Genomic DNA, 137,321 nt, shown 5'->3' with positions numbered 1-137,321 from the left:
GAGATTCATAAAGTGGAATGGAAATGAGATGGAGGAAACTGATTCATTATGGCGACCCTTGAAGGAAAAAGCCGAAGGGAAAAGAAGAAGAAACGAACAGGAAATATATTTGTATGGAGTTTTGAACGAGGAGATTCATAAAGGGTCAAACTCTGTTAGATTCTTGCATTGTGGGTCAAATCTACTGGTGAAAAGCGAAAAAAAGGTTCAAACATTGCATTTTTATTTAGTTTTTTAGATTTTTCTGTCTTTGTCTTTGTGTTCTTTTTGGTTTGTGACTTCACCTCAGGTGCCATATTCTTTAACTGTTGATTTAACTTATCCAACAATAATGTTGCACGTTGAAACGATAATTCTCCATTTGCAACGAACCAAAAGCGTCCTATATACTCAACTTGAAGAAAATACTGAAATCGTTTTGTTCATCGAAACCAAAAGTTACCTTTAATCAAGTCAAAGAAATACATAGTGACATTTGAGTTGTTAGGATATGTAAATTAACTTTAAAATGATTTTTCCGAAGTTTTATTTCATCCGGACGCATTGGCATCGTGTTACATCTGCGATAAAATAAAAATGAAGCATTTGTAGTTCCTCACGTTAGCCACAAGAGGGATAAAACGTGCCAACAATCAAGAGTCATCTGAATATTTGATCAGGTTTTTAATTAAACAATTCTTATCTTAAAATGGGTTCACACGTAAAACTGCTTCAAACGCTAACTACCATTAGCTCCCGTTTGCATTGTTGTAAAAGTTTAGACGTTTGCATTGTTTGCATTGCACAAAATTTTAGTGGCTTTTAGGAGGGACGAACACGTATTTGTTCCGTCGATCAAAATATTTTGAAAATCACAACCGGAAGTTAGTGATAATCTAACAGCGTCTAACGTTATGTGATGTTTTTGTAGTAAAGCGTTATGTCCACAAGAGGGCGATTCGTTTATAGATCGTAAACTGCAGTGACGTCACTTCGCGTGCGCCACTAGTCAGAAGCAGAGTGACGACAACAGAGATGGACGCGACACAGGAGAGCGAGGGAAGACCACTGGACATTTGGGAGGAAAGTTTATTTCTACAAAGAACAAAGACGGACTATCAACAAAAACGCAGTGATTCTGCCCCGTAGACCCTCCGTCAGTCTGCCCCAGGGCAGCTGTGGCTACCCCGACCAGGTATGAAGGAGGAGTGGAGGAATAATGGATCCGATAGAAAGAGTCTGAGTGTCCAGAAAAGCGTTATAGAAATCTAATCCATTGTTGTTGTTGTTGTTATTATTTGTACCTTTTATAAAGGAGAATCTTCACATCACTGAAGCAGCTCCAGACCAACGTATCATTTAAATGTAAAACATGTGAAGGACAGAGAGTTGAACGTTATCTTAGCCTTTAGAGGAAAAGCCTGTTAGCATCTCACTATTTAGTTTCCTTATTCAGAGACATGTTCTACTATTCATTGTGAATTGTTGTATTGAGTCAGCTTTATATTCATTCTGATTGAGAGTCTGCTTTGATACTCAGCCTTATTTTATTTCTGAATGTATTTTATTTAACTTTATTCGTATTACGTTTTTGAGAAATGCACCTGGCCTAGTGGGTTTGCTGATGTGCTTGACCTTTATTCTTTTGAATTTCATTTATAAAGCACATTTAACCGATAGAAATGTGGATTTCAAATCTTCTCTTCTTGGTGTATTCTATTGATTAGTCATGTACTACAATTTTGTAATGTCCTAGAATGCAAAGTATTTATTTGTTTCCTCAATATTTTCACCTGAAAGGACATATTGTCAGAACAAACAGCTGAGAAGTTATGATGCAAACTTCAAGGTGATGGTGATAAATGAGGCAGAGTCTTCAAACAATTGCAAAGCGGCTGTAAAGGTAAAGTGTTATCTCTTTTATGGAATCAATTTGAATAGAACTTCTTTTCATGTCATATTTTCCTATTTTAAATCGTTCCATCAATTCCCCTAACTTAATTTTGGTAAAAAGAAAGGGCCTGTTTCACAATGAATCTCTCTAACCCTAACCTGAACAAACCCAGCTGCTTAATAAATGGAAGTCAAGCTTGTGTCCTGTTTTTTCATTTAGTTTACTAGTATCATGTAAATAAAGTAATTTAGTTTAACATTATCCCGTACAACAAATATGACCATCAATCAGTGAATCAATCAATGAATCGATCAGTGAATCCACAGACACTTGTTTTCAGGAAGTTGTGGGCCGACTCTCTGGCTCCTCCCACTTACCCATCTCTGATTGGAGGTTTCTCGGTCAGGTGGGGACTCATCCAGGTGCAGCTAATGGTTTCACCTAACATTAGCTTCTAATTGGCTGACTCAGCGTCCCGCACCAGGAAGTAAAGTCAGACGTCATCATGACGACACCAACACCCCACCAGCAGCTGCAGGACAGAGGAAGGACCAGAAAGGGGGGGCTGGGTTCCATTACTGATGACAAGCTAATCAATAGATGATTGATTTCGTATCAGTACACCTGTTGTGCTATTGGCCGGATCTCATTCAGAGTCTCAGGTGTGTTTCCTCATTAACACTCAGTCTGTTCATTCTTCTTCATGTTAATAGTCAAGAATGTTTAAAATTGAAATGATAATTTTCCATTCACAACGAACCAAAAGCGTCCTATTTACTCAACTTTGAAGAAAATACTGAAATCGTTTTGTTCATCGAAACCAAAAGTTACCTTTAATCAAGTCAAAGAAATACATAGTGACATTTGAGTTGTTAGGATATGTAAATTAACTTTAAAATGATTTTTCCGAAGTTTTATTTCATCCGGACGCATTGGCATCGTGTTACATCTGCGATAAAATAAAAATGAAGCATTTGTAGTTCCTCACGTTAGCCACAAGAGTCATCTGAATATTTGATCAGGTTTTTAATTAAACAATTCTTATCTTAAAATGGGTTCAGACGTAAAACTGCTTCAAACAATGAACTACCATTAGCTCCCGTTTGCATTGTTGTAAAAGTTTAGACGTTTGCATTGTTTGCATTGCACAAAATTTTAGTGGCTTTTAGGAGGGACGAACACGTATTTGTTCCGTCGATCAAAGTATTTTGAAAATCCCAACCGGAAGTTAGTGATAATCTAACAGCGTCTAACTTTATGTGATGTTTTTGTAGTAAAGCCTTATGTCCACCAGTGGGCGTTTCATTTATAGATCGTAGGCTGCAGTGACGTCACTTCGCGTGCGCCACTAGTCAGAAGCAGAGTGACGACAACAGAGATGGACGCGACACAGGAGAGCGAGGGAAGACCACTGGACCTTTGGGAGGAAAGTTTATTTCTACAAAGAACAAAGACGGACTATCAACAAAAACGCAGTGATTCTGCCCCGTAGACCCTCCGTCAGTCTGCCCCAGGGCAGCTGTGGCTACCCCCACCAGGTATGAAGGAGGAGTGGATGAATAATGGATCCGATGGAAAGAGTCTGAGTGTCCAGAAAAGCGTTATAGAAATCTAATCCATTGTTGTTATTTTATTATTTGTACCTTTTATAAAGGAGAATCTTCACATCACTGAAGCAGCTCCAAACTAACGTATCATTTAAATGTAAAACATGTGAAGGACACAGAGTTGAACGTTATCTTAGCCTTTAGAGGAAAAGCCTGTTAGCATCTCACTATTTAGTTTCCTTATTCAGAGACATGTTCTACTATTCATGGTGAATTGTTGTATTGAGTCAGCTTTATATTCATTCTGATTTAGTCTGTTTATGTGCCTGTTTGAGACTCAGCCTTATTTTATTTCTGAATGTATTTATTTAACTGTATTTGTATTACATTTTTGAGAAATGCACCTGGCCTAGTGGGTTTGCTGATGTGCTTGACCTTTATTCTTTTGAATTTCATTTATAAAGCACATTTAACCAATAAAAATGTGGATTTCAAATCTTCTCTTCTTGGTGTAGTCTATTGATTAGTCATGTACTACAATTTTGTGATGTCCTAGAATTCAAAGTATTTATTTGTTTCCTCAATATTTTCACCTGAAAGGACATATTGTCAGAACAAACAGCTGAGAAGTTATGATGCAAACTTCAAGGTGATGGTGATAAATGAGGCAGAGTCTTCAAACAATTGCAAAGCGGCTGTAAAAGTAAAGTGTTATCTCTTTTATGGAATCAATTTGAATAAAACTTCTTCTCATGTCATATTTTCCTATTTTAAATCGTTCCATCAATTCCCCTAACTTAATTTTGGTAAAAAGAAAGGGCCTGTTTCACAAGGAAGCTCTCTAACCCTAACCTGAACAAACCCAGCTGCTTAATAAATGGAAGTCAAGCTTGTGTCCTGATTTTTCATTTAGTTTATTAGTATCATGTAAATAAAGTAATTTAGTTTAACATTATCCCGAGCAACAAATATGACCATCAATCAGTGAATCAATCAAGGAATCGATCAGTGAATCCACAGACACTTGTTTTCAGGAAGTTGTGGGCCGACTCTCTGGCTCCTCCCACTGACCCATCTCTGATTGGAGGTTTCTCGGTCAGGTGGGGACTCATCCAGGTGCAGCTAATGGTTTCACCTAACATTAGCTTCTAATTGGCTGACTCAGCGTCCCGCAGACGTCATCATGACGACACCAACACCCCACCAGCAGCTGCAGGGACAGAGGAAGGACCAGAAAGGGGGGGCTGGGTTCCATTACTGATGACAAGCTAATCAATAGATGATTGATTTCGTATCAGTACACCTGTTGTGCTATTGGCCGGATCTCATTCAGAGTCTCAGGTGTGTTTCCTCATTAACACTCAGTCTGTTCATTCTTCTTCACTCTACTAATCAAGAATGTTTAATATTGAAATGATAATTTTCCATTTACATCGAATCAAAAGCGTCCCATGCACTCCAGGTTTGAAGGAAATACTCTAGTTCGTTTTGTTCATCTTAACAAAGGTTTGCCTTCTATCAAGTAAAAAACAATTCACTGTGATATTTTAGTTGTTTGGATATGTAAAGTAACATTAAAATGATTTTCTGAAGTTTTATTTAGAATATATCATCCAGACGCATTGTCATCGTGTTGCATCTGAAACAAATGAAAAATGAAGCAGTTGTAGTTCTTCACTTTGACCACAAGAGGGTATCAAACGCATTACCATCAAGAGCCCTCTGAATATTTGATCAGCAATGGAGTTTAACATGTGTTACTGTTTGGAATGTATACAATCGTAAAAGTCCTTGAAATGCTAGCTGGCATTAGCCCTCCCCTCCTTTCTCGTTAGAGTTTCCTAAAGGTAAAGTAGATGATTGTTCGTGTGGGACACGGAGACTGAGTAAAACTAAGATGTGTAATACCGTCATTGACCACAGGAGGGCAGCGTCACTGATATGTGTTCATGTCCGGTGGTCTCTCAAAATAAAAGCATCAAACAAACACGAACTATATTTGAGAAATGTACGACCAAAAACAAGGGCAGAGTTCTTAATGTTTTACATCATTTTTAAACGATTGTTACCGTCCAAATAAAGACGCGTAGGGAGTTTTAAGTGAGGAGATTCATAAAGTGGAATGGAAATGAGATGGAGGAAACTGATTCGTTATGGCGACCCTTGAAGGAAAAAGCCGAAGGGAAAAGAAGAAACGCACAGGAAATATATTTGTATGGAGTTTTGAACGAGGAGATTCATAAAGGGTCAAACTCTGTTAGATTCTTGCATTGTGGGTCAAATCTACTGGTGAAAAGCGAAAAAAAGGTTCAAACATTGCATTTTTATTTAGTTTTTTAGATTTTTGTGTCTTTGTGTTCTTTTTGGTTTGTGACTTCACCTCAGGTGCCATATTCTTTAACTGTTGATTTAACTTATCCAACAATAATGTTGCACGTTGAAACGATAATTCTCCATTTACAACGAACCAAAAGCGTCCTATTTACTCAACTTGAAGAAAATACTGAAATCGTTTTGTTCATCGAAACCAAAAGTTACCTTTAATCAAGTCAAAGAAATACATAGTGACATTTGAGTTGTTAGGATATGTAAATTAACTTTAAAATGATTTTTCCGAAGTTTTATTTCATCCGGACGCATTGGCATCGTGTTACATCTGCGATAAAATAAAAATGAAGCATTTGTAGTTCCTCACGTTAGCCACAAGAGGGATAAAACGTGCCAACAATCAAGAGTCATCTGAATATTTGATCAGGTTTTTAATTAAACAATTCTTATCTTAAAATGGGTTCAGACGTAAAACTGCTTCAAACAATGAACTACCATTAGCTCCCGTTTGCATTGTTGTAAAAGTTTAGACGTTTGCATTGTTTGCATTGCACAAAATTTTAGTGGCTTTTAGGAGGGACGAACACGTATTTGTTCCGTCGATCAAAGTATTTTGAAAATCCCAACCGGAAGTTAGTGATAATCTAACAGCGTCTAACTTTATGTGATGTTTTTGTAGTAAAGCCTTATGTCCACCAGAGGGCGTTTCATTTATTGATCGTAGGCTGCAGTGACGTCACTTCGCGTGCGCCACTAGTCAGAAGCAGAGTGACGACAACAGAGATGGACGCGACACAGGAGAGCGAGGGAAGACCACTGGACCTTTGGGAGGAAAGTTTATTTCTACAAAGAACAAAGACGGACTATCAACAAAAACGCAGTGATTCTGCCCCGTAGACCCCCCGTCAGTCTGCCCCAGGGCAGCTGTGGCTACCCCCACCAGGTATGAAGGAGGAATGGAGGAATAATGGATCCGATGGAAAGAGTCTGAGTGTCCAGAAAAGCGTTATAGAAATCTAATCCATTGTTGTTGTTGTTATTATTATTTGTACCTTTTATAAAGGAGAATCTTCACATCACTGAAGCAGCTCCAGACTAACGTATCATTTAAATGTAAAACATGTGAAGGACACAGAGTTGAACGTTATCTTAGCCTTTAGAGGAAAAGCCTGTTAGCATCTCACTATTTAGTTTCCTTATTCAGAGACATGTTCTACTATTCATGGTGAATTGTTGTATTGAGTCAGCTTTATATTCATTCTGATTTAGTCTGTTTATGTGCCTGTTTGAGACTCAGCCTTATTTTATTTCTGAATGTATTTATTTAACTGTATTTGTATTACATTTTTGAGAAATGCACCTGGCCTAGTGGGTTTGCTGATGTGCTTGACCTTTATTCTTTTGAATTTCATTTATAAAGCACATTTAACCAATAAAAATGTGGATTTAAAATCTTCTCTTCTTGGTGTATTCTATTGATTAGTCATGTACTACAATTTTGTGATGTCCTAGAATTCAAAGTATTTATTTGTTTCCTCAAAATTTTCACCTGAAAGGACATATTGTCAGAACAAACAGCTGAGAAGTTATGATGCAAACTTCAAGGTGATGGTGATAAATGAGGCAGAGTCTTCAAACAATTGCAAAGCGGCTGTAAAAGTAAAGTATTATCTGTTTTATGGAATCAATTTGAATAAAACTTCTTCTCATGTCATATTTTCCTATTTTAAATCGTTCCATCAATTCCCCTAACTTAATTTTGGTAAAAAGAAAGGGCCTGTTTCACAATGAAGCTCTCTAACCCTAACCTGAACAAACCCAGCTGCTTAATAAATGGAAGTCAAGCTTGTGTCCTGTTTTTTCATTTAGTTTACTAGTATCATGTAAATAAAGTAATTTAGTTTAACATTATCCCGAGCAACAAATATGACCATCAATCAGTGAATCAATCAATGAATCGATCAGTGAATCCACAGACACTTGTTTTCAGGAAGTTGTGGGCCGACTCTCTGGCTCCTCCCACTGACCCATCTCTGATTGGAGGTTTCTCGGTCAGGTGGGGACTCATCCAGGTGCAGCTAATGGTTTCACCTAACATTAGCTTCTAATTGGCTGACTCAGCGTCCCGCAGACGTCATCATGACGACACCAACACCCCACCAGCAGCTGCAGGGACAGAGGAAGGACCAGAAAGGGGGGGCTGGGTTCCATTACTGATGACAAGCTAATCAATAGATGATTGATTTCGTATCAGTACACCTGTTGTGCTATTGGCCGGATCTCATTCAGAGTCTCAGGTGTGTTTCCTCATTAACACTCAGTCTGTTCATTCTTCTTCACTCTACTAATCAAGAATGTTTAATATTGAAATGATAATTTTCCATTTACATCGAATCAAAAGCGTCCCATGCACTCCAACTTTGAAGGAAATACTCTAGTTCGTTTTGTTCATCTTAACAAAGGTTTGCCTTCTATCAAGTAAAAAACAATTCACTGTGATATTTTAGTTGTTTGGATATGTAAAGTAACATTAAAATGATTTTCTGAAGTTTTATTTAGAATATATCATCCAGACGCATTGTCATCGTGTTGCATCTGAAACAAATGAAAAATGAAGCAGTTGTAGTTCTTCACTTTGACCACAAGAGGGTATCAAACACATTACCATCAAGAGCCCTCTGAATATTTGATCAGCAATGGAGTTTAACATGTGTTACTATTTGGAATGTATACAATCGTAAAAGTCCTTGAAATGCTAGCTAGCATTAGCCCCCCTCTCCCGTCTCGTTAGAGTTCCCTAAAGGTAAAGTAGATGATTGTTCGTGTGGGACACGGAGACCGAGTAAAACTAAGATGTGTAATACAGCCATTGACCACAAGAGGGCAGCGTCACTGATATGTGTTCATGTCCGGTGGTCTCTCAAAATAAAAGCATCAAACAAACACGAACTATATTTGAGAAAAGTACGACCAAAACCTAGGGAAGAGTTCTTAATGTTTTACATCGTTTTTAAACGATTGTTACCGTCCAAATAAAGACGCGTAGGGAGTTTTAAGTGAGGAGATTCATAAAGTGGAATGGAAATGAGATGGAGGAAACTGATTCATTATGGCGACCATTGAAGGAAAAAGCCGAAGGGAAAAGAAGAAGAAACGAACAGGAAATGTATTTGTATGGAGTTTTGAACGAGGAGATTCAAAAGGGTCAAACTCTGTTAGATTCTTGCATTGTGGGTCAAATCTACTGGTGAAAAGCGAAAAAAAGGTTCAAACATTGCATTTTTATTTAGTTTTTTAGATTTTTGTGTCTTTGTCTTTGTGTTCTTTTTGGTTTGTGACTTCACCTCAGGTGCCATATTCTTTAACTGTTGATTTAACTTATCTAACAATAATGTTGCACGTTGAAACGATAATTCTCCATTTACAACGAACCAAAAGCGTCCTATTTGCTCAACTTGAAGAAAATACTGAAATCGTTTTGTTCATCGAAACCAAAAGTTACCTTTAATCAAGTCAAAGAAATACATAGTGACATTTGAGTTGTTAGGATATGTAAATTAACTTTAAAATGATTTTTCCGAAGTTTTATTTCATCCGGACACATTGGCATCGTGTTACATCTGCGATAAAATAAAAATGAAGCATTTGTAGTTCCTCAAGTTAGCCACAAGAGGGATAAAACGTGCCAACAATCAAGAGTCATCTGAATATTTGATCAGGTTTTTAATTAAACAATTCTTATCTTAAAATGGGTTCAGACGTAAAACTGCTTCAAACAATGAACTACCATTAGCTCCCGTTTGCATTGTTGTAAAAGTTTAGACGTTTGCATTGTTTGCATTGCACAAAATTTTAGTGGCTTTTAGGAGGGACGAACACGTATTTGTTCCGTCGATCAAAGTATTTTGAAAATCCCAACCGGAAGTTAGTGATAATCTAACAGCGTCTAACTTTATGTGATGTTTTTGTAGTAAAGCCTTATGTCCACCAGAGGGCGTTTCATTTATAGATCGTAGGCTGCAGTGACGTCACTTCGCGTGCGCCACTAGTCAGAAGCAGAGTGACGACAACAGAGATGGACGCGACACAGGAGAGCGAGGGAAGACCACTGGACCTTTGGGAGGAAAGTTTATTTCTACAAAGAACAAAGACGGACTATCAACAAAAACGCAGTGATTCTGCCCCGTAGACCCTCCGTCAGTCTGCCCCAGGGCAGCTGTGGCTACCCCCACCAGGTATGAAGGAGGAATGGAGGAATAATGGATCCGATGGAAAGAGTCTGAGTGTCCAGAAAAGCGTTATAGAAATCTAATCCATTGTTGTTGTTGTTATTATTATTTGTACCTTTTATAAAGGAGAATCTTCACATCACTGAAGCAGCTCCAGACTAACGTATCATTTAAATGTAAAACATTGAAGGACACAGAGTTGAACGTTATCTTAGCCTTTAGAGGAAAAGCCTGTTAGCATCTTACTATTTAGTTTCCTTATTTAGAGACATGTTCTACTATTCATTGTGAATTGTTGTATTGAGTCAGCTTTATATTCATTCTGATTGAGAGTCTGTTTATGTGCCTGTTTGAGACTCAGCCTTATTTTATTTCTGAATGTATTTTATTTAACTTTATTCGTATTACGTTTTTGAGAAATGCACCTGGCCTAGTTGGTTTGCTGATGTGCTTGACCTTTATTCTTTTGAATTTCATTTATAAAGCACATTTAACCAATAAAAATGTGGATTTCAAATCTTCTCTTCTTGGTGTATTCTACTGATTAGTCATGTACTACAATTTTGTAATGTCCTAGAATTCAAAGTATTTATTTGTTTCCTCAATATTTTCACCTGAAAGGACATATTGTCAGAACAAACAGCTGAGAAGTTATGATGCAAACTTCAAGGTGATGGTGATAAATGAGGCAGAGTCTTCAAACAATTGCAAAGCGGCTGTAAAAGTAAAGTGTTATCTCTTTTATGGAATCAATTTGAATAAAACTTCTTCTCATGTCATATTTTCCTATTTTAAATCGTTCCATCAATTCCCCTAACTTAATTTTGGTAAAAAGAAAGGGCCTGTTTCACAATGAAGCTCTCTAACCCTAACCTGAACAAACCCAGCTGCTTAATAAATGGAAGTCAAGCATGTGTCCTGTTTTTTCATTTAGTTTACTAGTATCATGTAAATAAAGTAATTTAGTTTAACATTATCCCGAGCAACAAATATGACCATCAATCAGTGAATCAATCAATGAATCGATCAGTGAATCCACAGACACTTGTTTTCAGGAGGTTTTGGGCCGACTCTCTGGCTCCTCCCACTGACCCATCTCTGATTGGAGGTTTCTCGGTCAGGTGGTGACTCATCCAGGTGCATGACGACACCAACACCCCACCAGCAGCTGCAGGGACAGAGGAAGGACCAGAAAGGGGGGGCTGGGTTCCATTACTGATGACAAGCTAATCAATAGATGATTGATTTCGTATCAGTACACCTGTTGTTTTATTGGCCGGATCTCATTCAGCGTCTCAGGTGTGTTTCCTCATTAACACTCAGTCTGTTCATTCTTCTTCATGTTAATAGTCAAGAATGTTTAACATTGAAATGATAATTTTCCATTTACATCGAATCAAAAGCGTCCCATGCACTCCAACTTTGAAGGAAATATTCTAATTCGTTACGTTCATCTTAACAAAGGTTTGCCTTCTATCAAGTAAAAACAATTCACTGTGATATTTTAGTTGTTTGGATATGTAAAGTAATATTGAAATTATTTTCTGAAGTTTTATTTAGAATATATCATCCAGACGCATTGTCATCGTGTTGCATTTGAAACAAATGAAAAATGAAGCAGTTGTAGTTCTTCACTTTCACCACAAGAGGGTATCAAACGCATTACCATCAAGAGCCCTCTGAATATTTGATCAGCAATGGAGTTTAACATGTGTTACTATTTGGAATGTATACAATCGTAAAAGTCCTTGAAATGCTAGCTGGCATTAGCCCTCCCCTCCTTTCTCGTTAGAGTTTCCTAAAGGTAAAGTAGATGATTGTTCGTGTGGGACACGGAGACTGAGTAAAACTAAGATGTGTAATACCGTCATTGACCACAGGAGGGCAGCGTCACTGATATGTGTTCATGTCCGGTGGTCTCTCAAAGTAAAAGCATCAAACAAACACGAACTATATTTGAGAAATGTACGACCAAAAACAAGGGCATAGTTCTTAATGTTTTACATCATTTTTAAACGATTGTTACCGTCCAAATAAAGACGCGTAGGGAGTTTTAAGTGAGGAGATTCATGAAGTGGAATGGAAATGAGATGGAGGAAACTGATTCGTTATGGCGACCCTTGAAGGAAAAAGCCGAAGGGAAAAGAAGAAACGAACAGGAAATATATTTGTATGGAGTTTTGAACGAGGAGATTCAAAAGGGTCAAACTCTGTTAGATTCTTGCATTGTGGGTCGAATCTACTGGTGAAAACCGAAAAAAAGGTTCAAACATTGCATTTTTATTTAGTTTTTTAGATTTTTGTGTCTTTGTCTTTGTGTTCTTTTTGGTTTGTGACTTCACCTCAGGTGCCATATTCTTTAACTGTTGATTTAACTTATCCAACAATAATGTTGCACGTTGAAACGATAATTCTCCATTTACAACGAACCAAAAGCGTCCCATGCACTCAACTTGAAGAAAATACTGAAATCGTTTTGTTCATCGAAACCAAAAGTTACCTTTAATCAAGTCAAAGAAATACATAGTGACATTTGAGTTGTTAGGATATGTAAATTAACTTTAAAATGATTTTTCCGAAGTTTTATTTCATCCGGACGCATTGGCATCGTGTTACATCTGCGATAAAATAAAAAAGAAGCATTTGTAGTTCCTCACGTTAGCCACAAGAGGGAATAAAACGTGCCAACAATCAAGAGTCATCTGAATATTTGATCAGGTTTTTAATTAAACAATTCTTATCTTAAAATGGATTCAGAAGTAAAACTGCTTCAAACAATGAACTACCATTAGCTCCCGTTTGCATTGTTGTAAAAGTTTAGACGTTTGCATTGTTTGCATTGCACAAAATTTTAGTGGCTTTTAGGAGGGACGAATACGTATTTGTTCCGTCGATCAAAGTATTTTGAAAATCCCAACCGGAAGTTAGTGATAATCTAACAGCGTCTAACTTTATGTGATGTTTTTGTAGTAAAGCCTTATGTCCACCAGAGGGCGATTCATTTATAGATCTTAGGCTGCAGTGACGTCACTTCGCGTGCGCCACTAGTCAGAAGCAGAGTGACGACAACAGAGATGGACGCGACACAGGAGAGCGAGGGAAGACCACTGGACCTTTGGGAGGAAAGTTTATTTCTACAAAGAACAAAGACGGACTATCAACAAAAACGCAGTGATTCTGCCCCGTAGACCCTCCGTCAGTCTGCCCCAGGGCAGCTGTGGCTACCCCCACCAGGTATGAAGGAGGAGTGGAGGAATAATGGATCCGATGGAAAGAGTCTGAGTGTCCAGAAAAGCGTTATAGAAATCTAATCCATTGTTGTTGTTGTTGTTATTATTATTTGTACCTTTTATAAAGGAGAATCTTCACATCACTGAAGCAGCTCCAGACTAACGTATCATTTAAATGTAAAACATTGAAGGACACCGAGTTGAACGTTATCTTAGCCTTTAGAGGAAAAGCCTGTTAGCATCTTACTATTTAGTTTCCTTATTCAGAGACATGTTCTACTATTCATTGTGAATTGTTGTATTGAGTCAGCTTTATATTCATTCTGATTTAGAGTCTGTTTATGTGCCTATTTGATACTCAGCCTTATTTTATTTCTGAATGTATTTTATTTAACTGTATTTGTATTACATTTTTGAGAAATGCACCTGGCCTAGTGGGTTTGCTGATGTGCTTGAACTTTTTTCTTTGGAATTTCATTTATAAAGCACATTTAACCAATAAAAATGTGGATTTCAAATCTTCTCTTCTTGGTGTATTCTATTGATTAGTCATGTGCTACAATTTTGTAATGTCCTAGAATTCAAAGTATTTATTTGTTTCCTCAATATTTTCAGCTGAAAGGACATATTGTCAGAACAAACAGCTGAGAAGTTATGATGCAAACTTCAAGGTGATGGTGATAAATGAGGCAGAGTCTTCAAACAATTGCAAAGCGGCTGTAAAAGTAAAGTGTTATCTCTTTTATGGAATCAATTTGAATAAAACTTCTTCTCATGTCATATTTTCCTATTTTAAATCGTTCCATCAATTCCCCTAACTTAATTTTGGTAAAAAGAAAGAGCCTGTTTCACAATGAAGCTCTCTAACCCTAACCTGAACAAACCCAGCTGCTTAATAAATGGAAGTCAAGCTTGTGTCCTGTTTTTCATTTAGTTTACTAGTATCATGTAAATAAAGTAATTTAGTTTAACATTATCCCGAGCAACAAATATGACCATCAATCAGTCAATCAATCAATGAATCGATCAGTGAATCCACAGACACTTGTTTTCAGGAAGTTGTGGGCCGACTCTCTGGCTCCTCCCACTTACCCATCTCTGATTGGAGGTTTCTCGGTCAGGTGGGGACTCACCCAGGTGCAGCTAATGGTTTCACCTAACATCAGCTTCTAATTGGCTGACTCAGCGTCCCGCACCAGGAAGTAAAGTCAGACGTCATCATGACGACACCAACACCCCACCAGCAGCTGCAGGGACAGAGGAAGGACCAGAAAGGGGGGGCTGGGTTCCATTACTGATGACAAGCTAATCAATAGATGATTGATTTCGTATCAGTACACCTGTTGTGCTATTGGCCGGATCTCATTCAGAGTCTCAGGTGTGTTTCCTCATTAACACTCAGTCTGTTCATTCTTCTTCACTCTACTAATCAAGAATGTTTAATATTGAAATGATAATTTTCCATTTACATCGAATCAAAAGCGTCCCATGCACTCCAGGTTTGAAGGAAATACTCTAGTTCGTTTTGTTCATCTTAACAAAGGTTTGCCTTCTATCAAGTAAAAAAAAATTCACTGTGATATTTTAGTTGTTTGGATATGTAAAGTAACATTAAAATGATTTTCTGAAGTTTTATTTAGAATATATCATCCAGACGCATTGTCATCGTGTTGCATCTGAAACAAATGAAAAATGAAGCAGTTGTAGTTCTTCACTTTGACCACAAGAGGGTATCAAACGCATTACCATCAAGAGCCCTCTGAATATTTGATCAGCAATGGAGTTTAACATGTGTTACTATTTGGAATGTATACAATCGTAAAAGTCCTTGAAATGCTAGCTAGCATTAGCCCCCCTCTCCTTTCTCGTTAGAGTTCCCTAAAGGTAAAGTAGATGATTGTTCGTGTGGGACACGGAGACCGAGTAAAACTAAGATGTGTAATACAGCCATTGACCACAAGAGGGCAGCGTCACTGATATGTGTTCATGTCCGGTGGTCTCTCAAAATAAAAGCATCAAACAAACACGAACTATATTTGAGAAAAGTACGACCAAAACCTAGGGAAGAGTTCTTAATGTTTTACATCGTTTTTAAACGATTGTTACCGTCCAAATAAAGACGCGTAGGGAGTTTTAAGTGAGGAGATTCATAAAGTGGAATGGAAATGAGATGGAGGAAACTGATTCATTATGGCGACCCTTGAAGGAAAAAGCCGAAGGGAAAAGAAGAAGAAACGAACAGGAAATGTATTTGTATGGAGTTTTGAACGAGGAGATTCAAAAGGGTCAAACTCTGTTAGATTCTTGCATTGTGGGTCAAATCTACTGGTGAAAAGCGAAAAAAAGGTTCAAACATTGCATTTTTATTTAGTTTTTTAGATTTTTGTGTCTTTGTCTTGGTGTTCTTTTTGGTTTGTGACTTCACCTCAGGTGCCATATTCTTTAACTGTTGATTTAACTTATCTAACAATAATGTTGCACGTTGAAACGATAATTCTCCATTTACAACGAACCAAAAGCGTCCTATTTGCTCAACTTGAAGAAAATACTGAAATCGTTTTGTTCATCGAAACCAAAAGTTACCTTTAATCAAGTCAAAGAAATACATAGTGACATTTGAGTTGTTAGGATATGCAAATTAACTTTAAAATGATTTTTCCGAAGTTTTATTTCATCCGGACACATTGGCATCGTGTTACATGTGCGATAAAATAAAAATGAAGCATTTGTAGTTCCTCACGTTAGCCACAAGAGGGATAAAACGTGCCAACAATCAAGAGTCATCTGAATATTTGATCAGGTTTTTAATTAAACAATTCTTATCTTAAAATGGGTTCAGACGTAAAACTGCTTCAAACAATGAACTACCATTAGCTCCCGTTTGCATTGTTGTAAAAGTTTAGACGTTTGCATTGTTTGCATTGCACAAAATTTTAGTGGCTTTTAGGAGGGACGAACACGTATTTGTTCCGTCGATCAAAGTATTTTGAAAATCCCAACCGGAAGTTAGTGATAATCTAACAGCGTCTAACTTTATGTGATGTTTTTGTAGTAAAGCCTTATGTCCACCAGAGGGCGTTTCATTTATAGATCGTAGGCTGCAGTGACGTCACTTCGCGTGCGCCACTAGTCAGAAGCAGAGTGACGACAACAGAGATGGACGCGACACAGGAGAGCGAGGGAAGACCACTGGACCTTTGGGAGGAAAGTTTATTTCTACAAAGAACAAAGACGGACTATCAACAAAAACGCAGTGATTCTGCCCCGTAGACCCTCCGTCAGTCTGCCCCAGGGCAGCTGTGGCTACCCCCACCAGGTATGAAGGAGGAGTGGATGAATAATGGATCCGATGGAAAGAGTCTGAGTGTCCAGAAAAGCGTTATAGAAATCTAATCCATTGTTGTTGTTGTTATTATTATTTGTACCTTTTATAAAGGAGAATCTTCACATCACTGAAGCAGCTCCAGACTAACGTATCATTTAAATGTAAAACATGTGAAGGACACAGAGTTGAACGTTATCTTAGCCTTTAGAGGAAAAGCCTGTTAGCATCTTACTATTTAGTTTCCTTATTTAGAGACATGTTCTACTATTCATTGTGAATTGTTGTATTGAGTCAGCTTTATATTCATTCTGATTTAGAGTCTGTTTATGTGCCTATTTGATACTCAGCCTTATTTTATTTCTGAATGTATTTTATTTAACTGTATTTGTATTACATTTTTGAGAAATGCACCTGGCCTAGTGGGTTTGCTGATGTGCTTGAACTTTTTTCTTTGGAATTTCATTTATAAAGCACATTTAACCAATAAAAATGTGGATTTCAAATCTTCTCTTCTTGGTGTATTCTATTGATTAGTCATGTGCTACAATTTTGTAATGTCCTAGAATTCAAAGTATTTATTTGTTTCCTCAATATTTTCAGCTGAAAGGACATATTGTCAGAACAAACAGCTGAGAAGTTATGATGCAAACTTCAAGGTGATGGTGATAAATGAGGCAGAGTCTTCAAACAATTGCAAAGCGGCTGTAAAAGTAAAGTGTTATCTCTTTTATGGAATCAATTTGAATAAAACTTCTTCTCATGTCATATTTTCCTATTTTAAATCGTTCCATCAATTCCCCTAACTTAATTTTGGTAAAAAGAAAGAGCCTGTTTCACAATGAAGCTCTCTAACCCTAACCTGAACAAACCCAGCTGCTTAATAAATGGAAGTCAAGCTTGTGTCCTGTTTTTCATTTAGTTTACTAGTATCATGTAAATAAAGTTATTTAGTTTAACATTATCCCGAGCAACAAATATGACCATCAATCAGTCAATCAATCAATGAATCGATCAGTGAATCCACAGACACTTGTTTTCAGGAAGTTGTGGCCCGACTCTCTGGCTCCTCCCACTTACCCATCTCTGATTGGAGGTTTCTCGGTCAGGTGGGGACTCACCCAGGTGCAGCTAATGGTTTCACCTAACATTAGCTTCTAATTGGCTGACTCAGCGTCCCGCACCAGGAAGTAAAGTCAGACGTCATCATGACGACACCAACACCCCACCAGCAGCTGCAAGGACAGAGGAAGGACCAGAAAGGGGGGGCTGGATTCCATTACTGATGACAAGCTAATCAATAGATGATTGATTTCGTATCAGTACACCTGTTGTGCTATTGGCCGGATCTCATTCAGCGTCTCAGGTGTGTTTCCTCATTAACACTCAGTCTGTTCATTCTTCTTCATGTTAATAGTCAAGAATGTTTAACATTGAAATGATAATTTTCCATTTACATCGAATCAAAAGCGTCCCATGCACTCCAACTTTGAAGGAAATATTCTAATTCGTTTCGTTCATCTTAACAAAGGTTTGCCTTCTATCAAGTAAAAACAATTCACTGTGATATTTTAGTTGTTTGGATATGTAAAGTAACATTAAAATGATTTTCTGAAGTTTTATTTAGAATATATCATCCAGACGCATTGTCATCGTGTTGCATTTGAAACAAATGAAAAATGAAGCAGTTGTAGTTCTTCACTTTGACCACAAGAGGGTATCAAACGCATTTACCATCAAGAGCCCTCTGAATATTTGATCAGCAATGGAGTTTAACATGTGTTACTATTTGGAATGTATACAATCGTAAAAGTCCTTGAAATGCTAGTTAGCATTAGCCCTCCCCTCCTTTCTCGTTAGAGTTTCCTAAAGGTAAAGTAGATGATTGTTCGTGTGGGACACGGAGACTGAGTAAAACTAAGATGTGTAATACCGTCATTGACCACAGGAGGGCAGCGTCACTGATATGTGTTCATGTCCGGTGGTCTCTCAAAATAAAAGCATCAAACAAACACGAACTATATTTGAGAAAAGTACGACCAAAACCTAGGGAAGAGTTCTTAATGTTTTACATCGTTTTAAAACGATTGTTACCGTCCAAATAAAGACGCGTAGGGAGTTTTAAGTGAGGAGATTCATAAAGTGTCAAAAACATGCATCATAGAGGAATTAGAGCTTCTAAATCCACCTTAGGTGTGACTAGAACTGCTGTTCATCATTATAAGATAGAATTGGTTCTCAATTCATTTACCTGGTTAAACATTTTGCTCATGATTTCAGCTTTATTGAATTGTTACCATCATCGACCTCTGATGTCTTATTTTGCTTGTATTTTCTTTATTTTAAAGTTTTTGTTTCTTTTCGTCTTTATGTGTGTTTTTGTGTTGTTTTTGGGTTTAGAGTTCACCCCATTAATCAAATCCTTTAAGTCTTGTCGCATTGGCGTGGCGTTAAATCTGCGATGAAATGAAAATGAAGCATTTGTAGTTTCTCACTTTAGCCAAGAGGGAATAAAACGTACAAACAATCAGTCATTTGGTCTTACATATTAAAATACATTTAAACGTAAAACTTCTCTAAATGCTTACTTTCCCGTCTCGTTAGTTTGCTAAAGGTAAAGTAGATGATTGTTAGTCTGGATTCGGAGACGAACTCCAATGTCACAGTAAGACTGAGAAAAACTAAAATGTGATTTACGGCTATTGAACACAGGAGGGCGCTGTAGGCACGACATAGATAAAGGTGGATGTAATCAAAGATATGCTGCATGTTGATTTTCGGTAGTCGTTCAAAATAAAAACATCAGACGAACAGGAAATGAGATGGAGGAAACGGATTCGTTATGGCGACCCCTGAAGGAAGAAGCCGAAGGGAAAAGAAGAAGAAACGATTAAGGGGCAACAAAGTTTGTGTCAGTGTTTGATGTCCCGGCCGGACCCAGGTGTCTGCAGGTGTCGGTGTTTTCTCTCATCTCGAAGGGGGGGAATGTCTCGTGACCCCCCCACGACCCCAAAGATCAGAACATTAGAACGATAGAGCTAATGTTAGCCACCCGAAGCTAGCTAGCTTTAGCGCCAGCTCTGACATCAGCTGGATATCCAGGTGTGTCCGTCCTGTGGAGCGCTGCTTCACTGGGTCCATCTGGTCGGAGCCCTTGTTGAAGTCAGTGAAGAGAAGCATCATCCAGAGTCACTACCTGTTGGTGTGTTGGTGTTGGGTCCATGTGGCAGTCTGACTAGAGCTAACCAGGTACCCAGAGATGTCCCTGTTCATTGATCTGTCACGTGGGTTGAAGGGGCCACAGTGTTGGTGTCAGTGTTTGATGTCCCGGCGGACCCAGGTGTCTGCTGGTGTTTTCTCTCATCTCAAAGGATGGGGATTCCGTGTGACCCCCCATGACCCGAAAGATCAGAGCTGGTGCTGTCAGGAGATTAAAAGAGTTCATCTAATTAATTACAGGATTTGTAATGAATTAATCTATTTGATCACATTTTAATCTCATACCTGCTAAGGGCCCCCAAATAAAGAATGTGAATTCTAAGACATTACAAAATTGTAGTGCATGACTAATCAATAGATAGATGGATGGATGGATTCTTTAATAATGTCATAATCCCAGTGATTGTAAACATTTCCTTTCAGGATAAATAGGTGTGTGTTCTTACGGGTTGAAGCGTTTATGGTTGTAGCTGAACCCCACCCTGGTCTTGCACCAGGAGCTGGTGTGACTAAGACACTTTGGCTCAGTGTAAAAGAATTGAGTAAAACACAAAAAAACACATTTTGCCCGTGAAATGTTTTAGAAAACGGGGTTGTTTTCCTGCATTCTGAGGGCAAAATCTTCTGTTCAGTTTAGCTACAAAAATACACTAAAGTCAACAGTTCCAGCTGAACTCTCTGTATGTCTGTCCTACTTTATGCAGGAATGAATGTGAGATTCAACCATTGAAAACTTCATTCACTTTGTGAAGATACAGTCATACAAGATATTACTGGATGTTTACTGTTAGTTTTATTTAGACTAGAAGACATTTGAACTTTGACTTCGACTCTGATTTCAGTTTCAGTTCAATCATCTCTGCAGACAGGAAGTAGATCTGTCTCATGAATCTCCGTCTTCCTGCAGACGAGCCGGCGGTGGAGGGTCTGGGCATGACGCCTCGCCTGCAGACGGGGGGGCTCGAGGACGAGGACTCCAACAACACCAAGGAGAAGGCCAAGGGGCCGCTGGCGCGAGCCCCTTCCTGCTACAACGCCTCCAAGATGGAATCGGTTCTTAGTTGGTGATGAGGTGATTTATTTTTACAGATGAGACGTATACCTTCCCTTTTGCATTGATTTTGCATGTCTAAATAATCTTGTCAAACATTTAATCATGCTTTACAGGTTTGTGGTTCTGCTCGTCCTAGCGTTGCTGTTTGACCCTAAATGCTAACTCTGAGTTTGAGTTCAAATCAAAAAGACCAGAAGAAGACACTGAAAGCAGAGATTTGATTCTAGACTATTTGTGATTTTGCAGTTTTATTTCTTGGAACAGTTTGGTGATAAACTAAAGGCGTCAGATTTTAAACATAATCAAACACTGATGTTAATTAAACGTTTCTGGCGTCACAAACTCCTTCTCTGAGCACAATTTGCCGACCCCCGGCACGCCACATGTGATTAACTTTATGTGTGGTCGCCTCGGCAACATGTTCCTCATCATCCTCCCTGCAGGAAGGATGGTTTGTGAACCCCGGATCTGTGAGCGGGGGTTCACAGGGACCGAGAGTTTCAGAGACACCCGGATGCTCCAACTCGCATGACCACAATCTGTCTGTAACTTGTAGGTTTACTCAAAAAGGTTACACATGTTACTAGTAGTAACCTACTAGTTACTAGTAGGTTTACTAGAAATTACTTTTTAAATGGTTCATGTTGGAAAAACTAATTTTGATAATAGTATAAATAAATGCTTTACTAACATTATTACATTTCTCCTGCAACATAGTTTGATAAGCTTAATTTACTTTTTAATTGCTTCACATTCATGACAGTAAAATTTCAGTTGTCTTTTGTGTTGGAGTCCAGAACCACCAGCTTTCAAATCCCCAGCTGTACAGATTGTGTTCTGAGCATGACACAGTGCTCATTGCTGCTAACTAACCCACCGCACCACCACTTCCTTCACACCCACACCTGTTCTCCGTGTGTATTTATCTTCATCATTCAGGAAACAGCCTGAAAAATGATGGAGGAGTGGGATTTGAACCTGTGATGTCTGTACACCTGCTGAGCACCTTAACAGGCTGAGCTAACAGACTCCACACACAGAACCTGGTTGGATGTTATATTTATTATTCACAACACTCTGGAGAAAATGTAAAGACAGTCTGTGGGATTTGAACCTGTGATGTCTGCACACCTGCTGAGCACGTTAACAGGCTAAGCTAACAGACTTCACAATTAGATCATGGTTGGATGTTATATTTATTAGTTACAACACTCTGGAAAAAATGTAAAGTCAGAGAGTGGGATTTGAACCCACTACCTCACATTGGAGTACCTCCTCTCATCCCACTGAGCTAAACCTTCAGCTGCTGTGCTTTAGTTTGGAACTTGTATTTATGGGGTTAACAGGTGGAAGAAACCCCACCAAAATGTCACTGTCACCAGGTTCAGAACCAATTCCCCACAATGACACCTGGGTGTGTCCTGTCCCCCTCCTTCACACCTATGATCAGTTTAACTCAGCTGTGTGCATGTTTTTACAGCCAACAGACACGTGGAGACCATGCAAAACTCCTCACAGAGAGGCCCTCAGCGGGATTTGAACCCCAGACCTCCTGCCTGTGAGGCGACAACGTTACCTCTGCACCACCTTGCTGCCCTGATGAGAGGACGAGGATCACTTCAAGAACAATTCACGCTTCCAACATCCTGTAAAACCCAAAAGCTTCTTTTTAAGACCTGCACCATCTGACTGAAATAACTGCTGCTTTGTCTGAAAATGTGTCGTTTTTGTTAAAATACAAGGTGCCATTTCCACTCTGCAGTTTTTTGGTACCATTCAGTCGACCATGCCAAATGTGGAGGCGGGCCGCATCCGGCCCGCGGGCCTTAGTTTGGGGACCACTCCTGTGAAGTATGAAGTGACTTGTCTAAACTAAAATAATAGGTGTATAATGTGTTCTTTAATTTATGATGTTGTCCTTGAGTTCTCTGATCCTTTTAGTGTGAGGAGACGGTGTTACCACCCTGCTGCTCAAGGATGAAGAAGACTTCTGATGAAGAGCGTCCCACTGCTGGAACGAATCATCCAACAGAACCCACTCATACAGTACATTTTAATCTGATTATAAATCTGCCACACTTCAGCTTCAACATGGATTGTGTGGGGTCTTCTTCCTGATAGGGAAGAACATGGACGTTGCCATGGTGATTCCAGATATAATTAAATCATCTCATCACCACATAAGAACCGATTCCATCTTGGAGGCGTTGTAGCAGGAGGGGGCTCGCGCCAGCGGCCCCTTGGCCTTCTCCTTGGTGTTGTTGGAGTCCTCGTCCTCGAGCCCCCCCGTCTGCAGGCGAGGCGTCATGCCCAGACCCTCCACCGCCGGCTCGTCTGCAGGAAGACGGAGATTCATGAGACAGATCTACTTCCTGTCTGCAGAGATGATTGAACTGAAACTGAAATCAAAGAGTCGAAGTCAAAGTTCAAATGTCTTCTAGTCTAAATAAAACTAACAGTAAACATCCAGTAATATCTTGTATGACTGTATCTTCACAAAGTGAATGCAAATTTTCAATAGTTGAATCTCACATTCATTCCTGCATAAAGTAGGACAGACATACAGAGAGTTCAGCTGGAACTGTTGACTTTAGTGTATTTTTGTAGCTAAACTGAACAGAAGATTTTGCCCTCAGAATGCAGGAAAACAACCCCATTTTCTAAAACATTTCACGGGCAAAATGTGTTTTTTTGTGTTTTACTCAATTCTTTTACACTGAGCCAAAGTGTCTTAGTCACACCAGCTCCTGGTGCAAGACCAGGGTGGGGTTCAGCTACAACCATAAACGCTTCAACCCGTAAGAACACACACCTATTTATCCTGAAAGGAAATGTTTACAATCATTGGGATTATGACATTATTAAAGAATCCATCCATCCATCTATCTATTGATTAGTCATGCACTACAATTTTGTAATGTCCTAGAATTCACATTCTTTATTTGGGGGCCCTCAGCAGGTATGAGATTAAAATGTGATCAAATAGATTAATTCATTACAAATCCTGTAATTAATTAGATGAACTCTTTTAATCTCCTGACAGCACCAGCTCTGATCTTTCGGGTCATGGGGGGTCACACGGAATCCCCATCCTTTGAGATGAGAGAAAACACCAGCAGACACCTGGGTCCGCCGGGACATCAAACACTGACACCAACACTGTGGCCCCTTCAACCCACGTGACAGATCAATGAACAGGGACATCTCTGGGTACCTGGTTAGCTCTAGTCAGACTGCCACATGGACCCAACACCAACCCATCAACAGGTAGTGACTCTGGATGATGCTTCTCTTCACTGACTTCAACAAGGGCTCCGACCAGATGGACCCAGTGAAGCAGCGCTCCACAGGACGGACACACCTGGATATCCAGCTGATGTCAGAGCTGGCGCTAAAGCTAGCTAGCTTCGGGTGGCTAACATTAGCTCTATCGTTCTAATGTTCTGATCTTTGGGGTCGTGGGGGGGTCACGAGACATTCCCCCCCTTTGAGATGAGAGAAAACACCGACACCTGCAGACACCTGGGTCCGGCCGGGACATCAAACACTGACACAAACTTTGTTGCCCCTTAATCCCCCCCACAGATCAATGACAGGGGCATCTATAAATATCCACCCCCCACACAAAACGTGCTCATTGCAAACATGACACCGACTAAAGCCTCGCTCGGAGCAGAGAGCTCCGTCGTTGCTGACAGAGACTCATTCGACATCTGGCGCGACTACATGAACCTTGGCAAGGTGGTGGAGAGGCTGTGGGACAGGTGTGATGGGGACCGGAGGGACACCGGGGGGTGTCGGAGAGCTACACCGGAGCCGAACAGGTGGTTGCCCCTCCAGAGCCCCCGTCGGGAGGACTGCATGATGTCCCGGGAGACCTCCCGCAGCAGCAGCAGCAGCGGGACGCCCTCCGGTTTCTGCCACTTCTGTAAGAAGAACGGGGAGTCACCCAGTGTGTACCGGTCCCACCGGCTCAAGGCGCTCGACGGCGCGGTCACCTGCCCCATCCTGTGGAGATACACCTGCCCCAAGTGCGCGGCCACCGGGGAGCGCGCTCACACCCGCCGGTACTGCCCGGTGCTGCAGCGGCAGGAGATGGAGAGGGACTTGGGGAGGGACTTGGGGAGGGACTTGGGGAGGGACTTGGGGAGGGACTTGGGGAGGGACTTGGGGAGGGACTTGGGGAGGGACTTGGGGAGGGACTTGGGGAGGGACTTGGGGAGGGACTTGGGGAGCGAGTTGGCCCGGTTCTGGTAGGCCAGCTGGAAAAAGACTCTGGAACGACTGGGGAGGGTCTCATGTGTTCATGTTTGGGGAGCTACAGTTCAAAAATTCAAGCTTTTGGGAGTTTTGTAAAGAAGAAAAAACGAATAAATCTGACAAATGTTCTGAGTGTTTCCTTGTTTTTCTTCTGACAACATGTCCTCTGAGGTGGAAACATGGAGGAAACTCTCAGTTAATTCACTTGAAATTTAAAAATCTCTTGACTGTTGGAACAGAATGACAGAAAAACTACCAGCAACAGAATTTTTTTTTCATGCTTAATGGTAGGACATAATCCTAATAATACTATTATAAATACTGACATTCATTTGATTGTTGAAACCATTTTTTTGCTGCTATCATTTCTTGTAAATTGTGCAGCATTTCTAAAATAATAATTAGTCTTAAATAAAATTGCATAATCCACAGTGAATAGTGATGCTTCATTGTGAAACAGGCCCTTTCTTTTTACCAGAATTAAGTTAGGGGAATTGATGGAACGATTTAAAACAGGAAAATATGACATGAGAGGAAGTTTTATTCAGATTGATTCCATAAAAGAGATAATACTTTACTTTTACAGCCACTTTGCAATTGTTTGAAGACTCTGCCTCATTTATCACCATCACCTTGAAGTTTGCATCATAACTTCTCAGCTGTTTGTTCTGACAATATGTCCTTTCAGGTGAAAATATTGAGGAAACAAATAAATAATTTTAATTCTAGGACATTACAAAATTGTAGTGCATGACTAATCAATAGAACGCACCGATAGATAGATAGATAGATAGATAGATAGATAGATAGATAGATAGATAGATAGATAGATAGATAGATAGATAGATAGATAGATAGATAGATAGATAGATAGATACATAGATAAATTAATAGATATATAGGTGGATAGTTAGAAAGATACCAAAATTCAGTTAGGGGAATTGATAGAAAGATTTAAAACAGGAAAATATGTCATGAGAGGAAGTTTTATTCAGATTGACTCCATAAAAGAGATAATACTTTACTTTTTCATACCAAGAGCCATTGTCAATAATAACAGACAGATTGTGGTCCTGCGAGTTGAGCCACAAACAGATATGCCTGATGATAAAGACCTGTTACTAAACATACCAGGGCACAGTCTGGACTTCAGAAATATTCATCGTTATTTTCCTGTAGAGACATGATTATTACTGAGGCTGAACATGTAAATGAAGCATAATGACAGCACGTGGTCTTACCTTTGACAAGAGTACAGGTAAATGTCAGGTTCGTGGTTGATCCAGCTAACGTCGTCCTCAAAAAGAAAATAATTACAGTACATCTGAAACAAATGATTATAACAATATATTCGGGAGAAAAAACATGTTATTTTGCCTCATTCAAATCATGCAAAAACTGTCAATCACTTCTTAATATCCGAACATTTAAACATGTAAACTAAAGTGAATCACCTTGGTAAATGGATGGTGAGCGGCACCAAGCTTGCTACCATCCGAGAACCGACCCGCTTCTCTCCAGATTGTCGCTACGTTTCTCCATTTTCTGTTATCTCTTCTCTTATTTTATTCTCTTTTCTTTATTACCGCTATATTTTTATTTTTCTTCTTCGTGCTTCCGCTATTTTTATTTTTCTTCTTCGTGACAGGAGTTCGCTTTGCCTGGGCATTTAAGTTCAGCATTCCCTTTAAAGATACATGGCGCCATCTAGCGTTGGGAATGGGTATGTCCAGACCCCGAATGTAAAAAGACCCCCATCGGAGGAGACTCCATTGAGACCGTACAGGTTTAAAAACCTGTCCCAGAGCTGTGAGAGGTGATCTTGGAACTTGGATCTTGGTTATTTAATCACGGTGTTCTTCAATGCTGAAATAGGGCTCACAGCCAACCACATGACAGAAGTGAACTAACAAAGGAATAGTCAGAAAAACAATGATGTATGTTTATATTAACCCCTTGTAAGGACAGTTCTCAAAATTTCACAGAATATCCATTTCAATGTATTTGCTGGACAGGATGCTGTCAAACTCAGTGCGAAAGTTTTGCAGGATCTTGCAAAGATGGAGCGTTTTTTTTAATTGTCTCTCCATGTCACCCTAGGGGCTCCGTAAAATTTGAGCCTCAACACCTGATGGCTGTTCCTGTGGGACAGAAGGTGAATTCAGACCTTGAAGCATGTTCATTAAAAAAATCAAACTCAGTTAATTATGTGCCAACAAACAACCGAATCTAATTGCATTAGTGGCACATTTTAATTCCAAGCATCGAGTTCATGGTCAAAAGGTTTGTTGAGGACTATTCCAGACTGAACTGGGTTAAAGAGGAGAATGCAAGTTGAAATGTTGCAGCGTTTTATAGGGAATTTCAATATGAAAGAAACTTCACTGGATAGCACAAAGATTTATCATTTATTTCTAATATTTTTTTTAATCTTTATCAAAGGTTGATGTCTGCTGCACCGGTCCTTGAATTGTGTGTTTCAACAAGACAATGACCCCAAACACACCATCAAGTGAGCAAAATCATGGATCCAGACAAGCAGCATCCAACTAATGGAGTGGCCAGCACAATCCCTGGACCTCAATCCCGGAGAAAACATGTGGGCTGACATAAAAATGCTGCTCATGATGCAAAACCAAGAAATGCAGAGGAATTGTGGAATGTCGTACAATTGTGGGCTGGAGTTCCTGTTAACTACAGATGTGAAGCAGTTGTCAGAAACTGTGGTTATAATATTAAATGTTTAGGATACTCAGCAAAGTTGATTTTTAAACATTTCTTAGTTTTATGCCGTACATTTTTGAGTTTTAAAGAAAGATGTCAACACTGCTATTTTTGAACGTTATGTTTGTTGACTTTCTGTAAAATATTATCATATACCATGACTTTTCCACTTGTTTTGCTTTGAAATAGAACGTGAAGTGTCCCCAATGCACCTGTGGGCATTAAAATAAAAGTTACAGTATTTTCCGCACTACAAGGCGCACCTTAAAGCCTTAAACTTTCTCAATTTCTTATAATCCAATGTGCCTTATATGTGGAAAAAAGTTGTAACATAGACCATTCATTGAAGATGAGTTCTCAGATGTGTTTTGTAATCCAGTGCGTTTTATAATCCAGTGCGTTTTATAATCCAGTGCACTTTATGTATTAAATTTCTAAAATAGGCCATTCATTGAAGGTGCGCCTTATAATCCAGTGTTTTATAGTGTGGAAAACACTATATCAGAGTGGAGACCTTTTGACAATTAGCTTTTGAAAGCTAGACTTTGTTTTTATTTGTGTTCAATACGTTTTGAAAATGCAAGAATTTTGTTGTGTCAATATTATAGTTACAAAGGCCAGCAGCACTTGGCCTTCTCCACCCCCGTCCTTACGAATGGTGCGTTCTGCGCCATTTCCCCCGAGTGGTACAGTCCGTTTGCCCACTGTAGCTCACCGAGACGGCCGGGGAGTCAGTGGACTTCAGTGGTGACCCCAATTAACCTTCAGACAGATGTAAAAGTTGTTGTTTTCGACTGTTGGGTTCGGGCATTGAAGGGTGAGTTCTGTGCATCCGCTACTGATATGTTTGGGATGTGTTCTTTATCTGTGGAGACCATTTGCTGCCCCCCCCCTCCCGCTGGTTATGATCCACCTTGGTAGAAGCCAATTAAGGGGCCGCGGTGTCTGTAGTGTGGTCTCATGGCGCCATCTTGTGGCAGTGTTGAGTAGCTAGCCCCCCCTTCGACATTCGGCCCGAATATAAGACGACCCCCTCTTTTTCAAGACTCAAGTTTGAGAAAAGACTTTTTGAACACCAAATTTAATTTTTATACAGAAAATAATTTCAGTACATCTGAAACAAACGATTATAACAATATGTTTGAGAGACAAAGCATGCTATTTTGCCTCATTCAAATCATGCAAAAACTGTCTATCACGTCTTAATATCTGAACATTTAAATATGTAAACTAAACTAAATGAATGGATTCTGGTTTTTGAAATGTAAATAAACCAATCTACTGTGATAAAACTACAAAATTGCAATATCTGCATTAACTATCACAGTGAAGTCTAACTGTCGTTAAGCGTTTCTCTGACTGAGCATGTTTTAGGCGATCTTTTTGAGCTCTCCATCTCCGTACATTACACTCTGTGACACCATATTTTAAAGCCGCTTTGCAATTGTTTGAAGACTCTGCCTCATTTATCACCATCATCTAGAAGTTTGCATCATAACTTCTCCTCAGCGGTTAACCTGGCCGATCTTCGACCCACTTCTCTCCAGATTGTCGCTACGTTTCTCCGTTTTCTGTTATCTCTTCTCTTGTTTTCTTCTCTTTTCTTTCTTACCGCTATTTTTATTTTTCTTCTTCCTGACAGGGGTTCGCTTTGGCCTGGGGAATGTAAGTTCAGCATTCACTTTAAATATATCTGATGCCATCTAGCGTTGTGAATGGGTATAATGTCTAGACCCTGAATGTAAGACGACCCCCACTTTTTCAGTCTTATTTCAATGCAAAAAACACCGTCTTTTATTTGGGCCAATGCGGTACTTATAAATAAAGTCCATGCACCGCTCCTTCTGAACAAAAGCAGCAAAAAAATATAAGTTGAGATAAGTAATCCCCCTTTTTTATAGTGAGGCAGGGCGAGCAGAAAACGAATGGCTGCACTTGACTGTATATTGTAGTTTGCTGTCACTTCTTCTACGGCCGTGGACATAAGGTCCACTGGATCAAGGACATAAGGTCCACTGGATCGAGGACATAAGGTCCACTGGATCGAGGACATAAGGTCCAGTTGATCGAGGACATAAGGTCCACTGGATCGAGGACATAAGGTCCAGTGGATCGAGGACATAAGGTCCAGTGGTGTGCTGTTCCTCCCTACTGTGAATTGGCCTGTTCTACTACTGTGTTCTATTACTGTGAATTGTCCTTTTTTTCAAAATAAATTTCCTCCCTATCCATCTTGCTCATGGGTTCTGGGTTCAGGAGGGCCCTTCCCTCGCCAGCCATGTTACCCCCAGGACACGGGGCTGTGGTTCGCTCTCTACTAAGCAGTCTCAAGGAAATAGTCTTTGACCACACCCCTTGTGAATTTCAAATCATCTTCTATTTTTTACAATTCCACTGTTTTCTCAAAAGCTGTTTTGAATGAATGAAGAATACTTTAATAATCCCACAGGGGAATTGTTTCCCTCTGCTCAGTACACGTACAGTCATACGTTACACAAGAATACTCAGGATTACAGCTATCACAACTACACCACAGCATTCAGACAACACAGCAGCCACACTGGGGCAGGCTTGTTCATTATAGTGTAACATGGTACCAGACACGTCTCTCTTATTTCACTCCTATTTCACTTTTATCTCTTTAGCACTTATTTCTCACTTCTCTTGATTCTGTTATCCAGGTCACGGTTATCCTAATCTGTTTGAATCAATCCACTGGACGTTAAGAAAGTTCTTGAAGACGTTTCGTCTTTCATCCAAGAGACGTCTTCAGTTCTTATAGTCCCCCCAGATCCTCCAGGAATAACATAATAAAACACAACTATATATATTTATGTTGAACTGGTGCGTATTTGTAATAACATTTTCTGATGTGATAAACCAGGCAGGATAACTGGCAGGATTTCAGAAAAGTTTTCCTCTTACCTTTTGTTTGTTTACCGCCTGCTTCCCACGGAGAACGCCACGTCTCTGGAGTCACAGGTCACGGCACCCGTTTGTTAGGGTTTAGCTCTGAACCAAACCCTCTTGGGTTCTTTAGCTCGGTTGAGAGGTGTATCTTCAATGATGAGACAAATTATATTATAAAAAGGGTTTCTGAAGAAGTTCAGAAGTTCAGAAGTTGGTGAGGATCCAGACGCAGAACAAACCTCTGCAGGAGAGCCCCGAATGTTGGTTTACTGTGAACTTTACAGTGTTTGGTTCGACTGTCCTTGAAGAATGAGCTCAGCAGCAGCCTGACAGCCTCACACGGATCAGTGATCCGTGTTTGTGTGTTCACTAAATTATGTGACAGACAAGAACCAAGTGTTGTGCTCTCTGTGTTTCTGTAAGCAGATGCGTTTCGTGGTGATTTCTATTGTTTAATGGAAATTCCCAACACATCTAATGTACGTCCAAATTTGGTCTGCAGAAGGTGTACTTTCTGACTTTGGCACTGTAATTAACTAAACAATATTATCACTATTAATGCATCAATATCACACTTATTAACGTATAGAAATTATTTAATGTGAACAGATTTAAAGTTCAACTTCTTTTGTCAACAGGAAGATGGAATTTTAGCAGCAGCATTAGCCACAGTACGAAGCACAAGGTAAGGTCAGGTAACAAGGTCTGTTTAATTCATTTTCTTGCACGAATTGTGTTAGCTATCATTTGCGTTTGGCTAATTTCACTGTGTTATCACAACGTCGTGCTTATTGGCACTTTCATCCACTTTAGAACTTAAAAAAACTTTTATTACTGCGAATCACATCCAGGGAAACATTGATCCATTTGGAGCTACAGTTCAGTTTGTGTCCCCCATCAGTGACTTGAAAACTGAAGACACAAACACCTTCCAGTGCCTCGTGAGAAAACATCCAGGAATCCAGAGCAGCATCATTCACCTGGAAGTACTGGAGATGTCAACTGCACCTGAGTGCTATATGGTTGGTGAGATGGAGTTGGATCAAAGCTTGGAGCTCAGGTGTGAGGACTCCCTGGTGCTTTCATCGCTCATGTCCTGCAAGGTAACCTGGTTTTGACAATCACCAAAGAAGTTGCCCCAGGGATGTTGGTCTGTACAGCTCAAAGCCTTGTGGGTAAGAAATTATCTCTGGTAACCCTGAGCTTGAAGACCTCAGGAAGTGTTGGAATTTCCTCAGCAGTCGGGGGGGTTCTCATCGTCATCACAGCCATCGTCGTTTTCTGCTAAAGAAAAAGGACAGTTGAGACTTTTGGAAATGAGGTTTTCATGAACAAACTGCCTCCCCACAGGTGCTTTCCGAAGAAGAATCACAAATATGTATCGTCAGCGAGACAAGTGAGTAATAGGAATGTCCAAGTCAATACAGACGCTCCTCTACTTACGTTCATTCGTTTTACGTTTTTTCGATTGTACGTTTGAACTGACTGTATAATCATTTTGGTTGCATACGCACCAAATATCAGCTCAGAGTATTCGGCCTTCGTGGGGTCCCTAAATGGGGTCCTTGATGGGATCCCTGTAGGGGACTCCGTTGTTCTCCTGGGGGACTTCAATGCACACGGCGGCAATGATGGAGGCAAAACAGAGGGTGTGGGAGGAGTTCGGAGAGGCCATGGAGAAGGACTATCGGACGGCACCAAAGTTGTTCTGGAGGACTGTCTTAGAACTTTGAAAAACTTATTTTATGTCTACTTTCTGAAAATGTACTGTTCATTCTATAGTGTAGAATTCTTCCCAATTTCCATCTAATGTACTTCTAAATTTGCAGAAAGTGTGCTCATAATTAACTATTATTGTAACTATTTATGCATCAATATCAGTTATTAACATAGAATTAATTTAACGTGAATAGATTAAAAGTTCAACCTCCGTTCTCAACAGGAAGAAGGGAGTTTTGCGAAGCACATGGTAAGAGCCCTGTTCAATGATTTTCTTCCATCAGTCGGTCCAGCTAGGTGGTGGAGGCTTGTCCCAGGGCAAGTGGGGTCCGGCACGGGGTGGCGTGTACCCCAGAACGCCTTCTCAAGGTACAAATCTCCCTCCTTGTCCTTCTCTCCCTCCTCTTCCCGTTCACCCCCCACGCCGGAGCTCACCAGCCCCCGATCAGGTGAGAGCAGCGACCTTCTTGTTCAGCAGGTTCTCCTGAGGTTCTCCAGCTCACCTCTCTACTTCCTGCCTAGTGCTGGGGAGGCCAGTCAGCGTGGAGGAGCTGCAGGCGCCAGGAGCCCCCTTCATCAAGAAGACCTTAACGGTGCGTAGAGGAGGAGGAGCCGGAGCCGCTCCTTCCGCCTCCTTCTGACTCCTCCTCTCGTTTCCAGGTTGTCGGTGATGAGTTGGGCTTGGGGTTCGTGGTGAGGGGGGCCGGGCCGTGTCACATCCAGGCGGTGGAGCCCGACGGACCGGCTGCTTTTGCTGGCATTAAGGTAGGCATCATGGGAAATGTTTGAAAGGGAAGGACGAGTCCTCTGACTCCTCCCCTTCTTCACTGCAGATCCGTCAGTGTTTGGTTTCCATAAATTGGGTCGATGTTCTTCACCTGGACTTCCAGACCATCAGACACATGCTCCTGACAGGACCCAGGACCGTGGTCCTGGAGGTGATGGAGGCGACCCCACCACCACTGACAATGTAATTTTTTAGACACTCTTATATCTCGTCCACTTGAAGGACACAATGCACCCTTTGGGACTTTTGTCTTTAAAACATTTTGGCTGCTGGGACGACCTTTTACTTTGTTTCCTGCACTGCATGGGTTATTTTTGTGGCTGAGAGGGGATCATTGAAGGCACTTTATTTTTTGTTTAATAAAAGTTCACTACGATTGCACTTTTTTTTAATGATAGAATCCCATCTATCAGGGGATGTCTTTATTTTCAAAATTAAAATATTTGTGTTTTTGGAACTGTGTTTTTGTCTTGAACAAACGTGATGACAGTTGTTTTCTTATTTGACTCATGGCTCATGATTATATATTTACTGTATGTAGGGAAAAAGAGATCGATTAAATGCGTGATCTATTTCAAACTTGATGAACCCACCCCCCAGGACGACGTCACGTCCGGCGCAGAAGACCAGTTTAGAGGAACGCAACTTTCCTAAATGCTCATATGAATTGTGATTTAACACACGCGCCTGCAGCTGATGGTTATGACGCCACCTGGTGGCCAAACTGTGACGTCAGCTTCAACCTGGAATCTTATTCTTTGTCTTTGCCTCCATTCTTGTGTAGTTTAATTGAAACACAGTGCTGTTTAATCCTGTACGATGTACAGTGAACGTGAAGACTGCGCCCCCCTCTGGCCAATAGCTGTAATTCCTCCATGTCTCATCAGTCACACATCTGTTGAAATCAGACAATCCTGCTTTCAGCTTTGTGAATATTTCCAGCCAATCCAAGATGGTTTTATTCACCTTATAGTAAAGTTTCATCAAGACACAAAGAAAGAAGTTTATCACAAACATTTCAGATCAACACATTCAAAGAAAATATGGTTTTCGTGGACAGGAAGAGTCCACGTAAGGTTTACTCTGAGAACCAGACGCTAACTAATGTATTGTAATGATTTTTTGAAGTATATTACTTCAGTAAATGTAGGTAGTTACATTCCAAATTAATGACATTCATTCAATTCATTCATGTCAGCAGAGTCAGCCCAGAAAGTGAACTCAGACGGCCGAAGAGCGTTAAGTTGAGCCGAAAGCTGTTTAGATAATGAGGCGAGTGTCATCATCGTTACACGTTTGGCATCCGCTGGGAGAGATGAGGCTGCAGCATCATCACCGTCATCATCACTCCAGCCCGAAACAAAGCTACGGCTAAATGCTAACATCAGCAATATCTCCATTAAGGATGCATCATCGATCACAACTTTATCAAACAAACCAGCCAGGCAAGTCAAGAGGAAGTGTTAGCACTGGTGCTATCGATGGTTAGCAAGTATGTATAGCTTAGCATTAGCTATCTATTGTTAGAAAGAGAGAAGACAATACCGCATAGACTTGTGACTAGGACTCGAGCATAGAGACTTGACCTGGACTCGTCCTCCAAAGGCTTGACTCTTGACCTGAACGTCTCTAGAAACTTGAGACCTGACTTGAACTTGTCCTGTAAAGTCTTGAGACTTGACTTGGACTTGTCTTCCAAAGACTTGGGATCTGACTCAGACTGAAACACTAACAACTTCTACTAGACTTGGACTAAAATGACTCGTGAGCATCTCCGGTCTACACACACACACACACACACACACCACATCATGTTTTGCTGTTAGTTCTCCACATCTAGTGACTGAGAATGAGACTAAAAATACAGATGAGGCGACATCGTCTGCATAAATCTCACATCTGGTAGATGTTGATGCACGGATGACGCGACACATTCTCGCATTCACAACATTAAAGATCATCGGGATTCGCCAACAAATCTCAGCCTTTTGGAAACGATACATTTGAGGCTAAAAAAACTTTGCATGCCGGAAAATACACAATTAATTTCTGACGTTTGAGAGGAGAAGACGACCCGAGGTGAAACATCTTTGTACAGCAGGAAACAGTTTGTGTTGAACTTCCTGTTCAGATCAGTCAGTGCGTTTTAATGCTGCAGCTGAGCCACCAGAGGGCAGCAGTCATCTGTTTCCTCTGGCTTCATCGGTATTTCATTGACATCTCACTCTCCCATATTTTACCATATATTAGACAATCAGTCGGGTCTATAAATTCTCCTCTTGTTGTGACAATCCTGCTGAACTTCCTCAGGCAAACGTCGCCTCTGTTTGCGCATCATCCCGACCGCCTGTCTCCAGTTTCCAAAGCCGACTTCCAGACTCAGACTCTGATGATGCTGATGGAGGAAGAGGCTCTGTGGAGCTAAGAGAGGGACAGGGAGGGAGTCAGAGACCTGCACTCCTAACCATGAGTCATTAACTGAGAGGGTAACATATAGAACTGTGACTCATCTTCAGGACGTGGGCGGATCGTTTCCACATCCACTCCACACGGATTTACGGCCGTCATGTGATGTATGAGAGATTTATGAACTAATCAATGATCCGTGCATGTGTGTGATTGCTTGACATTTAGCGCACACATCTAATGCACCCCCGCTCAGGCTCGGGAGAACTTACCACTTAATTGGATTTATTCCTTTTTTTGTTTTGTTTTGGCTCCTAAATATAAAGGCAGATGTTTGAAACCATCCTTCCTGCAGGGAGGATAATGAGGCACTTGTTGTTGCTGAGGCGACCAGACAAAGTTAATCATGGTTGGCGTCCCACGGGTCGGAAAACGAGAAGTTGGTGATGCCAGAAATGTTTTAATTAACATCAGTGTTTGATTGTTTAAAATCTGACGCCTTTAGTTTATCACCAAACTGTTCAAAGAAATAAAACTACAAAATCACAAATAGTCTAGAATCAAATCTTGGCTTTCTGCATCTTTTTTTGGTCTTTTTGATTTTAAAAGATGTTTTAAAAGATTATTTAGACATGCAAAACATGCTAAATGAATGCAAAGGGAAGATAGACGTCTCATCTGTAAACAGAAATCACCTCATCACCAGCTAAGAACCGATTCCAGCTTTAAACCAGCAGAACTCCGGCCTGACGTTCTGTGAGTCTAAACTCGGATCGGATCGCTTTGTGTTTGCTGCAGGAGATTCTTTACGTGCGTCTCGGTTAACGGTTTCAAACTGTTGCTGCTCAGACATACGTGCAGCAGCAGCATTGAGCTTCTGCAGCTTCTTCCATCCTGTCGGTTTTATATTTAGCCGTGACGGAAGCAGACTCCGGTTGCCAGGAGATCACTGGAACAGCCACAAAGGCTCTTCAGAGGAAATAAAAACACCCCTGTCGGCCCCAAAATGATGGCGCACACCACGCGAGCAGCACGGCGGAATGAAAGAGAGAGTTGGAAAGTGTGGAGGGAGAAAGTTTTCACCCTGCCGCTGCGTATGGCTCCGTTGTGGTAGACGGGGGAGCTGCCGGCGGAGGCGTTGTAGTAGGAGGGGGCTCGCGCCAGCGGCCGCTTGGCCTTCTCCTTGGTGTTGTTGGAGTCGTTGTCCTTGATGATGTCGTACTGTCGGCAGAAGAGGGCGATGACGGCTTGGAGAGGAGGGGGAAGAAAAGACAGCTTCAGTCACATGCAGGATGAGTAACCCCCCCTCAAAAAAACCCCTGATCAGGACTGACCGGCCCACAGCAGCAACACGGTGGTGATGATGAGCAGCTCCCCCGTCTGCAGGTGAGGCGTCATGCCCAGACCCTCCATCGCCGGCTCGTCTGCAGGAAGACGGACATTCATGAGACAGATCTACTTCCTGTCTGCACAGATGATGGCTCGTGATTGGGCGAAACATTCATTATTTGTGGGACACAGTGAAGGCGTGTTTACTGACGGTGGTCCAGGACCCCCGCTGGGTAATGGTCGGTCCTCTCCAGGGTCCTGAAGTGGACAGCTCGGCTGGGTTGGCTGTCCCCGTTCGGCCCGACGGACTGCACCTAAAGCAGGCGTTCAGAAATACAGAGAGTATGAAGGAGGAGGGTAACGGAGGTGGTGGGGGTGGGATGAAGACTCGTTTGGGACGGTTCCAGCGAGAACATTGCTAAAAAAATGATCTCGCTAGAAAGAAATGAAAGTTAGTCGATGTAGTGGGAAAAATGAGGCTGAGTTAAATGTAAGGTTTATCTTTAAGAAGAGTTTGAGGCTAAATGTCTTTGACTCAAAGCCTGACCCCCCACCCCCACCCCGCCCCCCCATCTCCTCCGACTCCAAAGGGAATCGTCCTTTTTCATCTTCCTCACCTCTGCAGGAAGGTCAGCGGTGGAAAGTGGACACATCACCCCCCCCCCCTCCATAACCCCCCCAGAAGACGTTTTCTCGCTGACAAGCACATTTAAAATCCTCCTACTGAAGGACAATCTGCCTCTGAACCCATGACAGGTGATGATGAGGGCGGGGTCACCGGCGTGGCGTCCCACCTGGACGCTGTAGTGTGTGTCCTCGTCCAGGTCCCACAGCACACACCAGCGGCTGGACGTGTTCACCTCCCGGATGGAGCGCTGCATCAGGCCGTCCTGCCTCTGGAGACACAGAGTCCATCGTTCAGAATGTGGTTGTTAGGTAAGGAACGGGGGGGGGGGTGTGGATAAAGAGGAGGATGGTGGGACATGGAAGCTGCTCCAGATGTCTGAATCACCGGAGACTCAAAGTCCTCCATCCTGTTGCCTAGCAGCCGCGATGCACCGACTTAGCCAGGAAGGTTTTATTGCGCTAAGACCATAATATACAACGTCTCCTCCGGGGTTAAAAGGCTTTCAAATCAATACTTGGCTGTGATGGGTTTTTTTTGCATGAGTCTCCGGATTTTTTTTTTGAGGCGCCGACTTCCAAAATCCACCCCAAAATGAAGTCATGCTGATGAAGCAGCAGGCGGCAAAAAAACGGCTCGCTCAAGCAAAAAAAAATAAAGCGTGCATTATTTAAATTTCCTTGTGTTTGTAATTTATGAAATTGTGTGTACTAAAAGTGCAATGATGTCATTTTTGTTCTGGTTTAATCCAGTTTGTGCTTCTTCTCTGCAGAAACCAGAAGCTTCTGAAGACTTATGAGGGTCAGTATTTCCTGAAAAGCAAAACTCGGGGCAAAAAAACCCCTTTTAGGTACATTTGGTGTCTTTTCTGTAAAAATGAGGTGAGCTGATGTGTCACAAAAGGTCGACGACCTCTGGAAACGCGTCTGAGTGTGGATGTGAACTGTGAGATCTGGGTGGGGGGGTATTTTTAGGACCATCAGCAGGTAAACAAACCTCTTGTCTGCTTTTTTAAAAATGTTTTCTGGAGCACCTCACAGCACGCCTGTGGTTTACAGCAGACACCGAGGTGGGGGGGGGGAGTGAGCATGGATTACTCCGGTCCGGGCCTCGGATGCACAATCATCATTAACCACAGTGTTTGTGACTCGCGGTTCGGAATCAAACAAAGGATTATTGGGGGCTCAGATTGTCCGTCTCTAATTGGGTTACTTCCTCTGAGCTCTGGGAGTCTAGAAGCTGCTTTCTGGAGGATGCACGGGAAATAATCTCCAAAAACCAACAGGGTTATTTTTTTCTTGCACGCTTCCTCCATAACAGCAGGTAGATTAAACCTCATCAGGCTATTCGCTGCCCCCCCCCCTCATTAATATTTCAACAAGGTTGATTTTGCATAAGTGTTTGTGAGGTTCTGGCAGGAGGTGTTTTACATCCACAGGATTCTGTTTCCTGAAAACGCACGGTGCTGATGGATTCTGGGAAAGACGTGAGGGGAATATTAAAAACGGGTTGTTTGGCTCCTTGTGGACGATCCTCCTGTAAGATGAGTCTCCAGCCAAAATCATTCCCACTAATGGAGACGACTCCCACTAATGTGGGGTTCTTCTGGTGCCAAACGGTGGGCGGTGGAACCCCATTAGACGGATCCTAGCTGAGTTAGCAGGCTGGGGGGGTGCGGGTGGAATGGAACGCGGCTTGTTACTCCCGACCAGGTGGGCTTTGAGGCTCACGGAGGACTGGTTGCTATGTGGTTGCTATGTGGTTGACGGGTTATCCATGTGTGTGTGTGTGAGATTGGTTGTTAAAATTTAATTTAATCTAATTTAAATTAAATTAAATTTTGAAAATTAATTTAGATGAAAATATCACAAATAAATTATTGAAATTTCTCTATTTGCATGAAATTTTAATTCTAACATTTTTAATCTTTTTTTTTTTTGCTGACTCGACAGTCTTTGAGGCTCCTTGTTTTCGGCTGGACTCCTGTGTCGTCAGTAGATTTGATTTTTTTTATTGTCTTCAGATTCGCTTTATAAGCGAATTCTTGCACTTATGAAGCCACGCCAGTCATGACTCAGGCGAAATGGCTAAAATAAATGAGTCAGCATTTCCCAAACCTCTGCGGACACAAAGAATCACTCATCAATAAGATAAAGAGCGTCACAGAAATTCATTATTCATGTTTTGGAAAAGCAGTTTTCTGGCCCTTTGTGGGGGTTCGATTCATAATTTATATCCTTTCAATTTGTAGCCCCGCTAAATTAATTGCCTTTCAACCAAATGAGGGCACCGAGGGAGGGGGGAGGGGGCTGGAGGAGTGAGAAGGGGGTAGATTTGACATCAGACAGATTGACTTTAATGAGGAGTCTGACAAGCTTTTGGAAAATTAAACCAGTGGAGAGAAATCAATTTTTAAGCTTAGTTTAAATGATCTCACACACACACACACACACACACACACACACACACACACACACACACACACACACACACACACACACACACACACACACACACACACACACACACACACCCTACCTGTTGGGAGATGGCGTATCCGATGACGGTGTCGCCCTGGGGGACGTTCCAGGTCACCATGGCGGAGTGGGCCCTCAGCTGGGTCACCGATATGTTCACCGGGGGGGCTGGCACAGCTGGGAAAACATGCACGCACACACACACACACACACACACACACACACACACACTTTAAAACGCCACACAATCACACGATCGGCCGACGTGATGCTGAATAATCTCCACCTCTTGTTTTTCCGTTCTGAGGACGGAGCAGGAAAAGGTCAGAACCTAAATGTCAGCAGGAATAACAATGAGAATGAAAAATACAGCCTGGAACGGTTGAATCAAATCAATCTGACTCTGATCTGAACATTAAAATGATTTAAAAACACTTCAAACTGCAAGCAGAGAAAAAAAAAAAAACCCTGAAGGCAAAACAGAGGAAAGTTTTTAAAGCGATCCGTCCTGAGGAAACCACCAGAACATGAATGATGCATCGGCCCCCCGGCTACTCCTAAAGACAGCTTTAATAAGTTAATCTGCCTCTTCATTGTTATTGTTGCATTTATTCAACTAAAGGATCTGAAATGTGCAAAATTTAAAAAGGAAATATCTTTGAGGAGCTGCAGAGGTGATTTTTCCCATCAGGCTGAGAGTCCTTGAACTCAACACGGGTGAGGATGAACCTGAGCTAATTGGCTAAGATGTGATGGGCGACCGACACAATGGAAGGTTCCCATTAAAGGGTCTCGGGGGGGGGGGGTAACATTAATGGAGGGTCTGAAAGGGGTCAGGAAGAGAGGATGACTTCCTTCAGGTCACAGCAGTGACCTCTGCTGGAGAGGAGGATCAGAGACGTGAAACTAAAGATAAAGTGATGCTGCTGGGGGGGCGGGCGGGGTGGAAAAAAAGAAAGATGAGTGGGCATCATGGTGGATGATGTCACATCTAATGGGACCAATAATCATCCTCGTTTATCAGTCAACTTTCTGGCAGCAGCAGAGAATTAATACTGGGTGTGTGTGTGTGTGTGTGTGTGTGTGTGTGTGTGTGTGTGTGTGTGTGTGTGTGTACGGCTAGAGAACAGGATAATAAAATGCTGAGCAGTTCATTCTTTTTCCGCGTCTCAATCATGATAATAATTCCGATCATGAGATTTTATTTCTGTACTTTGAACTAAATCTTTCATCTGTTAATCAGATTTCTTGATTTCTCCCAGAGGCTTCGGCTCCGACGTCCATTTGGCTGCAGCCTCCAGCCTCGGTGAAGCGTGACGGCCGACGCCAGGCTGGACCTGAGGCTAACGGGTGAGAGGGAACATCTCCCATAATCCCCTGTTTTTCCACCTGTAGCTCCCTGCATGTGTGGGCGGGACGAATGAAGGCACGGCAGGAGCGAGAAGGTGGGAGTTTGAGCATCTGTGGCTGCAAAGCATTCTGGGATCGTTTCATCTTCAGGTGTTTTAAATGATGAACAGATTTCAGAGGTAGAATCAGATTGACAAAGAATTAGAAAGGGGGGGGGGGTGTTCCTGAGAAGCCGACAGATGGGCGATCGGTAAATATCATGAAAAAAGAAGAGAAAGAAACAGATGAACTCTTGAGAAAAAGACAAAGGGACAGAGACAACGAGGCAGAGGAGAACGAGAGAAAGACGATGAAGACTTCATCCTGCAAAAATCAGATGGAGAGGAGACACCGGAGGGAGGGAGGGAGGGAGGGAGGGAGGGAGGGAGGGAGAATCTGGGAGCAGGAGGCAGACAAAGGATCGTTTTTTAAACATGAATGTTCCAGGACACATCCCAGCATGCAACAGGAGGTTGTCTGTTCTGAACCCTGAAGGATCAGATCTGAATCAAACTGGGAGGATTCCTGAGCAATGGGTTCCATCTGGACGCCAGTTATCAGCATCTCCATGTGACGCCGCCGCCGAGGCAGGAAAGAAAGACCGAGTGTGTAAATATGATAACGACATGCAGAACGATGGCACCTCCACCCACACACACTCTCTAGATACGCGCACACGCGCACACACACACACACACACACACACACACACACACACACACACACACACACACTCTCTCTCTCTCCTCCCCTCACATCCGACTGCTTTCATCTTCCAGTGCTGTGATGGAGTCACAGACTCCTACAATTACATTAAACTCACAAGAAGAGGAGACAGAGGGAAGGAGGAGAGAAGGAGAGAAGGAAAGGAGAGGAGGAGAGGAGAGGAGGAGAGGAGAGGAGAGGAGGAGAGGAGAGGAGGAGAGGAGGATGGAGTGAGGAGGACGACAGGAAGCTGTCAGAACGGAGGACGAGTGGAGGAAAGAGAAATGATCTCGGGTTGAACTCCAGAGATAAGGAGTGGGTTTTACAATGTTTTAAAAAATCTTTTTGGGTGGGGGGCAGAAGGAGGGTGGTGTGATGGGGGGAGTAAAGATCAATGTTGCAGGGGGGGTCACAGAGATGGATGGAGGGGGAGGGAGAACAAGGTGCAGAAGGAGGAGAGGACTGTGGGTATTGATTGAATGATGAAATATAGCAGTTCACATGGATGTTAGAGCGCACACACACACACACACACACACACACACACACACGTCCTTGCTTGTCCTTCATGCTTGCTTTAAATTATTTGTGTTGAATGTTTTCAGCGTTCCGGGTGCTGCCTGCACACCTACAGCTGTTTTAAATGGACTCATTCTTTATTTTAACTAAAAATCTTCATGGTAAAATAAAATTAAACAAAAAAGATCGAAAGCATCCAGAAACAAAGAAGTGGCGCAGTTCCACCTGAAGCCAGTGGGGGCAGTACAGCCTCGATTCAAGGAGGAGAAACGGCACTTTGCATTTGTCAGCGTATTTACTGACGTCTTAGACCGGTAACAAGTACATTCATCATACATATTAATTTTACCTAATATTATTTTTATTGTTTCAGTTGTTGAAACGTTCGACTCTTTACTGCCACCTTGTGGAAGTTTTGATGCTGCCCAGGTAAGACACCTGGGCTGGTGGATGTCTTTATCTACGTACACCTAGATTTTAAATCATTTTTTGTATGTACTATGTACATAATATAAGATAATCACGAATGATATAGTATTATGCTAATTAATTTTAATTTTTTATTTTCTCATGCAATGGGAAGCTCACGTTATACGTTCATTCAACATTTGGTGAAAATGGAGTAAAAGTCCAAAAATTGTATGAAATAACAGTTTTAGTACTATATGTTTATTTAAAAAATACTTCACTGCTTCTGTGGATCTCAGACTTAATTTCAAGCATCAAAACAAACAGCTGCAGCAGATATTTTTACACGCTGGGTACGATGTGAGCTTTTATTCTGAAAGGCATGAGGGTCAAAGGTTAAACCTGTGCATCTACAGCTGCACCTGCAGCACAAAGCCTGGTGACAGCCGCTGTTTACTGGCTGCTTGTTTACTGGCTGCTTGTAAATCACGGCCCGGTATCGGTGCTGATGGAGGGGGTCGACCCAATCTGGGTAATGGCTTCAGCCCGTGTGGAGTGTGTGTGTGCATGTGTGTGTGTGTGCATGTGTGTGTGTGTGCCGCAGATACACAACACGTGTGTCCTGAATGAGACACAGGAGAGCGGAGGATGGATGGTGACGTCTGGGAGAAGAGAAATGGATCCGAAATAGAAACACACTGGTGTGTGTGTGTGTGTGTGTGTGTGTGTGTGAGTGTGTGTCTGCAGTCATTCCTCATCCCTTTGTGATGCTTTGTTGTTCTTGGTGTTTCTTGTGTGTGTTTTTCCCTCTCGGTGTCGTTTTCCCATCTGTTTGTGACCCTTTTATCGCTCGTTGACTTTATTCTCTTTGTGTTTTTCTATTTTTGACACTTTAGTTTCTTTTTTCCCCTTCTTGTCTCTTTTTGTGGTTATTTTATCTATTCCTAACGGCATGAACGTGAAGCCATGGAGGTGACATGTGAACCCAGTCTTCGCTCCTCCCCATTGACGGTCACGTGGTTCGAACGGTTCGAACGCGTCAGTCGACATTTTAATCATCTTCCGTCAAAGTGAGGCTGGGAGCAGCGACGCGGCGGTAATGAGGCCGAACCGGAACGAGGTTTAAAACCACAAAAAAACCAGGAAGAGACAAATGATCCATCAGCTCTGGGGATGAAGAGAATCCGTAAAGACGGTCCTGATTCCTGGGGGGGGGGTTCCACTACATTCTTTTCTCTTCATCATCCTGGAATAAAAGGCTTTAGAAGCACAACCCAGTCCTGAGGGGACATCAGTCTGGTCAAGAGGGGGGAGGCTTTAGGTAAACCCGTCCTAAGATGGTTACCATGGTTTCCACGTGTGGCCAACTCCTTCTCTTGTCCAATTAAAAGTTTATCAGCTGGAAAAGTTGAACAAACCTTCTGCTTGGTGAGGCAAAGCCCAACAACTGTTGTTTCCAACTTGTTCAAGATGTAATTACTGCTGCGGGGGGGGGGGGTAACAAACACTGAGCTTTGGGTTGGGTTCTCTTTTGTTTTTCATTATATGGAACCCCCCGTGGAAACCTGAGGCGCGTTTTAATCAGATCCTGGACGGACGAAGTGTTTGCGCCACGGTGGTGGTGGGGGTGAGTGTGGGGGGGGGCAGAGGTGCGTTCGATACCCGCACCGCCTGTGCGCCTTGGAGGAACCCTCCTGTTTCAGCCAATCCACCAAACCGCAGACCGACAGGCTGTAATCAACAGCCTGTCACAACAACCGCTCAGGTGAAGCGACACCTGAACGCACCGCGCTGCGTTCACGAACTTCTGGACCCTCCATCTGCGGGTTCACGATCAGCGCAAAACGAGAGAAAACCCGCGGATAATGAGAGGCTTGCGCCCAGCGTGGAAAACAAGCGTCATCTTGTTTCTTGTTGCCCAACTGACAACATGATTGCCATCATTTTCCCGCGCCAGGAGGTCTATATTTAAAGATTTTTTTGTCATGATGAGCATCAAGAGAAAAGTGAGAAATAGAACAACACTTTTTTTTGGTTCAATAAGATCTTAGATACTCTAAAATTAAGAATAAACGCGACAGGAATGTTTCACGGCACCACCCGCCTCTCCCCCCACCGCTTTGTGCTTACATCTGCTAATGATGCGCAAGACTGAAGCATAAATCAGGTTATTTGTTCTTTCTGTGGAGAAGAACCAATAAGAGCAAAGATTATAGATGACTGTCAGATTATTGAATTTCAATGAACCACAGCATCATCTGTTCAATTCTACAAGATGAAAACTATTTCTGGACTGTAATTTGACTTAATAAAAGAAAAATGTGAGAGAGGGGGGGTAAGTTAAGAGAGACCCACTTGCTTCCACCATCGCGGGGGTTTGCCAGCAGGCCAGCAGCAGCAGCAGCAGCCCGACGTCCAGGTGGAGAGACGCGGTCATCACCTTCTGCGTCCCCGCGCCGCGGGGCGCGCACCTCCGGCTCATCGGCGAACCTCCTCCCGCTCCCCCAACTCTCCCGCGTCTGGCGTGAAGTTCCCCCCACCGGGTCACCACGGTCTCCACGGCATCTCCGCCCTCACCTCCAACCGGAACCGGAGCCAGCTCGGTTTCCACACTTGCGTCGCTTTTTTATTCCCAACTTGCGCAAAGTGGGTCAGCAGTTACGCAGCTGCGGTGTCAGACGCGATGAATGGAGGAGAAAACAGGCGCCTCGGTCCCCCCCGGTCCCCCCGGTAATCCAGCAGCCCCGGAGACGCTAACAGGTAGTTCCTCCGTTTGCGTCTGGGGGGGCTCGATTTTGCGTCAAATTTCCAGATGGAGCCGCATGCGTTCGCTTTTTGGAAGGTCGCGGAGTTTCGGCACCGCAGACCGCGGCTGGGGGGTCATTCCAGCGCGGGGGAGCGACGAGGATTCATCCTGGAGACGCAGCGGGGAGAAAAATCACCCCCACCCCCCCCGCTCCAAAGGTAGTCCGCGCGTTTAATCTGACGGATTAGGTGAAGCACAGATGAGCAGAGAGAAAAAAATGTCTGCAGAGCTTCTCCTCCAGCAGCCACACACACACACACACACACACACACACACACACACACACACACACACACACACACACACACACACACACACACACACACACACACACACACACACACACACACACACACACACGGAATGCTTCTGTGTGTGTGTGAATCCTGTCACTACACGGAGGAAGGAGGGGGGGAGGATGTGGGCGCGCATTTCATTACCATGAATGAACCCTAGGTAATCAGATTACAAACTAGAGTACATCATTTAAAGTACAAATTCCATAAAACACAATAAAGTTGACGTTATAGTGAAAAACAGACCATAAATCTAATTAGCTTTTTTTTGTTTTAGAACAATAGAACAGATGGAAAAACGAAAGTTTAACGTTAGAATTAGGTTATTGTGAATTAAGCTGCAGTAACTTGTTTTGGCCATATGAGGGCAGCACTAGGTTTTTTCTCCAAATGAAAACTAAACTATTAGCAAATTAAACTGAAACAATAAAGCTGCGTGTGTAAAAAAAAAAATCAATAGTAGATGCTTTCAATGGGAAGTCCTTTGCATTTAAATACTGAGTCAGAGGCAAAAGCCTGAACCAATCTATGAAAGATAATAACTTTTAAATATCTTGTGAAGATGAAGAAAAAAAAAATCCAAGACATTATAAAAAGGCATCAAAGATAAATTTAGAACATTAAATAGAATGAAAACCTCGACGCACTAGAGCTTCACTATAAATCATCGTAGAGTCATCGGAAGCCTCATAAAACTTCAATTAGAATTGCAGAAAAAGCAGCGATAAAGTGAGTAAAATAGTTCCCTGGAGTCGCATTTGAACAGGAAGTTGTACATTTCCATTATAAAGCAAAAAAAGAGATCAGATTATTTTCTGCTCGTGTTGCTTCTTGTAAAACGTGACGATTCAGCCGTGGTGGATCTACAAAACGTTTTGACCTCGCTGATAAAAATCGACTATAACCAAAGGTCAAAGGTCAGGCCTGCTGATCTGCTGAAACGCTTCTGAGACGCGAACCGGCTTCAAAATGTAAGAAATAAAAGCCCTCCATTAAACCCTGTGGTCATTTTTCACATCCTTAATGTTTGGTTCAAGGCTTTTATTTATACTCTGATTTATTTGAGCCATTTTTATCTCCATATTTCATCTCATGGTTTGACATTTATGACATCATAAATGCTGCTTTTGCTTTTCAGGCTCAGAATGGTCTCACGTGTCCTTACAAGCTTTAAGAGATCCAGGTTCCCGTGTTGTGATGAAACTTTATGAAGCTGGAGATGTTTTAATTTTTAATAAGCTGCTATTTCTGAGAACACTGACTCGTGTTTTTCATCTTTTGTCAGGAAAACATTACCCAGACATCCCGTCAGGCCTCCCTGTGGCGGTTAGAACGGACCGGGGAGGTTCCAGAAACTGCTGGAGGGTGTGGATATCCCATCTGGTCTGGGGAGGGACCGGGACCCCCCAGGAGGAGCCGGATGGGGAGCAGAACAGCTGGGGTGGGCCCAGAATCTGAGGACATTTAGGGATCCAAATTCATGGAAAATAAACTTTCACTTTTCTGATTTTCTGCTACATATTCATCAATAATAGGTAATAAACTATCAAAGGCTCGATTAGCTCAGCTTTACAGATCAGTAGTTCTAATTTGTTTTTTTTAAAACTATTTTCAAGCATTCTTTTGTCTTATTTTTTTAGATTTACTCTCAGGACGAGTGAATCAACTCAAAACCTGCATGTTTTAGCATTTTGTATGTAGAATATTTAAAATCTGATGAGTGGGACGTAAAATATCCTCTAATCTGGAATGACCCATTAAATCCGGAAATCACCCTTAAAATGTCTTCAGATTTTGTGAGCAAAGTTGCATTATTGTTGGTTTTTGTCTCTGCTGTACAAATTCATGTGAAGGCATTGAATTATAATAGAATATATATGAGATGGGGGTTCTTGCTCTTTAATGTGATTAAAATTTCCATCAGTGGAGACAAAGAACGCGTTAGCATCTACTGTACTATCTACTATCTATACCAGGAAATCATTAAAAGGTAAGATCTTAAATAACAAACTCGGTAAATACCCACAGTATTTGTTGTGGACAGGAAACCGGTTCCACACATCACAATTCACTCGCTTGTCTTTTTTCTCTTTTTCTCCTCTATTATAACGTCTGTCTGCTGTTCGAGGCTCTGGCAGGAAAATAAAAGCCCTGGAGTTAAAGATTCAGCGCGAATGGATTAAAGTTTGCGTCTGCGGAACCCATGACGATGGGGTGCAGTACCGGCTCCTGCCACCAGGGGACGCCAGCCGCCCGTCGGACGCGATTTGTCCCATGGCGGTGATGATTATGAGTCAACCAACTTTAGATCATGTCCTCCCCCAGCAGAGAAAACACATCCAGGGGAGGCCGATGAAACGAAGCCAAAGCGCGGATTTACCCGTGTTTCTGTGGAAAGTTATTAAAGATGTAAAACAGGACCCTTCAGTCAGGATGCCAAGAAATTAAAATTTAAAAAATCTACACATGCAGGAAGTGGAAATCAATATTTAATTTGAAAAATATGTACCATTATTCTTATTTTTTAAAATAAGAATAAAATTATTATTTTTAATTATTTTTTAATAACTCATCTCAGGGTTATATTTTACATGAATCCAGTTGAATCATCTAACAATCCACTTCCTCTCATTGACAGGAAGTGGAATTAGAGCCTCTAGATTTGATTTAGAAAACCAAACATTTCATCGCCCTGACAAACAGTGACATTCATCCTCCAGAAACCAGGATTTCCTTATAGAATGTTTTAAAAAGTCAGGGATTCATCCTTTGAGGCCATGACAGTGGGTAGGACTCAACCTCAGGGGACCACGAATGCATAAATATTATAGTCTGAGGTAAAGTTGGTCCCCTAACCTGTCAAACTAATCAGGCTCCTAAAAAATCAATTAAACCATTCAACAAACTTCTGAAAGAAAAGCGTTTTAGAGAACGCGTTAATGAAAATATGTCCTCGTTAAAAAAGCACCGAGCTGCAGGGTTCTCTTAATTTATCGCTGCCGAGTGTTTCACGCCCGCTTACAGTTACCCTCAGAGACGATTCAAATGGAAACACGTAACAACAAACACGTCCAGAATCACAAATGCTTCTCATCCTGTCCTGAGACGACTCCGCATTCCTCTCACATTTCCTGACTTTTTAAAAATCTTTTAAATGAAGTCACTTCCTGGCGTTCCACATATTAACGCAGCCACGAGAAGCTCTAGATCTTTCCTCCGGGGTGGGGGCTAATTAGAATCTTTAGAACTCGTTGCTAATGATGAAGTCCGGCCATGCATGGCCTGAACGAGATGCTCCACATATGGCGCCGCAGCCAAGAGGAATATCGGATTCAAGCGTCCTGCAGAGGATTTTTAGATCAAGAGTGGAGGTTTGGGCTTCGACAGAACAGAGACGTTAATAAGATGAAGTCAGTCAGACGCTCTGAAAAGGCTTTTGTCTCCTCATTAAAGGAGCAGACAGGAGATGAAGGTTTCCACCTCACGTACAGAAACATCTGGTCTGGCTCTCTCCCAGCGACTCGTCCCATTTCTTCTCCTTTTTCATTTCACTTTAATATTCGCCGGCAGACAGCAGGGCGGTCACGCTGAGCGACACCGAACGCACCCCCGCCGCAGCGTTCACCGGTAAAGACGTGAGGCCCATCATCTGTCCGCGCCGTACCTCAAGTATTTTTACGTCTTGCGTGAAATCTAAAAGTCTATTTGCGCTTTTCAGCCACATTCAGCAAACGTCAGCGCGGCGATACGAGAATAAAAGAGTTCATCAAAGACGTCTAGTTCCCTCATTTCAGCAGTTTTTAGCACAACTTCAGCAACTTGAGGGACTCCCTTCACACACACACACACACACACACACACACACACACACACACACACACACACACACACACTTTTATTAGAATGTTCCCAAATCTGCTCAAATCTGTCTTTAATACCCAAATCCAGGATTGTCTGTGTTCTGGTTCTATAGATTTTGACGTAAACCCCCATAAGTCTTCCAGAGGGCAGCGCTAACATGCTAAACGAACATGTGACCAGTAAAGAAACAGGAAGCAGTCCCACGGACTCCCAGGGGTACGGGTGTCCTTTGTCAGAGCAACTGGTTCGTACACTAAGAGCGTGTCGACGCCACGCCGCCCTGCAGCACCAGAAGCTCTGGAGACGATGGCTTCATGTGGGACCACCTTTCAACGCCACCCGGAAACGGGAGCTGAGAAACATTCACGCCTTTTAAGACCTTTTATTCCCCTTCATCGTTTAGACTTATTTAAATCTGTACATTTGGGTGTGGCCAGAAAATTAATGTTTTCACCCATCTTATTACATAAAGTCAATCCCCGCCCACCGAACCATCACAGATCTCATCAACGGATCCATTCCTCCATTTGCTGTGCTGCATTTTTCTTTTTCGGGCTCTTTGTGGTAAAATAAATGTGTGAAGATTATTTTAATGTGTAAATTCATTTCATAATTGAATCTGTATTATTATAAAGGACATTTTAAGTGTCTTAATGTGGTCTGGCTGGTTTTCATCTCCTCCTCCTCATCCTCCTCTTGGAGGCCCCGGGGTCGTCTGGGGTATTTGTGTTTGGGGCCTTCTAACTTTGCCCGTGTCACAAACTGTCCTCTTGAGGTTCCGTGATGTTCCTCCATGTGTGCGACCGCGACTCGTCTCCAGCCTCTGGCGTGGTCAGGTCCGATTTCTATCACCGCACAGAGGAGAACGCGTTTGCTTCGCCGCCGCAGCGCCGAACCATCGCCATCCATCCATCAGGAGTCTTCACACTCGTTCATTTACAAATCCATCGTCTGGCCTCTACATCCGTCCATCATCGCTCCTCTGTGGCCAACCGACTGCGTCCCAGATGTATGTCCCTGCAGTTAGCGTACCCATAATCCCCCTGGCTCGTATCGCTGTGGTTCAGCACATGGTTACCCTGCTCATCCTCCCCATCTGATTTCACAGCTGTATGTGTCTGGCGTCTTAACGTGTCAGATCCCAGCGCGGCGAGAGTCTAAATCCTATCGGGATTGTTTCTGGGGGCCGCCGACGCGTCGATGCATGGCGCTGATTAAAATAGATTTCTGTGCTGGGTACGCTGTGTGTTATGATGCCCTGCACTGCATTAAGTAATCCCCCAGAAACCACGAGGAAGATTCACGACCCTTACGTTGGGTCAGAACGCGCCGATAATGAAGGAAACACAAACGACTAAACCTGAGGTGTTACGAAAGCAGCTTCATCAGCGTGGATTACACCAACGCACCCAATGTTCTTCACCATGGGATCACACCCCTGTGTAGTGTGTGTTATGTCACCAACAGAGAGAACGTCAATCCAATTTTCACTTTTTTTTAGCTCCGTTTTGGGAGATTTCCTCCCTGTTAGCTTAGCCTGATGCTACATGTTTCCCATGCGTAGCGTCCAGACTGAGACCAGAATTAGTCGACAAAAGGGGATTAGGTAAGCAATCAGTATCGAAAAGAAATCAGAAGTGTTATCTGCTGTTGTTTGAGATTAAATATGAAGAAAGATGTTCCCTCAAAAACGTCATCCTGTTCTTCGGGCTTTTATCAATTTATTTAACGTGCCGGGGTTTTTCTTAATATTTCGCTCACTTTAAGAGGCGTCTCTGATTCAATGATTTCAATTGTTACAGAAACCGAGCAAAAGATGAAGATAAATTGACCTCATGTAGAGTCTACGAGTACAATATGTTAATTTCCTGAAACAAGAATTCTCAAAAAAAGGATAAAGCTTCATATTTCATTGGCCCGTAGGATTGATCAGGGAACAGCCTCCCTCCATAAAATTCTCTTGCTACATTCGCCCTGTAAAAACTGAACTTGAATAAAGTGAGTTCAGTGTTTCTGCCCAGAGGAGGCAGACGGTCCAAGTTGCCGACCAAACAGAAATCTATTCATCATCGGTTTTCGCCACGAGGCAACGCGTCCCCATTACCGGCTGCATTGACCACACCAGCACAGAGGGTCAGGCCATATTTTCCATTAGGAACACGGAGCTGCTTTGTGTGGAGCGGCTTTAGAGTTCAAGGCAAAGGCTTTTAGAGCGCGCTGAACACCGGAGGTGTATGGGTACCATGACGGGATAAAGCCCTCACATAAAAGATGGGAACCGTAAGCGAATGTTAAAAGGTTTCAAGAGGGTTTCTACTTTTTTATATGAGATCACAAACTGGGTTGATGTTGAACAAACTTGTGTGGTGTCCAAAGGATGAATCTTTACCCATATCTGCTATTTTTTAATGAAATAAAAAGTTTTACGCAGTTTTCCAAGAACATGAAGGCAGATTTCTAAGGTTTAGCTTAGAGATGTTATCGCCAGAAGCTAACTGTTTCTCCAAAACCACTGGGCGATGATGGAACCAGTGGGCAATTCACATTGTGCCCAAATGGGCCCCATGCTGGGAGTCCGTGGGAACTGGTTACTCGTGAAAAACCAACACCGACAGCAGAAGACCGTCACAAATATCTCAAGGGCAAAACGACCCAACAACCCTTCTCACACAATTCCCAATCCTTCATCCACTATTCCATCATTTCAAGCTTCCAAAACTCTTGCTATTGCCAAATCTTGAATAAAATTCCATAAATTTCTGTGAGAATTGGGGTCAAGCCAACCCCCCCCCCCAACCAGCATCCAACAACGATCAGCTGGATTGACCATCAATGAGATCTCCCTCACTCTCTCCTTCACGCCCTTCTGCCTCCATTAGGACACTGGCACCATGATAGGACACAATGGCAATGGGGGTGTGGGGGTGTGCGTTGTGTGTTCATCACCTTGCTGGAGGCCATGGGCGGGGGGTTAGTCAGTTTATAGGGGACTGGGACCGCCCCGGACCTCAGTGTGCCCAGAATCTACCACCTTGGTCCCAAACTCCCAGGTCACACCTCTCCTCTCCTGGTCAGGAGCTTCCCCCACTTTAGGTAAGAAGATTGACCTTTGACCTACTTGACTACGGGAATGCTTGACCACTACCAATGAGATAGGATTTCCATGCAGGTATCTGCCTAATTTAGAAGTCTAATGACGTCCCTCTAAGCCATTGAATGAACTTCTGACTCATCGTACTTCTGTTTCTACCAGACTTTTTGGTTTGGGGTTTCGTAGGTGAGCCCACAGTGTCGTCAGAATATAAAGCAGATTTCCTGACGCGACACTCTATTGGATGTGGGGCAGATTTGATGCTCTATTTGTAGTTTATCCCATGGGCTGTTTTACAGTTGGGTGGACAGAAATGGTTAAATTTGTGTTGTATAGGTAGAAAGGTTCACAGCAGATTGGAGTCCTGCTACCCAGAAAGCATCTGTGCTAAAGGACAACAACCAACAATGATGGATGAAAACTTGTTCATTGTCTGCATTGTCCCTAATCCAGACGGCGCGGCGGTTTGCTTTCCCCCACTAGCTCGCTCAAACGTTCTGCTTCTGCTGCCGTCCAACCCTAATAACGTCAGATTAAGGTCTGCGCACAACTGCCCCATCTGACGCGGGGGCTGGATTTGTGCTGGATTGAAAAATCTAGACGGGATGCCTCCAAAGCTGTGTAATTCTGCACACACACACAACGCGAGGCAGATTAAAAAGCAGTGGGGCTGGGGGGGCGACAGGACATGGTGGTGAGTCGGTATGTATTACTGGTTTGAGCCCCACAAGTTCCCCAACTGTCCTGAGATAATTCGACTGAACGTCAGGGTTGTTTCTTTGTGGTTTATTGTCAACAGTAGCGATAAGAGAGCTTGACCCTCCCCCGGGATAACCAAGTGCCCCCCACTCAAGGTTCCAAATCTGATTCAGACCACCTCATCCCCAGACATGCCCCCCGGATGCCCGTGTGCCTCACTGGGCATGCCCTGCTTTTGTCACCACCGCGGGAAAATGGGGGGGTGGGCATCTGACATGACGGTGGGTGGGTAGGTGCGGGGGGGTCACCCAGATTTACGCCTCATCATACGGCCTATTTACACTTGACACCGAACAGTACGGCTAACGGAGACTCACACCACGGCAACAAGGACAGGGATCGTCGAGGATTCCGGTCGGTTTTGGTTTACCATGTAATTTCGAGAGCCGTCACATGTTCCTCTATTCGCTCATGTGACCCCGTGGTCTGGACCAATAGGGTGGCAGAGTTTGTCCTGGGCAGAGCGAAAGGAAGGGGGGAAGAAAAAAAAAATCGCTTTCCCTTTGCGATTTTTAATTTTGCATTGCCAAAAGTGGTCGTCATCTGCGGTGTCCTGCGCAACGTTCAGGTAAAGATCATCTTTACCATAAACTCTCTAGTCAGGGTATGCTTGAGCATTTTTTCAGGAGAATGCTAATATTTAAATGCATAATGTGTTTTTATTGTTATTGTTTTTATTGTTATTGTTTTAATGGGATAAAACTTGAAAACTGCCGATCTTCGTAGTCAATAATTAGCTCAATTACTTGCCATGCAGTCGAGAATACGGATCGCCCCAATGACGACGACTCCTTACTTAATCTGATTATTTGGACCCGATCAAGTTGACATCAGAAGTTACTCGTGTTGTTCAAATAGGTGACCGCATGTGTTCGCTTTTCCCCAGAGACCAGTCGATTTTATGCTCGGTCGCTTTTGTGTTGAGGGGTTGTCTTGATTGGCGTTGTTGGGTTCTTCATTGTCTTACCTCGAAGCTTGAGCGATTTTATTGTTGAGGAATTAAAGACAAAAAACTAGAAAGCTCGACGGAACGTTTTCTCTGGATGTGATGCCGTAAAGATCGTTATTCCAATTATCGTCACAAATATTCCCGATGCTGCAGGCCTTATTCTTGGCTAGCTATTGACCAAAAATGTCATTCTTCATTACCTCAAAAGCTAAGCTTGGCGGTCGAGTTGAAATACACCGATGAATAACTCCTTTGTTAGGAGAGAAAGCTCATCGTTGGGTTACAAAGCCAACATAGAACGATGGGGGACATGATGGATATTTGGAGAGGAGTGCGGGGTGGGGGGACCGATGGAAACAGGTCGAGCTTTCGACTCTTTCTGCATGACCTAACTGCGAAAGCTTGGCGTATGGAAGCCATGACTTTGTGACAAGCGGTGATCTCACATTACAAATTGTGGCAAATCTAAAATGGCCGACTTAACGCTGGGCTCTTAGCGCCGCGTTAGCACCACAACATGGTGTGCCTGCGTTGCGAAGCCCTTTTGACTCACCAGTACACCCACCCTCCCCCCCAACATCCTAACACTCAGACTGTAAGCGAACACACCGTCCACTGAAGTACTTCTAGAGCGAGTTGTACTCGTCCTCTTCGCCCGTTGGATCTTCTGATCTGACTGGTTATGATGAGGATGTGGTGGCCGGGGTTTGATTGTGATCTAGCCTGAGCTATCAGGATGCTGGGCTGCTGATGTGGACTGACAGCTCTTGAGAGCACTGTAGTGCCGTATAGAAAGGCCGATGGGGTAGACGACCCCCCAACCCCCACACTCTGCAGCAGCGACGCACCAAATACAACAAAAGCCAACGCCAGACAAGACTAGAACTGCTCATATCTGAGGGGGGGGGATCCTCACGGCTGGGGAGGAACTCTGTTCCTTTATCTTGATCTGCCTGTAGGTACCATTTCTGACAGGGGCCACCAACAATTATCCATCACCCCCCACCAGTACTAACACCAACACTGTCGTTTCCTGTTACCAAACTTCGAGCTGAAGTGAAAAGTTCCTCCACGCGGAATGAAGATGCTTTTGAACGCATCTCGTGGAAACATATGGATCATCCAGGTCACCCTCTGGGCTCCCCCCTCTGCTGCCCTATATGTGCCTTAATTTTCCTTTTGTTCGCCACTAATTGGCTCACAAACACATACGTCTCCTCCAGGCCAGAGCGGACACATGGAGTGAAAACATTTTCGTAAGGATGCGTTGATTAGCTGAGCAGGGAGACAAATCAATTCCTACCAAGTCTGAAAGTCAACTTTCTGAGTGCCGTTGGCTAAACTGTCAAGTCCTCCTCTAACAATCTTTAAGACAAAGCAGGTTTTTAAAATCAGCAACACAATGCGGAAGAGCTCCTTTAATGTCACCTTAGAAATGAAGACATAGTCTCCAGAGAGAACACCGCCGCGTTGGGCGAAGCCTCGGCGTCCGTTCCTGGTGGTTTTATATCAAAACATCATAATGACATATCTGTAGATACGTGGATTAGGAGGGAACAGATGACGGGAGCTTTGCCCTGGATTAAACCACCGGCCGTCCATTTAAAAAAAATAAATCAGGTGATAACCAGACAGAGGAACAGAGACATCAGAAATCCTGTAAAGAAAATCATTAGAATAGAATAAAGGCTTTCTATTCTAATGACTTTCTTCACAGGATTTCTGATGTCTCTGTTCCTCTGTCTGGTTATCACCTGATTTATTTTTTTGGCTGATTGTGCAGCAACAGAAAAGTAAGATTGGATTTGATGACGCAGGAAAGGCCCAGCATCCGTTTCCTGCAATTAAATCAAAATTCCACATTTTCGCCTCTCAACACTGTTAAAAAGAGGCGTCTGAAAGCTCTGGAACGTTTGCTCTTATTTCTGACATTTTGAGCTTTTTCATGCTTCGAGTCACAGAGGTCAAAGGTTGGAGGAGTTTCACACCTTTCAACGACACAGGACCTTTCCTTCATTACTTAGAGCCTGTAATTGCGTTACTATTAACCCTTTCCTCTTCGTCGAGGCACTTTGACAAGCGAACAACTTCGCCGTCTCGTCCGAGTGTTTTTGCATCATTTACGCGCCGGCGGCTCGACACAACAGCGCCGTCTGAGTATTGTCCGTCGTACATAGAGAGCGCTCAAAGGAGCGACCTCAAGTTCTTCAAAAGCAACGCACAAGTCTTTATCTGTGGCGAGTGCTGGGGAAACATGGGGGGAGGCGTGGGGGTGTAGGGGCATGGGGGGGGGGGGCCGATGGAGCCATTTTGTGCACTGCGTTGCCCATCCGAGCGTAAAGCGTGATTAATTCAATAGCCGCCATAGAGGAGGAGGCTAGCAGCACCGCAACACCGAGCATGACCCACTTTCCCATCAGATGTCATGAAAAATTCCCTGCCGTCCCTTTCTGCGGTTCTCCTTTACCCCCCCACCCCCCAACTCCACTCCAACTTCCTGCCTGATTAAAGAGGAGACGGGAGGAAAATCGATGTCTGGAATAAAGTACGGGCTTTAAATGCAACTTTTAAAAGTAAAGAAATGGAGGGTAAAAAAAATAAAAAGAGTTGTTTTGCTGGGGGGTGTTAGCCCATTGGGGCAAATGATTCATGGGGCCTCGACCTGATTCCATTATGCTACGGGACGCATGAGCAAAATGCAGTCTGGGGGGACAACTATTCAAAAGCAGCTCTTAACGCTGACCTCGTCTAAAAGGCTCCATCTTTGTCGAGATAATCTGAAGTTGGGAAGGAGGGTCTTTTGTTCTCCTTCCCCAGGATTATCGTACATGACTGGATATAAAACGGTACCGGCTGCAGGTTTGAACAAACAAGCGAGACAACAAGCAGTTAAAGTCCCTTCAGCCACGTTTGAGTCAGTCTTGGAGGGTTTTTTCCAACCCACCATCCTCCACCCGTTGAGGACCTGCACCGCTGGCTTGGGTCTTAAACCCAGATTAAGGCTTTTTATGTAATCTGGTCTCCACTGGGAGATTGGAGAGACAGCTGGCAACAGAATCCCTGTCCTTATCTCTCGAACCTCCACTGGCCTCCAACCAACGCATCAGGCAGCGCTGAGCCGTTCATGCGGCGTAGATTAGAGGAGGAGTGGTTTCTGGAGCCGGTGGCGGACGGCGCAGCTGCTCCGATGACAAAATGAGTTCCCGACAAACTGATGGCTCAAATTGAAGCCTTCAGTCAAGTTAAAGCATTTATTTAGATGAGGAAAATGGAGCCAATGTTAATATATGAACATCGTAAATCTACAAAACCTCCAAGATACAAGGAAGCCGACCGGTGATAAACAGCTGAACGACCTTCAGAGGGCAAAAATGTCTTTTCACGTGTTAAAGGTGTTTGGCAGGGATTATATCCTCCCCCGCCTGTGTTTACACATGTTCTGGAGGATTACAATGGTAAATAAAGCGCCCCCCCCAGTGTGGGTGATGAAGGGTGACGCCAAGGTCAAGCAATTCACAAGACCCCCCTCCAACCTGGCGACGAATCTTTCCAACACGTTAAAATATTTCCTTTGACTTGTTTCTGGAAACCTCTCATTTCCTATCAGCTCCTGTCTGATGGAACGAGGGAGGAAGAGGAGGAGGAGGAAATAATCCAGTTTCACGTGGCAACAATGCCTCTGATTGGCAGACGGTGACTTTGTCTCTGCTGTCAAGGTCAGCTGCTTGGGGGGCTTTCCTCTCTACAGATTGTCTTAGAGGCGGCTGCAGTGTTGATGGGAAAAAAACAGGAGTCGACACGTATTTAGACGTCTCTCTGCTTGCGTTTCAGCTTTTTTATGAATATGTAAATGCAGAAGCTCCAGATTTCAGCGTCGTTTTTGTGTCAAAGGGGGAATAAAGAGAAGTCACTTGAATCCATTTCATTTACATCCAAGGACATTAATTCCTTGCACTGATTTTTTTTTTGCAACTCATTAAAGCTAAAATATCATCTCCAAAATTATTTCAAGTATTACCTCCAGTCTCCTCTCAGTGTTTCTCTAATCCATATTAAAGAATAATCTAGTCAAAATCTGAAGCAATCATGTAAATTGATCTTGTCGAAGTTCTAAAGTGCCCGTGCCTTTGGTAGTCCAGATTCCAGCTCGACCAGGTCCTGATGCTGCGGTGCCAGAACCACCCTCAGGTCTGCAGCGCCCTCTGGTGTTCGTTCAACGAACTGAAGCCTTTGAGTCACTGCGTCGTTTGTCAGCCTGCATTAGATGCATTCCTGCTGAAACGGGCCTCGAACAAATGAAAACGGCGCTCGGCGTGTGATGGCTCATCTCGGGACCGAGGAGACATATGCTGACCTACATCTCAAAGGCTTTCTTTGCCAACTGTCAGGTTCTGCAGAGACGGGGAAGCCAAACAGCTCATTCCCAACTCTGACAATGAATTCATGAGCACATTTATTCCCTCGGTGACTCAACTTCACCAGATTTTTCTCCTTTTTGTCCAAAAACATTCCATCAATCTAGATTTGAGGACCTTCTTAATGTCTCAGTCAATTCATTCTCTTTTGAGAATATCTTTATTCCACTAAATCCTTGAAATGTTCGACATCACTTTGCAAATTTATTTAAGCTGACAGTAAAGATGGTCTTCATGTCTTTTTATCCGACAGGCGACCGGTTGGCCGACTCCATCACACTCGCGTTGGCCCTTCAACTCCTCTTTCTCGTGACCCTTCCTCGACATCCGAGCCCAACATGGAGCCAATCAAGGTCCAATCCGAAGGTGGACTGAATGTGACCCTCACCATCAGGCTGCTGATGCACGGCAAGGTGGGAACACACACCACCATGAATTTCATTTCCTGTCCTGGGACGCTGGGTTCATTTCCAATTATCCGAGGAAAGGAAATGGATCATTTGAAGCTCCCCGCTGGCATGAAATACACCTAATATTGCTGTTTTTCTGTGCTCCTGCAGGAGGTGGGAAGCATCATAGGAAAGGTATTTATCCCACACACAACCAGCATGTAAAGCATCCTTAATGGCTGTAGGATCATAAAACATCTCACTAAACCTCCTTGTCTTTACTCCCAGAAAGGAGAAACGGTGAAGAAGATGCGTGAAGATGTACGTTTCACACCTAATGACCTTTAAATACTCCTGATGTGTGCTTTTGGCTCCTAATCATGCAGATTAATTTGTTTCCTCTTCCAGAGCGGAGCCCGAATCAACATCTCCGAGGGGAACTGCCCCGAGCGGATAGTCACCATCACCGGGCCGACAGACGCCATTTTCAAGGCCTTCGCTATGATCGCCTACAAGTTTGAGGAGGTAGTACAAATACTAACCGATAATCATTAAAACTACTGATTTTTGATATTAATTTTAACCAATGCAAATAAGATAACTCATTATTTGATTATTTTTGCTGAATATTTTCACACCGTTTTGCTCAGAGGTTTTCAGGAAACAAAATCAAATGCTTTTTTATCGTCCAAACGACGCCGTAAACCGAACAATAAATTTGTCTTTACATGACAGATAAACATCACACACATCTTTAAATCCTCACATGAGTGCCGTAGGTGAGTAAATGTACTTTGTTCCACTGCACCAGTGCTTCATTGTCTGTACGGACTCATTTCCAAATGGAATACAAAGCAGGCTTTGGCCCCGTTACGTCGGACAGAAATGTGCTGATCTAACCTTGCAGCACCTTTTGAAAGTGGGCCAGTACCGTGTTTTGATTTGGGCACCGGATCAGCGTACCAAAAAAAAAAAAACCCTCCACATAATAATGAGTGGAGAACTATAGCTCTCAAATAAATGAGATAAATGTGAAAAAATTCATTCTGTATCACCAAAGGACTTCTTGCAGCAGAACGGTTTATGCTGCAAGAAGTGGACAAAAACACTGTATAATGAAAACACTCTGGTTCAAGGAGCTCAAAATCAGACTTGCAAGACTAAAACTTACTTTTTTGATCCACCTTCAAAGAGGAATTGGTTTTAAATTTGGCTCATGAGGTAAGCAAATATCAGCTGCTTTCATGTTTCCTCACCAATTTTGCACCCCAGCGGTCCTTGAGTTGTAATATTCCACCACGGATGAGGTCGATAAAGATGCGACACAGCAAAAATAATGACATAAGAAGAGAACAACTGAAGCTGAAGCAGCCTTGATGCAGAACGCTGATGGACAGGAATAAGAACCTTAACAAGCATGATTTCTACTCCTTTGCGACACAATAAGGTGGAAAACATTTAAATTCAGATGAATCTGTCCTCCCATCAGGATATCATCAACTCCATGAGCAACAGCCCGGCCACCAGTAAACCCCCCGTGACCCTGAGGCTCGTGGTCCCAGCCAGCCAGTGTGGATCCCTCATCGGGAAAGGAGGCTCCAAAATCAAAGAGATGAGAGAGGTGGGGGCCCAAAAGTCTGAAGTCTTCTCCAGAGCGTTAATCTCCACGAGTTTAAAGCGAGAAATGACCCGTTTTAGATGAATTCATCCACATTCTGCTCATCTGAGCCTTCAATCCTGTGTCACTAGCATCACTTCTTGTACATTTCGTCTCCCAAGCGTTCTCCTTACCTCCAGTCCACAGGGGCTCAGGTCCAGGTCGCCGGCGACATGCTGCCCAACTCCACCGAGAGAGCCGTGACCATCTCGGGGGCCCCGGAGGCCATCATCCAGTGTGTGAAACAGATCTGTGTGGTGATGCTGGAGGTACGATACGGATGGGGGGGGGGGGGGGGACATGAAGGAAAACAGTGTTATGTGGTGTAGAAATGCTCAGTGTGGACACATCTGATCTGGAGTCAGACCGGGTTACATTCCATAGTCTCCCCCAAGCAATCAAATCCACCAGCCAATAAAACCCCTGGATTGGACTGTAACGCAGCCCCTACATGTCAGCGTTATCTGCTGCTAACTCACCCCCACCGTGGATTTCTTGTGCAACACGTTTGACTTCTGAACTTGATAAAGATGTAAAACTGGCAGAAACTCAACAGGAGGATCCGAATTAAAACGTCCCAAACCGTTTGGGCGACTCAATCTGTAGTTTCTCTCTGTTTCCTGCAACATTAATCTTAATGATTATCTGCGCAGCCGGTGCTCCGTTGGGCCCCCAAGGCGGCCCCCTCCCTGGATGCTAGGAGATAAGTGTGTGTAAGTGTGTGTGTAGATGTTTCACATGTAGTCATCACTATCCAGTTGAAATGGTGTTCCACAGGTAAATCCGACTTGAGTTGTGCACCGCACCACAATCTGGACGTGTTCCCCCCCCCGTCAGCATGAACACACAGTGAAAGAGCACCGGTCGCCTCCCCCCTCCCCTCAAGGCACCGCCCCCCCTCCTGGTCTCACTTTATGCGTCTTCTTTTCTCTTTCTTTTTTTGCTCTAACGCTCTCTCCACGTTTCACCCTTCTTCTCCCCCCTTCTGCTCTCCTCAGTCCCCACCGAAAGGTGCCACCATCCCCTACCGCCCCAAGCCTGCCTCCACCCCTGTCATTTTTTCAGGTGGCCAGGTAAGAGCAGACCCGCTGGGGGCGTCCACGGCCAACCTCAGCCTCTTACTGCAGCACCAGCCACTGCCTGTTAGTGTCGCACCAGGTTTTACTCACGTCTCCCCTCCCCTCACACACCTTCCTCACAAGCCCCGCCCCTCCTCACCTGACTCGCATGGAACCGTCACTGCCGTTTACTGCCCCCCTCCCTCACTGTCGCCCCAAACAGAACTGGGGTAACAGAACTCACTCATCTGACACCCGTTCTGGTCATGTGACCGTGACAAAGCAGCCTGATGGAAGCAGGGGAGATGTCACGGCGGCCCCTAGTGGTCCGAGTGGGAATGAAATTATTAAACATTAAAAATAAGATTCAATGTCCTTTAAAAAGGAAGAAATTAATTTTGTATGTTAAAGATTTAGATTATTTTTGCTTCAAATGGACTGAATTCAGTTTCTAAATATAAAAAGATGACTTTCTTAATCACCTACATTCAAGGGTTGTTTTTTTTAACTCCTTTTACTCTGCTGTAGCTTTAATTCTAAGAAAAAATACATTTATTGTAACTAAAATATACTGAAAATCAAAAATAATATTAAAACACAAATTTCTTCTGCCCAAGAAGAGCTCTGGTAGATTTTGTCATCAATTTCTGGTCTAAATAAATCTAAATTGACATCATAGCTGGTAGTTTGGTAAATAAAGTGAAATTTTAACTCAGTTCTGACGTCTGTGGGCTGAATAAACACATCCGAGTAATGGAACCCTGTTTGTCCTCCCAGTGACACCCGTCCGGTTTCCTCCACACCCTCCCCATCACCTCATCGTCTGAGTCTACCTTTATTTAGTTCAACTGGATCTGATTGATGAGTAGCAGGAGCGCATGGCAGGAAGTCTTTAATGCATGACATTTACTGTTAAAGACCATCAGATAGAAATACTTGAGTGCTTGAGTTGTAGACATGTCATTTAGTTAGTACATTATTTTAGTTTTTGCTTGCTCCGTTGGTTTTAGGGAACAATAAATGCTTTTTTTCGTGTTTGCAGGCTTATACCATTCAAGGACAGTACGCCATCCCACATCCAGATGTGAGTGCCACGCCCCTCGAGGCAGTCCACAGTGACCCCCCCAGTCTCTCTTCTCTCACATACTCTTCACGCTCTTTCTACCCATATTAATATTATCTGTTAATATTAATAAACTTTTTTCTGAGGTCTAACTCCTGTATCTTCAAGCGTTTCTGTCCCCTGCCCCCCCTGCCCTCGGTTTGACGTGAAATCTCATGGGGCTTGGTCTGAAGAAGTTACCAGAGCAAACAGGAATTTAGAGCTTGTTTCTTCTTCTGCTGGTGTTTCAATACAATAAATAAATACAATAGTCCCGGGAGCTGGAGCGAGCTCGATAAAGGCTCTCCATTGTACAAACACTGCCTTTCTTTAGACGCCATTAAATATTCATGGTTTTTTGGCAAAATGTAAGCTGACTGTTTTTAATTTTGTTGGGGTGAGGATTTTGACTCAAAAGACTTTAGTATGAAAAAAAAAAATCACCCCTATAAGACAAAACACAACCGTTGTCGTATAATTTTAGCAGAACCAAGCAGTTACCGCACCTCCTCGAATAGTAGCCGGGGCAACGAGGCAGGCGTAGAATAGAGACAGGCCTTTATGTCTAATCCCTCTGCTTTTTAGCTTGACGCCTCTTTTTACCCCGACCTGCTTCTGTTGTTGCCGTTACTACTATCTCATCACTCCTTCATTCATTTAAATTAAATGGCTTCCAAGACAAATGAAGGTTTTTAAGGTGAAAGCTTCTCAAGACTCAGTTGTGGACCATTTTTTGGTCTTGCAGAATACAGTTTTCCTGCACCAGTAGTAATTTGGAGCAATCTGGAAGTCCAGAGGTCAAGACAAACCCCCTGGAAACATGAAATATCTCCGAACACAGAAGCTCTAGAAGCAGGTCAAAGATTTCTGTTCACGGTCACACGACTCAGGCCAAGTCCTCCATGAGTCTCTTCTCTTCTTCTCTCTTCTTCGTCCCTCACCCATGTCGTCGTCCTCAGGTCCTCTCTACTCTCGTAGCGTTTCGGACAGTCTTGTGTGTGAGTGCTCGTGCGTTTGTGTGCGCGAACGTGTCTCTGCGTGTGTTTTTAACGATGACCTCATAGCTCTGCTGTCCTCCTCCTCCCCCCCTCAGCAGTTGAGCAAGCTCCACCAGTTGGCTATGCAGCAAACCCCCTTTACCCCCCTTGGACAGACCACCCCTGCCTTCCCCGGTACGTACCCACCTTACACGACGACCCTCTTTACCGAAGCTCCTTCTCTCGTTTTTACCTGTAGAGACACAGACACTATCTTCCACCTCTGTTCTCTCTCTTCCTTTCCTGTCTCCTTTCTCTTTTTCTTCTTCTTGTCGTTCTCCTCCTTATTGGTCTCTGTGGTGCACCGCCATCGACATGGCCTGCTGGTGGTCTGCTCTGGTTGATGTTGAGGTTTCTTTTGTTTGGTTTTTCCCTTTCCACTTGTTGAAACAGCGTATAATTCACAATCAGCGTTCAATAGACAGTGTGATTAGGCTTCGCCCAGGGCTGAGCCAAACTTTCCTTCGACAGAAACATTAAGGTCGATTGACAGACGATAGGAGAGTGCAGGACTAGAATTCATCAATACTGCTCCCTCAATGTGCCAAAGACTATTTTATCCTCTTCCTTCCTTCCTTTCTCTTTCAATTTGCTTCCTGTTGTCAGCAGCAGGTCTGGATGCCAGTAACCAGGCCAGTACTCATGAACTCACCATTCCCAATGATGTGAGTACTTTCATCCTCACCGAGTGAACAAAAGTGCGACCTCACGCAAGGGTTGATTCAGAATGAAAGTCTCGTCATTCAAAAAGTGACGAAAAGCGTCTCTTTTAACGTCACAGGACTAGTTTTTAACTCCAGGATGAAGAGTAGACATCAGTTGATACCGAATCAGAGATGCTATCAGACTTCGTCTGCAGATATGATAACTCTGTGGCCACTCTGTGATAATTTGTCACTGCCGTTAAACTCTCCCTTCAAAAAACAGTCCGTAAAGGACTTTGCGACTTTTCAATAATAATTAAAAACTCCTTATCCGTTTGTAGAGATTAGAATCATGAATTTTTAATTTATTGGTTGAATTATGCATTAAGTCACCCAAATAGCTGTATGATACTGAAACAAAGTGTGGAACCGGTCAGGACCTCAATGCTATCAGACGAGAAATTCATAAACGCTGCTGGATTGCAAATCCATGAGCTTTGTTGTATTTTAACGTGCCTTTTTGCTGAAGCATCTAGAGATTCGATCTGACAGCAGTTTGTCTGCAACCAATGCAGCTCCCCGTCTACCGCAGAGACGTAGTACTGCCGATATTTACAGCGATTGTCCCAGATGGAACAGACATGATTGGCGTGTATTCTCATGCATCAAAGTGAGACCGGTGGAAGCGTCCTGGCCATCCTAAGTTCCGTCTCTTTTTCTTCCCAGCTAATAGGCTGCATAATCGGGCGCCAGGGAACCAAAATCAACGAGATCCGTCAGATGTCTGGGGCGCAGATCAAAATTGCTAATGCCATGGAAGGGTCATCGGAGCGCCAGATCACCATTACAGGGACCCCCGCTAACATCAGCCTGGCCCAGTACCTCATCAATGCAAGGTCAGAACTCAGTCCATTATGGAACGATTATCAGAAATAGACATCAAGGATGTGAACAGATGATTATATTTTGGGAAGAATCTGCCCTTTCTAACAGAATTAAAAGATGAAAAAGTTGGATGTGTCTGTTTTCATGGAAAAGTTATCTAGACCTAGGTTTTGTACTTTGAATTCTTCTGCAATGTTGCCCTGAATAAAAAAAGTCAAAGTAAAAACCTGCTGTCCAAAGATCCCTGATTGTGCTAAAACGATCAAGCCCTCTAGACGAATGCATTTATGTGAATTGTGCAGAACGGTATTCACAAGTCAGTGTTCCCATCCCGGTGCTGATATGAAGTGCTTTAAGGTTCAGACGGTCTTGGCACCCGGGGCACTGAGAACTTCATTATAAGTTAAAGAGACAGCGGGGAGGTTTGCCAAGAAGTACTTTGCCAATCAATACGATCCAGACAAAAACAATATAGCAATCACTTTGTTTGCCATGTTTTCGTTAAACACAACTTATGACTTGGTTTCTATCGATCCTGCAGGTTCAGAGACGTGGCGGCCATGTGGAATGACCCATCGTCCATGACCACATCCTGAGATCCCTGACTGGCTCCTCCGTTTGGCCCTTTCCAACGACCGACTACTGCCGACAACCCTGATGAAGCCCCTTCGGACTCTGGCTCTCTGAAAAACCCTGACCGCCTTCTCGCCCGGGTTCACTTACTCATCGGCGAGGGTTTGGTGCTCATTTTTATTTCAGAGAGCCAGAATAAAGAAAAAAAAACTACAAAAAAAGAAAGATATTCTCTGTTCATTAGGTTTTTTTAGACAACTGTTGAAGCATGTTGAATGTTTATTTAGGAACAACTTGTGTTAATCTTTTTATCGCTATCTATTGCTTTCTCTGTCAGTGAGGCGTGAAAACATTTAAAACTATGAAAAGAACTAGTAAAAGATTGAACGTATTTGTAGACACGTAGTTTTTGCAGCTGCTCCGTGATGCTATCGGCAGAGTGTGGTGGGATGTAGCCAAATTATCAAATTTTGATAACATATTTTGAAAAGAAAAAAATACCGGACTGTTCTGCTTCTGTCCTACTTCGTCTACGTGCAAATCCGATCTCTACCCACGACTCTTTGCTGCATCACATGACCCTTTTAAGCCAATGGTATCACTCCTAGAGCCTCCTTTCTCATGTTATTGTCCTATACTTACATTATCGCTTATATTGCATGTGTTCAGTGTCGTATCGTTGTGTATTTGCGTAAAACTGTTCAGTGCACACGTTCCCTCAAACGTTATTTATATCTTCGCGCTCCTATTCTTTTTCCGCAAACTTTTCAACATTTTTGGCCGTTCACGTCCAGTCCTACTCCCTGCCCAAATGAGAAAACTTTCCGCCATAGCCTCCTTCTACGATCACCGATTATTAGTATATACTGTAGATGCATGAATGGGAATTAGTGAGTAATCAGTGGCTAAATCAGTAACTGAAAATTTAAATGATTGTTTACTAGCTTATTATACTGTATTTATTTTGTGCTATTGTGACTTAGCACGTTAGCCAACTACGCGGCGCTCATGCAATAGACTATTCAACACTTTACTCTGGACTGCCTCTCAGGTTGGGAGGAACTAGTTGGACTTAAAAGCCAAGTGTTGCGTCCAAACTCTTCGGCTTCCTTCCCTTGTCCTGAAAAAACATTTAGCGGGCAAAAAAAATAAAATAAAGGGTATTTTAGGGAGTTTGAGAGAGGAGAGAAACGAGGGAAGGAAGCCGACTCTTCTCGGCAAAAAGGCCTCAACGTTTGGATGGAGCTAAATGGTATTTTTTGGGCCAAGGAATGTTCAGGGGTTCGTTGGGGGGAACCCGTGGGGCCTGGGCGGACGTGACCACTCAGTCTCTTTTTCAAGATTGTTCATCTTGTCGTGTTAATTTTGTTGTCATACGGTTGTTTTGACGATTAGGTTTGAATGTCATTTTATTGTCAGCAACTGTGTTTTTGATTTTTTTTTTTTTAAAAAAAGGACATGTTGGATGAAAATTCCTGCTTCACTGGTTTCCAGTCAAACCAGCATGTATTTATTTATTGTGTGGCGATGCACGTATGATTATTTGTTGATCATGACACTTATGCTTCATTAGGTTCGTTGTTCTGGTTTTTAATTTGAGAGGGAGGTGCGGATGACAGGCGGCATGACTCTTTATTTCAGCCATCCCTCATGTATTCCACGCGTTAGGATAAAACACGACTGGACAGCTTGTGAGCTACAGCTAAGCTCAGTTTGATTTTGTCAGACACATACAAACAGCTGTTGAATGTTACCGTCCAATCGTTATCTACTGTCCAAAACAGCAACGTCCTGCATTTTCAGTGTCTCAATTTCTTCTTAGATATCACCGCTTTTATTTCCAACAGCCTAGTTTCAAGGAGGAGTTTGACATTTTGCATGAAGTTCATTTGTGTGAATGTTGAGAGCTACAGTTAGCTTCTGCTGAGCTTAGCTTTGCATAAAGACCAACTTAGTTTATCAGCATGTTTTGTAAATTCAATGTGTTACCTGGTTTTGATCTAAGCCAGATGTATTTAACCTTATTTTCATTTCTGCTGAGCTAATTTAAATTCACATAAGCTCAGTTTTCTGACCTGTCCCAACTCAAAGGCATTACTTTTGTTTTTTTTAATTGAGCTTATTAAGATTAAATGCTAAATGCTAACTGAGAAATGACTGGAAGTGAATGAAATATTTGACGGACAAACAAATAATCAACATGTGAAACTTTTCCTTGAATTCTAAGCGTTCGGTAACATATATGTGATTCTGTAAATGGACCAAATGCTGTATCTCCATACATAGTCAATCATTATTCTGCAATAATACTTACATTTTGATGTGAACTCAAGTAGTAGCACTAGCATTATAAATATAAATTTGTGTTTCTTTTTGTTGACTTAGCTTGTATTTTAATGGGAATGTTTGTCATAGGAACAAACTGTAATGATGTTTTATGGCAAACGTACTGTTTGGGACGGTGATGAATACCTGAGGGTTCTCTTTCCTACTTAAAGAAGGCCTCCAGACGTATGAGGAGTTTTAACGGTGTACAAATGTCTGCTTCAAATTAGTACACATATGAGTATTAAAACGGGGATTGCTAATGCTAATTAGCGCCCTCGGCATGTGCATTTGACAATGTTGTTGTGCGTTATGAATTTGGTTGCTAAGCAGGACTGTTGAGTCGTAAGTGAAGCAGTGTGACTTTAATGACATCAATATTCATGTGTTACTCAGTGTTTGGAAACTGTATTTACATTTGTGTCTATGGCTGAGTATACCAAGAAAACTGCAGCTAATGCAATAATGGGGTGCAATGTGCAATTATTTATTCAGTAATTTCTTTATTAGCATAGCAGGAAAGAAGAGCGACCAGATTTTTTTTTTTTCTTTTCCTGCATTTGTGTGCATAATGCATTTTGGGGGAAAAGTGGTAGAACTTTGTAATTATTTTGGATTGATTTATTTGCTATGTGCAGATCTATATTAGTTGTGAGTAATGACATAGGTTTTAATTTTAAAGTGTTGGTATGTATAAAAACAAATAAAGTTTCATTTTTTTCTTTCTGTCACTCGTTTTCTCTGGTTTCTCTTTTGCTTCCGACAAAATATACGTATTTCTAGGCTCTTTAAACTAAATATTTTGTGACAAGTTGATTATGGTCTAGTCAATTAAATATTAGTGCTTATTAATGAGAGAAGGACCTCCTGGGTTCTTTTAAAGTAATGCAGGTCACCTGACTGCCACGCCCACCTGTCCCTAACCCCTCATTGGCAGCAGCATGATGACATCAGAATGTTACCTATAGCTGGCTCACAATGACTTCAGCCTCTTTGCTGTTGTGTTTGTTCCCAGTGTGGAAGGTTTTTCCGTTCGCACGGCATCCTAAAACACACCTCAGGGAGCGACTTCAGCATAAATACCCCATTAGGATCAGGAATCATCATGATTACCCCATGGGTGCACATTTCATTTCATTCCACGGTGCTAATGATTATTACAGAGGGGCAGAGCGCATGAATGTAAATGCACACGGGTCTTGTTTTCCATTTGCTTCAGCTGGCCTGTTATCGGGGTTAAATAATGGCTTCCCATTGGCTGTTGCTGTGCTGGTGAGGTCCCTCATGTGCCGTCGGGTTTGAGACGTACCGGAGGTACGAGTTGGACGTTTTTCTGCCCTTCAGAATTTGATTTATGGTCATTGGTGCCAATTCATTTTGCGCGTATATGGTTCGGAAACAGGTCGCTTTAGCTTTCTGTAGGATTTTTATCCTCTGGTCTGAGGGAGAATACGTTTTCTGGATTTGTTCTCGGGCTGAGACGGTACTTAAGGACAGGAAGCCAATCTTATTATAGGGTGCGTGGCAGAAAGAATACCACTGAGGTTATCTTATGAGAACACCGACGGCTGACGCCAAGAAATTTGATTCCATCCCTCGGAAATGGGGAAGCCCAAAATCTGAGAGTTATTGATAATACTTCCTGGGGTCAGAGCAGGATTCCAGGACGGATTCATCCATTTCTAATAAGAGCCACGAATCGATGAGAAGCTGATGGGTCGGCAGACCATAATGTCTGGAAGAGCTCCAGGTAACGGAGACAAAGAACAGGAAGTGGTGCCAGCCACGAAGAAAAGATAGATTTCAGATAGATTGTATGCAGGAAACTCCATTACCCACAAGCCTTAGCAACTTTATTCTCAGAAATAGTTTGCGCTGACCTGCTGTAACCCACGACCCGACACGCTGCTACGTAACGCCCATCGGGAACCTGCTGAGCAACACTTTTTCCATATAGATCTAATCCGGGGTGTTTTTCCAAACATCTCCCAGGTCTGATTGCACTCATCTTTCGTATTGACGAGTCAGGTGGGGGCGGGTTGGGGGGGGTTATGTCAGGCCGACCCTTGAAGCGCTCCGGCTGCCATCACCCCATTATTCTGTTGGGAAAATGAACCAACAAGAATAACCTCCTCCATGGTCAGGAATCAGCCGACAATCAGATAATCTGCTGCTCTTAAAATGAGACACATTTCCTGGCCTATCCCATAATACTCCAGGGCGATGAAGGGCAGGATTTCAGTGGGGGGAGCAACCCAGAAGGTTCTGAACAAACAGAGCATCACACTGAAGTCAATTTAGTTTCAATAACGGTTCAATAAGGGCTTATCCGGGTGGGGTCATCCAAAAGGTAAAGGCATCCTCTGCCCCCCCCCCGACCCCCCCATCTTGGCTCGGTTTGCCGGTTGGACCGGGTCCAGGCTTTCACTCAGCGTTGGTGTAGCAACAGCGAACAGACAACCTTCTCCATAATGCAAAGGGCTGATATCAGAGCGACGACACGCGGGGGGTGGGGTGGGGTGGGGTGGGGTGGGGGGGCGCAAATGTAAAAGTCGCTGCAAATGTTTGATGAGTCCCAACGTTTTTATCCTTGAATGGCGCCGCTAAAAGCTGCCGCGTCCTCCGTTCGTAAGTGGACGCAGCGACAAGCAGAGTGAGCAAACCCCCCCCCCGATGTCAGAGAGTCTACTGCAGGAAGCGTTATGGGATGTACCGGGCTCGGCTCGGAGAGGTCGCCGGGGACTGGAGGGCAGCGTGGGTCTGACTTTCTGTTGTCATCCACCACTAAAGCAGGCATGAAATGCGAATGAGTGAAAACACGTCAAAATGTCAGGAAACAACGGCGAGCCCCCCCCCACCTGACGGGATCAATAGGTCAAAACAGGTCGTCGCCACGGCTCCCGGTGCATCTCGCTTAGTGGATTGAGGTTCCCTATCATTCTGATCCGGTGCAGCTGTGTGCATTTATTCCCAGGCAGGAGGGTGGGAAACAAATGGCATCGAACACCCCCCCAAGAAATTAAAACGTGAAGGAAGTCTGACGTTGGCGCTGGATGGGAGGTGTCCCACGTGACGCGCTTCACGTAAAACAAAGGCTGGATTAAATGTGATTTTTACCTTTCAGCCAGACCGACAAGGACGCGTTCAGTCACGCAGACGCGTCGCAGAAGACGCAAAAAAAGATGCATTCAGGTCTCCAAGACAAAGGAAGTGCTCAGAAAGCTCTCCACCGTCAGGGGGGGGCAGTTTAATCCACCTCCATCAAGGAGGAACGAGTTTCTCAGGCAAGACAAACAAGACAAGAGCATGAGGGGAATAACGGTGGGTTCAGGGGCCCCTGGGGGTCTCCGACCTGAAGCCTCTCTTCCATCAGTCGTGTCAGAGTTGGATTTTATTCTTAATGATGTTTTATAGAAGATAATTACTGCTAGGAGTGTGTGTGTGTGTGTGTGTGTGTGTGTGTGTGTGTGTGTGTGTGTGTGTGTGTGTGTGTGTGTGTGTGTGTGTGTGTGTGTGTGTGGTGGGGGGCGGTCAGGTTCCCACATGGATCCTCTCCATTCAGTTAGGAGGGAGATGGGAAGACTTGCGCTGCTGCGCCTCTGCGTAAAACACACACACACACACACACACACACACACACACACACACACACACACACACACACACACACACACACACACACACACACACACACACACGGAATCCGCACTGACAGTAAACAGTTGGATCCAGGGTCCCGGACCGGATCGTTCATCTGGACGCGCAAAGGAAAGGGATGATCAGCGGTTATCGATTCCAGGATTTCTGATCGAAGATCGTGATTTCTCCGTGACTGCGCGGTGAAACGGACCGGATGTGTCCGGTAGGATCCGAACTCACTTTTTTATTCCTTTACTACGCAGCGAGGGAGTTTAAGAGAGCCTCAACGTCTCGATATCGATCGCAGGTGATTGGATAATTGAGCATGCAATAACACGAGGGTGAAGGCTCGGATCGATTTATGCTTAATTGATCACTAAACGCGTTCGACATTAACACGGAATTGATTTGTCAGTGTGGGGGGAAAATGGAAGCACTTTTAACGGAAGAGAAACTTTACAAAACTCGATAAAATTGTTTTGATGGCTAAAGCTGTTCGGTTTCAATATCGATTAATCTGATTATTATGAGCCTGTTGGCTGTCAGAGAAAAATAAAAAGAAGCCAGATAAATATTTGCTTCGGATTTTGCTTTAAAAACTAATTGATCGATTAAGTCGTTTCAAGTCTGACGTTTGTTTTCCTCCTTCTATAATAAAAAGGTCTAATTTTGAATAAATTAAACTTTGATCCAAACTGTGTAGAATTGATAGGAATGTCTGGAAATCAGGTCAATTTTATATTTAAATAGAATTGTATATTTAAGAAAAAAAGGAGAAAAATGGTGAAACTGACCCTCACCAACATCCTCCCAGACGTTTATCTGATCATGAAGACCCCTGGAGACACGCACGACCTTCATCATCTCCATCAACAAGCTCCTGATTGGTTCTTCGTTGTGTTTCCATCTTTGCGCTGAAGACATCGTGTCCCGTTGTTGTTTTAATCTAGTCTAACCTGCACCGCTGTTCATCATAAATCTGATTTAATAACCGTTTGAGTTCACCTGCTGCATTCAAAGCGAGTCCACGCCTTCATGGACGTCTTTTACTCTCCAACCGAACTGATGCCCCGATAGAAACACGCTATTATGAAGATAATCCTGACCTTTTCCAGCAACACCTTTGGAAGTTATTTGGAGTTATCAGTTCTCCAGATCGAACCGTCAGACGAGTCGAGCTTCAGCCCCACGCAAACCACAGAATTCATAAGTGTGAACTTTAAGACCTGACATTTCTCTGTCTCACCCTTATCTTTTCATGTCTTTATCTCTTTCCTGACTGCAGGTTATTACGTGTTGGTGTTTCCACCGTGTGACATCCTGTCCAAAGTTCACCTTCACTTCCTCCTCGTCTGTTGTCCACTTTGACGTCTCATTTAGGGACGATGGAGCCCTTTGGACATTTACTCATCTGTAGGTCAGAGCTTTTCCATAAATACTGAGGACATTTGATGAAGGATGGATGCAAAGAAGGAAACTTTCAACCAATGAGGAGACGCGGTCCATCCCTGACATGTTGTGATGCTAACATTCTGGGCTGTAGTGGAGTCATCAGAACCTGGTTGGACTTCTGCTGCGATGTGATGTCATCCTCTGAGACATGATCACATGATCGCAAACGCGCAATGCTTTGGTGTCTGGAAAACCTTTTGACGACTTTCAAACTTCCTGTTTCAGAGGGAACGTTCGACCCCGACGCGGCCGTGGGCGTGGTTTGATGCGGGGCTGATCTCTCTAATGGGGGCTCCTCACAGGTGCAGGTCACCCACAAACCCGTCCTCCTGCGCTCGTCTGCTGTGGCTCCTGTCGATGGTTGTGACTGCGTCTTCTTGCCCCAGGGTGTGTCACTGCGCGGACAGGGGCGGGGTGGTGGTGCAATGCACCTCACGCAACCTGGACAGCGTGCCCCCCAACCTGCCCAAAGACACCATCGTTCTTTTACTCTCATCCAACCGCATCAAACACGTCCCGAAGGACGCCTTCGCGGACCTGCGCCGCCTCCGGGAGCTGGACTTGTCCCACAACGCCATCGACAGCGTGGACGCCGGAGCCTTTCAGGGGGTGTCCGACCAGCTGCGCTCCTTGGATCTGTCCAACAACCACCTGAGCGGCCTCCCCAGGGACGCCTTCGCCGAGCTCCACGCCCGCGTCCGCCTGTCCCACAACCCCTGGCACTGCGAGTGCTCCCTGCAGGAGGTGCTGAGGGAGCTGAGGCTTGACCCCGAGACGGTGAACGAGGTCAGCTGCCACACGGCGGTGCAGGAGGAGTACGTGGGGCAGCCGGTCATCCAGGTCCTGGACTCCGGCATCAACTTTTGTAACTTCCACCACAAGACGACGGACGTGGCCATGTTCGTGGCCATGTTCTGCTGGTTCTCCATGGTGACGGCGTACATCATATACTACATCAAACACAACCAGGAGGACGCCAGGAGGCACATGGAGTACCTCAAGTCCCTCCCCAGCACCTCCCACATCAGCAAGGACTTTGACACGGCCAGCAGTGTGTTCTAGTGTGTGTGAGAGCAGAGATGCAGCTGGAGCTTATGAATAAAGACGGAACAGAACCAATGAATGTTTACAGCATCGGGAAGGCAGATAAGTGGCAGCTTGGCAGGGGATGATAAAACTATGATGGGCACAAAGAGACTGGAAGAGGCTGAAAACTTAAACGAAAATGCATGAATTAGATTTTCAGCTTCTTAGAAATAAACTTCAAATACAAGGTCAGATAGTCGGGTTTCCTCCAGTCGCGTACAATCTGGCAGGTCATTCTTTTTCCTCGAAAATATAATGTATAATTCATTAAAGCGTCTCCACAGGGAGCTTCACCAAAACACCGGTTTTTGTAAATGATGAGGTGATGTAACTGAGGAATCATCCATCAAGTCACGTCAACCCGAAAGCCGTTTCCTAGGTGATGAAAGTTTGGTGAATTTAATTCATTTCCAAGGTTGAAAGGTGGAATAACTTGAAAGAAAAGGTTAAATATTTGATCATTTTTTTAAAATCCCAACTTAGGGGCAGAAAAATAAACGGTAAAGTAAGATTCTGGTGTCATATCTGATGTGCAGATTTTTAGGTAACGGGCTTATAGATTTAGGCTTCTACCAGGGATATAAGCCAGAAACAGTTTTCTCTCCTCAACTTCACTGGAACTATTGTCACCTGATTGTGTTTTTGCTTCAAACTGTAATAACTGTCACTTTTCAGAGAGAAAAAGTCGATTCCTGTCATGGGAAGCTTCGATCAGACGAGTCTGACTCAGCGCTAAGTCAACCCACGTTTAATAAATTGCTGTTGGGCGAGTTTAGGATAGAAGAAAGTTATTTCCACTATGACAAGGCAATAAAAATGACAAGTCAAAGTTTTTCCTGGGATATTTCTCTCACCTTTACTTGTTGAAGCCAATTTTGTAGTTGTATTCCCCACTGAGCTCTTACCCTGTCATTCTGTGAGTTTCCCTGTTGTACAATAAGTCAAATATAGAGTCTGGTCTTCATGATTTAATTTGGATGATAAAATAAAACCCAACATTGATCAGACTGCCGCTCCTCCTTCCAGTCAGGAACTGATTAAAATGTGATTGACAAGGACAAACCCTTTATCGACTCATCTCTGCTTCAACACCGTTCATAATGAGGTCTAGTTTTACTGCTCAGCATCACTGATATCAGACACCATACATCATCTGCTGCGTAGATCTGGATGATGCAGAGCCTTAATGTGTCCCCAAAGCCAGAAATAGTGCCGACCTTCTTCTGATTCCAGTCTATGACTCCAATGAGGGATTGTGGAAGGCTTTCCAAGGGGCAAGGGGCACAAATTTTACCAACACAATGAGTAATGTAGCGTAAAAAGACGGGAATAACAAAAGTCAACGACTCGCTCCTCCTATTGAGCTCCTGTTGGCTTCAGGCTGTCAGACAATCAGGTGCACACACTGCTGAGTCAGCAACTGACAGCTGAAAGCCTACGCGTACCTCTGGATGTGCACAAATAGATGTCACCTCCATGATGACAAAAGGTGATGAAGCCGTTATAATTCACTGTTGTGCAAATTTCTTTGAAGCACCAGAAGAGTAAAAAAAAAAATGTATTCAGAGAACTGGGCCGACGTGGATTGGAGCTTCGATGCTAGCGGCGGCGCTACAACGATTCTGCTTCTGCACAAGCAATCCAATGAAAACGGACTCATGAAAACATGCCTCCATTAATGGGATTAGACGCCCAGGCGTCACACTGTGTTCACATAAAGACTTCCTGTTCACAAACACAAACCGCTCCAACATTTCAACGACGTGACCCAAGAACACGTCCACCAACACGACTAAACAATAATAATGTACCCGCTTCTCTTCACACGCCTGTACCATTCCGGGTTACATCGTTCCATTACGAACAGACACAAAGAAATCGGAGATTTGCTTTCGGAAAGCAGTGACAACCACTGGGGGGTGGGGGGGTGCTCCCTGAACCTCTGCATGGCTTCCAGACTCCCATCAGTGTTAGACTGAACACTGCTGACTTTTCTTTGACCTTTCTCTGAGTCGGGTAATGATAGTGGCCTCCTGTGGTCACACAGGCTGAAATACAGTGAATGTACTGCAGGTGGAACATAAAAGGTGAACTGGACAAGTCTGGAATGGAAAGAGTTATTAGGGGACAGCCTCAGACACGTATGATATGTATCCTATAGGTAAAAGTCCTCCCAACACAACTGTAATTGCCTCTCTATACCCCTTGGATGGAGACTCGACATGATTGTCTTTGACTTGTCCAAACGTCACAGGTTTGTGAGCTCACGCCTCAGAGACCTGACGCTTCTCAAAGCCGAGCGTACGGACCGGATTTTAAACAATTACATTTGGATTCACTCGAAATGTTTCACTGAAAATCACCAGAAGTTAAATAAGTGAAGCAAACATCTCATCATCTGTCAGAGGGCATTTCTGAACACTTCCCCTTTGCCCCCGAGCCCACCGGACTGTGTCCAGGGGTTGTTGTTTGCAGGCTGGGAGACGCACTCTGCTGCAGGGGGGGGGGGCTTGAATGTATAAACTTGGCATGATTACAGATGCATAGCTGAGCAAGCAACGGGCTCCTCAGGGTGCCCTGTGCTCATAAACCAACGCAGTAAAACGCGTTTTGACACCCTATTAGGCACAAGTATTTGCAGAGTGATAAAATATAATTACAGTAAAAGGAAGGGATGCACATCGTAATTTGTTTGGCATGAAGAATCTGAATGCAAACATGACATTAATATTTATTTTAGGCATAAAACAACTGGATAGAATGGATAGAAATCCTTGTGCAACAAGCTGCGTATTTAATTAGTTGATTCCTGTAATTTTACGTGTATTTGTATTCATTTTTTAAGTTTTCTGTTTTGCTCTTTTTACAGATCACAAATTACACAAACATATTCAGGGATTTAAAGCTTTCTAACTCACCAAATGTGACGGATGTCTTCAAGCCAGGCTTTAACATCTGAAGTCAGTTTGACGATGTGATCAGGTGTGACTCGCCAGAAAAGCACAGGTGTCATTGATCCTGATTGCACATCGTCACCTGATTGATGACACCTGAGAACTCATGTCAGGATCTCTGCTGAGAAAAGATTCTGTTCAATAAAAGACATCTTCAGATCCCTCGACACCGTTCAAAATGACTTTTCCTGCTATACCAGTCTGTGGATTAATCACCGATTAATTGACTCCATCAGTCATCCTCAGCGAAGCTCAAAATACATCTGAAAGTCAAGTTCTTCTTCCTCTACGTTTCTATATTTAATGTGACCATCTCACGCTCGGGAATCTAAAGAACTGCAGCTATAAACTCAAGATTTACAAATACGAAGCTTTATTTTCAGTATTATTGTGAAAGTGCATTCATGCAGCAGAAACATAAAAATGACATAAAATATTACAGGAAGTTCATGTTTTTTGACTTTTCTTCTGTGTGTCGACCAGTAATGGTCCAGTAGAGTTAATAAGGTACAGGTGAATGTCCACAACAACACTTTATGTTCAGAAAATACATACAAATATTACACAAGTCCACCATCCCTTATTCCTTGACCCAGACTTTGCCGCTGGCCGTCCAGACCCACATGTGTGCTGATCTGAGACGATCGGAGGCTCCTCATCTGGCCCCGCGCTCTCGCCTCATACAGCTCCACCGAGGTCTTCCTGTACCTGCAGGAACACAGGTGTTGTATTTAACCCATGAACATGATGGGCGCCATTTCTCCTCAAACAACAGACGTATACTCACGTTCTCAGCAGCAAAGACGACAGAACCACAGAAACAGAAGAGGCGGCCATCGCGGCGGATCCCATCCAGGGCTGCAGCACGAGGCCTGCAGGCATGAACACACCTAGCAGAGAGGACGAAATGGAACACTCCCCCTTCACAAATGTTCATTCCTTTCTCTTCTTGGTAAATCATGGGTTAAATTAGACCCCGGTTTGGGCGTGTCATCCGTCCACACCTGCAGCGATTGGTATTCCTAGGAGGTTGTAGATGAGGGCGAAGACAAAGTTGATCCTGATCCTCCTCACCGTCTTCTGCGACAGGTCGATGCTGGCCACCACGTCCAGCAGGTCGTTCTGGGGGGGTAAAACCTTCAGGTCAGACGGACCGTCTCTGAGTGATAACCGTCGACCTCGTGGCTCCACCTACCCGGATCAGGACGATGTCGGCCGCCTCGATCGCCACGTCGGTACCCGTGCCGATGGCGATGCCCACGTCGGCCCTGGCGAGGGCAGGTGAGTCGTTGACGCCGTCCCCCACCATGGCCACTCGCAATCCTTTCTCCTGCAGCTCTTGAACCTTCGCCACCTTGTGCGACGGCAGCACCTCGGCGAAGACCTTCCTGATGCCCACCTATGCAGGAATGAAAGCGTCCAATCATTTCCCTCAAAGCAATATCACATGCTTCTTTCAGAAAAGCGCACTACCTGTGCAGCGATGGCTTTGGCTGTGCGTCTGTTGTCTCCTGTGATCATCACCACCTCGATGCCCATGCTTTTGAGGGTATGCACCGCTAACGCAGACTCTGCCTTCACTGTGTCGGCGATGGCCAACATGGCACACAACACGCCTACGGGGAAAAGGTAACCAATGAGGTGCAGATCCTGGAAATAAGACGCAACAATAAAATTGAGGCGGTGCTCTCACCGTCAACAGCCACCAGGATAGCGGTCTGTCCTTTGGTCTCGTGGCTGGACATGGCGGCATCCACGTCTACGGCGATGTTGTGGCCGTTCCTCCTCATCCACTCCCTGTTCCCGATCAGCACAGAGTAAGACACGGGCTCACCTGGTGGAACTTTAACCGAATGACATAAATCTGTGTTTCAAAAAGAGCACACGAGGTGAAAGATGTTAAAAATGTGAATCTGGTTGGACACGAACGCCACCAGACCTGCAGATGAGGCCTCCCCAGCAGGGAGGAGACTGCTTTCATCGGTGGTTGCTCCCGGCAACAGGAACCGTTCTTCGCTCTGCTGGTGCACCAGATGTTCCACGTTGGAGACCCGGCAGCTGATCCCACATCCGGGCACCGCCTGGAAGTCCTGGCAGTAGCCCAGCATACTAGAACCCAGCTCCTGTTGTGTCCACACAGATCAGAAGATGTTACAAGCTTCGATTGTTTCAGTGAACAAACCAGACTTCCTGGTCTCTCCTGCTCTCACCTCTTTGCAGTGCTTTGCCACCGCTATGCCCAGCGGGTGTTCGCTGCTGGCCTCCGCTGTGCCGACCACAGCCAGGATTTTCCTGAGGGGCATGCGGGCCATTTCCCACAACACCAACACACGGGTGACCCGGGGGATGCCGTTTGTAATCGTGCCGGTCTTGTCAAACATCACAGCACGGATCTGAAACCAGCAGAGTCACGGCTCCATGTTGAGTCACATGTGTGCATTCTGCCAAATAAAAGGTCTGGTGGTGCAAAGCAAACAATGGAATCCATCCACTATTTACTGATTGGAATCTCCACCACCAGGGGGCACCAAGTTCTACTTTCCCTGATATGACCTGATGGTGGAAACTTGGGAGTCACACATGGTGGAGGAAATTCTTCAGGTCCTCTTTGCTCTGAGACACAGGTAGTCCTCAGCTTAACAACATTCGCCTTACAAACATTCAGAGATACGAACAAGCGCAAGCCACTGTGTGACTATTGTCCTGCAGTTCCCCTTTCTGCCACAACCTCCGCAGGGGCAGCACTACTGCATCTGTGAATGTACAACACTCATCTCCCTTGTTGTTTTTTGTTGTTGTCCCTGTTTATCACGGACGATAAAGCACAGGCTAGTGAAGATGACAACTGATGACAACTCTGACTCTGACTGACAATAAGTCCTCCCTCATCTTACATTACCTCACCCTAAAGGTAAGCTATGTGCTACATGCTAAAGTACCGTAGACTGGCTGTACTCTAAACACAGTACTTTAGTATTGAGAGTGTTAATGACATTTAAATTACCTCAAATGGTGATTATATATTGAAATTAAATAAATCACGACTTAAGAAAAATTCAACTTACAAACAACTTCTCTGAACCAATTATGTTTGTAAGTTGAGAACTACCTTTAATGAACTTTCAACATCAGAATAGCTAACTCTGCAGGTAAAGAATGTAAAGAGCTTCACCTTGTGGGCCATCTCCAGAGGCTCCCCTCCTTTAATGAGGATACCGCTCTGAGCTCCAACCCCCGTTCCCACCATGACGGCTGTCGGGGTTGCCAGACCCAGAGCGCAGGGGCAGGCAATGGCCAGAACTGTGATGGATGCCTGGAAGGCAAAGCGGATGATGACTTCTGCTTCAGGGATGTTTTGGTTGTAACCCTGAGAGAAAAAACACTTTGTTATTGCAGGGTGATAAAAATCATTTGACATTTTATAACATTTTTATTGTTTTGTTAGTAAAAATAAATTTGCATGCGCACCTACCGGGAAGTTTTCCTTCACTATGTCAAAGTTAACAAACCCAATTGCTGTCCAGGCTAGTAGTGTTAGCAGAGAAACCATCACAATGAAAGGCACAAAGTAGCCACTTAGTCTGTCTGCAAACTGCTGGATGGGGGCCTGGGCAAACACAAGAGGGCAGATTTGTGACTATCTTGGCTTGGAAGGACAAACCAAGTGTTAATCCCATGTAGGATTCCCCTACCTTTGAGGTTTGGGCATCTTCTACCAATTTAACTATCTGAGACAGAGTAGTATCTGCACCCACGTGAGTGGCCTCCACCAGAAGGGCACCATGAGCGTTGATGGAACCGGCAATCACCGAGCTACCCACCTTCTTACTGACCGGCATCGGCTCACCTGAGAGGACGGAAGCAGAGAGATGAACCAAGAAAGATCTTTCACATGTTCTAGTCAAAGTCTTGAAAGAAATTGAATAAAAGGTTCTAATAATTGGTTCAAAGCTTGACAAACTCAATCCAAAGCAAATAGTTTGTTCAAATTTGTTACAAGCAGGATACATAGCTATTTCATCGCATTGTGGGTGTAAAAATGTGCACCCTCCCACCTGTGATCAACGACTCATCTGCCATTGAGCTTCCTTCAATCACTTTCCCATCGACAGGGAATTTTCCCCCAGGGATGACTTTCACGATGTCGCCCCGCTGGACCAGCTCCACCACCACCTGCTCCTCACTGAAAGAAACATTCAAAATTACACATTGCAATGGAAATAATCGGTCTTGTGATGCATAAAATTATTTTGTTACATCCACAGAGCTGACAGCTTGTATCTCACCTGATGATGGACTGGCCTGGTCCCAAAGTCACCACGGTGGCATCAGTAGCTTGAAGGGACATTAACTTGGCCAAAGCCTCTGAGGTTTTACTCTGAAATGGACCACAGTGCATATTTTTAATACAGAGTAGGAAGCAATTCTGATTGGTTGAAAACAATACATACTTTGAAAGTACAATTGTAATGATTTTGGTATTCCTAATTTCATGTTTCTCATCATCCTTTGGCACAAATGTCAGGTTACAGAACAAGGGCTTATTGGAAATGTAGTCTTTGAAATGCAGGTGTAAATGCACGTTTGCTTTTAAACTTCCTTTACCTTTGCGACATGCTCTAGCCATCGACCCAAAGCAATGAAGACAAAGAGCATCGGCGGAGTGTCGAAAAAGGTGACGGGACTCTGGCTGGCTTTCTCCGCCATGGCCACGATGAGGACCACACAAGAGTAGATGTAGGCAATAGAAGTGGCCAATACAATCAGAACGTCCATGTTGGCTGTCCGGTGTTTCAATGAGCGATATGCATTGATGTAGAAGTACCGGCCTCCGAAGATCTAGGGGAGGTGGGAGAAACTGCCGACTAAAAACTTTATTTATGGTAGAAATTTGTTGGGAAAGAGTGAAAAGACTTTTCATGATCCCCAACCTGCACAGGAGTACAAAGCAGGAAGAAGGCCAGGTTGAGCAGAGACAGGCCCTGCAGCAGGTTCTGATCTTCAGGCATGGAGCCTCCATGTTCCTGGTGTTGACTGTCCATGACCATCATGTAGATCATGAGACCCATGGCAGGCACGCCAAAAACAAGACTGAACAGAAAGGAGTTTCTCCACCTGGACGGGAAATGAGACATTTGGAATCACAGTAGATAGTGTTGGCTGGGCAGTCCCACAAGTCAGTTCAGGTTGTCTGACCCGTGTCCTACCCCACCAGTAAATCCAGATACTTACTGTCGAATCTCTTCCGTGTGATCGAGGTTGTTTTTGAAGCCCGCTTTCTCTAGACTGGCCTCGAAACCAAGGTCCTGGAACAAGAAGTCAAACCCTCCTGTTACGTATAAGATAAAGAAGAAAGGACGACAAAGTATGAAGAAGTCATCACCTGAATGATCTTGACTATATCTCGAGCCCCAAGCACGTCTGGATCAAACTGGATATTTGCTTTTTTAGTAGCCAGAGCCACCGAGGCCCCAATGATCCCTTTGGTTGTGGTGAGCTTGGCCTCGATGTTGTGGACACAAGACGCACATGTCATGCCTGTTATCTGCAATCAAGGGAAATACATGACTGTAACAATACATTTTCCAACCTCGAAATGTTGCGTCACATGCAACCTTACAGTCAGATCCAGTTTCCCATGTGCAATGGTGTTGTCCTCTATCAGTTTGGCACCGAAGCCCAAATCTTCAATGAGTTGAGTAACAGTAGCAGCATTTATGACCTCCGGATCATATTTCACCTCTGCCTTTCCAGCCATTAGTGACACCAGCACTGTGATGACACCTAGAAATCAAAGTAGATTGCTGCCATGACATGCATCAACTCAAAAAAACATTGTATATTGACTCTCAAGCATGCTCACCCTTGTGTTTGAGCAGGTTCCTCTCAATGTTAGCCACGCACGAGGCGCAGGTCATTCCCATTACAGAAATGAAGCATTTTTGAACTTTAGTCTCACTCCCGGGGAGTCCTTGTGCTCCGGCTCCGTTACCGACTCCAGCCTCATTGTGTGATTGTGAGTGAAGAAGGACAGCAGGTCCAGAAGTAGACATCTCAGCACTCTGGACAGTCTTAGCAAACTCTAGAGATAAAGGAACAAAGTCCGTGGAGGTAAACATAGACTAGTAGAGGTAAACTGTTTCCTGTGAGTCTTCAGATATGAAGACAAACTACAGGACGTCAGGAGGACAGGCATCATCACAATATGACATGATTAATTGCAGGACTATCGTCGGTTCAGACTACATGATAATGAACATGATGCATTTGCTAACTCTGCTGAACAAGAGAATGTTAGCATTTAACTTTAGCATTTTGCCAAAAGCAAAGCTGGTAGGACCTTAATTTAGCAATCTAGACCTTACTTCAGTCTTGTTGGAATATCTAAACCTTTTTGTTGCTTTTTCTGTTTTCTTTTCTATTTTTCATTTATTTTAAGTCGAAACTTATCCTGCTGGAATGTCAGCATTGGGCCCTTAAACACCAGGAATGATCAGAAGTGGCACAAAAACCTGCACTTGTCTCTGATTTTGAGCAAACCCAGCGACCTAAGGAAAGCTCGACCTTGAAGCGCACATGAAAGAATCTGCTCGTAATCTGCCTGCATTAATTCTGATTCTTGGCAGGCGGTTTTTGTCATTAAATCCAATGAGAGAACCCCAGCTGGCATAAGAGCCCTTCACATCGTCCTGGTGGGAACACTCGTCTGGTTTCCAATGCAACCAGCTGAAGCCGGACTGCGAGGTTTATAATTAAGGTATGTCAAAGTATGTGCAATAATTAATTCACACTTGTTCATGGAAACAACTTGAAAATAACAGTTTAATAATTATATGTCTTCATTATTTCACCATTTTCATCCTGTTTGAAGTCACCTTCTTGCCTCTTTATAATAAACTACCTCAACTTTAATGTTTTGTTGTGGTTGTATCTTGAATAAGGGACTTCAGTGATTGATGAAACAAATCTATTAGTCAAAAAAAAAAACTTAAAGAAGAATTTCCTGTCCATGAAATTTGAAACTTTGCTGTATTGAACAATAATCTGAAGACATTTGAGGTCTGGAGGCTCGACTGATCAAAACACGACATTGAAGATCTTTGGCTTCTGAATATTGTGCTGGATGATTTCCTTGTTGCCTACCTTCGAGAGATGCTTCAAAGCCCATGTCTTCTATAGCTGCCCTGAGTTGCTCTGGTCCCGTCAGACTGGGGTCAAAGGTTATTGTTCCCTTTTCCTCCTTCAGTAAAACCTTTATTGACCCGACCCCTGTCATCTGAGAGATCCTCCCTTCTATGGACTGAACACAAGAGTTACAAGTCATTCCAGCAATCCAAACGGTTGCAGTCTGGCCTGTGGAGTTTGGTGTGTCCCCTTTCCAGTAGATTATGTCTTCTTCTGGTGTGTCATCAGTGACTAATGTGGCGCTGAAACCCATTTCCTCGATCCTGTCTATGAGATCCTGATGCGTAGTGAGAAGAGGCTGATAGACGATCTGCGCTGCGCCACCTTGAAGGGATACCCCAACACGTATGACACCACTTAACACCCCAATCCGTCCCTCAATGGTCTGCACACAGGACTGGCAGTGCATTCCATCCACCCTGATCTGCACCGTTGACTCCACATTGAATCCCATGGTCTGGAGCTCCAGGGCAATCTCCTTGGCTGTCCTGACTGAGGGATCGTAGTCGACTTTGGCCAAGCTGCTGGGTAAAGACAAGCCCACGCCGATGACTCCACTCAGGCTGGAGAGTCTTCTTTGGGTGTCTTGGGCCTGGTGCTCCTGGGTGAGTCCCAGAAGTTTGAATGTGGCCCTGGAGGCAGTTTTGGGCGGCGGGTAGAGTTCACTGTCACTCCCATACTGGTATCCCAAGTTATCAAAACCCTGTTTCTCACTGTCGGTTGCATTCTTCTGCAAAAATAAGAGAAACTGATTCAACATTCTTCACATCTGCAAGACTGGTGCCAACAACGCCACATTTCAATTTCCTCTTATGTTTTTTTTACCATGCTTTTTTTTTTTTCATGAGATCATCAGATGTAGAAATAGACTCAATCCAATCATAGAAACGTCTGACTTCCATTTTGAAAGCTAGGCATCAGATCCATTTATATAAAACTTCACTGTTATCAAGACATGGATTTTTCCATCCTAACAAGGCAAATAAAAACTCAGATGATATTCTATTTCAACTTTTAAAACACCGCCAGACGTTTCCACTCCGGTGGGTCGTCACGTTAAATGTGCGTCTCTTTTTTGCCCTTAACGAAGAAAATCCCAGCCTGAAAGCCACATGACTTGACCTTCATGTAAGCCTCTGAATGTGACTCTGCTTAAAGTCCACATTTCCACACCTCACAGAAGCAAAAAGTGATAAATATAAATAGTAATAATAACCAAGCCTACATGTCAGATATCTACAATTGTTTTCACTTTGAAAACTTTTCAGCCCAAAAATCCCCACAGATAAGAGTCGAACTGGTGACCTTTGGTTTGGAAAGCCCATTTTTAGGCCACTGGGGCAACACGATGAGGTCAGATGGGATCCAGAAGATCTGAACCAGTGACGCGTCCGGATCTGACCTCCTGCGCCCGGTGGCGTTCCAATCAGAAAGGCAAACACTGACATGTTCCTGAGAACAAATCAGCTGTTCAAAGCGCGACAGATTTCACACACAAAGGAACATTAAACTGTTTCACCACCCTCACCTGTGAACGTCCATTGTGACGTCACGGCATCCGTGCGCGATAGACTGCGTCATCGCAACGGGAACGTTAGATATTGATTTTTATTCTCTGCCTTGAAGGCAGCAGAATCCATTCCTTTATTTATGTTTATTTCCGTTTTTCATGATTGACTTTTTATGGTGTTATCCTAAGCTCTCCAAAAAAATGTCATTTAATGCATGATTACATTACATTTATTTGGCCTCCGGCCAGCGCGCATACAATAAGTGCATTCATTTGAACCTGAGCTACACTTACAGATGAGCATTACCCCCCCATACCCCCCCCCCCCACAGTAAGACGTTTGTTCGAAGCAACATCTCTGTTTGAAATCACAGAAAATCAATACATCAGTGTTTTTTAAAGTTCAAATAAAGTTGTGTCTTTACCCCCCCGATTTAAGAGTCTCAAACGGGAATCTATTAAACTTTAAATTACATTGTAGTTTAATAGAAAGTTTAGAAAAGTACTAATTTAATTTAAGACGAACATAAAACACAAACTGACCCCCGACTGGAGGAGGTGTTTTTTTCTTACCTCCTGATTTCATCTTCAATTAAATTCAAACTCAAATGAAGTAAAATAATCTCAAATTCCAGATTAAATTCCAGATTTCCCTTTACGTGACGCCGTGTGGACGGACGGGACGGGACGGGGGCGCAGGTGGAGCGGAGGCCTACCTGGAGCTGTGGCACACAGCGCGCCCCGGTGCCGCCCGGTTCACCGGCGCGTTCAACCATCCGGATCTGCTCCACCGATGACCTGGAGACATTCTTTACCAGAGTTTTTGGAGACTTGGAGGAAAACATGCTCGAACAGTGTCCCGACGCGCTGTCCTGTCCGTCAGGGGGGGGCAAAAGTCCGCGCAGGACACGAACTTCGTTCTCCGCTGGAGATAAGGGAGCGCAGCGCAGCGCCGGTGCGCACCGCCTGAACGACAGTGTGTTGCGTTAAGGAGTGGAACGGGAGGCTTTAATGGGGGGGGGGGAGCCTCCAATCACATGACCCACAAGGGACTTGTGTCTGGACAACAGACGTACAAGCTGTTTGGAAGATATCTCAAAAAGTTGTGGATGGATTTGGATGAAATGCTGCGTCAGGTTGATTCTTGGGTCAAAGAAGTCTGGCTTCAATTTCAGGGTGGATCCAGAACCAGAGGCAGATCCTGGATCAGTTTAAAAAAGGTTTAAGATGTGACCATTAAGAACAAATACATCAAACTTTCTCTAGAAAAATAGCTTTTATTCAGTTCATTCAGACTTAAGTACATTTACTTAAAGAACCACCATCCCACAGCTCAGACTTTCACTGAAGGGGATTACACCTAGATTTTCAAAATAAAGGCATGACTTCTACTTAGAGAAATAAAATCCAGGACCTTCAAACTGACTCAAGTATTTATTTACAAAATTCATCTGATTGACTCAGAAGAGAGGGAAATGTGAAAAAACTAAGAGAGGAGGAATGAAGAAAGACAACAAGGACTTCTCTTCTGACAACAAATAAAACCAAAACTGACAAAGTCAATCTGACCTTTGGTCATTTCATCTCTTCTATTAAAAATTCTTTTTTTTCTAAAACACGTGACATAAATTCATCAGTTGAGATACAGACGATAAGAATTTACAGAGAAGTCCCTGATTGGAGGGAAAGAGTCGGTCTGCATAGTAAGCTAGAAGGCACTTCACCTCCACCATCGACTCACTGCTGTTTTCCTTTAAGTTAAAACTTGAATCATTAGAATAAAGAATGTTAAAAACTTGTGAATCCACACGGTGGGTGTTTTGGTAGAAACGTCCTCCAGCCTCCTGGACCAGAGCGCCGACAGTCGTCCTGTCGTCTTGAACGCTGTCATTCTCCCGGTGTGGGTCTGTTCCTGTAGGGCTGTCCAATGAGGCCGCAGGTCGTGACCCGGGTGGGGGTTAGGGGGGCGGGGCTTCAGCGCTGTCGGTCCCAGCGCCAGATGGAGGCGTCGTCGCACACGGCGATCAGGATGCTGCTGTCGCGGCTGAAGCTGGTTTGTCGTATGGCCGACGTGCATTTGGGGAGGGTCAGCGTGGTGCACCTGCAGAGCGAGGGGGGGGTCGCGTCATCACACGGCTCACACTCAATGTGCATTCAAAGCTGCACCTGTCAGACTGGGTCTCACTTTGCTTTGTGGGGGTCTTCTACCTCCAGGTCCCACACATACAGCTTCCCCACCTGGTTCCCCAGAGCCAGCATCTGTCGACCAGCAGCACAGCACACATTACCCATCAGCCCCAGCGCCCAGACGCCTGCAGCTGCACGTCCACACCAACACTCACCTTCTGCCAGAAGTCCATGGAGAAGCGCATGTACCAGATGTCACACTGGCTGTAATCGAAGCGCCCCAGAATGGTCACGTTAGACTCGTTGGCTTTGATGTGGTCGATGTCGTCCTCCATCTTTCCTGGTTTCCAGCAGACGATGGCGTTCTCACACGACTGCAGCCCAACGACAACAGAGGAAAACGCTGCTTCAAACATTTAGCAGGATTTACTTACATGAATTTAATCAAACTGACCTCACAAAGTAAACGGAGTAAAGGAGCGTCAGTATTTAAATCACGTTTGTGTTACAGGATTCTTCATTTCCCAACAGATTTCAAGCAATTTAAAATGAAATCTAAAGTGTCTGGAGGACTCGTTTACTCCTAAAGCACCATGGAATAAATTAAAGAGACATTAAAACAAAAGACAAACAGAGGCTGAATAGAGATAAATACGAGTCGGTGAGTTCTGGATGTTTTTGGACCTGATTTGTGGTCCGTTTCAAATCCAGCCTTGTGGTCAGGAGGTGACGCTACCTTGGAGAGGATCAGGTCCCCCAGCCACCGCACACAGTCCACGTAGTTCCTATGAATGTCTCGTGTGGAAAAGTCAGGGAAGTGGATTTTCTGGGATACAAAAGGCCTGAAGAGAAAACACTGAGTGAATAAAAGCAAAGACCTTTCTGCCTGTTTACCGTCTGGTTTTCTTTTTCTACCTGTTGGTTTTGGAAGGGTTGTACTCGTACGACCCCCGAATGGCTTTCTGCATTCTCTCTGAGTTGATGCGCCAAAGTTTTAGGGAGTGGTCCATCCCACAGGACATGATCTTCTCACCCAGGAGGTCAAAATCCTGCAGGAGGACTAAAATGCATCAAATATTCCTCTGCAGGTCCAGTTTGAGGGTTAATGTTCTCAGAAAGTCACTCACAGCACTCAGGACTTCATCTCGATGACCTTCAACCCCACCAAAAATGGCCACCAGTGTGTCCGTCTGAATGTTCCACAGGCGAAGGGCGTGATCTGAGGGAAGAAGTGAGGCATCATGTGATGTAGTTGTAACCCCGCCCCCTAACAGCATCATGTGATGTCATAATAACACCGTCCTCCAGAAACCAGCAGATGCTTTACGCTTTAGAACCAGCAGCGACTGGAAACACCCTGAATGATCCCAGTCAACTTTTACCTGGTGAAATAAAAACATTAAACTTTGCTGCTTCACATGACTCTCATCAAGGCCAACCTGTTACCAGGGCAACCAGACATTGGGATTAATGCAGCGCCTGACAATAACCTCCTGCAGCCAGGTCATCGTTCAAATGCTTTCAATCCTGTCCCTGTGATGATTTCCTTACCTTTGCTGACAGACAGAAGCAGACTGGGATCCCTCGGATGAAACTTGAGCTCATTGATGGCGTTTCCGTGACCGACGTAGTGCTGAATTTGAAAACACAATCTTCTTTTATTCACGTACTTCAGTCATGGAGATGTTCAGCAGGCTTGGAGACAAAAACAGTCGTTTGTGGCATTTGTACCTTGATGCACTGCATTGTGATGTGGTTGATCACCCGAATGATGCCACGGGACCCGGCCACCGCCAGCAGCGGATGGCTGGTGTTCGTGTCGTAGGTCCAGGCACACGTGTAGAAGTTCTCGTCTGCCTTTGAGCGCAATGAGTCAAGGAAATTCTGCTTGAAACAAACCTTTACTAAGAGACAAGTAACTTATGTTTCTCCAAATCCACACATCTGAAAACACCAGTGAAGCAACAGGACAATGAAAGGATACGTCTGCATCCACATAAGACTGCAAGAGTCTGATTTCTCCCTGAGAGTGACATTCGTAGAGCGTTACCTGATGAAGAACAGATAACAGTGTTGACTTAAGCAACAACCTCTTAATGTGCAGCAGCAGCCCCAGCATTGCCTACTCTATTACTCCCGACGGTGGCGAACACCAGTGGGTCTCCCTCCTTGCTGTGCCAGTTAAACTGGACTCCAAACAGCGGCTGGCCGTGGTCCTCCTGGGGAAAGCGTGGAACCGTTATCATGAAGACGTAGATGTATGGATGGAGCGTCCGCCGGCTCAGGATACTCACCCTCAGACTGTTGACACATTTGAAAGAGTATCTGCACTTCTTTGACTTCCACTTGCCCTTGCCCCAGCTCTTTCTGCCCGGAGCGTTGGCGGTGTTGGTGGGTGTGTCCGGCCGCTCTGCGTTGGTTCCACTCTCAACGCTGACGGCGTCGTCCTGCCACACAAAACACACGCAGGTCATTGGCAGACAGAATGTAGAAATGGATCTGCTGATTGGTCTCAGTTTGGAAACACAACCAACACATCACATGTCTGAGCAACCCTTTGTCACGTGTGTGTGTGATGGGAACACAATTCATTCTAAATACAGTAATAACTATTAATAAAAACGTTCTATTTCTTTGTCAACCTGCCTCCTTTACATGAATGTTTAACACACAGTTCTTTTCATCATTATTATTATGTCCCTTCATTAACTTGTGGTAGCTGTTTATGCTAATGCTACCCTTGAGTCACACGTGAGGAGCAAACAAAAACACCTTTGACAAACGTTCATTGGTCTTAAAGTGAGTGTAAATTGCGTGTTTTGGACAGAACGTTAACGGAACCGACTCGTCCCCGTTCAGGAACCCGGTCGGTCTGGATCCAGCCGGTGTGGCTGAACATCGCTGCTAAACACTTTAGCCGGCCGGTTCCTTTAGCTCGATGCTAACCCGCTAGCAGCACTTCAAAGCGGAACTTTGACCACATTAACGCGTTTCCGGTGCTTACATTCTCGTCTCCTGATAAATCTGGGTTACTGTTCTCGTCACTGCTGAGTTTTTGTTTTTTCGTCGGTATTTCTTTTCCTGCTTGAGAGGGGGACTCAGACATGTTTTTATTTTCCCTCATTTTGGCTCAAACTCCGCCCCTTCCGCCGAAAGGACTTCTGGGTATGGTAGTTTGAGTCAGATTCAGGTAGCAGCGCTATATGTACTGTTTTCTTCATGTGTTACGATCAGATTATTACACAATAAATGAGAGTTGTGTATAACGTGAAAAACAAAGAATAGAGTAAAGAATAATAATGATGGTCATTTACCTTTTAACTGCTCTCCTCATTGTTTTTTGCCCTCTTTGGTTCATGCCCTCTTGCCCCCCCATGAACAACAGAGTGAATTCGTCCTCCTCCTGAACTTCTCCAACCACCCACACGATGCCTTAAACTCCTTAAACTCCCTTTAGTTTTAATAACGTGGTGATTGTAGATGCATTACGGCCATATTCTTTGGAGAGATCAACCAAACGCATCCCTTTTTCAGGCTTTTCCATCATCTCTTGATTTGTTAATACGGACAAAAAAACTCTTTTCTTGGTCTTTTCTTTTCCTCTTTTCTCCGTCACTTTCTTGGGGTCCATAGTGAATACGTACTCAAAAAGTTATTATATTTGCGCAAAACTATCAGAACACCTCCTGGGTCCAGTGCTTGAATGCCGAACACTCAATAAGCACCGTTCTAGCGCCACACAGAGGTGGCGTGACATCCCTCTTAGCCAATGGGATGCCAGGAAGATAATTAAATAGGTAATAGCCAATGGAAGAGCAGCTATGACAATGTTGCGTTCAGGAACCTGTGGGAGATTCGACTATCAGCCGATACTGTGTTTTTACATTACGTTAGTCGAAATTTCTTTTGTAAGTAGAGGTAATATTTTCCTGCTGAGAAAGTAGAACATTTCGTAAATAGAGGTATCACTGTATGTAAAACATTGTTATTAACAGTTTAAACAATTTACAATTGACTTAATGGACACAGAACAGGTGAGTAGCTGTAAGGTTGTCTCATATACATATAAATAAAGTTTCTGAATCACAAACCAACTTCACAAAGTGTCCACAAATATAAACACCTAAACAAAGAAAACATCTACACTCACATCCACTGCTGTCTGGAGGATTGGCACGGAGGACTGGTCTCGTTTGTGACGTTGTAACACACTCGATGTCGTCACGCTCTTTGACTCCGCTCACACCGCTACTCTACTTCCTACTTCCGGTTACCGCTAACTTTTATTACTTCAAAATAAAAGCATCGCGATCTTTCTATAATGCGACTAAAACAATAATAAAACACATTTATCCAAACGAACGGATCTTTTCACAATCTAAACACATTTCTACAAACTCAGGGCAGAACAGTATATATTAGTTACCTTTCTTTATATAGTTATAGTTTGATTTATGAGATTTAGCTTTTCTTAATTCCATTAAATGTGAGAAGAACAACAATTAGTCCCTGTAGTTGTGGTCTTTTGAGGATTTCTTGATTTTTACAGGTGCTGCTTCGGTTTATTTTTTACATTCTCGTCTCCTGATAAATCTGGGTTACTGTTCTCGTCACTGCTCAGTTTGTTTTTTCGTCGGTATTTCTTTTCCTGCATGAGAGGGGGACTCGGACATGTTTTTATTTTCCCTCATTTTGGCTCAAACTCCGCCCCTTCCGCTCCAACACCGAACGGACTGCTGGGTATTGTAGTTTGAGTCAGATTCCGGTTGCAGCACTCCATTAATGTCAAGTACCTGTATTTAATAAGAAAAGACCAAATATGTATAAATTATAGTGGATTTTCTTGTTATAGTTTTAATTAAGAGATTTGTTTTGTTTTTTTATTTCTATTAATCTTTAGAGATGCGAAAAATGTAGTTTACATTTGTGTTGTTAAAATAAAGATGAACACACACGTTTAAATGTATTTAATAAAAAAGAAACAGTTGATAAACATGTTGTTTAGAGTTCAGACATTTTCTTTGACAGTCCACCGTTCATCTCTTTTTACAGAGATGCTGTCCGTTTTGGAATGAGGTGACCTGGCTTCAGGTCTAGAGCAGCAGCTCTGCACCTTCCAAGGATGCTTCGCTCATTTCCTCAGACACCTCGTCCTCCTCCTCATCGTCATCCTCCACTTCCTCCTCAGCTGGTCTCTTTAAGCCCCTCTGCTTCGACAGGGCCACGGCGTAGCGGATGTTAAACATGTTAAAGTCACACCTGCGTACAGAAACCACATTTCTGATGAATCACTGGGTTGAAACTGGTTTTCACTGGGGACACAGTGGAGACTTACAGTTTGGACAGATTGTCAGAGTGTCTCTGGATGCTCTTCTGCAGCGCCTGCAGGGTCGGCAGGATGGCTCCAGACCTGAAGACACAGAGTCACTATTACACTGAGGAAGTGACGTGATGAACATGAGCGAGAGGGCGGGGCGGACCTGTTCTTGAGCTTCTGCCCGTGCAGCATGAGCAGGTTCTGGGCCCAGGTCATGTAGAACTGCAGGTGACCCGACGTCTCCAGACAGGACGCCACGAAGCCCAGCAGCTTCTCCACATAGACGTCGGGCAGAGAGCTGCACACCACCCGGACTGGAACGCACAGACAACACGCCAGTGAGACGCTGATTCAGCCCATCGTCTTCTCACCGTGAGACGGATCGTTGGCTCACTCTGCTCATGAGGCACCGTTTCCAGAACTTCCTGCTTGAGGGCCTTTTCGTTGAGTCTGAACGCCAAAACGATGGCGGACGTCCAGTCCCGAAGCCTCAGCTGCCTGCGTATGCTCCCTGGGGTCACGTCCAGGTCCAGGTCATAGGGGTCGAAGACCATGGACCCATCGAGGGAGTAGACCAGCAGGCCCTCGGTGGTGGTGGCCGACCAACTACGCCCTGAAAACACCTCACAACTTTACAGTAACCTGCATGTTGTCATGCGTTGACATGAATCTGCATGAAGTTGCTGTAATGATGAATGATTTTGTTTTTGTAACTCACAAAACCTGATCATGACTTTCTGCCACCTACCGGTCGGGGAGAAGCGCAGCGAGCTGACTCTGATCTCTGGCTTGAAGTGCCGAGAACTCATATCACCTGTGGAGGTGTGGAGAGAGGAAGAGACATGGAGAGAGTTTTCCAACTTTATTTGACCTTTGCAATGAAAAATCTAACACTTTATGGAGAAATCCAGCATGCATCGTATTTTCCTCACTATAAGGCACATCGGATTATAAGGCGCACCTTCAGTGAATGGCCTATTTTAAAACTGTCTTCATACATAAGGCGCACTGGATCATAAGGTGAGTAGAATAGAAGCTACTGTAGTGGCTGTGGTTGCGTTCTGCGTCCACTAGATGGAGCTGCGCTAATCTACTAATATTGATCCATATATAAGGCGCCTTATAAAAGGTGCATCGAATTATAAAACGCACAGTAGGTTTCTGAGAAAATGTAAAGCTTCTAGGTGCTCCTTATAGTGTGGAAAATACGGAAAATATCCCAAGTAGCCTCATGTTTTCCCAGCATTAGAGGATGTGGGTGTCGCACCTCTCCTCACTCCAGGGAGGCTGATGGTGACGCCGTCTCCGTCTCCAGCGCCTTCGTCCACCAGAGCGAGGCTCCCAAACTCCGTCATCTTCCGTCGGTCCAGGAACTCCTGCAGGTAGTGTAGGACCGCAGCAGCGAATCAGGTCACCTAAAGGTCTTTATTTCAGACGATGTTGCTCCGGGTGGGGTCGTACCTCCATGGCGTCGAAGGACAGGTTGCAGGAGATCTCAAACTTCTTCATGAGCATCTGCTCCTTGACGTTGTAAATGCAGACGAACTTGGACTGGCCTCCCGCCAGGATGGACTCCCCGTCAGCGGAGTAGCACAGAGACGTGAAGGATCTTGATGCGTAAAAAAAATAAAATAAAATAAAGCATTAAAAAACCCGGAATCAGTCGCTGCAGGAGGGACTGTCGCCCCCACTGTCGTCTGACTCACTTGCCCTTCGCTGACTGTTTGGCTGTGATTTTGTCCGTCTCTTTGCGGCCCGTCTCCAGGTCGTGGCGTCCGGCCACGGACCCGGTTTGTGTGGCCGTGTGGGGGTTCCAAAAAGAGATCTCACCGTTCAGCGTGGCCACGGCCAACTCCTGACCGTCAGGCCGGTACGTCACCGACAAAGCTGAGGAAGACATCCCATAATCTGGTACCCACTGAGATTACTGTCAAACAATGAACGTTAAATCCTGGACGCCCCGGTACGTACCATCAGAGGTGAGGTGAAGGGTTTCTTTGACCTGCCAGCTGTCCAGCATGTCCCACAGCCGGATGGTTCTGTCCCATGATGCACTGGCCAAGATGGACTGGACCGGACTGAAGCACAGGCAGCTGACCGGCCCCTCGTGGCCCCCCAGCACCTCCAGCAGCCGACCCGTCTGCATGGACCATAGAAAGATCTCAAAGGAGTCCTGGGCCCCCGCGCTCACCAGCTCCCCGCTGACATCTAGTGCCAGCGAGGAGAACTGCGCCGGCCGAGGCGACGTGAACGTCCTGAAGTTTCTGTATCTGTATGAAGAACAGGGGAAAGAGATTTGAAACATCACAAACCTGCCTCTGACATGTGTTTTAATCCAGCGTTCGTCTCTTTGGCTGTCGCCCACCTGTGCAGGTCGAACGCCCGGACCGTGCCGTCCAGAGACGCGCTGACGATGACGAATCCGCTGGAGGTGAAGGCGACGTTGGTGATGCTGCTGGTGTGCTCCGTGAAGGTGACGAAGCAGAGGCCGCTGTTGGTGTTCCACACTTTGACCTGTGACATAATGATAAAAACAAACATGTTCATACCTGACGCTCGTACAATCGCCTTACAGTCATGTCTGAGGGAACAGCGCGCCCACCTTGCCGTCGTCGCCTCCCGTGGCGATGTACTGTCCGTCTGGGGAGTAAGCCAGCGACGCCATGTTGTTGAAGTGTCCCTGCTGCTTGAAGACGTACGACTCGCTCTGCCACTCCCACACCAGCAGCTGGCCCATCCCTCAAACACCAGCATTCACACTTTAAAGCACCAATCATCTTCTGGATGAGGAATATCAAAGAAACGCGACTTCTCACCTGAGCACCCAAAGCCGATCCAGTCCCCTGAGCTGTTTATAGCCACCGAAGAAATCCTCTGGTCTGAAATGCTGGAATCATCCGAATAGCATCGTTTAAACAGGGAAATAATGCATCTGAATATACAGGGAAGAACCTTTTCTCTCACCTCAGGGAGTGAATTAGATTAAACTCTGGGAGTTCGTGCAGGTGGAAGATCCCAGAGGCAAAACCTGTGACCAGGATGTGAGTTGGTTTGTGGTAGGCGGCGGCCGTCAGGTTGTTAAAGTCGCCCTCCTTGTTGAAGAAGTGTCTGAAGAGGAGGAGCAGAAATGTTATCCACATAAAAGTTGGTTTCTGACAGCTTTCTGACAATAAAAAAAGGTTCAAAAGTTAATAAAGGCTAAATCTATAGAAAATAATGATGCGGTGGTGGCTCAAGGGACAAAAAGGACAAAAGCCTCTGCAGCCAAAAACATAATGGAGAGCATGATTATGATCAAGGTCTGAACAGCACCGCGGTTTTTTGGAAGGACTTCTGTGAGGTTGAACTGAGAGGACGAGAAACTGTTGTACAGGTAAAGAAAAGCTACACGTGAGGGGTAACGTGTCAGAAATGAGACGCCGCTCACTTGCTGCTCTGCTTGTATCGAACGTTTTTGGTGGTTTTCCCTTTAGGAGCTTCAGCTTTTCCTCGGATGACTTCTCCCTCCTCTCCCTCCACCCTCTCCTCTTCGACGTCCTCCTCTTCGTCCTCTTGTCTCGGGGCGTCGGGTTTGCTCACGCTCTTTTTTAGGACGAGGCCGTCCGGTTCGGTGTCGCTCTCCCAGACACACAGCGTCCCGTCCTGGCTCACCGTGTACAACTGGGAACACAGCAGTTCAGCGTTTAATCCCCGCTGTCCTTTCATCTGCAGTCACAAACGAGTGGAAGCTCAGAACAAACTCACATCCAGGCTGTCCTTCTCGAAGAAACAGCCCACAATGACGTCCTTGTGTCCCCCCAGGGAGTAGTAGATCAGATTGGCCCAGCGCTCTGCACCAAACACCCACGTGGACATGTCTTTGCTGCCCACCACGAAACACCTGAAGAGGAATGTCACAAGTAAAGTCAGCGGCTTCTTCTGCGCACAAATAAAGATGGAACGGATCAAAATAATACGAAAAATCGCTGTGGAAGGGTTTTTCTGCCACTATTTTCTCTTAAAAATGTGCTCACTTGGAGTCGTCGGTCCAGTCGATGCAGGTGGTTTCGTCGTAGGGACCGTAGTAGCTCTTGTCCAACACGAAGGCGTTAAACTCCCGCCGCTTCCCAGGAGCGTGATACATCAGAGCCACGTTCTCCTTGGTGACCACAAACTTCCTGGAAGTAAAAACTCCATTAAGATCCAATAGTGTTTCGGGATGGATTGGTTTTCTTCCACATTAGGAGTTTCCTCCCACATCCTCACCTGCCATCAGGTGAGAAGCGGATGCTGCTGACGGGCTTGTGAAAGTGGAAGTGGTGGAGGACCGCTCGGGTGAGGAGGCTTACCAACAACGCAGCGCCATCTGTGGGACACAAACACACCTTTTTGTTGATTTTTTGAAATAAATAAACTAATGAAATCCCTCATAAACTCGAATCTACCTTCGTCTACCACCACTGCTAAGTTCCCATCCGGGGAGAGACCCACACAGGCAATGTTTTTAGTGGTGGAAACCGGGAGAGTCTCAGATGTGTTACTGGAGGACAGAGGAAGAAAAAATAAGGTTTTGTGATTACAGATGGTGACGAATGACAGTATTAAATGTCATCTATTTAACCCTGACTTACTTCTTCAGGTCGAACACTGATATTCTGTTTCCAACAGGACTGATCACAGCGTTTCCGTCTTTGGAGAAGTTGAGGTTCCCCTGGCGATAGACGGCCCCCAGTAGGTTGGAGAACTGAAATAACCAAACCGAATTCAAGTGTGGATGAAAACACGTCATTTAAGAAAAAATTAACACGCTACGTGTTATAAATCACTGCCTACATGCAGTCACAGTTTAAATGGGACGATTTCTCCATGAGGTTTGGTGGCAGACATGCGGTGCGCGTCTGTTAGCTAGCAGTGAAGCACTTACCCGATAGGCGAACTTCATTTTAAATAATTTATCTTAAATTTAGCGCGTTTATACAGGTTAAACTCATTAAATATCTCATTTAGGGTGTAAATATAAGTCCAGATGACGCCAGGCTCTTCTTCCGCCGCTATCCCACACGTGTTCCCATGTTGTTGACACTGGACTCATCCGCTGCGGGTTGACTTACGTTCAAGTCACGGCGCCCCCTGGCGGCGCGGAGGAGAAACGCGTAAAGGCGACAAAGTCCCATCCAACATGAAAAGGGGATATTCTAAAGTCCACAACTAAATGTTAGATGTATTCATTTCAGAAGTTTATTGTAAGTAAATGTAACATATTAAATATGCTTTATTTTCATTTAGTCATCTTCATTTCATTGACTCTTGTTGGCATAGTGGCGACAAGAGTCATAGATAGATAGATAGATAGATAGATAGATACTTTATTAATCCCGGACTCAAAAGACTCACAGGTTCCATTCAAAGTGATAAAAAGCCATTGGTTAATATTTTATCAGTTATGTCTTCTGAACAACAAACTAATCCTGGTCAAAATAAATGACACACTTGTAACCGAACAAACCAGGACCGGCTGGCCTTCACTTGATCCCAGTGGTCTAGTTTCACCAGATACCGCTGCTGAATAATTGAGCAACAGGTCGCCGGTACAGCATATGTGTGGACGTGGTTGAATGCCAGCGATAAACCGAACACGATAATGGCCAATACAGCAGAAATTCAGAGCTAAAGCCATGTTTGTGTCTGCATCTTTGACCAGAACTTTTGGCTTCTGCTGTACAAATGAGTCGCAGTCCAGTCCAGTTTTCATTTATTTGAAAAACTGCATCTTTGAAAACAGTTTGCACACTTTCAGCGTCATACACCTCCAGAAACAAAGCTGATAGCACAGTTGCTTCTTCTTCACCTCATCGTTTTGTGCCAGAGATCAAAACACGGCACCACGTGAAGCCGGACGTATTTTTGGCCCCCAGATGAACACTCCAGACAGCCGTAAACAGTCTCCCGCCTCTGGTTGCCCATACCGCAAAGCACACAAGGACCCTTGGGGATGTTGTGTTTGAGGAGGTTGACCCGAGCGTGGGAGTTGTCCCTCAGGTAAGCTGTGGACACGTCGGTCATGCTGGCAGCTTTCTCATAGTAGTCAGTAACCGTGTCGTCCATGTAGGTGTCGGAATGGGTGAGTTCCTCAAATGTCCGGTTCTCTACGCAGAAGAACAAGAAAGCAAGATTTTAGTGGAAATCCTGGTGTATTTATGATGAGGCGGAGGTCAAGACCTCACCTGCCCTGAAGGGGTTTCCGTAGATGATGCCAGACAGGAAGCGGCGCAGTCGACCCATGGAGAAGTGTCCGATGAAGCCACCCAGCTGCTCCCTGATCTGCTCCCGCTCGAATCCTCCCTGGGATTCCGGGGCGACACAGATATCTGATGCAGGAGAAGAAAACACAAGGAACAGCTGTCGGACACTGGAGTTTGTCTTCAGGGTACCAGACGGGGGGACGTGTCCAGCCATCATACCGAGGCGTCCGTCCAGACGGACAAACAGCTCACAGATGCTGAAGGCGATGGTGGTGTGAGCCGGGATGACGATGGCTTTGTCTCGACCTCTGGGGTTCCTGCCGTCGTCGATCTGGAACTGAAGCGAGATGGTTCGGGGTATGAGTCGGGGGGTCTTTATAAAAGGTGGAGGGGCTTAGTTTTTAGGGTTACCCTCATTGTGGTCCCTCTCATCCCGGCATGAACGGTCAAAGAGCACTGACGCGTGGTGCGAATGCTCTCCACAACCACACACAGAACGCTCCGCCGGCTGTCCTTGGACTGACGGACCAGACAGTGGTCGAGGTCCACCTTCCTGAAGGAGAGGGAAAGAAGTTTGGTGATGGAATCCTGAGCCTCTCTCTTTCTCTACACATTCATCAACCCATTGGTGCGCGTTACTGACCTCTGTCAACGTTTTTCACTATTTCAGGCATTAAACACACATGATAAGGTGGGTGGAGCTTCTTAGCGAGGCTAGCTTTCTCTGCTAACTGAGCTAAAGCACTGCTGGAATGCAGTCTTGAGTCTCACCCAACATGTGAGAGGGAAGCTAACAAGCTAACCTCCCAGGAGCTATTTCATAGGCTGTCTGACACTCATATTAAAGATAATAAATGATGATTATTTCCTGAGAAGGCTTAAATTTTGACACCTGTTAATGTCAAACCAGGTAAAGTTAGCCTGTTTAATGTCACGCATGTCCACCTGCATGTCTGAGCACCAGTGTAGAACAACATGAGTGTTCATTCATGCTTAGAGGGAAACCCTTCTCCTATTCCTGCTCTAGTAAAGAGGTCAGAGGTCAGCCGTTGCAGAAACGGCTCAGCGATGAGGATGAAGATGATCCTGCCTGCACACCACAAGCTTCACGCTTTTTAACCTGGAGTTGAGTTCTCGCAGTAAGGTGGGCACCTCCAGCTCGTGTTTGGTCACGATACCGAAGGAGGCTTTGACGGCGACGGAGTCCGATCCGCTGATGTTGACGCCGACGTCGTGAATGAGGTGGTTGCCCAGGCGACCACTGAGAGTCACGTCGGATTTGTCCTCGTAGTTGAGGAGCTGATAGGAAGACACTCCTGTTCCGGAGAAGAGGCGGCGTTAGGGGTGCAGAACCTTTTCATTTTGCTGATAATACCTTTGTAATTTTACACACAAATTATGACAAAATTGAGACAAAGAAAGTATAAAATTGTGCGACAAAAATCTATTTTCAGATGCTAATCATGCCGTTTTATTTGTACCTGCTGTGATCTCTTTCTCCCCCACCAAGATGTCTTTCAGCGAGAAGGGGGTGGAGGCGAACTTGTTCTTCTTCAGGAAATGCCTCTTCCTCTTCCTGGTGACCAGGCTGAGGGGCTGGTAGCGGTCGGCCTCGCTCAGGCTCGGGACGGGGATCAACCTCCCCGTGTCGCCGACCTGCTTCACAAAGTTCTTGGTGGCCGCTGCGAACATTTCTCCGTCGGAACAGAACAATACTCTCCAACGGGGACGCCGAGGCGGAGTGTTCTTTCAGACCCGTCAGGTGTTCAATTATGCAGGCAGTGTAAGGGAATAGGGGGCGAGCTGTCTGCTGGGTAGGTCACTGCAGGCTCTCAGCTTCCTGTCACATGACAAATGACGATTATAGGAGCATTGGATGAATCTTGATCTGATGACTAAAACATGATTTGTGTCATGAATTAATCCTGATTTGACTCTACAACACAGGGGCATCTGCAGAAGCCACAAGATTTTTTCTAAAAGCCCCAAAGGGGGGTTTTAGAGAGAAAGTCCACCTGTTTGACTGAGAGCTCATGTCAGGATCTCTGCTGGGAAAAGATTCTGTTCAATAAAAGACATCTTCAGATCCCTCGACACCGTTCAAAATGACTCTTCCTGCTAAACCAGTCTGTGGATTAATCACTGATTAATCGACTCCATCAGTCATCCTCAGCGAAGCTCAAAATACATGCGACAGTCAAATAGTTCTTCCTCTACGTTTCTATATTTAACGTGAGCGTTTACCACTCGGGGATCTACAGAAATCCCCTCAGGCTTTACAAATATGAAGCTTTGAGTATTATTGTCAGAGTGCTTTTGTGCAGCAGAAACAAGAAAACGACATAAAATATTACAGGAAGTTCACATTTTTTCATTTTTGTTCCACAGACAGTATCCGTGTTGATCAGTACTGGTCCAGTTGAGTTAATAAGATAGATGAATGTCCAGAACACTTTATATACAGTCAATAGTATTTAGTGGTGGGCTGTCAGGGCCTGGAAGCTCTTCTCTGCTGGCAGAAAAAAATATCTGAATCACAACCTGGTAATTATATTTTGGTTGATTATAATTGTGCTTGTCCCTCCATTAGTAAGTCAGTTAGTTAGTAGGTTAGTTAGTGCAAATGGCCGTAACAAAAAAACAGTAGATCAAAGCACAAGGTGAGGTCCATGGACAAATCATGTATCTACCTGTGTAAATAACTCCGGTGTGTTATGGGATGTACACAAAGCCAGGAGAAAAACTGAATATGATTTAATTACAAAGTACAACTTTAAAATCACCTTTGAGGAAAACTACAGATTCACAAAGAAATGACGGTAAACCACCACAAAGGACAAGGTGACAGGTAAACAACAGAGCAACTGAAGTTACATCATTACTGCCAGTTAAGGAAGTGTTTTTGGGGAATTGGGTAAAATACATAGACATGAGTAACACACGGCTCGCACTGGTCTGAGTTACGTAACGGGAACGTACAGGTGTGAAGGAGGCACCTGTCAGATTTGAAGGTGTTACCAGTGGGAAGCGAACAGATGACATCGTGGAGTCTGTCATTAGTAAATACATAAATGTTACACAAGGTCTCCACCCGTTAGTCCTTCACCCAGACTTTGGCCCACATGTGTGCTGATCTGAGACGATCGGAGGCTCCTCATCTGGCCCCGCGCTCTCGCCTCATACAGCTCCACCGAGGTCTTCCTGTACCTGCAGGAACACAGGTGTTGTATTTAACCCATGAACATGATGGGTGCCATTTCTCCTCAAACAACAGACGTATACTCACGTTCTCAGCAGCAAAGACGACAGAACCACAGAAACAGAAGAGGCGGCCATCGCGGCGGATCCCATCCAGGGCTGCAGCACGAGGCCTGCAGGCATGAACACACCTAACAGAGAGGACGAAATGGAACACTCCCCCTTCACAAATGTTCATTCCTTTCTCTTCTTGGTAAATCATGGGTTAAATTAGACCCTGGTTTGGGCGTGTCATCCGTCCACACCTGCAGCGATTGGTATTCCTAGGAGGTTGTAGATGAGGGCGAAGACAAAGTTGATCCTGATCCTCCTCACCGTCTTCTGCGACAGGTCGATGCTGGCCACCACGTCCAGCAGGTTGTTCTGGGGGGGGTAAAACCTTCAGGTCAGACGGACCGTCTCTGAGTGATAACCGTCGGCCTCGTGGCTCCACCTACCCGGATCAGGACGATGTCGGCCGCCTCGATCGCCACGTCGGTACCCGTGCCGATGGCGATGCCCACGTCGGCCCTGGCTAGGGCGGGCGAGTCGTTGACGCCGTCCCCCACCATGGCCACTCGCAATCCTTTCTCCTGCAGCTCTTGAACCTTCGCCACCTTGTGCGACGGCAGCACCTCGGCGAAGACCTTCCTGATGCCCACCTGTGCAGGAATGAAAGCGTCCAATCATTTCCCTCAAATCAACATCACATGCTTCTTTCAGAAAAGCGCACTACCTGTGCAGCGATGGCTTTGGCTGTGCGTCTGTTGTCTCCTGTGATCATCACCACCTCGATGCCCATGCTTTTGAGGGTATGCACCGCTAACGCAGACTCTGCCTTCACTGTGTCGGCGATGGCCAACATGGCACACAACACGCCTACGGGGAAAAGGTACGCAATGAGGTGCAGATCCTGGAAATAAGACGTAACAATAAAATTGAGGCGGTGCTCTCACCGTCAACAGCCACCAGGATAGCGGTCTGTCCTTTGGTCTCGTGGCTGGACATGGCGGCATCCACGTCTACGGCGATGTTGTGGCCGTTCCTCCTCATCCACTCCCTGTTCCCGATCAGCACAGAGTAAGACACGGGCTCACCTGGTGGAACTTTAACCGAATGACATAAATCTGTGTTTCAAAAAGAGCACACGAGGTGAAAGATGTTAAAAATGTGAATCTGGTTGGACACGAACGCCACCAGACCTGCAGATGAGGCCTCTGCAGCAGGGAGGAGACTGCTTTCATCGGTGGTTGCTCCCGGCAACAGGAACCGTTCTTCGCTCTGCTGGTGCACCAGATGTTCCACGTTGGAGACCCGGCAGCTGATCCCACATCCGGGCACCGCCTGGAAGTCCTGGCAGTAGCCCAGCATACTAGAACCCAGCTCCTGTTGTGTCCACACAGATCAGAAGATGTTACAAGCTTCGATTGTTTCAGTGAACAAACCAGACTTCCTGGTCTCTCCTGCTCTCACCTCTTTGCAGTGCTTCGCCACCGCTATGCCCAGCGGGTGTTCGCTGCTGGCCTCCGCTGTGCCGACCACAGCCAGGATTTTCCTGAGGGGCATGCGGGCCATTTCCCACAACACCAACACACGGGTGACCCGGGGGATGCCGTTTGTAATCGTGCCGGTCTTGTCAAACATCACAGCACGGATCTGAAACCAGCAGAGTCACGGCTCCATGTTGAGTCACATGTGTGCAGTCTGCCAAACAAAAGGTCTGGTGGTGCAAAGCAAACAATGGAATCCATCCACTATTTAGTGTTGAGACTGATTAGAATATCTACCACCAGGTGGCGCAAAATTTTACTTTCCCTGATATGACCTGAAGAGGAAACTGGGAGTCCCACACTGGGTGGAATTAGCCTGTTCCTCATTATTCTGAGATAAATAATAAACTTTCAACATCAGAATAGATAACTTGCAGGTAAAGGATGTAAAGAGCTTCACCTTGTGGGCCATCTCCAGAGGCTCCCCTCCTTTAATGAGGATCCCGCTCTGAGCTCCAACCCCCGTTCCCACCATGACAGCTGTCGGGGTTGCCAGACCCAGAGCGCAGGGGCAGGCAATGGCCAGAACTGTGATGGATGCCTGGAAGGCAAAGCGGATGATGACTTCTGCTTCAGGGATGTTTTGGTTGTAACCCTGAGAGAAAAAACACTTTGTTATTGCAGGGTGATAAAAATCATTTGACATTTCTAAAAATTATTTTGTTAGTGCATACAAACATACATAATCATGCATACTTACCGGGAAATTTTCCTTCACCATGTCAAAGTTAGCAAACCCAAGTGCTGTCCAGGCTACCAGTGTTAACAGAGAGACAATCACGATGAAAGGCACAAAGTAGCCACTTAGTCTGTCTGCAAACTGCTGGATGGGGGCCTGGGCAAACACAAGAGGGCAGATTTGTGACTATCTTGCCTTGGAAGGACAAACCAAGTGTTGATCCCATGCAGGATTCCCCTACCTTTGAGGTTTGGGCATCTTCTACCAATTTAACTATCTGAGACAGAGTAGTATCTGCACCCACGTGAGTGGCCTCCACCAGAAGGGCACCATGAGCGTTGATGGAACCGGCAATCACCGAGCTACCCACCGTTTTACTGACCGGCATCGGCTCACCTGAGAAGACGGAAGCAGAGAGATGAACCAAGAAAGATCTTTAGTCTGTTCTAGTCAAGTCATTGAGATGAATTGAACAAAGGTTCTATTCATTGGTTCAAATCTGCTGAGGGAGGTTAATATGGTCACTATATTTTTGTCGAGACACCTCGGAACACCGGCAAGGTCAACTTTTTGTTCTGACCATCTAAAATTTTGACAAACCTTGCTATTCCTAGGAAGAATGGTTATGTTCTAGGTTACTGGGACGAAGGAGTGCAGAACATTGAATGTATAAGATGATATGATTTTTAAAGGAATGGACGGTTGAAACAACAATGTACCACAAAGACTGTCAAAAGTCAATGTATGAATTGGTTGAAACCATATTGTGATGACAGACATGTTTAATTTGAAACCTGGGGACGGAGACTACACATGGATGTTGTTGATGTTGCAAATAAGATGAAAGTGTTGTCTGTCTGTTCAAAAGTCTGTCGAAATTTGTTGCTTCAAACTTGTCAACTACAAACAGGACAGATGGACATGTTAATGCATTACATCCCCCCACCTGTGATCAATGACTCGTCTGCCATTGAGCTTCCTTCAATCACTTTCCCATCGACAGGGAATTTTCCCCCAGGGATGACTTTCACGATGTCGCCCCGCTGGACCAGCTCCACCACCACCTGCTCCTCACTGAAAGAAACATTCAAAATTACACATTGCAAAGGAAATAATCGGTCTTGTGATGCGTAACAGTATTTCTTTATTTCTCACCTGATGATGGACTGGCCTGGTCCCAAAGTCACCACGGTGGCATCAGTAGCTTGAAGGGACATTAACTTGGCCAAAGCCTTTGAGGTTTTACCCTGATATGGACCACAGTGCATATTTTTAATTAATTCAGATTTGTGAGGGGTGTATTGTAATTGATTGGAAATTATTACTTTGAAAGGTGTAAATGCAGGGTTTTAAAAGCTTCTTTTACCTTTGCAATGTGCTCCAGCCATCGACCCAAAGCAGTGAACACATACAACATTGGTGGAGTGTCGAAAAAGGTGACGGGACTCTGGCTGGCTTTCTCCACCATGGCCACGATGAGGACCACACAAGAGTAGATGTAGGCAATGGTGGTGGCCAATACAATCAGAACTTCCATGTTGGCTGTTCGGTGTTTCAATGAGCGATATGCATTGATGTAGAAGTACCGGCCTCCGAGGATCTGGGGGAGGTGGGAGAAACTGTGACTCAAGCCTTCATTTATGGTAAAATGGTGAGAAAGACCAAAAAGACAGTTCTTGTTTCCCAACCTGCACAGGTGTACAAAGTAGGAAGAAGACCAGGTTGAACTGGGACAGGCCTGGCAGCAGGTTCTGATCTTCAGGCATGGAGCCTCCATGTTGACTGTCCATGACCATCATGGAAATCATGAGCCCCATGACAGGCACGCCAAAAACAAGACTGAATAGAAAGGAGTTTCTCCACCTGGAAAGAAAATGAGACAAGGGGAAACACAGTAGATAGTGTTGGCTGGGCAGTCCCACAAGTCAGTTCAGGTTGTCTGACCCGTGTCCTACCCCGCCAGTAAATCCAGATACTTACTGTCGAATCTCTTCCTTGTGATCAAGGTTGTTTTTGAAGCCCGCTTTCTCTAGACTGGCCTCGAAACCAAGGTCCTGGAACAAGAAGTCAAACCCTCCTGTTACGTATAAGATAAAGAAGGAAGGACGACAAAGTATGAAGAAGTCATCACCTGAATGATCTTGACTATATCTCGAGCCCCAAGCACGTCTGGATCAAACTGGATATTTGCTTTTTTAGTAGCCAGAGCCACCGAGGCCCCAATGATCCCTTTGGTTGTGGTGAGCTTGGCCTCAATGTTGTGGACACAAGACGCACATGTCATGCCTGTTATCTGCAATCAAGGGAAATACATGACTGTAACAATACATTTTCTTAAAAATTTCTTGAAATTTTGTGTCATGTACAACCTTACAGTGAGATCCAGTTTCCCATGTGCAATGGTGTTGTCCTCTATCAGTTTGGCACCGAAGCCCAAATCTTCAATGAGTTGAGTAACAGTAGCAGCATTTATGACCTCCGGATCATATTTCACCTCTGCCTTTCCAGCCATTAGTGACACCAGCACTGTGATGACTCCTAGAAATCAAAGTAGATTGCTGCCGATGACATGCATCGACTCTGCATCAAACTAACTCATTGAATACTGACTCAAACATGCTCACCCTTGTGTTTGAGTAGGTTTCTCTCAATGTTAGCCACGCACGAGGCGCAGGTCATTCCCATTACAGAAATGAAGCATTTCTGAAATTTTTTAATCTCACTCCCAGGGGGTTCTTGTGCTCCGGTTCCGTTACCGACTCCAGCCTCATTGTGTGATTGTGAGTGAAGAAGGACAGCAGGTCCAGAAGTAGACATCTCAGCACTCTGGACAGTCTTTGCAAACTCTAGACATAAAGGAACAAAGTCCATGGAGGCATGGGTAAGAGCTAATAAGTGTAGATTAGGAGAGGCATACTGCATTAATACCTACCTCCCTGCCTACCTACCTAACTGCCTACCTGCCTTCCATGACAGTTATCTTGGGTTCTGGAATATTGTGCTGATGATTTCCTTTTTGCCTACCTTCAAGAGATGCTTCAAAGCCCATGTCTTCTATAGCTGCCCTGAGTTGCTCTGGTCCCGTCAGACTGGGGTCAAAGGTTATCGTTCCCTTTTCCTCCTTTAGTGAAACCTTTACGGACCCGACCCCTGTCATCTGAGAGATCCTCCCTTCTATGGAGTCAACGCAAGAGTTACAAGTCATTCCGGCAATCCAAACGGTTGCAGTCTGGCCTGTGGAATTTGGTGCGTCCCCTTTCCAGCAGCTCATGCCTTGTTCTGTTGCATCATCAGCTACTAAGGTGGCGCCGAAGCCCATTTCCTCAGTTCTGTCTGTCATTCTGATATGAGATATCTTGAAGGTACCTATACAGGGCTTCAAAATATAATCCCTTTTAATGCCCTGTATGTAGCTCCTCATGTCGTGCATAAGTACCCCTGCTGAACAATCCTTGGCTTTGATGCTTTGATCTTACTTCTGTTTACATAGTTGAAAGGAAATCTCTCTGATCTGACCTTTCATCTGACCTTTGAAAATACAGATCTGACCTTTGAAAATACAGTAGCCTAAGTCTGGTTTTTCAGAGCGTTATCCTGCAGCCATGGATGAAGATGGGATGTCGCAAGAATCAAAAACAGCTTCAGTATTACATCCCTGTAGCGACAGACACCAAAATAGACAAAGACCCTGAACTTCAGGTGAACTTTGACCGTTTGTTTGCTGCAATGGACAAAAACCAACAAGAATCAAAAGAACCAAGAGGAAAAAATAATGGGTAAACGCTGATGCTCCAGGTGCTTACTTTTATGTTTTCCTGCTTATTGGTTTGATTGTCTTTCTCTGACCTCATACAGGAAGTTTTCCAGAAAACAGCTTGATAAGACGACGGTCTTTCCCAACAGCTGTGTGGTTGGCGTGGGGCCAGTGGAGGTCGAGGAGGAGAAGGCTGCAGATGACCCCATCCTCACACAGATGAATGAATTTGAAAGATTCTAGTGGGCAATTTTTGGTTTCTGTCTTTATGAACATTGTTCCTTTTTCCATTTATCACAGGTAACATGTTTTGTGTCCCGTTCACCTCTAGCCTCAGAACAGCAGCGGACTGCATCAGTGAGTGGACCAGGAAATGCAGCTTTTACCACTCACTCTTTGAACAGGTAAGTTTTTTTGATTGTCTTCTACCATTACTAATGGTGTCGCTATCAGAGAACCTATTAGAATGATTTAAAAAATAATCTGCTATTTGTGGTAATGGCCTTGTGAAACAGGAAAACTACTCCAAAACATGGATCTTTGACCAATTTGCAATTTTTGTTGAGGTAGAGCTGTGGTTTGAACGTTGGCTGTTGGTGAAGTCTCTTTGTGTCCTGCAGGCAGTGACCCGTCCAGGAGAAACACCGGTTTCTGTCGTCCTGAAGCAGGCCATACACCAGCTGCGCATGGGTGACTTTTTGTGATGAGTCAGACAAAAAGTACTCCTAAATTCTTGTAGCAACAGAGAGCTCCTCTGGTGGTTTGATCTAGAATGCCAGGCGATTGACGTGTTTTCATACATGGCTTTTTATTCCTGTCTTCCGCCATACATCACTGACTCTGATCCTCTTTAAGTCAGGGAGGATGACCCAGAGTCTGTCTACATACAGAGCTAAGCTCCACCAGCAGAGAGCCGGGCTTCTCCAGGAGAGACTTCATCTCCTCCAGCAGAGATTCTTCAAGACATCGACGTTGCCCCTGTTGTCCGCCACTCCTCTGGTTGGTTCAACAGGACGAAGAAGAGGTTCATTGATTCTCTCGTCGAGTCAGGACTGTGCTGCATCTGTGATTATCCTGACCCATCCACCACGGTGGTGCCCCCCCCGTGTAGCATCACAGAGTCTTCAAAATTCATTTGGACAAAGGGGCATTGTTTTTATTTCTCTCTAAATTTCTCTCTCTAACCTACACAGACAATTTGATAGGAGTCAGATGCATGTCTTCCCAGCCCACAATGTGGTCGAGGACTCAGGCAGCATCAACAGTGTACACACACACACACACACACACACACACACACACACACACACACACACACACACACACACACACACACACACACACACACACACACACACACATTCAGTGTTGCTTACCTTCAAGAGATGCTTCAAAGCCCATGTCTTCTATAGCTGCCCTGAGTTGCTCTGGTCCCGTCAGACTGGGGTCAAAGGTTATTGTTCCCTTTTCCTCCTTCAGTAAAACCTTTATGGACCCGACCCCTGTCATCTGAGAGATCCTCCCTTCTATGGACTGAACACAAGAGTTACAAGTCATTCCAGCAATCCAAACGGTTGCAGTTTGGGCTGAAGAGTTTGGAGAGCAGCTTATGTCTACTTCTGGTGCATCATCGGCTACTAAAGTGGAGCTGAAACCCATATCTTTGATCCTGTCGATGAGATCCTGATGCTGATAGACGATCTGTGCTGCCCCATCTTGAAGGGGTACCCCAACACGTATGACGCCACTCAGACTGGAGAGTCTTCTTTGGGTGTCTTGGGCCTGGTGCTCCTGGGTGAGTCCCAGAACTTTAGATGTGGCCCTGGAGGCAATTTTGGGCGGAGGGTAGAGTTCACTGTGACTCCCATACTGATGTACCAAGTTATCAAAACCCTGTTTCTCGCTGTCGGTTGTATTCTTCTGCAAAAATAAGAGAAACTGATTCAACATTCTTCACTTTTGCAAACCCAGTTCAACGATTTTGATCGGCACAATAAATACCACACTGCCAAACTGATTGTATTCTGCACCTGGGTCCATCTTATTGACAACATGTTGATATGTGTATTTTGGAGGAAGCGGTTTATGTTAAATTGTTTATAAGTGCAAAAAAATGTATACAGTAAGTATCATGAAAACTGGTTGACTTAATTTCAGATGTTTGTTGTATTTTCTAAATGAAGATCTAGACTTAAGTTATTATTGACTTCACGAAAAAAAAATTAAATGTCAATTTCAATGTTGTCAAAATGCTTCAAATGTGAACAGATAAAGTAAAAAAAAAAAAAGTTTTATGTTTGAAACTGGAGCCAAAATGTGTTATTGTCACGTATTTTAAATGATTCATTATAACTCAAAATAATTAAAGTAGCAATTTGTTTGGACATTTTTGAGTAGCAGAAGACAAGTTAGAACAGATGTAAAGTAATTTAACATCTCCACAACCGCTGTATTAGAAGTCCAAGAAAATCACGTTGGTTGTCCTCGTTCATATTACTTAATTCATCATGGCAGAGTTGGGCCTAAAGGATGAATGCAAACTGTTCCCTTATTTTTTTAAGTTGAGCCAATGGATTATTTCTTTTAGAGTGATAAACATTTACATTTGGCCCAACATGACTGGAATCCCGACACGAATGTCAGATCATGATTTTTCTCTGCTTATGTGTTGGACTGAAAATCAGCCTTGAAGGCACAGATCAGCAGAATCCATTCTTTATTTTTCTACTTTTTATCCTAATCTGTCCCCCCAAAAAGTAATTAAGTGCATGATGACATTACATTTGGCTTTTGACCACCATAAAATAAGTGCATTCATCTGAACATGAGCTACACTAACATGAGCGTTACATTCTAGGCCTACCTCTAGTGGCTCACAGCGTGTCCTGGTGCCGCCGGCGGAGTGGACCACACAGGTGCAGACCGGCTTACAGCTGCATTCAAACATCTGTATCTGCTCCTCTGCACCGCGAGGTGATTGGGAGGAAAACATGCTCGAGAAGCTGGAGAAGCCTTGTCCCATCTGTCTGGGAGGCAAAAGTCCACGCTGGAAACGCACTTGGTTTGATACTGGAGATAAAGACTCGTGACGCCGGTGCGCTCCACCAAATGCTACTCTTGTTGGCTCTCATCTCAACCAAACTGCTCAGAACTGGTTTTCAAGGTTGGAGCCCATGCATGGATACTTTTCTTCCGTGCTTCTCCCACCATCATATCTGATAGCAAAATGTTTTTTGTTACATGAAGCCTACTCCGTTCACGCGCTGCACAAAGCGCACCTTGTTTGAGTAGAAAACTGCTCACTCCTGCACATTGACTTGTATTTCCTCCTCAAATTATTAACTTTTTCTCCGCAGCAAAGTATAAAACAAGGGTTTCAAAGAGTTCTTTGTGCCACCTGTGAGGAGATGGAGATGAACGTCCAGCTGTGGTGTTTCACAGTGAGGTAATAAGGTGGCTCATGAGGACAAGTCTGGTCCCACGTTTTGAGCTCAGAGGGCAGATAAAAGTATTTTTCATTTTGAATTGAGAACTTATTGATAGTGTACTAAAGTATATGCCGTAAAGACAGTTGTAAGGATTATGGTTTGGTTGTAGATGATAGATACGCTCTTATGACAATTTCCGCATACTATAAGTTATAGTATGCGGAGACTGGAATGGGAGGCTGGGGGGTGGGAGGGTGTTGGTAGGAGGGGTTGGGAGATTCCCCCAATCACAGGACTCCTACTAGGGTCTTGTATCTCCGGTGGAGGAGGCTTCACCAGGTTGTGTCTCAGGTCTCTGGATGATCTGGTGGCTGTAAGCCCGCTCTACTGTCGGACTATGTCTCAGGGACCGGCGTCCAATCAGCTGGCCCGAATCTGTTCTATCCAAAAAAGACAAAAATCACATCAGCAGATATTTCAAAGCGCTTTAACAGACAGAAACCCAACAGGACCCTCCAGAGCAAGCATAAGCGATGGAGGGAGAAACTCAAGGCAGGACCCAGACTCTGGAGGGCCTTGACCAGTTTTGTAACCTTGCAATGTCAATTTTTCCCCCCTTTTCTAACAGCAGGGTTCCTAGACTACTAGCTGTTTGCGACATCACATCACATCACAGGTACTTCTTCCCTAAAACGAGACCTTACTGCTCCGACAAACCACAAACTTGAACAGGTGGCATCCTATCAGTTTCACAGGGTTTTTCTCTTCCAGCTTTCAACGAGGGCAGAAATACAAACCATTGTGCTGTATAATGAAAAAAAAAAGGATTTCTGATTCCTGAATTCTGTGAGCTCCTCAGAGCGACCCATTCTTTCACAAATGTTTGGGAAAGAATCTGCACGTCTGATTGATTTTATACACCTGTGGCCGTGGAAGCGATTGGAACGCCTGATTCCGATTAGTTGGATGGGTGAGCAAACAGTTTTGGTAGTACAGTGTGTCTCAAGGTTGTGGATGGATTTGGATGAAATGTTGCGTCGGGTTGATTCTTGGGTGTTGGTTAAATTTCAGGGTGGATCCAGAACTGGATGCAGATCCTGGATCAGTTTAAAAAGGTTTAAGATGTGACCATTAAGATGAGAAATTTAAAAACAAATACATCAAACTTTCTCTCGAAAAATAATTTTTATTCGGTTCAAACTTAAGTACAATTACTTAAAGAACCACCATCCCACAGCTCAGACTTTCACTGAAGGGGATTACACCTAGATTTTCAAAATAAAGGCATGACTTCTACTTAGAGAAATAAAATCCAGGACCTTCAAACTGACTCAAGTATTTATTTACAAAATTCATCTGATTGACTCGGAAGAGAGAGAAATGTGAATGTAGGAAACAGAACAAAGACAACAATGACTGCACAATAAAAATGTAAAGCACGGAAAGTCAATCTGACCTTTGGTCATTTCATCTCTTCTATTAAAAATTCTTTTTTTTCTAAAACACGTGACATAAATTCATCAGTTGAGATACAGACGATAAGAATTTACAGAGAAGTCCCTGATTGGAGGGAAAGAGTCGGTCTGCATAGTAAGCTAGAAGGCACTTCACCTCCACCATCGACTCACTGCTGTTTTCCTTTAAGTTAAAACTTGAATCATTAGAATAAAGAATGTTAAAAACTTGTGAATCCACACGGTGGGTGTTTTGGTAGAAACGTCCTCCAGCCTCCTGGACCAGAGCGCCGACAGTCGTCCTGTCGTCTTGAACGCTGTCATTCTCCCGCTGTGGGTCTGTTCCTGTAAGGCTGTCCAATGAGGCCGCAGGTCGTGACCCGGGTGGGGGTTAGGGGGGCGGGGCTTCAGCGCTGTCGGTCCCAGCGCCAGATGGAGGCGTCGTCGCACACGGCGATCAGGATGCTGCTGTCGCGGCTGAAGCTGGTTTGTCGTATGGCCGACGTGCATTTGGGGAGGGTCAGCGTGGTGCACCTGCAGAGCGAGGGGGGGTCGCGTCATCACACGGCTCACATTCAATGTGCATTCAAAGCTGCACCTGTCAGACTGGGTCTCACTTTGCTTTGTGGGGGTCTTCTACCTCCAGGTCCCACACATACAGCTTCCCCACCTGGTTCCCCAGAGCCAGCATCTGTCGACCAGCAGCACAGCACACATTACCCATCAGCCCCAGCGCCCAGACGCCTGCAGCTGCACGTCCACACCAACACTCACCTTCTGCCAGAAGTCCATGGAGAAGCGCATGTACCAGATGTCACACTGGCTGTAATCGAAGCGCCCCAGAATGGTCACGTTAGACTCGTTGGCTTTGATGTGGTCGATGTCGTCCTCCATCTTTCCTGGTTTCCAGCAGACGATGGCGTTCTCACACGACTGCAGCCCAACGACAACAGAGGAAAACGCTGCTTCAAACATTTAGCAGGATTTACTTACATGAATTTAATCAAACTGACCTCACAAAGTAAACGGAGTAAAGGAGCGTCAGTATTTAAATCACGTTTGTGTTACAGGATTCTTCATTTCCCAACAGATTTCAAGCAATTTAAAATGAAATCTAAAGTGTCTGGAGGACTCGTTTACTCCTAAAGCACCATGGAATAAATTAAAGAGACATTAAAACAAAAGACAAACAGGCTGAATAGAGATAAATACGAGTCGGTGAGTTCTGGATGTTTTTGGACCTGATTTGTGGTCCGTTTCAAATCCAGCCTTGTGGTCAGGAGGTGACGCTACCTTGGAGAGGATCAGGTCCCCCAGCCACCGCACACAGTCCACGTAGTTCCTATGAATGTCTCGTGTGGAGAAGTCAGGGAAGTGGATTTTCTGGGATACAAAAGGCCTGAAGAGAAAACACTGAGTGAATAAAAGCAAAGACCTTTCTGCCTGTTTACCGTCTGGTTTTCTTTTTCTACCTGTTGGTTTTGGAAGGGTTGTACTCGTACGACCCCCGAATGGCTTTCTGCATTCTCTCTGAGTTGATGCGCCAAAGTTTTAGGGAGTGGTCCATCCCACAGGACATGATCTTCTCACCCAGGAGGTCAAAATCCTGCAGGAGGATTCAAATGCATCAAATATTCCTCTGCAGGTCCAGTTTGAGGGTTAATGTTCTCAGAAAGTCACTCACAGCACTCAGGACTTCATCTCGATGACCTTCAACCCCACCAAATATGGCCACCAGCGTGTCCGTCTGAATGTTCCACAGGCGAAGGGCGTGATCTGAGGGAAGAAGTCACCCATAATGAAATCCACTCGTTCCAAACAGGTCACATGTTGACTAAAACGACCTCTGGGAGTAAAATGTGTCGCTAAGACACACTCGAAGTTATCACATCCAAAACATTTTCTCCTGTGTCATCGTTCAAATGCTTTCAACATGATTTCCTTACCTTTGCTGACAGACAGAAGCAGACTGGGATCCCTCGGATGAAACTTGAGCTCATTGATGGCGTTGCCGTGACCGACGTAGTGCTGAATTTGAAAACACAATCTTCTTTTATTCACGTACTTCAGTCATGGACATGTTCAGCAGGCTTGGAGACAAAAACAGTCGTTTGTGGCATTTGTACCTTGATGCACTGCATTGTGATGTGGTTGATCACCCGAATGATGCCACGGGACCCGGCCACCGCCAGCAGCGGATGGCTGGTGTTCGTGTCGTAGGTCCAGGCACACGTGTAGAAGTTCTCGTCTGCCTTTGAGCGCAATGAGTCAAGGAAATTCTGCTTGAAACTAATCTTTACTAAGAGACAAGTAACTTATGTTTCTCCAAATCCACACATCTGAAAACACCAGTGAAGCAACAGGACAATGAAAGGATACGTCTGCATCCACATAAGACTGCAAGAGTCTGATTTCTCCCTGAGAGTGACATTCGTAGAGCGTTACCTGATGAAGAACAGATAACAGTGTTGACTTAAACAACAACCTCTTAATGTGCAGCAGCAGCCCCAGCATTGCCTACTCTATTACTCCCGACGGTGGCGAACACCAGTGGGTCTCCCTCCTTGCTGTGCCAGTTAAACTGGACTCCAAACAGCGGCTGGCCGTGGTCCTCCTGGGGAAAGCGTGGAACCGTTATCATGAAGACGTAGATGTATGGATGGAGCGTCCGCCGGCTCAGGATACTCACCCTCAGACTGTTGACACATTTGAAAGAGTATCTGCACTTCTTTGACTTCCACTTGCCCTTGCCCCAGCTCTTTCTGCCCGGAGCGTTGGCGGTGTTGGTGGGTGTGTCCGGCCGCTCTGCGTTGGTTCCACTCTCAACGCTGACGGCGTCGTCCTGCCACACAAAACACACGCAGGTCATTGGCAGACAAAATGTAGAAATGGATCTGCTGATTGGTCTCAGTTTGGAAAACACAACCAACACATCACATGTCTGAGCAACCCTTTGTCACGTGTGTGTGTGATGGGAACACAATTCATTCTAAATACAGTAATAACTATTAATAAAAACGTTCTATTTCTTTGTCAACCTGCCTCCTTTACATGAATGTTTAACACACAGTTCTTTTCATCATTATTATTATGTCCCTTCATTAACTTGTGGTAGCTGTTTATGCTAATGCTACCCTTGAGTCACACGTGAGGAGCAAACAAAAACACCTTTGACAAACGTTCATTGGTCTTAAAGTGAGTGTAAATTGCGTGTTTTGGACAGAACGTTAACGGAACCGACTCGTCCCCGTTCAGGAACCCGGTCGGTCTGGATCCAGCCGGTGTGGCTGAACATCGCTGCTAAACACTTTAGCCGGCCGGTTCCTTTAGCTCGATGCTAACCCGCTAGCAGCACTTCAAAGCGGAACTTTGACCACATTAACGCGTTTCCGGTGCTTACATTCTCGTCTCCTGATAAATCTGGGTTACTGTTCTCGTCACTGCTGAGTTTCTGTTTTTTCGTCGGTATTTCTTTTCCTGCTTGAGAGGGGGACTCAGACATGTTTTTATTTTCCCTCATTTTGGCTCAAACTCCGCCCCTTCCGCCGAAAGGACTTCTGGGTATGGTAGTTTGAGTCAGATTCAGGTAGCAGCGCTATATGTACTGTTTTCTTCATGTGTTACGATCAGATTATTACACAATAAATGAGAGTTGTGTATAACGTGAAAAACAAAGAATAGAGTAAAGAATAAAAATGACGGTCATTTACCTTTTAACTGCTGTCCTCATTGTTTTTTGCCCTCTTTGGTTCATGCCCTCTTGCCCCCCCATGAACAACAGAGTGAATTCCAGTCCTCCTTCTGAACTTCTCCAACCACCCACACGATGCCTTAAACTCCTTAAACTTCCTTTAGTTTTAATAACGTGGTGATTGTAGATGCATTACGGCCATATTCTTTGGAGAGATCAACCAAACGCATCCCTTTTTCAGGCTTTTCTATCATCTCTTGATTTGTTTGTACGGACAAAAAAACTCTTTTCTTCGTCTTTTCTTTTCCCCTTTTCTCCGTCACTTTCTTGGGGTCCATAGTGAATACGTACTCAAAAAGTTATTATATTTGCGCAAAACTATCAGAACACCTCACGGGTCCAGTGCTGAATGCCGAACACTCAATAAGCACCGTTCTAGCGCCACACAGAGGTGGCGTGACATCCCTCTTAGCCAATGGGATGCCAAGAAAGATAATTAAATAGGTAATAGCCAATGGCAGATCAGCTATGACAATGTTGCGTTCAGGAACCTGTGGGAGATTCGACTATCAGCCGATACTGTGTTTATACATTACGTTAGTCGAAATTTCTTTTGTAAGTAGAGGTAATATTTTCCTGCTGAGAAAGTAGAACATTTCGTAAGTAGAGGTATCACTGTATGTAAAACATTGTTATTAACAGTTTAAACAATTTACAATTGACTTAATGGACACAGAACAGGTGAGTAGCTGTAAGGTTGTCTCATATACATATAAATAAAGTTTCTGAATCACAAACCAACTTCACAAAGTGTCCACAAATATAAACACCTAAACAAAGAAAACATCTACACTCACATCCACTGCTGTCTGGAGGATTGGCACGGAGGACTGATCTCGTTTGTGACGTTGTAACACACTCGATGTCGTCACGCTCTTTGACTCCGCTCACGTCGCTCCTCTACTTCCTACTTCCGGTTACCGCTAACTTTCGTTCCTTCAAAATAAAAGCATCGCGATCTTTCTATAATGCGACTAAAACAATAATAAAACACATTTATCCAAACGAAGTGATCTTTTAACAATCTAAACACATTTCTGCAAACTCAGGGCAGAACAGTATATATTACAGTTACTTTTCTTTATATAGTTATAGTCTGACTAATGAGATTTAACTTTTCTTAATCCATTAAATGTGAGAAGGACTACATTAGTCCCTGTAGTTGTGGTCTTTTGAGGATTTCTTGATTTTTACAGGTGCTGCTTCGGTTTATTTCAACGTCTTTATCTTTAGATATGCTTAAAAGTTCACAGACGTTTTCTTTGACCGTCCAATTTTATTTGTCTCTTTTTACAGAGATGATGAACATTTTTGAATGAGATATATACAGTAGGTGTCAGATGTGCACTACCATCATCCCCACCACCACCATCATCATCATCATCATCATCATCATCATCATCATCCTTCTCTTCCTGTTCTTCCTCCTTAGCTGATCTCATAAAATAAACCCGTTTATTCCTTGAATTGTGAAATAAACCTGATTTTGTCCTTTGACTCGGCAACACATTTGCAGAAGCTACAACATTTAATCTCAAAACCCCAAATTGTCTTTTTTAAAAGTGTTTTATAAGTTCTTAAAATTCTTCACCGCAGCTTTTGTTAGTTGGATGATGTCCACCTGTTTGACTGGTGGCTCAGTGTCAGATCATGGGCGATCCTTTCTGTGGTTCAGTGTCTACATACAGAAATAGATTCAACGCTGGAAGGCTTTAAAAGCCACATGTGAGGAGCCGAGGTCAGCTTCAGTTTTCGACTATCTAACTCTGTAATTTTTACTTCTTGGCCCAAAGAAGCGTGACAGAACCAGGAGCGCTTCAAGAAAAGATACCGCCGCCAACGCCAGTGTCACAATGAGGAAATATTTTCCAGGTCAAACACAATACTGTTAATCAACAGGGATCAGGAAGAAGAACCTTTTTATTCCAAGCTCTAACATTTTACAGATAAATGATTCCTATCAGAATGAAACTATGTACAGAACAAATATCATGGATTATGATCCTAATCTGAATCCAGTTTTGCTGATTGGTGGGAAAGATTCAGACTTTTTTGTAGTTATTATGTTTTTTCTTATTATATGTTGAACAAAAAACATGCAAAGTGGAAAGCCGATGCAAAATCTTCATTTGGGATTCCCTCAAGCTCTCAACAATCATCACACCGCAGTTTACACTTGAGTACAGCCTAGATTTTGAAGGAACCCTTCCTGTACCAGAGATTGGGTCGGATTACACGGTCTCAGTCGTTGGAGTATCTTTGTGTGATGAGTGAAACTGAGCTGTCATCCGATGGAGGAACGTCTTCCCATCTGTCTCGGCTTCTGTCCCCCGCGGTTCTGCCCTTTTCTCCGACTCCTTGATGGGAAATCAGTCTGTCCTCCAAGCACCTTAATCATTCCTGACCGTCCTGCACAGGAAACGAGTCAAAGCCGGGTATTCCACGGCCGGAAGTGAGACATTTTGAGGGCTTTAATGATTTGATCCGAGAGAAGATTACAAGTTCAGAGTTCTGTTTTCAGTGCAGTAATCACAGAGAGGCTGTGATGTTTGGTTCTGTTTTACCTCGGGGACGTCACCTCAGGGACCGGCGATTTGCTTGACGCGCCGACTTGGCAGAACTCGGCCCTGGAAAACACATCGGATGGATGTAACATGCAGGTTGTAAAGCGCTTAAGCAGCAGGAACAGATGTGGGTCAGCAAGTACAATGTCAGGTAGAAAAATAAAGGGATCGGGTTTCGTTTTCGACACAGTATTTCAGGTACGACTCTGGTATGGATTACAGTTACTAGGACTTTATCAATACTGGAGTTCAGGGATCGTCTGCAGAGACTCCAGTGAAACCAGAGACCGTTGATGTTCATGTGTTGTTTGGGCTAGAAGTTTAGTCATATGTAAGTCTTTGTAACAGCCAATCAAATGCAGAGTTGGGGCGGTTCTTGGTGGAGTATGGTGGTGAATGGAGGGAGGGGTGTACAGAACACATTAGGTTTAGCAAAGCGCCGCACAGACAATGTCAAAGAAACAGGGTGCAAAATTAAAAATGATCTCTCTTTGTGGAGTTTTTGGCCACTAGGGGGCAGCACAACGAGCTGTAAATACAAAACAAACATGTAATTATCATATAAAGCTGATGGCTAACATGCTAGTGACTACTTGGGAGCCTTGTTTCTGAATGTAAAGTCTGTTAAAAGCTATTTCAAGACAATATCTGGGTATATTTGTTTTTTTTGGGCAGATCTAGTGGGTTCATCATCGAACTCTTTAAGCATTCGGGAAAAAAGCACAAAATCTTCCTTAGTTAGCCACAACATGCTAAAATATTGGTGCTCTGTTGCTGAGGGGAGCTGCAAGGTGGGTTACAATAGGATGTAACTGAAGAAAAATCATTAATAGCTGTCATGCAAGCAAAAATAATGGGAAACGAATAAGAAAACAGGTTTAAGTGGCTCTGGAATCAAAAAGGAGTTAAAGGTTAAAGGTCATGCATCAGACTCCCAAATGTGGACATTTCTTAAAACCCTAAACTGAAGCTGTTAGAAGTCATCATTTTCCAATAGCCCATCATGTCTCATCACTTCTCCCTTTTTTTTTTTGGTTGAACAAATTTAACGCAGCCTTTAATTATCTGCATCTTTCAGAGCAGGAGCACGAAGAACCCAGGGAGGAGGCCGGCCTTGAAATAGCGAGGAAAAAATGATGGTGGGAGAGGAGGAGAGTGAGAGGAGGGAGGTGGATGTGGGAGTAAAGAGGGAGCTTGATTCAGTTTGCGGTGATCGCTCATCCAGGAGCCCGTTCCTCTCAGGGATATTTGGATTTTGCCGTCTGGATGCTGTAGCTGGTGGGGGGGTGTTGGAGCTCTGTCTGACTTCGGCAGCTGTTGGTGAGGACGCTGCATGTCCGGCGTGTCGACATGGACCCCTCGTTGCGCTCTAGGATTACCATCTGCCTGGTCATCACCTTGGCTCAGGTGATGGCCGTGACCGGCCAAGAGGATACCAAGAAAGGTTGGTGAAGAATTTAAATGCTTCTTCTGAACCTCAATGCTTTTCCTGCACTGATTCCTGATGTGTGCTGAAAGGTTTATGCAAAAAATGGAACACAAAAGGGTCGTAAAAGTGATGATATCAAGTCACTGGGACGTTCCTCTGCTTCTGTGGGGCTTTTGTGCTGAAATAAACTCCAATCCCAGGTGAATATCGATTTAAACAGTTGTTTCCAGTGATAAGAATTCAGCATATTTATCACTTTTTATGTATAAACCTGTACAAAGACATGTCCTCCAGCTCCGCCTCCAGCTGATGATTCATGAGAACTCTAAAACATTTTCCTCCTCTTTATGACATGCAGCTGCATTTGTTTTTCCTATTATGTCCTCCGTTGATGAAACTGTCTCTTTCAAAATAAAGGAAAATGGTTTGGGAAGCTCATCCCTGTTGGTGTTGGGGTGAAACCGGACCACACCGTCCGTGTGGTTTCTGACTGACACCCTCATCCTGGACCGAATAGTACTTGTTATGCATTTATGAGGCAGAGTTTTCCTTTTTGCAACGCTGCGAGAGCTTATCCTCAATAAAAACATCTCATAAAAGCTGTCAGGAATTAATTGGAGGAGGAGGAAGTAACAGCAGGGGCCAATTCTTTAGTGTCAATTACATTAAATTAAATTGGCCTCAAACTGCTGAGAAATAATCTCCAAATCAAGATAATTCCTTAAAAGATGGAGATGTGGCTAAACTAAAATAAACTGCTCCGGTGGATGTGATCACGGGTCAGAATTATCTGACTCCCTATTCGCTAACGCCCGCTAACGCTTGCTATGGGCTGGCTGGTCTATTTTGGTGTGAGGTTGGCGCTGAATGACGGGGTTTAGCGTGCCATGGTTATAATGATGGGGCCTTGCGGATACGATGGACAAAAGCAGGCCACTAATTGTGGTCGGAGTTCGGGCCAGAGGCAGACGAGGCACACCCAGAAGAAGAGGAGGCTGGACGCTTCGCTCGCTTCCACCCGAGTTCATCCCCGACCAGGACGCAGAGCGACAAAGTGATAAGGATTTAAATCTGAATTTTTTTTTGGAGAAATTCTAGTTAAAAAGACAATTTTATGTCCCAACAGTCGACATACAGCTTCAGCGGTTGGTTTGGTTAGCCTAGCGTACACACAGGAAAAGGGAGGGAAAGTTGATCCAGCGCCGTGTGAGGCTATACCTGGTGTGTTCAAACCTGACAAAAACTCCCCTGAGAGAAAAACACTTTGTGGTTTGACAGGCAGGTCTGTGTAGGACTCTTCTTCAGACTCTTCTTCAGACTCTTCTTCAGACTCTTCTTCAGACTCTTCTTCAGACTCTTCTTCAGACTCTTCCTCAGCACGTTAAACTTCACCCTTTACCCCCGTTGGTCGTTTTAATGTGCAGAGCCGTCACCTGTTAGACTGAACTTCACATCCTGTGTGCAGACCAACACGAGTCAGCTGCTTCTGGAGTCGCTGCTATATTTTCTACACATGATGGAGGTGGAACTTTCAGAAGTCGATGATTTAGTTTTTGATTTTGGAAATAAAAACTTTTATTATGCACACTTAATCAGTCCATGCTTTATTTCCCAAAGAGGCTAAAAGTTTTTGCTAAAATTCAAATAAAAATTCAAATGCAGATTGTTTTTGTCTAAAATTCTCCCTTTTCTTCTCTCCTGTCCCAAATGTCACCCTGTCACATGTTCAAATCCCACCGTCCAGACTGGGAACAAATAATGTAATGGTGATTGGCACAAAACAGTCAGAGTGTAGTTGTATAGTTGTAGTGTAGTTGTGTAGTAGTAGTGTAGTTGTAGTGTAGTTGTAGTGTAGTTGTATAGTTGTAGTGTAGTTGTGTAGTAGTAGTGTAGTTGTAGTGTAGTTGTAGTGTAGTTGTATAGTTGTAGTGTAGTTGTGTAGTAGTAGTGTAGTTGTAGGGTAGTTGTAGGGTAGTTGTACAGTTGTAGTGTAGTTGTACAGTTGTAGTGTAGTTGTACAGTTGTAGTGTAGTTGTAGTGTAGTTGTAGTGTAGTTGTAGTGTAGTTGTAGTGTAGTTGTATAGTTGTAGTGTAGTTGTGTAGTAGTAGTGTAGTTGTAGGGTAGTTGTAGGGTAGTTGTACAGTTGTAGTGTAGTTGTAGGGTAGTTGTAGGGTAGTTGTAGGGTAGTTGTACAGTTGTAGTGTAGTTGTACAGTTGTAGTGTAGTTGTAGTGTAGTTGTAGTGTAGTTGTAGGGTAGTTGTACAGTTGTAGTGTAGTTGTAGTGTAGTTGTGTAGTTGTGTTTCTGTGTATTTGTGGAGCAGACCCTGTGTTCTGTGTCAGAGCTGTCTGATGGATCCGTGCCCAGAGCTTTACGACTCCATCCATCAGCCTGCTGAAACAGAGACGGGACATTTTGGGTTTTGAAGTGCTTCTCTTGGCTCAGTGTTCCAGAACGTGTTGAAGACGCATCAACATCACAGCGTCTTCTAAGCTTCTGTGTGATCGTCTACCTGTCTGCTCTACAATTGTCCCCTGGGGGACAATTACAATAACATCTATTTTTGGGCGCTTAGAGGAATCCAAGCCCCCGACTGGAAACTGCTGACCTGAAGGACAGCCTGTGTGGGCTGAATATTTCCTTATTATATCCTGAGGTGAGGTTTAGGTGTCTGCAACCCAGGAGGTCAGCCCTCATGCTTCACACCCACATTATAATATAATGTAAATGTAAAAAAATTATAGTTTTGATCTTAAAAGTTTGTGGGTTATAACTTTCCTGCAAAGTTTCTGTATAAAAAAAGAGTTTAATTGGCAAATCCCAATATAGTGAATGTTTCTACCCACAATAAATGCCAAAAATAAAGACAAAGACTCCTGCAGACTGAGCTCAAGCTCCTAGATTTGTTAAAACTTTCTGCTGCAGCCGTGCCTGTGAGACACTACTCGGGGCGATGCAGGTTCTCGCAGCAGGAGGGTTCTCCGGGTGTGGCCCCTCTCTGCGCTCCCAAATAAGAGTCAAGCCACAAGTTCTACCCAGGCTATAATACAGAAACTGTGGTTTCCCTGAAATAACTCCTGCTTTGGAGAACGGGAGAGGCTCCGCCACAAAATTAGTGCCTACAGCAGGACTGTCTGAATAGAAATATACTCACTGAGACTGCAGCAGGTGGCCATATTTGTCTTTTTGCTTTTTTTTGTTATTTTTGCATTTTATCCTCATATTTTTTTTTCTGTTTTTGAAACCTGATGGATAAAAGAAGGTCCAGGATACTTTTAACACTTGAAGAAAAGTTTTCATCTCGAGCAAAGTCCAATCAATGGAGCTTAAATCCACTTCAAATGATTTTTCTCTCTCCTTGCATTTGATAAATGCAATAGACGACAATTTACAGCTGACTAAAAACATCCACTGATGGAATTGCTCAGCATCAAATCCAATTTTTTTTAACCATATAATTACATTTCTTCACAAAAACAAACATAAATTACAGGCTTCCATTCTTCCTTTGGCATTTTGATTATATGAGCTGCAGAAACATTTTGTACTCCGTGTTGTGCTAACATAAAAACGATAGGCCTCGTCTTGCTGTGGAGATGATTACACGCCAGCATACAGACACACTTCTAGACACATTTACGGCCGATAAGCTGTGAAGCTCCACCACAGTCTCGTCGCTCAGACGATGTGTGTGTCTACGCCTTGGTTCTACCATTTGATGGTAAACCTGAAGCTGCTGCACATCAACAGTCACAAGCATGGGTTACTACATTCCCCATAATGCAATTCAGTAGCAATGTAACTGCAGCAGACCTGCGTTTCCTCGGTTTGATGCACAACTGTTTGTCTGACCTTGATGACATCACAAGTTTGATTGGGACCCTCTGGAATGACTGATGACATCATCACCAGTCAGTGAACTGACTCTCATGCGTGGAGCTCCATCTGAAGCTGGTTTTACTGTGTGATTCACGCGTCTCTAATTGGATGCCTTGGAATGATGTGGGATTCTCACACTCAGACCTATATTTACACCCTGGACTGTAAAGTTTAATGAGGTTAAGACTTGCTTTGTTTATACACCAGTAATCATGAATGGAGGAACGTCATTAAGGACTATTTATGGGTCAGGACTCGGGTCACTACACTTTATTTGTCTGACAGCAACATGGGATATTTAAGGGTAATTAAATACTTTAATTTCATTAATGTATTTCTGATACCCCATTTGAGGCCCACAGCCACTAGATGAAGCCGGTCTGAGGGAGTTTGGAGGTTTTTGGAATTTCTAATCAATATTTTAAAGTTAGTGGACAAAACGGATCCACAGAGGCTGCTCGTGGGCGCGCCCTGCTGGCCAAAGATGAAAACTGCCCTTATTCCCCGTAAACTGGATTTAGTTCCTCATATTTCCCCATACTTCTATGATGACAGTGAGCATTAATAGAATTAGAGTGAAGATACAACCTAGATTAAAAGACTCCATGATCGTTAGGATGTATTTAGCATCATAAATTCGTCCTCTGGGTCAGCTGACCTTCAGACAAAACAGAGGTTCTGTTTCAAAGAGATTTCTAGGGAACACGATGAAAACAGTTGGTAGCGCCAGAACTTACCAACTCATGCTTACGGTCCAGTCAACAAGTCAAGTGTTGACTGGTGAGAACCACCAAGTCGTCTTAGGTTGACCTGTCGGCGTTCCCTCTATTGTGTTTACAACACCTGCAAGAACCATGATTGGTTTCTCTTGGTTGGAACTTTGGGACAAGTGAGGATCAGTTTTATGTAATGGAATCAATTCAGCTACTAAAACAGAACTACTGGACATGTTGAATGTTTTTATCTCACACAAACTGCCCAGAACTTTAGTCTTCAAGGTCAGAACCCAGTGGTATCTGCCTTCCACACTTTTCCTACCTTAAGTATCTGATAACGAAATATTGTAGGGAGTATTTGTTCAGTACATCTAACCCATGTGTGAAAATGCTCACTGTCTGAATGACTTACAGCCCCAATGGCATCACTTATTCTCTGCTTCAGCAAAGTAAAATCAAATCTTCAGACAGTTTTCTTGTGATTGCCTTCATTACCAAAATTGCCACGACACCGATCATCCAACAGCATCTAGGATGCTAAACGCACAAGTTAATCCAGGCTAGTTGGGTTTTACAGAACCAGACTACAGTTAGTCTGTCACAGAAATACTCTGGAATCAACCTAGAATGATTTTCTGCTTGAGTGAAATATTGGGAAAAGCATTTATGCTAAAAGTATGAAACTACAGCCCACAGCTGTTAGCGTAGTTTAGCTTAGCATACTGACCAGAAATAGCTTAATTCTACCAGAAGTAATAAAGTTTGTTAACAATGCCTCCTCCCTATTCAGGTAAGCTAAGCTAACTAGCCTTCCTCGTAGCTTGATTCACGGGTACCAAACAATTTTCGGTAAAATCGTCGTTGGTTGGTTGAAAAACATTTTTCTTGCGATGTTGAATCAAAGACAGAATTTAATTTCCTTTTTCCCTGTTTCCATAGATACCTGCATAGAAAATGGAAAAGTCTACGCCGACAAAGACATGTGGAACCCGGAGCCGTGTCGGATCTGTGTGTGCAATACGGGGACCACTGTGTGTGAGGACGTGGTCTGTGAGGACCTCGGAGACTGTCAGGAAACTGTGACCCCAGAGGGCGAGTGTTGCCCCGTGTGCTTGACTGCAGGTGCAGTCCAAACAGGTATCCCCGCGCCGTCGATCGGGCCTCCTGACGGACGGCTCCCGTCCCGCTGAGCTGCGTCTGTCTTGCGTTTCAGCTGCTGATGATAAGAAAAGCTGCGTTGTCGGCGAGGCGGTGTACCAGCACAACTACATCTGGAAGCCGGACCCGTGCCGCGTGTGCACCTGCAGCGACGGCGTCACCATCTGTGACGACGTCCGCTGCGAACCGCTGTCCAACTGCGAGAAGGAGGTCACGCCCGAGGGTCAGTGCTGCCCCGTGTGCGACCGCTTCGCCAGCGCCACCCGGACGATAGGTCAGTGTTGTTGTTACCATAGCAACCTCTCTGGGGGCTTCACAGTCTTTTAGGTTACATGCATTTAAAAAAAAAGACAATATCAAAGAAAACAAATAAATTTAATATTTAAAACTTTTTTTCAATTTGTCTCCAACAAGGAATAATGGGCTACAAGGTAAGACATGATTCAATATGATGAATGGGTTCATATTTACAATAACTGTCAAAGCTCTTATTGATAGGTGTGTTTTCCCTTCCAGGGACAGAAAGGTGAACCAGGTGATGTTCCATATGTAAGCAATCATTTCTACATCACAAAGTACAACTGGAATGATTTATGGAAGTTTTTGGGGAAAGTTTTAAAAATGTGTTTTTGTCCTCCAGGCCGTCGGCCATCCAGGACCTCACGGACCATCGGTGGGTGTTTCCAGGTTTTTTCTCTCTGTTAGTTGTTTGTATTTTCCCCTGAGTAAAGTGGAACACTGAATGAGATGACGTACTTCCTGCTTCAGGGTCCTCCAGGAGCTCAGGGACGCACCGGACCCCGAGGCTTTAAAGGCAGACGGGTGAGAGACGGACACACTTTAATTTATTTGTTCTATGATATCCTATAAGAACTGTTAAAGTTCTGATCTGACTTTTGGGATTCATTCATCAAATTTCTCCTCAAACACTGCAGGGATTTCAGGGGCCTCCAGGATTTGACGGAGAACCTGGCATACCAGGAAATCCAGGAGAGGCAGGACCCCCAGGTCACCCCTCTCTCCCTGGGGTGAGTTTCTGCACCTCTAGATACATCTAAAGTTCCCAGTTTGGGATTAATAAAGTATATCTTATCTTATCCTCTTGTTGCCACAAAACAAATCATCAAAGTATTGATTTGGTATCATTTTAGAGCAACCTGGTCTCCCAGATGGCTTCTGGATTCAATGAGAAATCTGGTCTGGCTGGGATGGTGTCAGGAACCAGGGTGAGAACCGCACAGGAATACTAGATGATATATTTTAATACGTGTTAAACAGTCGGAATGCTTCTGATTCAGGGTGAAGCAGGACCAAGAGGACCCCCTGGAACGCCTGGAGCACAGGTAAACACCACACCTTAAAGGAGGGATAATCCTCAGTTAAAAGTTTTAGAATAAAATGGATGCACATAACCCGATGAAAGAAACTGTTTTCCCTCTCCTGATCAGGGGCCAAGTGGTGGGCAAGGAATTCCAGGAGAGGCTGGAGAACCAGGACCAATGGTAGGAAAAATGTTCCTGGTTGTTTATGGTCAGGTTGGATGTGGATTTAAGAATCTGTTATGGTCGTTCATAGGGCGAACCGGGTCACCGCGGACCAGACGGACCATCAGGAAAACCTGGAATGGATGTGAGTCGAGCATCCATGGAACCTTGAATAAATTTAACGGATAATCTGTGATAATGAATTAATTTCTGATGACATGATTTCCTGTTTTCTGCTCAGGGGGACGCTGGACCTGCAGGAGCGACGGGAGAACCAGGATTTCCAGGATCTGTGGTAAACTGTCATCGCCCAGCTTTCACACTACATTAAATATAATTTTAATGATGGCTGCCAAGCAACAAACATGATGAAACAAGATGGGATGTAACCAATCACTGACATCAGAATTGCTGTCTACTGGGAATTTGGAAGTCATGTGATTATCGGTTTAAATGCAGGGGGCGAGAGGGTTCCCAGGACTACCAGGTCTTCCAGGACTGAAAGGTCAAAAGGTAAACTGTTCTCATTGACGCAACAAGTCCTCACGTCTCCTAGGAGACAGGTACAGAACTGATCCGACTGTCAATTTCTCCAAAAGGGAAATCCTGGTATTTTCGGGCCTAAAGGTGAATCTGGAGCCGTCGGAAGTAAGGTGAGACTTTTCTTGTTATTGCTTACGAAAGTCCTTAAGTACTCGTGCAAGCATTTTATGGCATTTTAGGTTACCACTCCACTCCACAATTTTCCTGCCTTTTCCTGTTTTGCAGGGTACATCCGGTACTCCAGGTGGGATGGGCGTTCCAGGCCCACAGGTAGGAAGAGGTGTCCACTCATCCACATTTGATCCAGAGTCGTTCCTTCAGATATTGAGAAGCTCTTTGGTTTCAGGGACCCGCGGGCCTGCAGGGAGAAAGAGGCAGAGCCGGACCCAGTGGTCCCGTGGTGAGAAGAACGAAAGTCATTCATTCATTCTGGAAATAACGGAAAAGTATTCGGATTGATCCGTTTGCTTTCTTATATGCTTGTAGGGAAAACGCGGTGCAGCTGGCCATGTTGGAAAACCAGGTCCTCTGGTAAAGACGTCCAAATAAATCCACTTCAGAGCAGCGCTTCTGCCTGTTAGCACTAAAAATTCTTCACTAACATCTTCATATCTTCTGGTGTGATGCAGGGTACATTGGGAATCTCTGGAATCCCAGGTTTCCCAGGGAACCCGGGAATGAAGGTGAGGTTATGGTTTCTCAACAAACAGTATATTTGACCTCTGACCTTGAAGTCATTCTCGACTGTCCCCTCCCCCTCAGGGCGAGGCCGGACCCACGGGGGTCAGAGGAGGTCCAGGAAGGCAGGGACCTAGAGGAGATGCTGGTCACGGAGGACCACCAGGACCCTCAGGAAAGGAGGTGTGTACGCCACCAGATGCTCGCAAATTGGATCAAGTCTTGGATTTAACCACGAGTCAATGTGTTGTTTTTGGACAGGGTGCTCCAGGGACTGATGGAGCTCCAGGTGCCCGCGGTCCAAGCGTAAGTCAGTCCACTGAGCTTTAAGACATCTTAACTTGTATCATATCTTTGAGTAAACATCGATGACGGATCCCTGTCCTCCTCAGGGTCTAGCTGGAGTCCCTGGTCCTTCTGGGCTCTTAGGCCCGGCTGGTCCCCCTGGCCCCCAAGGAACTACTGGAGCACAAGGACAGAAGGGCCAATTGGTACAAAATCTTGTTTTGACTTCTTTTTACTGATGTATTCACCTGTTCTGCAGTGTGAAGTGGTCTGAGATGTCAATCTATTAGTTTGTCTATCATTATTTTTCATTGTGAGGTTGTATGATCTCTTACAGGGTGATGTTGGACTTGCTGGAGCTAAAGGAGACACTGGATTCAAGGGAGAACGAGTAAAGACAAAACGTTACCATCCTAATCCTCTGACCCTTAAATTCATGCCAATGTTACTTTGCTATTGATTTGTTGATTATTGGCTGTGGGTCATTTTAGGGTGACCATGGAGCTCCTGGTTCATTGGGCCCAATGGGAGATGAGGGGAAGCGTGGACCTCGTGGTGATGCTGGATCTCCAGGGCCTCAAGGACTTCCAGGAGAGACAGTGAGTAGACCCATAAAAACTCCAAACTCTGGTCGGAAGACACTTAAATTGAAATTCTCATCGGACGTCTCCTTCATGTGTTCTAGGGAGCTCCAGGAAACAGAGGTTTCCCAGGTTCAGATGGTTTACCTGGACACAAGGTGTTTAAACTTTACATCAAAACACATCTAGTGGTAGATGTCTGATGAATGTGGTCACCACTGAAGGTACATTTGATTCTTGTCCAACGACTTAGGGAGCCCAGGGTGAAAGAGGACTACCAGGGTTGAGTGGTGCCAAAGGTTTGACTGGAGATGTTGGACGAACTGGAGAGCCAGGTTTAACAGGAGCTCGGGTAACGCAGCTAATTATGTCAGATTTATGTCTAGAGATAAAGTTTCATGCTAATGTTGAAGCCTTCTTTTTGTTAGGCAGCAATGCATTTTATTTTGCATCTGGTTTCACAGGGTCTGTCAGGCCTCATTGGTGCCCAAGGATCAGAGGGAAAGCAGGGACCAATGGTGGGCACAACGTCACCAACATCTTATTGGTGTGAAAGTCTGTTTTTAGGATTATTGTGAACACATTTTTGGTCTATTCAGGGTTTGGCAGGAGAGGATGGCAAACCTGGGTCAGCTGGTTCTACTGGGAACAGAGGTGCATCTGGACCAATGGGTGGGCCAGGACCAAAGGGCTTTGCTGTCAGTACGACTCATGCGTCACTATTTGTGAAACTTTAATACACACAATTTATCATTCCTAGTAAAATGAAAATAACTTGAAAGACGAGACAAAAACTTTGTGTTTCTGTTACTTTTAGGGTGATGGTGGAAAGATTGGCGAGGCTGGCAGTCCCGGGCCTCCAGGTCAAAGGGCAAGTTGTGTTCATGATATGTTTTGTACATGTCAATAAATCCTCCATCAATAAATACTTAGTGTGCTGATCTCTACTCTGTCTTTCTAACAGGGTGCCAATGGAAAAGATGGAGAGGAAGGTGCTGCTGGTCCAGCTGGCCCTGCTGTAAGCATCACCATCATCATCATCATCATTGTTTTGATGATGTATTTTTGGTTCTTGTTCCAATAAATTTGTTCTTCTAGGGTCCTGCAGGAAAGAGAGGCGAGCAAGGACCCCAGGGAATGAATGGTTTCCAGGTATATTTCCTGATTTTAAAAGTATAAATGGTTCCCTTTAGGATTTTGAACCTTCCAACGTTACCCCATTATTTGATGTTATTGCTAAAATGGGTTGTTTTAGCTGTTTAAATTTATTCTAAATCATAGATGCATTGTTTCTTTAGTTGATTTTTACCTGTCCCTGTAATAAAGAATAATGTGTACTTCAGGGTTTGCCTGGACTTCCGGGCACGCCGGGAGACTCAGGAAAACCAGGTCTGGAGGTATGACAAAAGTCCACAATCAAAAAAATTACTTTTCTCGTTATTTTTAATTTTTAAGTTTTCATATTTTGTATTGAACCCTAAGGAAATTGTTGTAAAACTTCTATTTTCCAGGGTGTTGCTGGAGAGGGCGGAGCTAATGGAGTTACAGGTCTAAGAGTAAGTTGTTCCGCACTAATTTCATATTATTTGTTCAGTTTCTAAAGGTCAAATGTTGTCCACCATTCATGCCATTCAAATCACTTTTCAGTCATAAGTCAACACTTGTTTGTGTTATTAAATCTTTATCCCCTGGTTGTCCTTGCAGGGAGAGAGAGGCCCTCCAGGAGACAGGGGTCAAGCTGGGCCCAATGGACTACCAGGACCAAAAGGCAGTCCAGGGGGACCAGGACCAGATGGACCTAAGGTACTTGCTTGAACAGTCAGATTCCATCATTATATTCACATTCATCCATACACAATAAATTTACAAAAAACTGTACTGTGGGACACTCTTTTAATTGCAGGGTAGTGCTGGTCCTGCAGGTGGCGTGGGAGAGCCAGGAGGTCCAGGACTTCAGGGAATGCCAGGAGAGAGAGGCATACCAGGAACACCTGGCCCAAAGGGAGATTCAGTAAGTATAGAAATACAAGTGGATCATCTGCAGAGGGGCAGACTTACTAATTTCTCAATAAAATGAAAAAACTCTATTGATGCACTATGTTCTCTCATTCTTTAGGGGTTCACAAAAATAATTCCACTTACAAAGTTGATTTCTTTCAACAGGGATCTCTTGGAGAGATTGGACCCGAGGGAAAAGCAGGCGCTGATGGTGCTCGGGTGAGTTGTCTCAACAAGATGGTCACGACATGAACAATATCTCAGATTTCAGAAAAATTCTAAAGTTGGTGGTAAAATCTATGTTAATTGATCAGCAGTTGACAATTCTTCCCTGTAATAAACATGCTTTGTAATTCTGTTAAAGGGTATTCCTGGTGGTGTTGGACCTGCTGGTACCAGTGGCCCCAACGGGGAGAAAGTGAGCTCACTTTAAAACTGGAAATGTCATTGGTCATGTCTGTTTATTTGCCCCAAAAAATTAGAAAATAACTGAAATTACAATATTTTTGAGCATAAATTGAAGATTGATGTCTCTGGTGTATCTTAGGGTGAAACTGGGCCACCCGGACCGTCAGGACGTCGAGGCACAAGAGGAATTCCTGTTAGTAGAAGAATTAATTATATAGTATTTATTTCCATCTTATCTTCTAATGTGTGTATTTTTGTGTGTCCCGATATCAAAAGGGTTCTACTGGTGAGACTGGCCCAACTGGTCCTGTTGGTTTCCCGGGAACTGCTGTAAGATGTCTAAAACATTGCAGCGACGTGTGAAAGATACCAGCTTCTGGACAGATGTATGCATGACTGAAAACATTTCCTCTTTGATATTAAGGGTCTTGATGGTCAGCCTGGAGCAAAAGGTGAACCAGGTGAGCCAGGATTAAAGGGAGAAGGAGGACCAAATGGACCACAGGGGATGGCTGGGAAATCAGGAACCCAGGTAGCCCTGTTCATCCAATGCGTTCACACCACTTCAAGAGCAAATAGATTTTAACACTTAATGTTTCCAGGGAGTCGCTGGTGTTACTGGATTGAAAGGTGGCAGAGGAACTCAGGGTCAACCAGTGAGTTGAATTCAATCATTTGTTTGAGTCCTTTGGATTTTTTAAAATTTTGGGTTCCAACATTATTATCGTAATTATTGGTCACTGAAAGTGTTTCTTTCCCAGGGTGCCGCTGGTTTCCCTGGGTTGCCTGGAGGTGTTGGAATACCCGGCGCTTTGGTGAGTAAACCAGTCTAGATGACCTCAATTACCTCAATCGATGTCATACTGGCAATCAATTTGTTCTGAAAAAAAAAATCAGATAGATTTCCAGAATGCACAACTAAGGAAACCGACTGTGTTGCAGGGGAATGTTGGAGCAGATGGGCCTATAGGTCCTCCAGGAAAGCAGGGTCCTTCTGGTATTGTTGGAGAGAATGGTGCAACAGGACAACAAGGAGAAAGGGGGCATCAAGGTCCAGCAGGTACCCCTGGAGAGAAGGGAAACTCTGGAGAGGATGGCCCACCGGTAAGACGCCGTTCAGGTCTTCACCTTTCAGCAGTCACAGACAATTAAAGTCTGAGGGGCTTCGTTAACTTGTCTGCTCTTGTGTTCTCTGACAGGGGCCTGATGGGCCTCCAGGGCCCGCCGGCATCGCAGGGCAGCGAGGCATCGTGGGTCAGCCTGGAGTCAAAGGAGAGGGTGGCATGACGGGAATGCCAGGTCCAGCTGTATGTATTCCCTCTGACAGGGTTTGCAATGCATTGTTCATTCATTATTAAATTATTTTGCTGGTGGAATAATGAGTTAAACTTGGGACTCTCAGGGTCCACCAGGAAAAGCTGGGGCTCCTGGAGTTGCGGGTGTCAGAGGATCTCCTGGTGGAGACGGTTTGCCAGGAGCAACTGGGCCAAAAGGAGAAGCTGGTCCTGAGGTTTGTCCTGTTATTTAGCTTTCAGTGTTCAGTTCCAATAGAACTGTTTCTTTGCAGATGATTCACCTTTTTATGACACAGTTTTCAAATATTCTTCAGAGCGTCACCATCATGTGTGCACATGTGCATTGTTTCTGTCAGTTTCTGAGAACTATATCGTGACATAATCTGTGTTCACTCAGGGTGTCGTTGGAGCAGAAGGGTCTCCTGGGCAGGATGGCCTTGTAGGGCAAAGGGTAAGATGAAGTTTGTGTTGCTTGAATAATTGAATGTGCTTGGTCTACTGCTGTGTGCAATAACTAGTTGTGTCTGTTCCCAGGGAGACAAAGGCAATGCTGGTCCAGAGGGTTTGCCAGGTCCTCCAGGGTCTCCAGGAACCGAGGGTCCAGTGGGGCTGACGGGCAGCCCTGGAGAAAGAGGTGAAAATGTGAGTTTTGTGAAGAGAATCTAACTAATTTAAATTTCCAGTCCTTAATGTGTTGATATCAAAACCTGTGTGAATCCTGTCACAAATAGTAAGTCTGCTCTGATATTTCTCTTTCTGCATTCAGGGTGCTCAGGGTTCTCCGGGACCCCTAGGATCAGTCGGAGTGCGAGGGAAAGTGGTGAGCTTGAAATGACAACTTTTATACTGTTACTGCACAAGAACGATAATTTAAAGTAATTACATTAAATAAAATGGTGCATATTTTAATGCCAGAAATTGTGTCTAATTTTAGGGCCCTCAAGGACCACAGGGTGCCAAAGGAGCAGCCGGAGTACAAGGTCCAAGGGGCCAGAAGGGACATAGAGGTTTCACAGGACTCCACGGTTTACCAGGAACAACTGTAAGAAAAACACTTCTCTACATCAGATCCAGCAGATCTCAAGCAGCAGCTTGTCACTCCTCCGCAGATAGTCCAGATGGAGTCTAGATACAAAACAAAGAAATGTCCTTCTCTATTTCAGGGGGCCACAGGTGAACCAGGAGCTGTAGGCATTGCTGGACCAACAGGCCAGAGGGTAAGTTTCTAATACAGCTACACTGCGAAACATAATATGTGGAATTACTTGAATTAAAGTGTGAATCTTTCCAAACAGGGTCCACCAGGAGTGGCAGGTCCTCCAGGAAAGGAAGGAAACATGGGTCACCCTGGACCAATGGGTGCTCCAGGAAGCAGAGGGTCCAGTGGGGACATTGGTGCACAGGTAACATTGAATAGTATTTTTAAGACTTAAATTGTAACCAATCAGTATAGTGGTAGTTCTGACCTGCAAACTAAATGCATCACAGCATTGCGTCAAACAAACTTTTGGATTTGAGAAATGATTTTTGCTCCCGATCCTGAAGCAAAACTGAAGTGAACTAAAAGCCTTTATTTTTGCAATTTTTGTCAGGGTCCACCAGGGGAACCAGGTCCACCCGGCCCTCCAGGACTCCAAGGACGACCTTCAGCAGCTTCAGAGGCTCTCTTTGCTGCTTATGACTATGATGGGAACAGTGGTGGACCATCAGCCGTGGAAATGTTTGAAGACGATGTGGCTGCTGATCCTCCTCCACTTCCGGAGGACAACAAAGATGAAGCTCTTCCCAACAAGAATGAGGCCCTTCTGCGTACAGACACCGGAGTCTACGCCACTCTGAAGAGCCTCAGGGGCCATCTGGAAAACCTCCGAAGTCCTGATGGTACCATGATGAACCCTGCCAAAACCTGCCAGGACATTAAGCAGTGCTACCCTCAGAAAACCAGTGGTGAGATTCACATTTTTTCTTATTTTTCCATTGTTTTCTGCTCATTTTATCACTTCTTTTCTTCCAATTTACAGAAGGCACTTATTTGTTTCACTTCTATATTT

The 137,321-nt window shown here is 44.2% G+C and overlaps 11 protein-coding genes and 1 long non-coding RNA gene across 31 annotated transcripts in view; 5 read left to right on the top strand and 7 right to left on the bottom strand.

Annotated features, from left to right (window-relative positions):
- Positions 1-1,009: 1,009 nt before the first annotated feature.
- LOC137591550 (uncharacterized) lies at positions 1,010-4,207 on the top strand. 2 transcript variants are annotated; one of them, XR_011034665.1, is made up of 4 exons: positions 1,010-1,174; positions 1,780-1,882; positions 2,214-2,535; positions 3,186-4,207. It is a non-coding gene; the product is annotated as an uncharacterized lncRNA (long non-coding RNA). The 2 variants fall into 2 exon arrangements; XR_011034664.1 differs by having other exon boundaries at positions 3,168-4,207.
- A 20,240-nt stretch (positions 4,208-24,447) lies between these two features.
- Positions 24,448-25,059, top strand: LOC137591668 (nanos homolog 2-like). Its single transcript, XM_068309803.1, has one exon. The coding sequence runs from the start codon at positions 24,448-24,450 to the stop codon at positions 25,057-25,059; it is 612 nt and encodes a 203-aa protein (XP_068165904.1).
- A 9,089-nt stretch (positions 25,060-34,148) lies between these two features.
- On the bottom strand, positions 34,149-45,940 carry LOC137591416 (fibronectin type III domain-containing protein 5-like). Its single transcript, XM_068309391.1, has 7 exons — positions 45,416-45,940; positions 40,101-40,216; positions 37,732-37,833; positions 37,149-37,251; positions 36,943-37,032; positions 36,692-36,855; positions 34,149-35,623 (listed from the first exon to the last, which is right to left on the bottom strand). Exons 1-7 carry the CDS (start codon positions 45,540-45,542, stop codon positions 35,582-35,584), a joined length of 744 nt encoding a protein of 247 aa, XP_068165492.1. The 5' UTR covers positions 45,543-45,940; the 3' UTR covers positions 34,149-35,581.
- A 7,076-nt stretch (positions 45,941-53,016) lies between these two features.
- Positions 53,017-69,610, top strand: LOC137591414 (poly(rC)-binding protein 3-like). 14 transcript variants are annotated; one of them, XM_068309386.1, is made up of 13 exons: positions 53,017-53,116; positions 59,491-59,650; positions 59,798-59,821; positions 59,915-59,947; positions 60,035-60,151; positions 61,116-61,247; positions 61,424-61,552; positions 62,282-62,356; positions 63,384-63,425; positions 64,540-64,615; positions 65,090-65,145; positions 65,851-66,020; positions 66,551-69,610. In XM_068309386.1, exons 2-13 carry the CDS (start codon positions 59,576-59,578, stop codon positions 66,603-66,605), a joined length of 984 nt encoding a protein of 327 aa, XP_068165487.1. In that variant the 5' UTR covers positions 53,017-53,116; positions 59,491-59,575; the 3' UTR covers positions 66,606-69,610. The 14 variants fall into 14 exon arrangements, 12 of the variants coding, with proteins under 12 accessions (XP_068165487.1, XP_068165486.1, XP_068165485.1 ...); XM_068309385.1 differs by having other exon boundaries at positions 65,087-65,145; XM_068309384.1 differs by having other exon boundaries at positions 64,537-64,615; positions 65,087-65,145.
- A 4,673-nt stretch (positions 69,611-74,283) lies between these two features.
- Positions 74,284-75,060, top strand: LOC137591667 (leucine-rich repeat-containing protein 3-like). Its single transcript, XM_068309802.1, has one exon. It carries the CDS (start codon positions 74,284-74,286, stop codon positions 75,058-75,060), a length of 777 nt encoding a protein of 258 aa, XP_068165903.1.
- Positions 75,061-78,410: 3,350 nt separating this feature from the next.
- LOC137591317 (copper-transporting ATPase 2-like) lies at positions 78,411-87,684 on the bottom strand. Its single transcript, XM_068309237.1, has 21 exons — positions 87,450-87,684; positions 85,182-85,953; positions 83,902-84,120; positions 83,659-83,822; positions 83,422-83,583; positions 83,271-83,344; positions 82,970-83,153; positions 82,644-82,877; positions 82,325-82,416; positions 82,094-82,221; positions 81,731-81,885; positions 81,511-81,645; positions 81,211-81,405; positions 80,249-80,431; positions 79,978-80,161; positions 79,732-79,881; positions 79,512-79,654; positions 79,234-79,437; positions 79,043-79,160; positions 78,826-78,928; positions 78,411-78,746 (listed from the first exon to the last, which is right to left on the bottom strand). Exons 1-21 carry the CDS (start codon positions 87,576-87,578, stop codon positions 78,599-78,601), a joined length of 3,876 nt encoding a protein of 1,291 aa, XP_068165338.1. The 5' UTR covers positions 87,579-87,684; the 3' UTR covers positions 78,411-78,598.
- A 329-nt stretch (positions 87,685-88,013) lies between these two features.
- On the bottom strand, positions 88,014-92,036 carry LOC137591318 (polycomb protein eed). Of its 3 annotated transcripts, XM_068309239.1 has the most exons (12): positions 91,865-92,022; positions 91,155-91,307; positions 90,987-91,079; positions 90,845-90,910; positions 90,592-90,717; positions 90,412-90,493; positions 89,988-90,079; positions 89,776-89,909; positions 89,597-89,702; positions 89,076-89,234; positions 88,919-88,992; positions 88,014-88,834 (listed from the first exon to the last, which is right to left on the bottom strand). In XM_068309239.1, exons 1-12 carry the CDS (start codon positions 91,982-91,984, stop codon positions 88,708-88,710), a joined length of 1,332 nt encoding a protein of 443 aa, XP_068165340.1. In that variant the 5' UTR covers positions 91,985-92,022; the 3' UTR covers positions 88,014-88,707. The 3 variants fall into 3 exon arrangements, with proteins under 3 accessions (XP_068165340.1, XP_068165339.1, XP_068165341.1); XM_068309238.1 differs by having other exon boundaries at positions 90,987-91,307; XM_068309240.1 differs by lacking the exons at positions 88,014-88,834; positions 88,919-88,992 and having other exon boundaries at positions 89,100-89,234; positions 89,545-89,702; positions 90,987-91,307; positions 91,865-92,036.
- A 1,776-nt stretch (positions 92,037-93,812) lies between these two features.
- pwp2h (PWP2 small subunit processome component) lies at positions 93,813-99,231 on the bottom strand. Its single transcript, XM_068309345.1, has 20 exons — positions 99,081-99,231; positions 98,788-98,900; positions 98,602-98,696; positions 98,423-98,522; positions 98,191-98,334; positions 97,922-98,057; positions 97,605-97,837; positions 97,142-97,285; positions 96,994-97,064; positions 96,780-96,916; positions 96,543-96,691; positions 96,149-96,447; positions 95,884-96,064; positions 95,639-95,786; positions 95,445-95,553; positions 94,926-94,991; positions 94,572-94,790; positions 94,341-94,491; positions 94,196-94,270; positions 93,813-94,119 (listed from the first exon to the last, which is right to left on the bottom strand). Exons 1-20 carry the CDS (start codon positions 99,096-99,098, stop codon positions 93,954-93,956), a joined length of 2,754 nt encoding a protein of 917 aa, XP_068165446.1. The 5' UTR covers positions 99,099-99,231; the 3' UTR covers positions 93,813-93,953.
- A 769-nt stretch (positions 99,232-100,000) lies between these two features.
- Positions 100,001-102,090, bottom strand: pjvk (pejvakin). The gene is made up of 6 exons (XM_068309759.1): positions 101,880-102,090; positions 101,519-101,714; positions 100,810-100,951; positions 100,618-100,735; positions 100,381-100,524; positions 100,001-100,302 (listed from the first exon to the last, which is right to left on the bottom strand). The coding sequence occupies exons 1-6, from the start codon at positions 102,088-102,090 to the stop codon at positions 100,001-100,003; spliced, it is 1,113 nt and encodes a 370-aa protein (XP_068165860.1).
- Positions 102,091-103,307: 1,217 nt separating this feature from the next.
- Positions 103,308-112,610, bottom strand: LOC137591666 (copper-transporting ATPase 2-like). Its single transcript, XM_068309801.1, has 22 exons — positions 112,482-112,610; positions 110,995-111,538; positions 108,889-109,158; positions 108,489-108,710; positions 108,239-108,402; positions 107,996-108,157; positions 107,845-107,918; positions 107,553-107,727; positions 107,231-107,464; positions 107,020-107,111; positions 106,811-106,938; positions 106,106-106,260; positions 105,886-106,020; positions 105,586-105,780; positions 105,109-105,291; positions 104,838-105,021; positions 104,592-104,732; positions 104,372-104,514; positions 104,094-104,297; positions 103,902-104,019; positions 103,685-103,787; positions 103,308-103,605 (listed from the first exon to the last, which is right to left on the bottom strand). The coding sequence occupies exons 1-22, from the start codon at positions 112,608-112,610 to the stop codon at positions 103,473-103,475; spliced, it is 3,888 nt and encodes a 1,295-aa protein (XP_068165902.1). The 3' UTR covers positions 103,308-103,472.
- Positions 112,611-114,275: 1,665 nt separating this feature from the next.
- LOC137591398 (polycomb protein eed) lies at positions 114,276-119,068 on the bottom strand. Of its 4 annotated transcripts, XM_068309361.1 has the most exons (12): positions 117,901-118,168; positions 117,190-117,342; positions 117,022-117,114; positions 116,880-116,945; positions 116,627-116,752; positions 116,447-116,528; positions 116,185-116,276; positions 115,973-116,106; positions 115,794-115,899; positions 115,275-115,433; positions 115,118-115,191; positions 114,276-115,034 (listed from the first exon to the last, which is right to left on the bottom strand). In XM_068309361.1, exons 1-12 carry the CDS (start codon positions 118,018-118,020, stop codon positions 114,908-114,910), a joined length of 1,332 nt encoding a protein of 443 aa, XP_068165462.1. In that variant the 5' UTR covers positions 118,021-118,168; the 3' UTR covers positions 114,276-114,907. The 4 variants fall into 4 exon arrangements, with proteins under 4 accessions (XP_068165462.1, XP_068165464.1, XP_068165461.1 ...); XM_068309363.1 differs by lacking the exon at positions 117,901-118,168 and adding an exon at positions 118,211-119,068 and having other exon boundaries at positions 117,022-117,342; XM_068309360.1 differs by having other exon boundaries at positions 117,022-117,342; positions 117,901-118,178.
- Positions 119,069-122,023: 2,955 nt separating this feature from the next.
- Positions 122,024-137,321, top strand: part of LOC137591442 (collagen alpha-2(V) chain-like) — a 16,829-nt gene continuing 1,531 nt past the window's right edge. Inside the window, exons 1-52 of the mRNA XM_068309426.1 lie at positions 122,024-122,259; positions 127,780-127,977; positions 128,054-128,272; positions 128,413-128,429; positions 128,515-128,547; positions 128,639-128,671; positions 128,767-128,820; positions 128,934-129,026; positions 129,150-129,224; positions 129,297-129,341; positions 129,447-129,500; positions 129,574-129,627; positions 129,724-129,777; positions 129,942-129,995; positions 130,082-130,135; positions 130,251-130,295; positions 130,372-130,425; positions 130,512-130,556; positions 130,655-130,708; positions 130,788-130,886; positions 130,965-131,009; positions 131,096-131,194; positions 131,326-131,379; positions 131,480-131,587; positions 131,674-131,727; positions 131,823-131,921; positions 132,034-132,087; positions 132,169-132,267; positions 132,387-132,440; positions 132,534-132,587; positions 132,668-132,721; positions 132,913-132,966; positions 133,081-133,125; positions 133,274-133,372; positions 133,473-133,580; positions 133,733-133,786; positions 133,932-133,985; positions 134,115-134,168; positions 134,252-134,305; positions 134,400-134,507; positions 134,578-134,631; positions 134,737-134,790; positions 134,918-135,079; positions 135,175-135,282; positions 135,378-135,485; positions 135,668-135,721; positions 135,805-135,912; positions 136,037-136,090; positions 136,205-136,312; positions 136,434-136,487; positions 136,566-136,673; positions 136,863-137,217. Coding sequence (XP_068165527.1) covers positions 122,166-122,259; positions 127,780-127,977; positions 128,054-128,272; positions 128,413-128,429; positions 128,515-128,547; positions 128,639-128,671; positions 128,767-128,820; positions 128,934-129,026; positions 129,150-129,224; positions 129,297-129,341; positions 129,447-129,500; positions 129,574-129,627; positions 129,724-129,777; positions 129,942-129,995; positions 130,082-130,135; positions 130,251-130,295; positions 130,372-130,425; positions 130,512-130,556; positions 130,655-130,708; positions 130,788-130,886; positions 130,965-131,009; positions 131,096-131,194; positions 131,326-131,379; positions 131,480-131,587; positions 131,674-131,727; positions 131,823-131,921; positions 132,034-132,087; positions 132,169-132,267; positions 132,387-132,440; positions 132,534-132,587; positions 132,668-132,721; positions 132,913-132,966; positions 133,081-133,125; positions 133,274-133,372; positions 133,473-133,580; positions 133,733-133,786; positions 133,932-133,985; positions 134,115-134,168; positions 134,252-134,305; positions 134,400-134,507; positions 134,578-134,631; positions 134,737-134,790; positions 134,918-135,079; positions 135,175-135,282; positions 135,378-135,485; positions 135,668-135,721; positions 135,805-135,912; positions 136,037-136,090; positions 136,205-136,312; positions 136,434-136,487; positions 136,566-136,673; positions 136,863-137,217 — 4,159 coding nt within the window. The 5' untranslated portion in view covers positions 122,024-122,165. The remainder of the gene's footprint in view (positions 122,260-127,779; positions 127,978-128,053; positions 128,273-128,412; positions 128,430-128,514; positions 128,548-128,638; positions 128,672-128,766; positions 128,821-128,933; positions 129,027-129,149; positions 129,225-129,296; positions 129,342-129,446; positions 129,501-129,573; positions 129,628-129,723; positions 129,778-129,941; positions 129,996-130,081; positions 130,136-130,250; positions 130,296-130,371; positions 130,426-130,511; positions 130,557-130,654; positions 130,709-130,787; positions 130,887-130,964; positions 131,010-131,095; positions 131,195-131,325; positions 131,380-131,479; positions 131,588-131,673; positions 131,728-131,822; positions 131,922-132,033; positions 132,088-132,168; positions 132,268-132,386; positions 132,441-132,533; positions 132,588-132,667; positions 132,722-132,912; positions 132,967-133,080; positions 133,126-133,273; positions 133,373-133,472; positions 133,581-133,732; positions 133,787-133,931; positions 133,986-134,114; positions 134,169-134,251; positions 134,306-134,399; positions 134,508-134,577; positions 134,632-134,736; positions 134,791-134,917; positions 135,080-135,174; positions 135,283-135,377; positions 135,486-135,667; positions 135,722-135,804; positions 135,913-136,036; positions 136,091-136,204; positions 136,313-136,433; positions 136,488-136,565; positions 136,674-136,862; positions 137,218-137,321) is intronic.

The sequence above is a fragment of the Antennarius striatus genome, chromosome 24, assembly GCF_040054535.1.
Source record: "Antennarius striatus isolate MH-2024 chromosome 24, ASM4005453v1, whole genome shotgun sequence".
Lineage (NCBI taxonomy): Eukaryota > Metazoa > Chordata > Actinopteri > Lophiiformes > Antennariidae > Antennarius > Antennarius striatus.
This window is presented reverse-complemented; position numbering and strand designations above follow the sequence as displayed.

Coding starts and splice junctions, on each gene's coding strand:
- LOC137591668 (XM_068309803.1), top strand. CDS start 24,448: ATGACACCGACTAAAGCCTCGCTCGGAGCAGAGAGCTCCGTCGTTGCT.
- LOC137591416 (XM_068309391.1), bottom strand. CDS start 45,542: ATGAGCCGGAGGTGCGCGCCCCGCGGCGCGGGGACGCAGAAGGTGATG. Junction 37,834..40,100: donor GATACGCCATCTCCCAACAG/GTAGGGTGTGTG, acceptor CTGTGTCTCCAG/AGGCAGGACGGCCTGATGCA. Junction 37,033..37,148: donor AGCGGGGGTCCTGGACCACC/GTCAGTAAACAC, acceptor GTCTTCCTGCAG/ACGAGCCGGCGATGGAGGGT.
- LOC137591414 (XM_068309379.1), top strand. CDS start 59,576: ATGGAGCCAATCAAGGTCCAATCCGAAGGTGGACTGAATGTGACCCTC. Junction 60,152..61,115: donor TCGCCTACAAGTTTGAGGAG/GTAGTACAAATA, acceptor TCCTCCCATCAG/GATATCATCAACTCCATGAG. Junction 62,426..63,383: donor TGCAGCACCAGCCACTGCCT/GTTAGTGTCGCA, acceptor TCGTGTTTGCAG/GCTTATACCATTCAAGGACA.
- LOC137591667 (XM_068309802.1), top strand. CDS start 74,284: ATGGGGGCTCCTCACAGGTGCAGGTCACCCACAAACCCGTCCTCCTGC.
- LOC137591317 (XM_068309237.1), bottom strand. CDS start 87,578: ATGTTTTCCTCCAAGTCTCCAAAAACTCTGGTAAAGAATGTCTCCAGG. Junction 82,417..82,643: donor GGCTAGAGCATGTCGCAAAG/GTAAAGGAAGTT, acceptor GGTCCATTTCAG/AGTAAAACCTCAGAGGCTTT. Junction 80,162..80,248: donor TGGCAAAGCACTGCAAAGAG/GTGAGAGCAGGA, acceptor TGGACACAACAG/GAGCTGGGTTCTAGTATGCT.
- LOC137591318 (XM_068309238.1), bottom strand. CDS start 91,984: ATGAGGGAAAATAAAAACATGTCTGAGTCCCCCTCTCAAGCAGGAAAA. Junction 89,703..89,775: donor AACCCTTCCAAAACCAACAG/GTAGAAAAAGAA, acceptor TTTTCTCTTCAG/GCCTTTTGTATCCCAGAAAA. Junction 89,235..89,596: donor GGGACCTGATCCTCTCCAAG/GTAGCGTCACCT, acceptor GTTGGGCTGCAG/TCGTGTGAGAACGCCATCGT.
- pwp2h (XM_068309345.1), bottom strand. Junction 98,697..98,787: donor TCAGTGTTCGACCTGAAGAA/GTAAGTCAGGGT, acceptor TCTGTCCTCCAG/TAACACATCTGAGACTCTCC. Junction 95,787..95,883: donor AAACAGTCAGCGAAGGGCAA/GTGAGTCAGACG, acceptor TTACGCATCAAG/ATCCTTCACGTCTCTGTGCT.
- pjvk (XM_068309759.1), bottom strand. CDS start 102,090: ATGTTCGCAGCGGCCACCAAGAACTTTGTGAAGCAGGTCGGCGACACG. Junction 100,952..101,518: donor CTGCGAGAACTCAACTCCAG/GTTAAAAAGCGT, acceptor CCTCTCCTTCAG/GAAGGTGGACCTCGACCACT. Junction 100,525..100,617: donor CCGTCTGGACGGACGCCTCG/GTATGATGGCTG, acceptor CTCCTGCATCAG/ATATCTGTGTCGCCCCGGAA.
- LOC137591666 (XM_068309801.1), bottom strand. CDS start 112,610: ATGTTTTCCTCCCAATCACCTCGCGGTGCAGAGGAGCAGATACAGATG. Junction 108,711..108,888: donor CTTTGAAGCATCTCTTGAAG/GTAGGCAAAAAG, acceptor CTTTATGTCTAG/AGTTTGCAAAGACTGTCCAG. Junction 108,158..108,238: donor ATGGGAAACTGGATCTCACT/GTAAGGTTGTAC, acceptor CCTTGATTGCAG/ATAACAGGCATGACATGTGC.
- LOC137591398 (XM_068309360.1), bottom strand. CDS start 118,020: ATGAGGGAAAATAAAAACATGTCTGAGTCCCCCTCTCAAGCAGGAAAA. Junction 116,946..117,021: donor CCACCGTCGGGAGTAATAGA/GTAGGCAATGCT, acceptor GTTCTTCATCAG/GTAACGCTCTACGAATGTCA. Junction 116,277..116,446: donor GCTTCTGTCTGTCAGCAAAG/GTAAGGAAATCA, acceptor TTCTTCCCTCAG/ATCACGCCCTTCGCCTGTGG.